This window comes from Nyctibius grandis, chromosome 28 (assembly GCF_013368605.1).
Source record: "Nyctibius grandis isolate bNycGra1 chromosome 28, bNycGra1.pri, whole genome shotgun sequence".
Lineage (NCBI taxonomy): Eukaryota > Metazoa > Chordata > Aves > Nyctibiiformes > Nyctibiidae > Nyctibius > Nyctibius grandis.
In genome coordinates, this window is record NC_090685.1 from 2,397,654 (window position 1) to 2,518,718 (window position 121,065).

Genomic DNA, 121,065 nt, shown 5'->3' on the forward strand with positions numbered 1-121,065 from the left:
TGAAGGAAAAACAAAACCATCTGCCTTCCCTCTACTACTCATGGGTCTGTTTTAAAAGGTCATGGAGCTAAAAGTGAAGACACTGAAGGTCTACCCCTGTAGAGTTTGCCACACTTGAACCCTGCAGGCTTGATGTCCCAGTCTTGGTGGCCCATTGTTCATGGCGTCCCACCAACACCATGCCAAAGAGTGTGCTGGCACAGCTTTGTCAGGGGCAAAAGCCGCCTGAGGAAGCTGCGAAGTGGGACCCTGGGAAAGGAAGGACTACAGCCTCAGACCCATGCTATGTAAAACACTGCAAAAGCTGCTATAAAGACCAATAATCTCCCTCTTTGCTGTTTCTGAACTCTGATACACCAGATGCTTTTAAGGAATTGCACTGTCCAAAAGCACACGTGTCTTATTTTCTGTAGCCATGACCTTGCTGAAGGACACAACTCATCAGCCATCCAGGATGGCATCCCTAACCCATGGTTTCTGGCAAGAAGTAGCCCAAGGCAGCCCTGATATATCAGAAGAAGTTAAGAAGTTGGAGATCAGGTATCAGAGCAGGAGAATGTGGCTTTTCACAGAATCACAGAATCACAGAATGTTAGGGATTGGAAGGGACCTTGAAAGATCACATCACTTGGGGACTCTCGCCACCCGTGGAACCACTCCAAGCATCACTGCTCAGGGGGCACTTGAACTACAGAGGGTAAAATTTGTGTTGATACAGCCTCCAATATCAGCCAGAACTTTGTCATTGGTTTCAGTAAAGCATATTTAACCCTTAACCCATCTGTAATATGTCTGTTTCTCATAGCCAGATGAATAATGAACAAATATAAATTAGAAAGAATTTATCTGATGATGGCACGGAGCGGAAAAGATGAATAATTTATTTGATGGATATTATTCATTCATCCAAAGAGCCAGCCAAGTAATGAAAACATTTATTCACAAATCATTCTGTTAATGGTTGAAAACTTTGTACAATAAGTTATTCATAAATATGATTTGACTCCCTAAAAACCCAAAATATATAGCTGACCTTGGAGAGGTGGAAGAAGTGCTAGTGCTGTATCTATCTTAGGCCTACCTTGTGCCTACCATCTCTGGGGTAGCTCTGGACTATGGAAAACAGGACCTTTACTCACAAGACAACCCCAGAACTGGACAGTCACATACCCTATGGCCACACTTGGAGGCCCAGCCTGAGCCCGTTGTCCCCAAATGTCCTTGCTGAGACCATGCACCATGGCAGCACAGCTGAGGTTCTCCAGACCTGCGCTCCAGCAGAAAGACCTCCCAGGTATCACAGTTACTTTACTGTCTGTGAAGACCATTGCTCCCTGACGCTTCAGAGGGGCTTCCAGCTCATCCCAGTAAAAATCAATAAAACATGGCAAACCACTTTCTGATGAAGGCAAACAGATACTCTTCCCATCAGCCCTGCTCTGTTCCAAAGAGTTCAGGAGCGCTAGAAAGGCCCAAAAATAACATATTTTTTGCTGTCAGAGGACATTCAGCTGCCTTTCCAAATCTTGTCCACAGTTTATTCCATTATCAAAACTACTGCCTCCACCCCGTCTTGCAACTTTCAGATTTATTAAATGTGGACCCAAATGGTCCATGTTCCCTCTAAATAACATGAACAATATTCAAGCAAGGTTACAGCTGCCACAGATGAAAATGTGATATTTATGTTCCCCTGAATTCCAGTCACTATTTTATGACCTCAGCTCCTCTAAAGAGTGTCACAAATCTACATGAAGTCCCCAAGTGCAGGGTTGTATATTGGGATCCTCTAAGATATTTAAAATTACATGAAGATGGACTGCTCCCTATTGACCATCCATATCCAGAAGGACAGAAACACACGTTATTCCAACGTGACTGCAAAATAAATTGCCATCTGCTTTCAAGTGGCAGAAGCGGAAGAATTTCTATGGCCAGATCTCTGGAGCTGGTGAACCAGAAAGCTTGTCACGGTTCAATTAATCTCACAAAAAGTATCAAAATCACGACTGCTTCTCTGAAATAGATGCAAACAATCCATTCCCCTTTGGTGAATGAAACTGGGCTGGTAATCGTGTTAAACCAGGTTGCTTATGAGATTTTAGTGTTTCTGGGGAAGTACAGTGAGAACAACTCTGGGCATATGGCATTTGCAAGGTATTCTCTCTTCACAGCTGAGACTGTTATTGCAGAGGACATGGAAAGAGAATTAAAATAAAAGTTCATGCAGGCTGAACAGATGGCTGCCATTTCTTTGCAACAAAGACCATGAAGTAGACCTACGTCTGGGGGAAGAAAGGTGGGAGGGAGTAGAGCAGCTCCCTGCTCCTGGGATGACTTAGGACACAGGGCTGGACTTGGCCTCACAGACCTTCACCCCACTTCCCTGCAAAAGGTCAATAGTCACTAAAAACAGAAGTGTCCACAGGTGAGAAACTGCTCTTCACCCTTCTCTCCACCTGCAGCAGGGCAGGATCTGAGCAGCAGGACCTCAGCCAAACTCCCAACTCAGACACAGGCAACCAGCTGTTTGCCCAAACTGAAAAACTCTGGTGGCTTCTACTGACCAGTGCCCAAAGGGAGATCACAAATGGGACTGTCCCCAGCCCAGCTCAGAGCTAGGCACCAGATAGGATCCAACCTCCACCCCAAGGAGCAGATCCCTTCTCCCCCACGCTTGGCCAGGGCATCTCCCTTATTAAAGGTTTCACCAGCTGACACATTCCCATGAAAATTTTCAGTGGCCCACAGCAACAGCCAAAGGTTATCAGTGTTTCATGCAAAAAATAACAAACTTGGCAGTTTATGACCTGAGCCTTAACTGGAAGCAGAGCCTCAGATAAGACACAAGCAAAGGCTGCCCAAGCACAGCTCCACAATTAAGCTTGGTTCATCAACACACAGGCTCAGCCACACAAGCACAAAGATCCAGCCAGTGCCTCACCAGCAGAGTCATTTTCCCCATTCAAGAAGCAGCAGTGTCTTTTTTGGAGTCTTTCCAGGGGTTCTAGTCCCATTTGTAAATTACTTTTTAGGTAAAACCCTTCCTGTGAACACATCTGCCTGGAAAGCAGGATCTCACTGAGTACCCAAGAACTTCAGGAATGTTGAAAAGCTCCACCATCACCACTCACCTGATATATTTTCATTCCTTCCCCCTCCATTACCAGGCTCAGTACTTCCTATTAGTTACCATTAAACCTTCACCAGTGTCTACCAAGCCAGAGATTTAAGGAGAATTTGAACTACCTGAACCTGCTAGCAAGTTTTATTCAAACAAACAGTGAAATCTCTACCCTCAAGTAAATTCCTCCAGATTCATTTTTTACTGCTTTTTCCCCTCTACTTCTAGGTATTTCCATATTTTTATACCTGAAGTGAGCTCCCCTTCATTCAATCTATGATCTGCAAAACCTCTTCAGCAGCCATGACTGCTCCCATGCCCGTTTTGCTCAGACAGACAGACATCCCCTTTGCAAAGACACAGCTGACTCCAGCAGCAGCTGAGCTGAAGGCGAGATCTACCAGCACTTCCCTGTCCTGAGACCGAGAAGGACAACATTCTCTGACGTGGGGATGACCAAAGAGATGGTTGGTTGTGGAAGAAAGAAAGGGGGGGGTTGGCATTTTGGAAAGCATTTCTGGCCCAGAAAATGGTCCTTAACTCATCCAGTAATGTTTCACCAAGATGGTGGGACAAGAGAAGAGCAGTTAATGGAGTAGGTGGGCAGCGAGTGCTCTTGCAGCAAAGGCACTGGTCCAACCTCACCCACTGTGAGCGCAAAGAGCTAACACTGACCTTGCTGAGTTCCAGCTGGCCAAGTAGGAACAGTCATACTTTCCCAAAAAAGAAGGCTCAGAGGCCAGATAAATCCAGATGAGTCAAACATCTTCACATCCTCCACCGATTCGTGAAAAACAGGTAGTTGCCTTACTGTACCTGCAAAATTATTTCCACATTTTTGAGATTTTTCTTTGCAGAGAGCAAAACCAGTGAGCAGGCAGCAAATGAGATCAGTCTAAGGCATCTGGGGGGCTTTGCCAGGACAAACAGGGTGGCCACCGATGTCCTCCCCATACAGGTCACCTACCTCAGCTCCCTGTGTCCAGCCACCATCCTCTGCTGGGTTGCAAGCAGGCAGGTGGGCAGCTGAGGGCAGCCAGCTATCCTGTAGCTCCATCTGGTGCGTTGCACCCGGGGCATGGCCAGCACACAGGTTTTACCCCCTTCTTTGTGTTTCAGGAAGCCCTGGCTCCTGGAGTCCTGGGATTCCCAGACACTCATGCTTTAGGGTTCTCAAGATCAGTACGTTTTCAGCTGTTGCCGCTGCAGAAGACACCATAAAAACACAGTTCAGGTGCATTCACAACCAGAGAGAAAGCAAAAGGACAGTGAGCCTCTATTTTTTTAAATCCTCTCGTTGGTTTTCCGCTTGAAAGTACCTGGGGCTGCAGTGTAGAGCAGAGCCAGGCATCAGGGCATGGCTGCCTGAAACACAGGTCTGATTTTTCAAAAGGATTCAGATTTTCAAGATCTCGGCACCTGCTCACCTGTCTTCAAAAGCATCCACCATGCCAGAGGTGCTGAGGACTCTAGAAAAAAAGGTTTCCCCCTAAACAAGCTCTTGCTGTGACCTGTCAGCAAACAGGGAGCCTGCACCATGAGCATGACAGAGCTGTGAGCTCTTGGTTTTGTTTTAACCGTCAGTATCAAAAGGGGAAAAAAAAAGAAAAGGAAAAAAAAGAAGAGAAAAAAAGGAAGCCTTTTTGGAAAAAGAGCAGCATTAATTTCCAAAGGAATGAAGGAAAAAGCAGGACGAGATTCTTCTCACTACTTTTTCCCAAAACGCACCCCACTTGGCACAGAGACCAAGTATCTCTCTCCCCAGTACTCCATTCAAACCCACTTTCAAAAGACCCTCCGCTGTCCAAGCCCACCACACCAGCCACGGACCCCAGCGTCTCCCCCTCCTCCTGCACAGCTGCTCCTCGGGGAAGGTAAGGTGAGACTTTGTGCCTGGTGTTACCTTTCTAACCATGCCCAACATTCAATGAGTTCCAACAGCAAATACGTCTCTGCCTACTCAGCCCTTCCCCCAGCCACGGAAGCGGGGGGAGCTTTTCCAACCACCTCGCTGGGCTGGCGAACAGCTTGGTTATTTGTCACCTGCCTCAGTCAGCAGCATGGGGGGGCTCGGGCTCTCCCCTGTGCTGAGAGGGAGTGGAACTTTAAATGGAGATGTATAAACACTAAATAAAGATATGAATAATTATCAGAAATAATTGCTTTTATTTTTTCCATCACAATTGCCGAGATGCATTATAGAAGGCTACAAATGATTTCCAGCTATTAACAGCTGAGGCGTCAGCCTTAAATGAAGGTCACGGGGTGATTTATACAACATGCTACAATGCATTTGATCAATCTTTTACCAAATATCTCTGCAGTACCTCTGACTGCTAACTCCTCAGCAAACGTGCTGCACCCGGCTTACAGCCGCTCGGCTTTTCCACGTCTCTCAGCCCGAATTGCTGTGTGGAGAAAGGGAAACGGCTGTAAAGAAACAGCTTAAAAACACCCAAGGCCAGTGCTTCAGAGCGCTCCCCAGCTGGATGCAGCCCAGCGGCTCCATGAGGTGGAGTGGAGGAGTCACCATCTCTGTAGGTGTTTAAGACAAGACTGGACATGGCACTTAGTGCCATGGTCTAGTTGCCATGGTGGTGTCAGGGCAATGGTTGGACTCGATGATCCCAGAGGGCTCTTCCAACCTGGTTGATTCTGTGATTCTGTGATGCTGCTCATCCCGACCTACAGCTTCTCCCACCCCGCGGGAGCTGGTGCCTGCTCTCCTGCCACACCAGGCCCACGCACCAGAGACACGGGCAAACAGTGCGGTTTAACCCATGAGACAAAAACTGTGGCCAAACTGTGTTTTTTTTGCCATGGCTTACAGCAGGCAGTGGGAACTCCCATGCTGCACAGCTCATGTGGAAGAAATACCGAGGAAACTCCTCGCTGCCAGGCTTGAGAGTTCAAAAACTCTCAAAAAGAAACCAAAGAGCAAACGTGCTTCTTCCTTGAAATAAAACAATTGTGATTTCCCATGCTGGCTCCAGGGCAGGGTGCTGCCCCGCAGGGATGTGCTCCAGCCGGCCACGGCACCCCATCCCAAGGGTGAAGGACACATGCCCCTTTGTGTGGGCCCATGAACTGCTGCTTTAATTTGCCCTCGAGTCCCATATGTCTTACAAAAACCTCTTAAAACAACTTCCATAAATGCTTTTATTCCGAGGATATTCTGACTCCAACACATCCGATTCATCTCCCTGCTCTAAATAACCCTTTTACAACACAGACTGAGCAGTCAAAGGAAAGCAGAGTTGTTTTCTCCCTGCTATCACAATCAAGTTGTTTGGTATAAAATGTGGCTTAAAAGTGAATCCATAATGTTCCCGGCAATGCAAGGAAACTGCTGTTACCAGGAGTAAAATGTAGGTAGTAACTCTGCGGGTTTTTCTCCACTGAAACTGTAATTAATGTGGATCCTGCGTACTAAGTGCGGGGAGAAATACAGCCTTCGCGGCAGTTAAAATGCATCTCATTAGCACTGAAACTACTGTGTCGTCAAAATGCATTATGTTCAGCGAGGAAAAATTGTGTAATTGAATTCCCACCAAAGTACAGTTCATCCGCATCAAACGGCATTGTGCTCATCGCGGAGCTCCTTTTGGCTGCTGCTGGAAATGAGGATTAATTAGGATACCTGCTCGCTATTTGGGGGAGCACGTAGATGCGTTGTGGTCAGGCCAGGGGCAGAGGTGAGAGGCTGCGTGTCCAAACCTCAGCCAGGCAGAGAGGGGTGCAGGGGTCTGGCCGCTCCCGCAGTCAGTCCGTCCTGTCAGCAGGACGCATTAGATACTCAAAAATTTTTTGTCGATGCAGCAAATGCTGGTAAAAAAGGCCAACGATTCACACGAAGGCACCCCTTTGCTGCATAAATACTTCAGTAATAATTAATAAATGATTTATGCGATTGCTTTTGAATTATTCTAAGCTGGATTGGTACAAGTGGCAGTGAGCTGTATAAATCATTTCATGTACAGCATCTAACGAGGATGCTGCAAGAGGTGCAAATACACAAGCTAATAAATTCTCTGAAGCCGTACACGCGGGCTCTTCACCTCATTCAAGAAAAACTCGTTGATCTGCAGCATTTTAATGGGTAAATTATTATTAATTTAAATAAATACATTAAAAGCTTCCGAAGACAGTACAATGCCTGGGAGGGACTGGGAGCAGATAGGCAGACAGAGCAGCAGGGATGCTTCAGAGCCCGAACATCTTTGCTTTCACTCAATAGTCTTTCAGTCAGACCAGAGCGGACCTAATCTGTCTTTACTACAGCACCTCCTATCCGTGAGTCCAGGCGTTGGGGTGTGTATGGGCAGCAAGAGCTGATTACACACATTTTATGTCATCATTATATATTTTCCCTTTTTTTTTTTCACAGTCACATGTACACCAGAGCCCTGATACATGGTCTCCTGCGTCTCACCAGCACAACGGCCAAGCTGAGGAAACCAGCCTGCAAACCAGCAAACCAGAGTGATTTGGGGGCAGAGGCATTGCAGGGCACAGCAGCACACAGGGAGGAAGCTCACCCCATCCACCGCTGGGCTGCAGAGGTTGAGTTCGGGGATGATCTCACTCCACATTCGCCCACGGCTCAGCACCCCAGACCCCGACTCCCGTGCTCCCCCTCAGTGCAAGAACGGATCAGCCCCCTTTGCAGCTTCAACCCCCAGCAGCCCCTCCGGACCTTGCTTTGGGCTGTAGGGGAGGCCGTGGGAGCAATCCCTCATCCTCAGCCTTTGCAAACCCAGGGGCTGCTGTGATATCACAGAATCGATCAGGTTGGAAGAGCCCTCTGGGATCATCGAGCCCAAACATTGCCCTGACACCACCATGACAACTAGACCATGGCACTAAGTGCCATGTCCAGTCTTTTCTTAAACACATCCAGAGGTGGTGATATCACTTTAAGCTGCCACTTTTGGGTGAATTTTACTTACTGGAGGTGCGAGGGGTGCTGAGCTCCGGCTCGCTCCAGCTCCCCGAACATGTGGGGCATGATCCCACCACTCCTGGGGTCTTGCTCTGCTTGCCAGTGCCTCAGTCCCCTCTGATGCAGCCAGGCACGTCCTGTTACTTCTATTCTTCAAATCCCATTATTCAGATCTAACAAGGAAATAATTTTAATTAAGGAAATTAAAAATTTATTTGCGTTTGAATTTTAAGTAGGTGTTAATTTGAAGGCACTGAAAGGAGCCCTCCGGCGGCATCAGGCTCCGTTTGTGTCAGGAGGAGCAGGGGATGGGGCTGGGGGATGGAGGAGGGAAGACCCCACTGCATCACCCAGGGACAGCAATGCTTGTGCAGCGAAGGGACCCGGTCCCTGGGGAGCAGGGGCAGTGCTGGCAGAGGTGGAACGGTGCCAGCCCAGCTCCAGGCCCTCGGCCAGGCAGCAGCGATCCTCTCCAGCCTAAACTCAGCCCCCGAGCTGTCTGTCCAACCTCCCTGCCTAAAGTTACAGGGCTTATTTGCCTTTCAGCCCCCAGCAGACCTCTGTCAGACAAACTACCACAATGCAACAATTGCATAGAAGTTGCCCGATGATGCCGAGCAGGACACACCGTTGATGTGACAGTGGCATGGCCTGGGCGAGACCCTTCCTGCTATGCAGGCGACTGCCTCAGCCCCACCTGGCCTTTGCTCTGATTTGAAATGGGATGCGCTGAACTAAGCCTGCCCACAGCTCCCAGGTCTACCTGACAACAGGAGGTGGCTTTCCCACGATGAGAAAAGGGTCTCCAAGATCCTGTTGGCCTGCACAGCATCAGTGTGTTGAGCACTTTCAACCCACCTGTCTCCTAGCTCCTGTTCAAACCCGGTTTGTCCACTAAGCAGGTACCACTCTCTTGGTGAAGCTCGATACGCAGCCAGTTACCAGGATTTCCCAGTGTGGAAGTGCCAACAAGCAATGGGCAAAGCAAAGCCCCAGCTAAGGAGATCTCCTGCTAATTGCATTTCTGCCAGTAGGTGGGAAAAGCAGCAAAAAAAAAAAAAAAAATATGTTGGAAAATCCTTCAGAGGACCCCTGAAGGCACGAGGCTGCAAGAAGAGATGAGCACCTTCCCAAGCTGGCCCAGGTCCCCACTGGCTGCGGTGGCCTCTCAGATGCCCTGCATGGGCAGCCCTGGAGGGCTGAGGACCACCTGGAGATGCCAGGTCCTGGTTCCACTTCCTCCTTTGATTGCTGCTGGTCTCCAACACCACAAGACTCTCCACCACCAGCTTTCTGGGGCTTCCACAGGTGCCACCAACCAGCAGGCAGCTTAGCTGAATGACAGTGGCACAGGAAGATGGCTTTTGGGCAAAAAGGAGGAGATGCTCCTCATTTCATGTCCTTGCAGCAAAGACCAGAAAACAACACAATGTAAGGCTCAGCTTAATGCATCTGAATAACAGTCCTATTGAAAACAACAGCTAATTAGTTAAGTAATACCCAGTGTTATTAATTCTGCAGCTCTGCCACCATCAATGTGTTTGTAATAATAGTGTTTCCTCTGTAATACCATTAATCATAATGGATTTACTAAGAAATTAAGGGGGAAGGGATATTATCTCCCTCGGGAACACCATTTGACAGCAGCTCTACTTACTGTGCAGATTTTTATTGGTTTAATTCTTAATGTCTTGCTCATTAATCTGCTTTCTAACATCCCCTCGCAAACACCCCTCTGTGAGTGGAAACCACAAGCCGGTGAACGCGGCCCTGCTCCTGCCAAGCGCAGCTGGGTGAGGGGCTCCAAGCAGAGCAGCCCCAGACAACCCCACCGAGTCCTTACGGAGGATCAGCACAGCCACCGGCTTTATCTCGTGGCGTGCGAGGGCAGGAATGCACCGCCCTGCCCCACCTCGATGGACAATGTCCACTTCTGTGTAATACCCAGTTCTCCGGCCGGTTTGCTCATTCTCAGCTCCATGAGAATCAAAGAATCACAGAATCGTTTTGGTTGGAAAGGACCTTAAAGATCATCAAGTCCAACAATTAACCCAGCACTGACAAGGCCACCACTAACCCATGTCCCTCAGCACCACATCTACTTGCCTTTTAAATCCCTCCAGGGATGGGGACTCCACCACTGCCCTGGGCAGCCTGGTCCAAGGCTTGACAACCCTTTTTGATGAAGAAATTTTTCCCTGATCTCCAATCTAAACCTCCCCTGGTGCAACTTGAGGCCATTTCCTCTCGTCCTATCACTCGTTACTTGGGAGAAGAGATCAGCACCTTCCTCACTACACCCTCCTTTCAGGTAGTTGTAGACAGCAATCAGGTCTCCCTTCAGCCTCCTTTTCTCCAGCCTAAACACCCCCAGGTCCCTCAGCCGCTCCTCATCACACTTGTGCTTTAAAAGGCTTGAAAGCCTCTTTTGTCATTTCCAGGGGAGCATGAAATATTCAGCATCTCTTCCCGACATTTATACCGAGCATGGAAAGGTTTCATTGACACTTGTTTTCCCACAACCCCTTCTCCTCCCAGCAGGCTTCTGGTTCAAGGCACTTGCACCAGACCAGGCTGTAGACCAACAGCAGCTTGTCCGAGCCAGGGAATCAAGTGAGACACCCACCAGGGACCCACGCTCAGCTTGCAGATGCCCAGGCCGGGCACCTCCAGGCAGGGCACCGAGCTCGGCCGTGCCGGTGGAGGAGCACCCACGCATCCCCATGCACCACGTTGGTCATGGTCACTTCACCACAGGAAACCTCAGTCCCACCATCCTCACTAGTGCCCACCCATGATCAGTGCATTAAGCTTTCACCAGCAGCTCCTTACTGATAAAAATTAAAGCTTGATTTATCTGCTAAAAATCAGATGATCTGATAAAAATTAAAGCCTGATAAAAATTAGAGCCTGAAGTCTAAAGTGACCCGTCTTAGGATTTTTTACTAAGAGCTCAGCTTTCCTTGATGAGTTTATGGCTGTGCATAAAGATGATGAGATTTTTAATGCAGCCTGCATTAAACTCCCTCGACTACTTGCCCAGGAGACCAGCGATGCCACGGAGGCCATCCACCCGCCGGCAAGAAAACGAGCAGGAGGCGAGAAGCTCAGCACGTACCGGGAAGCCCACGATGCTGCGGCAGCCGGCGCAGCCCTGCCCCGCTCTGTCCCTCCGAACCCGCCTCGGGAGCGCTGGGTGCGGGTGTCCCCAGCGCAGGCAGCTGGTTGTCCCCAGCGGTGGCCTCCGAGGAAACACAGGGGTTTCACAGCTAATAAGAACGTGGATTTGTCAGCCCTGTTCTTCACTCTTTGCAAAGGACCCAGGGACACACAGTTCATTTTTTCCACCCCAAGTTCTCAATACACAAATAAACACTTTTTTTTTGTCTTTTTCTTTGCCCCTTTAATATTTTTTCTTCTGATTTTTGCCCCTTTAATTTGCAGCAGTGACTTTATGACCGTGGAGGGAGATGAACAACTGTTCCATCCCCTGTGCCCTGGATGGACTCCAGGAGAGCCGCTGGCTTGAGGCGATGCCCACGCTCCCGCCTGGGCTCCGGGCTTTTCAAAGCCACGAGCCTGTTTTTCCTCTCTCTTCATGTTTGCCATGTTTTGGTTCTAATTTGTTAAGCATGAGCTGCAGCCTGGGTAATTACATTTGTCTTAATTAGTATGTATTACCACACACCGCCGCGCTGAAGAGACTTCTGTGGCCAGCTCCTCGCCACGGCTGCAACCCCGCGTTGCCATAACCGTGAGCCCAAGCTGCTGAGATAACGCAGCCCGTTGCTGTCGGGCTGCTGGCAGGGAGCTGATTAAATACAGAAATGCTTTTTGCACATGTGCCCCTAAATAAGTCATAAAGCTGGTGCGAAGCAGGGTGCCCTTATTACTGGTTTATCCTGTTTTTTTGGACCTCGCCAGGAGGGAGCCTCACCTGTGGGAGAAGCTGTGATGCTCTGCGGCGTGCAGGAGCAGAGGGGGGGCCACAGGGAAGGACACCCAGAAAGGTGGGGAGTGGGTCATGGGCAGGTTGAAGGGAGCCTATAAAGGTATTTAAGGTGAAAATTTCAAATGAGACCTTAAAGTCGGAGTTTACAGCTGGAGATGAAGCCCCAGCTGCAGGGACATCTTTTCTGCCCATGCTGAGAAGCCACCACGGATTGTGGATGGGGGGCTGGAGAGCCAGGGCAGGGAGAGGGCGGGGGGAAGTGTGGAATAAGATAATTAAATGAGCAGAGATGAGGAAGATTAGTGCTAATACCCAGCATTGCGCCAAGCAACGCCGTGGGACTTGAAAAAGATTAAATTACATTACGAGTGTTTCAAGACATGTGCCGTAGATAAGCGATGAGAGAAATGATCCATCTTAATCGGGGGGACAGGACAGGAGGCTGGAGAGGGAATAACCGAGGCTGAGATGGCGCCTGATCTGCCCCACGCTGCGGGTGAGCAGGGCGTAAAACACAGATCCAGAAAGAAAATAAATGCCATGTCCAGGTCAAACCACAGATGCCATTTGTCCCCAGCTCCTTTGGGTGTTGAACAGGTTAATCTAGGTCCTGGGTTACTGATACCACGTGGAAGAGCGCGATTCCTCCGTCAGGGCGGGGGGACGGCAAGGATGCAGCACGCAGAGCACGGACGGGGTGCGGGAAGAGCACGATTTGATTTAAACTGAGCTTATTTTCAGCCCCAGAGCTGCTTATTGAGTTTTGAATTTCCGAGGCAGCTGGCTTTGGGGCTGAGCACTGGAGTTCTGCCGTTAAAAATGAACTGCCAGGCGCTGCCAAGAAGTCACTGGCTTTATGGAGTCATTAACCACCCGACTGAAATCAGCTTTCTCTTCTGCTGCCATCCTCCTGCCGGGTGCCCGTCCATCCATCACTCCTGGCTCTGCACACCCATCTCGGTGCCCAAGTGCCGGTCCCTCAGGTCCGCGCTGCAGCAGGATTTGGGCAGGGTGAAGATGCTGTGGGTGATGTAGGTGAGAAGTTGAGTTGCCTGGCAGCACAAAAAGCATGTTTTTTGATAGAGATGAACTGTTTTAGCACTCGTGACACTGACAAATGAAACACACTGGCTGGGGTCTGGGGGGGTTCAGGCTGGGCCACTGTGAGGGTTGTCAAGGACTGGAACAGGCTGCCCAGGGCAGTGGTGGAGTCACCATCCCCGGAAGGATTTAAAAGACGAGTAGATGTGGTGCTGAGGGACATGGGTTAGTGGTGGGCTTGGCAGTGCTGGGTTAACGGTTGGACTCGATGATCTTAAAGGTCCTTTCCAACCAGAACGATTCTGTGATTCTATGACACGGCGCTCAGCCCAGGGTGTCCCTTCTGTCCTGGGGTCTGTGAGCCACGGCTCGTCCCCATGTGCCAGGTCTCCACCAGTCCCCTGCAGACAGCACCGTACCTGTGTCCCTGGAAATGTTACAGGGAGTTTCCCCTTTGGATGTGCCTGGAGGATTTTGCAGCAGGACCAGAGCCCCTGGGCGCAGGGGGATGCCCACGAGGGGATGTGCCCACAGCCACCAGACCCCGACTGCCCCAGGCTGGGCAGACACGTGGGAAGGAGCAGCCCTGGTCCCCAAAACACAGTCCCAGCAAACCGCACGCACTCACAGCATCTTTGCTCTCCCAATTTAACTTTGTGCTTGTGTCCCCTGGCTCCTGCCCAGGGGATATAGATGGTACCGAGCACGCTGCAAACAAAATAAAGTTCTCCAGTACTGTACGGGCAGGATTATATGAGATTTGTCAATGTTTGCTCAGGATTGAGGTGAAACTGAACTGAGTGAGGCTAACAAATAACGTCAGATATCGGACTGGGAAGTGCCGCTGACAGCCCACGGTGGCGGCTATTGAGGCATCACCAGCTGTTAAGCTGAAAGGCTCCTTTTTTTTCTTTTTATCCCCTTCCTTTGTATTTTAACTTTAGGTAAATTGATTGTGAATTACACATTGTACAGCCACAGAGCCAACCGGTGCAGAACACCAACAACCTATAATGTGCTCAGCAGGGTGAGCTGATCTGCACACACGCTTCACACTAATGAAGGGAAAAGCAACAGCCAGAACCGAGGGTGCTGCAGGCTGCAGCTCGTGCACCCCATCCTGCACCCTGACAGCGGGGTACGGGGCTCCACTCACCCCCTCAGCTCCCCGTCGCCTCCTGCCTCCCCATCAGCACCCACCTCTGCCCCTCACTCCCACCCACCTCCATCATCTGCCTCTAAAGCAGCGTGGAAAGAGCCAGATGAACCACAAATGCAGCAAGTGAGAACCACAGATTTAAAATTTAAATATTTCTCACCCAAAATTCGTTCTAGGTGGAAGAAAACTTACTTAAAACATCTGCCACAGCTTTTAACCGCTGGTTTTGAGATGCTCCCGCTCCCCTTGTGCAAGGGACGGGAGCTGGCAGCGGCCGAGGCTCACCGGGCAGCGTGGCTGGCCCTGCACGGACCCGGTACAGCCGCAACTCCTCACTCACCGAAGCCTTCCCGGGGAGAGCAGAGCCAGACCCTTCGTACCACACAAGGGCTGGTGGGGTTGGTGAAACGCGTGAGGACGGGAAGTGCTCGGAAGGCACTGATGCTTTGGCAGGGCTGGGAGACCATGGTGCCCCCCCCAGCCTTCCGTGCGATGCAGAGCTGCTCCCCGCTGAAGCCACCTGACAAATTTCAATGCAGATGCCCGTAAAAATAAAATAAGCAGTACATGTCCTTCCACAGAGCTGCCAGGCGGCTGACAGCAGCCTGCAGTGCTTCCCTCCATGGCGGAAGGCAGCTGAACCAGCTCAGGTCCTTCCTGGGGAAGGACATCCCCAACACAGTGCTCTCGGGCTGACGCGGTGGGATATTGTCCCCTGTGGTGCCAGCACCTGAGAGGACGGGGTTTAGGGACGCAGTGAGCAGGAATGGCAGAGCACAGCTGGAGGGGACCCACAAAATCCAGTTTCCATGAAAAAGGGAGAAATGGAGCCTCTGCACAGAGGCTGGCTGGCGTTTAGAATCGTTTGGGTTGAAAAGGACCTTTAAGGTTATCGAGTCCAACCGTTAACCCAGCACTGCCAAGCCCACCACTAACCCATGTCCCTCAGCACCACATCTCCACGGCTTTTAAATCCCTCCAGGGATGGTGACTCCACCACTGCCCTGGGCAGCCTGTTCCAATCCTTGACAACCCTTTCGGTGAAGAAATTGTTCCTGATCTCCAATCTAAACCTCCCCTGGCACAACTCGAGGCCGTTTCCTCTTGTCCTGTCACTTGTTCCTGGGAGAAGAGACCGACACCCGCAGAGCCCACTTACAGCCCCCAGAGACCCCAGCCCCCTTGGCTTCTGGCGGTGGCAGAAGGGAGCCCCGGGGCTGAACCTAAGCCAAGCAGCTTGGGTGTACTGCCAAGAAGTTTGCAGAGACCCCAACCGCACTGTCGGTCCTTGATGGTCCCTCTGGGCTGCACTGGAGCATCCATCCCCATCCCTCGGCCCCACTGAGTCGTGGTTTAACCCCAGCCGGCAGCTCAGCCCCTCACAGCCCCTCGCTCACTCCCCACCGGTGGGATGGGGGAGAGAACTGGAAGAGTGAAAATGAGAAAACTCGTGGGCTGAGACAGTTTGACAGATAAAGCAAAAGCCACACACACAAGCAAAGCAAACCAAGGAACCCACTCACCACGTCCCATGGGCAGGCGGGTGTTCAGCCATCCCCAGGACAGCAGGGCTCCATCACGCCTAACGGTGACTGGGGAAGACAAATGCCATCACCCCAAATGTCCCCCCCTTCCCTCTCCTTCCCCAGCTCTATATGCTGAGCATGACGCCATATGGTATGGGATAGCCCTGGGGTCAGCTGGGGTCAGCTGTCCCGGCTGTGTCCCCTCCCAGCTCCTTGTGCCCCCCCAGCCTGCTCGCTGGTGGGGTGGGGTGAGGAGCAGAGAAGGCCTTGACTCAGTGTAAGCCCTGCTCAGCAGTAACGAAACCATCCCTGTATCATCAGCGCTGTCCTCAGCACAAACCCAAAACATGACCCATAACAGCTGCTGTGAAGAAAATCCACTCTGTCCCAGCCACAAGCAGCACACGCCGGCTCCCCAGCCTCCCCAGCCCCCCCCGCTCACACCAGCTCCCCTTCAAACACCAGCGCTTTGAAATGCCAGGAAGCCCCTTTGCAGCTGACATTTTGGCAGCGTCTGGCACCTGCTCCAGGGCACCCTGAGGTTGGGGCAAACGCTTCCTCACCTCGCGGTGCCGGTGGGCTGCGAGGGCCGGGGTGCCCAGGGCACAGCTCCTCCAGGGCACCTGGCACTGCCCAGAACCCCGATTCCCAGCACTGCTCTCCTCCCGACCTGCCAGGCTGCTGCCACGGGGTTGATTTTCTCTCCAGGCCTGGGACCCGCTACGGGCAGAGCATCCCTGAGCCCCCACGGCATAACCCAGTGAGCGGGGACACCTGTGCAGCCACCCGAGCTGCCACAGCACCTCGTGGCGATGCCAAACACGGTCACAGGTTTGGCTTTACAAGGGGACGAGTCCCCGGAGCCCCACACAGCGTGGTCAGAGATGTGAAATGCCAGTGGGAGCAGCCCTTTGTGTTCATCAACAGATGCTCAAAACGGGGTCGTTCATTAGACCCCAGCAGAGCGGCAGCCACGCTGCTGACCCCCACCTCGCCCCCAGCCCCTGCACTGCCTGCAGCAGCCCTAGGATGCACCCCCAGACGCCTCCCACACCCTCACCAGAGGCCCCATGGAGCACCCATGGGTCCTCCTTCCCCCAGCCCTGCACATGGCACCAGGACACCTGGGGTGAAGGAGAGTCACTGCCAACCCCCAGAGCCGGCCCCGAGCCCCATCCCAGCACTGTGGGATGTGGAGCTTCCCAAAATGCCCCCGCTGGTGTGGTGGCCCTGGGGACCTGGGGCCACCTGCTCCCCAGCAGCTTCGGCCCCAGGGCCAAGCGCGCTGATGAGCCCACCATCACCCTCAGCCTCAGCGTCCACCAGCTGGCCGCTGGGTATCTCTTTCGCACAACGTGATGACAGTCATCCAAAACATTTTGGTAAATAATTAGCAAAAAATTAATGCAAAAGTCAGACTTAATTATCATATCAAGCCTAGCATTAATTAGAAAGCAGTGACAGATGGCTCTGCCCCCCCTCCCCGCACCACGCATCCTCTGAAAAGCACCTCTGAGGTCTGCGGGACACGTGTCGACATTTTCTGCTGGGAACATGTGTCCCATTGCAGAGCTTTAGCACTTGCTCCCCGGCTCGTGCCTGCGGGCAGCAGGCTGTTAATGCAGAGGCTGAAAAAACCACGTCCTAGATGCTCCTGCTCTCCTCGCACGCAGGGTTATGGGCATGAAACCCTGCCTCCATGCACGTCTGACATGGGGCTGGGGGGTTTCTGCTTCCTCCCCGTGCCCAAAAATGCCAGCAGGCCCCTGTGAGAGGCATTACAAGTGCTTCTGTTCTGCACCTCTGCAGTCATGGAGGAGCAGACCCGGGCAAGGACAATGGTGGACACGCGCTGTTACTGCTGGTGGGACTCGCAGACCCGTCAGAAGGGCTGCCTGGGACAACAGACAGAAAAGCAGAAAGCCCCAGCACAGCCACAACCATCAGCCCAGTGATCCCTCCGTCTCCCCTGGTGCACACAAGAGCCCCAGAGCTGGGACACCTTGAAGATGCCCCAAGGGAATGGCTCCATCGCTGCCATGGGTCCCCAGGGACATGCAGCAGACGCTCCCCTCCCAGGAGCTGGGCCCCCATTGCTGGGGATGCTCAGCACAGCATTTACTGCCTCCAGTGCTCCAGCCGAGCCAGCACAAGGTGGTTTATCCCTCCCCACGCAAAGCAAAGCCTTCCTGTTCCAGTGACACCTCCAGGCCCAGCATCCCAACACCGTCGAGCTCAGTCCTGACGTGCCAGACCCATCACCCGGGCACGCAGCTGCACAAGCCTCTGCCAAAGGAAAAGCGTCACCGAGGCAAAGAGCGTCCCCCTGCCATCGGGGGGCACGTTCGCTTAAAACTGTCCATTTGTGTCCGTAACAGCTCCACTTACAACAACACCCATCGGGAAACCACATGGCAAATCTCCCCTTTCTCATCTCCCAGCGGAGGTGGAGCAGAGAAAGGTCTGGGAGCATTAATCACAGAATCACACAATGGAGTAACGGCAATGCCACGGACACGGGAGGGATGCGCTGCCCGTCAGGATGCTGACACGGCACAGGACGGCCCTGTCCAAAGATGGTGGCCGTGGTGCTTCCCCAGAGCTGCCCACGACAGCACCACGCAGGCAGGGAGGCAGGTCCCAGCCGTCACCTCCAGCCCTCACTGGTGGGACAGGGAGGTGCTGGGCAGCCATGGCAAGAAGGTACCTCCTGCCTGCTGAGGGACATGTCACCAGGGCTGGGGCGGTTTGAAAGGGCCGGGGTGGGGGGGACTGCGTCCCAGCATCCATCTCCTTCCCCCTTCCACGCTGGACCAGCTCTGGTTCAACACCTGCTGAACCGCACAGAGATGGAAATCCATCACGGCATTGCCCTCTGCTGGCAATCGCTCCCGGACCAGCCTTCCCCCCGCCGTGTCTCCCCAAAACACCTCGGGGAGCGACTCTGCTGCCTCTGGCTGCTCGGCTGGGCACCCACAGCAGCCCCACAGTCAAATCCCAGTGACACCCCTGGCCTCGGCCGGAGGGGCTGGGCGAGGAAGGCTCTGGCTGGCTGCTGTGTGCCCAGAAAAGCAGCCGAGCAACTGGAAAAGAGAATTGGAGCCTCTCAGGGGCCGGGCATCACCCTCAGGGAGAGGGAGATGAATTTTAAAGCAGGAAAAAAATGGTTTTCATTAACAGTTGGCAGCCAGTGACCCTCTCACAGCACTAAAATATTGGTCTCTAATTTACAGAACTTTAACGCAGTTCAGGACAGACACAGGAATGGTTTTACAGTTGCAGACCTCGTCGGGAGATGCTTTCTGGAGCAGGGGGATATCCAGCTAATGGGCCACCGCTGCTTTTGGGCCCGGGGTGACTCTGGCAGGGTGCCCTCACCAGCACCACCAGCACTCCAACACCCACCCTCTGGCAGCAGGGAGCTGGGCGAAGGTTGGCCGCTGGCAGAGCACCGCACAGCCGGGCACTGCTGCTCAGGGCACGTGGCTTCATGCCCACGCCGTGACCCCGGCAGAGGGATGGAGCCCGTGGGCAGCACCCCGTGCCCTGCTCCCAGGCAGCACCCAGCAATGAGGGTTAGTGCCTCCCCCAAAATCCCAAGGGAAGAGCTGGGCAGGAGCCCCTGCCGTGCCTGCCCGCTGTGCCCGCAGCCGGCCCCACAGCCGGGATGCAGGAGCAGTGGCTGTGCAGCGTGTCATGGTGCTGGCACGTCTGTCCAGAAATGCAGCTTTGCCTCCAAGTGTTCACGCAAGATATTGCACGGACGGCGTGCGCTGGTCTCATCCTCTCGCTCACCACAGCACAGCTTGGAAATGGTGTTTGCGTGGTCCCTGCGGCAGGCTGAGTCCGACATGAAGGGGGATGCGTGTGCACACGTGTGGGTGCATTCGTGTGCGAGAGCAGCAGAGAGGACAGGACAGTCCAAGGCAGCAGGACAGCATTTTTGGTTGTGCCTCTGTGCCTGATAGCCCAGTCTAAACCCCCTGGTGCCTGGGACATCTGGGATCCTCAAGCTGGGGTGCTGCTTACCCAGGACCTCAAGGAGCCCTGAAGGTCTCAGTTCCACTTAACCCCAAAGCCATCTTCTCCCTCGTGCCAATAAGGAGTCCCTGGGACCGGCTGCCCCCGGCTGGGAACAGGAGCTGCGAAGGCGTCACCGTGGATGGGGAAAACCCACCTGAGCCGTTCGGCCCTGCGTGTCGTGTCCCTCCTCCCTGCTGACCACTCTCTGGATCCCTTGGTGAAACCTCCTCATATCGCATGCACGGAGCTGGTCACGGAGGAGGATGGGGAACTTCACCCCGTTAGCATAGCGGGTAGAGAGAACAGGAGCACGAGCACAGGCCAACAGCTACACAAATAGCAAAGAGCAGGAGAAACCCAAGAACAGCAGAAGGGCGGCATGAGCTGGCCCCAGACCCAGCTGGATCCAGCCAACCATCCCTCCCTCACACCCACGGGACAGCCAACAAGGGATGCTCTCGGCCATAGCTCTGAGATGACATGCAAGAAGACATCACCATGTTCCCACAGCACAGGCAAGACGAGGGGAAATCTCCAATAACACCCTAAAACATGGCCTCAAAGTCCTGCCAGCTGACCAGCTCAGGAGACGCCCAGCAGAGCTGAAACGCCTGGAGCCAGGGGAGGGAGGGATGGAGATGGGCTGCTGAGAGCCACAAGATCTGGAAAGCATCACTTTGATTTAATGGACCTTGATGTTTGAAAATTAAGTCAAGAGAGCTCTTTTATTTGCCACAGGGCTGAGCATAAGCTGAACGCGAGCAGGATTTAGACAGGGTAGAGCTTTCCAGATGAGCAGAGTGCAATCAATTTTGTCATAAGAACCAAAATAATGATAAAAATAACTAGCAGGGGAGAAAGGGAGCGTTGAGCGTGGCATACAAATGTCAAACTCCAGATCCTCTCAGCAGAGCCGCAATAAACGGGCTTAACCTATTGTATCGATTAGCGGTTTACACCTCTTCAGTGAGAAGAAACTCGTTCTTACAGGCAGGCTGATTTCATAAACACGCTGCATTCAGAGGCTTCAATAAGCTGTTTGGTTTTAATGAAAGGGTTGAAATTTAAATATACATCTGCAAAGGGATTAGAGAGAGATGCAACTGGTGATGGCATCTCCGGGGATGAAGCCACGTTGCCACAGTAACCCAACAGCCTGTCACGTGCTGGGGGTACCCACACTGGTGCAGAGAAGCCCACGGTGCTCCCTGGGCCGCCAGCATCCCCCGGGGAGCCCGGAGGGACGGGCTGCCTGGGGACAGACCCCACGGCCAGGCAGTGCCGCAGCCCTGGTGCGGCCGAGGGGCTCTCCAGCTCACGCCGCTTTTTGGATGCACTGTGCTGTTAAACACTCACCTGGCACCAGCGATGTGCAGGGTGACAGAGGTGGCCTCAGTACCCTGGGAGGTGATGGGCCACAGGGGTTGTGCCAGGGAAGGGAGGAGCTGCAGCATCACAGGAGCATCTGATGGGTTTCCATGGTGGCATTTAATAGAGGATGCAGGCAGGGTAGGTCCAAGCTAGAGAAGAGGAGGAAGAAAGGAGAAGCACAAGCAGCTTAGCCCAGGCTATGAGCTCGAGGGCCAGGCTGGCCAGAGGACAGAGGGTCTTCAGTGCCAAAACACACGGTCACAGCTCCAACCTCTGCCGACAGCGAGGGAGGCAGGGGCTCCAGGTCGAGCAGAGGCACAGCCCAGTGCACGTCCTGTGGCACCCGCATCGGCTGCTCCCGAGGGAACCAGCCTGGTGGCACCCAACCGTCCCACAAGGACGCCCAGCAACGAGACACACGCTGAGTCCAGAGCTTGAAGGTCAGTTTAGGGCTGGGAAAACCGAGGGCAGAAGCAACCGGACAGTAACTCCCATCAGACAACGGCGGGTAAAGATAGAGCCAAGGAGCCGTAACGTGTTGCTGTGAGAGTGGGAAGCAGGGTTTATTCGGCAGTGAAATAAGGTCAGCTGTCCCCCAGGTCAGGACTAGGGCCTGAGGGGGGATGCAGGAGCTCTACGGGCATAGGCAAGATGCAAGGGGAAGGGGGAGAGTGACAGAGGTGGGCCAGCAGCCAGCATTTCAGACAGGGAAAAGGAAGTCCCCAGGGCAAGCACGGCAGCTGATGTATGCCACTGACAGCCACAAGCTTTCACTCCTAAATGAAATGTCATGTGCAGAGTGCAGCAGCCCCTGAAGAGAGCTGGGAAAGCATTCGGGCTCCCACCCACCGCAGCACCCACAAACATGGCCAAGACGGCACCTCGGCCCCTTTGAAAAAGGCCTCCTGCCTCCCACCACTTCCATAGTCACCCTGCGGAGCTGAGGACACAGGTTCTCCGTGCCCGTAGGGAGCAGTCACATCTCCACCCATCCCTGAAGCAACCACGCTAACGAACTGCCACCTCAAGGGTGCTCAGAGCGGGCCCAGCCCTGCCCACGCTGGGGAAGTGAACTACAGCCACGTGCAAGCACTGGACCGCTGACCGCCAGGTGCTGCCTGTGGGCACAGCCCCAGGAACCAGCTCCCAGACCTTCTTTCCCCAGAGCCGTAAGCCCCTTTTTCTTAGGGGCTTTGAAGCCACGTCTGGCCCCACCGGTATAGACGGTGGCCGTGCACAGCATCTGGACCCATGTGCGAGGCCAGCCACTCTCCAGCGAGCTCTTATGGCTCGCGCCAGGGAAGACCCACGAAACGCCTCCCAAGAGCCCCGTACTGACATGCATGAACTAACAAGCAAACTTGCTTACAACTCATCAGTTAAGCAACTGGAGGGTGATTTGCCACCAGTGGCTAATGGAGCTCCTCTTATTTCCTGCCCATTTAACATGACAACTGAAGGTTCTTGCAGTTAAATGTATCTTAAAACAGTCCCAGAAAGAGCATCTGTTGGACAGAAGGCCAGGAAAGGCACACAGAAAAGCCACTTATACATCTGGAAAGGTAAAGATCCAACAGCACCGAGGATCGATTTCATACAAAGCAGTACTGGGCAGAGCTATGGATTTCCATTATTCCTGGGAGGGGACAGCCTGTGCCTGCTGTACAACGCAAGAGCTCTCCAGCCCCGAGGGAGGACGTATGCTGAGGTTCATCAGCAAAGCCACCTCAGCCACCCTCCGGCCCAGCTTTTGCAAGTGCTCTTTGCGTGTTTGCCCTGTTCTAGAGGTACAAAAGCAGATATTTGGTGCAAGTGAACTCCTGAGCCTTTGAGCAGCCACCATGCAGCGACATCCTTCCGACTCCCCCGACCCAAACGCGCAGCATCAATACAAAATGCTTCCCTACCACTCCTGGCAAAAGCAGGGTGCTTCCCTAAAGTCAAAGTACAAACGCAACGTCCTGGTTTCCCCACCTGCACCCCAGAGGTAACAGCCATCCCCTCTGCAAAAGGCTGAAAGCATTACAAGGGAAAGGCAGGAATGAGGTCCACCAGCCTGGACTATGTTTTTGCCCTGCTTTAAATATGTCTGTCTCATACACATGTGCAACATTGACAATGCTTTTCACCTTCCCTGCAGGAAAAAACAAGGATTAACACAAACTGAAAATACCTGGATCCCAGCTTTCTGTTTGCCTCCTTTAACACATAACAGCAGCTCTACAAGAAAACATTGATGCAGCTGCAAATTAAGTTGCCAATGAGGGCAAGTTAATTGAGAACAGTTTGCTAGCAGGAACTCGACTGCCTTTCCTAGGACGGGGAAATCCCGGGCAGCCAGCGCACAGCTACAAAAAACCTGCTGGCACTGATAGCTGCTTCCTTTTACCCTGCATCTTGGTGCTCCTTATGGGTAAGTTCGGCCCACAGAGTCTGAGCAAGGCAGAAAAATGTCCTACTCCAAGCGTTTTAGCTAGTCACTGATAATATGCAATATATCAAGGAGTTCAGTGATATTCAAAGCAGAAAGGTGACAGGTCCTCAGACATACTAATCAACTGTAGGATTAAGAAACCACCCCATCATTTATTAAAATAATCAAGAAAAAATAGGTTGTAAGAAATAACGTTGTCCTGGCTGCCTGGCTAAAAGTAAACAGGAATCACGACACATGCTCATTATTGCATTTTCTTCTTGCTGGGCAGACTGGGTTCTTCCTTCAGTTAAAGCAATTGGCTAAATGAACAGGAAAGAAAAGCTAAGCCAGGAAACAGCTGGGTTGCCAGGTGGTGCCTCTGTCACTTAGTTTCTGATCTTCTACATCAGTAACTTTAAGAGCATTAATGGTGCTTATGGGATTTTCTTTTTCTTCTCCCAGCTACACCTGAACACTTCTATTAAGACACTTCACTGCACTTGAGATGCTCACCCGTAGCTCCTACAATACTACTGCTCTAAAATACATTTGTTAGCACAGGGCACAACACGTATCATTTCTATGACAAAACATAAAGCCAAGGCTCCCAGCTCTGTCTCTAAACCTGTTGCTTCTACTATTAATTCAGCTTTGATTTCCCCTTAGCGCAGGGATTTCGACGTGGTGGACCAGAATATCATTACAATAAGAAAACAGCTATAGCAGCTCTCTGGCAATTTTGCTCAGCTAAGGCTGTAGTTTTATACAACTAAGCTACAGTCACACAACCAAAGTTCAGATAGTTTTAAAAAATGTATGCACTCGTGTAGGAAAGAGGCCAAACTGCATGTAAGTTATAGTCAGATTGCTTAAAACACCACAAAGCATTGACAACAGTAGCCACAGATGAAAATTAATCAAGATATTTAATACAGTGCAATCCATAGTAGTTTCTTAATTAAAATAACTGTGTGCATGTATCTGAATGGGTTATCAATTATCACAAGAAAGCCATAAACATTGTAGTGCTATGTAGAAAAATGTACAACTGAAATTTAAATCTTCCCTACTTCCAAGACAGCTTTTGCCAGTTGGAAATCATTATCACCAATTAAAATGGGAATAGTGACTATGTTGTTGCGGTGACAAACACAAGGCTGGTCACACATCAGTCAAGGGATATAAATATAACTTGCAAAGAACTAAAAACCTAAAGCATTCTTGCACCTAAACACAATAAGAAGCCGATGGTGGCTTACGACTTTTCCTGGTTTTAAATGCCTTACAAGACTTCTAGACACACTAAAATGGACTTAAAATTACAGAGTGTTTTTCAGCTTATTTCAATTCAATATGGCCCAAAGTTTCGAAGACAAAGATCCAGCAGTGGCAGTAGCACAGTCCAAAAGCTGAATGTTTGATTTTGCAAATACCTTTTTACAGAAATTCAACCATATAAACTGCAGGCAATTCCCCCTGCTCCCCTTTCTTTCCTTTGTGCAGACCATGCTATGCAGAAAACAGCAATGCAGTTCCCACTGCTTTGGGTTAAAATTAAAGATAAAGACATTTTGCTTATGCTTTCTCCTCAACACAACACATTTGCACCCAGAATTGGTAATCAAAGTCTTTTTTCCAGCTAGTAACTGTTATGGTTACATGGTTCCTGCCCAAGCTTCCAGCTCTTTCATGTCATCATCCTCCTCTTCCTCTTTCTTCTTGGCTGTAAAATATTAAAAGAAAACAAATGAGTGGGTATCTTGACAGAAGCCTATCTCGATTCTTTGCAGAAGAGAAGCCTCTGGGCCGCTGACCTAACCCATAAACGAAGCACCAAATGCCAGTAGAGGAAAACAAATACACAAGACCTTTTTGAATGGAAGTAAAAGGTGCTCAGTAAAAAGGCTTTAACCCAGAAATAGCTGCAATACTTTTGGAAAATACCAAAAAAATATGTCATTTCCTCAGACAGTGTTTTCGCTTCAAAAGGGGGAAAAAAAAGTGTCAAATAAGTCATATTCAAAACAGTTTGTGTCATTCCAAATGAAGCATTTACGTAAGAGAAAACTGAGTCAGTTTTAAGTCAAACTCAAGATCTATCATTTGTACAAGTTTGGTATTTCTTTTCCTAAATTAAGCTCTTCTAGTCTCTGTTAAATAAAACCAGCTTTTGCCTGAATTTCTAAATAAATCCTATAAACCACTGAATTTTATACTCATAGTTTTTACTACAAAAAATGTTCATAATTTTTATTATTTTAGGAAGTGCTACACCTTCATATGTCTGATGCTGTATAGTTACTTAAACATGTGCACAAGGACAGTCCCTCTCACTAGTGTGCAGTCACTACTACCTAGTAGAACACAAAAAGTACCTTTGGGTTCGAGTCAGTATGTTTTAATGTCCATGCCCAAAGGATATTTAGGGAACAAACGTTATCAAACACGCTAGGAAATACAAAGGTAATGCACACATTTATTTAAACTATTTCTCCTGCTGTTGGATCTGAATCTAGATAGTCTCAGATTTAAGACATTTTGATATAATTCACTCCCCTCTCATCAACACTTGTCAGCAATTCTGCCGAGTAAAACAGAACTAGAGAAACACAAAATCAATTATGTCAAAATAACAGAACTATCATGTACAAGCAAACTCCACTGCGTGCCACCTACAGCAGAACCTTGTTGTTTGGCTCTGTCTGCTGCTCCCCAGGTCCCTTTAAGCCTGGAAAGGCAGCAACATAATTATAGATATACTGACCAGTTGGGACTATTTTCATCCTCTTGCTTCTTGGACCATTTTTGCCTAAGTAAGCACATGAAATACAGCCACAAAGTCTACAACTTATTCATAATACTTTAAGGCAGATTCAGCAAAACAGGCTAGTGCAGCTTCATACCCCATTAATGCATGCCAGAGGTATTCCAACTCAACTATATTTCATGAGGTATCACTTCTAGTTCATAGAAGTGATTAGTTCAGATTTAACAGCAGCTCTGAACTGCCTATGTTAATACAAACATTTCTTGCCCGTTCTCCATGTGAGATCATCACACTAACTAAAATTTCCTAGATATATGTGCTCTAAGACTGGGGTGACCCTAAGTTTGGTACTGTCTGGCTTGAGTACGTGCAAACCTCAGAGGAGGCAACAGCTGTCCCCAAAAGGGGACTCTGAGGTTAGTTCCTCCCAAAAACCAGAAAAGCAGGGATCAAATTAAAAAACAAAGCAGCAGGAAGGAAGCACGGTTCAGTGTAGGTACCTGAACCAGCCTGGGACTAATTCCAAGAGCTAATTTACTCTCCACTCTCTTTCACAGCCTTGGTATGTTTGTCAAGATTACTTCCCTGTTGGGCCAGCAGCAACTGGTAAAAGGTTTCCTTTCTCCACTCTATGCCGAGCGTCATCCACGCTGTAGATAAACCGCCAGCGCTAGAACAGACAATAACTGTTCCTGTGATAGCTACTAATTTTTGTGGTTCTTATGAAAGGCAGGTTACCCCCACGGAGAAATGGCACTAGATGTAATTTGTGATTCATGAAGCAATTTCAAGAAAACGTCTGCGCTGCCCGCAGCTGGATCTCTCAATGTGAGGAGCTTGCAGTTAAACAAGCACACTTTTTAACAGTCCAAAGGTAAAGGTCCATACACACCTGGCTTTGATGGTATTGATATCGAGGGCACATTTGGTAGTGGTACTGTCTCAGGACCACTTATTTCCAGCAAGTTTTTGTCTAGTTCTTCTTGTTCTAGTTCCTCTAGTTCTGCCATGAGCTCATCCTGGTTTTTAAAAGGAGAAAAAAAAAAAAAGAAGAAACTTTAAGTCATATTTATTAGCAAGCTGGTCACATTATTAAAGAAAATAGCTTAAACTCATAGGGTGAGAGCAAACTGAGGATATGAGAAGTTTGAATCTTCATCTAAATTCCTGTATGTGATCTCCTGGAGGGTGGGGAAAGTGGGGAAAGCAGTGAAGAGAAGAAATCTAAGTTCAAACATTCTCAGACCAGGCCACCCAGACCATCCTCAGCACAAAGTCAGGGTCACAGCTGCTGTATGCACTGGTAGGAACAGCTAGTAACAAGCTCTAGGAGAGATTTTATACCCTAGTACTACACCAGACACATGCAATATGTAGATCTTAAAAGAAAGTTCTCATATGAGTCAGCATCCCTGGGCGTATTTAAAAGATGTGTGGCGCTTAGGGGCATGGTTTAGTTGTGGACTTGGCAGTGTGACGTTAACAGCTGGACTCAATGATCTTAAGGGTCTTTTCCAACTTAAATGATTCTATGATTTTATGATATAAAGAGAAGCAAATTTAAAGCATACCTCATCAAATTCTTCCCCAAATCCTACTGGCTTTGAGATGGCTGTTGAAATCTCATCTGCCAGCTCTTGTTGTTCTGCAATGTCCTGCATTAATTCATCTACTTTATCGATATCCCTGTAAAAGAAAGGAAAGAGTTCAATATCATCAGTCCCTTTCCCAATCAGCGCTTAAGACTGTATTCCTTGGTTTTCGCAGAAATGCCACATCATGGTGACATTTTACAAGGTCCTTTTCGAAAACACTTTGCATGCAAGTCTGAATTTTATCCCCCAGGTCTCAACAGAATTCTGCATGTATTTTTTACTTTTCCCTAAAAGCTTAGCTCACAGCAGTTATATACAGAGACTTCATATGAAGAGGTTTTGTTCTGCATTACTGGTATTAATAATAATTTGCTCTGTTCCCTGACCCAGCATTATTACATTACATCTACAATATTTGCTTTTGGAGCAAGCACAACATTCCCATACTGCAGTTTACCTTTAATTATTGCTACATACACAAACTCCACTGCACAGAAAGAAATTTAAGTCTCCCCTTGAAGCTTAAAATTCATGCTACTACTCAGTGGATCTGAAACTGGTGCACCCTCCCATTTGCTTTAGACTACACTGGTGCCAGCCTTCTTTTGGACAAAGGCAGCGGCTTTGTGCCGTATAAAATGGCAGCAAACTGAGAAAGCGTCGATACTTGCACATTTTGTTCACTATGAAAGTAGATCTAGCACTTAAATTAAGTTATAGCCTTTCAAAAGAAGATTTTGCTACTCTAGCTCAGCCTTTGGTTATGGAACACCTAGCATTTAGCAGATCAAGCAAATGACAAACTAAAAGTCCTACAGAAAGATGCAGAAGGGAATAACTTACATGTTGTCGTGAGCAGCTTTCATAGCTTTAGCAGCAAACCCCATATTCTTAAGCACTTCAGTGTTAGTGTTGGCATTCTCAAGGGCTTCCCTCTGAAACTCAATTGTTGATAACGTGCCATCTATCTGTGCGAGCTGCTTCTCGTACCTCTTCTTACGCTTTAGGGCCTGAAGAGCAGCTGAACAACAAAGAAAAGAGTAGGATTTGTGAGATTTGTGCCTGAAAAAGCCATTCACATTTTGTACCAAATGCCACTCAGTACAGAGGAATATTTAGCACGTTCTGTTGTTTGTCGTCCACTTTTCTTCCTAGATAAACTAAGTTGCCTAACCCTTGTGTTTGCCTCCTTCAACAAAATTGTTTAAAGGTGGCCAGATGCCTACTGTCCATCCCAAGCCACTCGAAGGATGCAAGCCAAGAAGTGACTCGAGGATCACTAGTACAGTCACTCGTAACACACCACAAACCAGAGACTACGCTACAACAAACAGCAGGCTTCAATACGCAGGGTGATCCACTTAACAACACCTTTGTTCGCCATCACTCCCAACACGTCAAGGCACAGTTGTGGGTGTAGCTCCTGTCAGATGAGGTTCTGATGCTGCTGCAGGGTCCCTACCAGCCAGCTGAACTCCTGGGCAGCTGCTGGGAGAAGCAGCTCATTCAAATACAAAGCAAGACAACTGTTTCTTCAGCTTTGCTACTTAATGCTGCGAAATACATATATACAAATACTTACACATAAACAAGCTTTGTACATGTTTCATATTACTCCTGCTATAAGGTCCTGTCCACACAACAGTCTCTACTGATAGACACAAGAGAGATGCCATCACCTAAATTGGTTCAGGCCATTTGCTTCTTGGAAGCACTTGTCCAATGCCTGCTCTTGCAAGAGGAGACCACCCAGGGCAGCACCAACACAGAGTTCCACATCCACGTGGAGCATTCAGTGCAGGAGGACTGGTCCAACTCGCTGCACAGCTAAGCTTCTCCAGCTCCTTCTGCAACACTCAGCTCCACCCCACCCACACAGGGATGCATCCAACCGGTGACAGCAGTCAACAGCCAGCCCTTCCCGAGGCACCCGGACAGACAACAGACTGGGGCACGTCTGATCCCAAAAGACCGACAGCAAACACAAACCAGATTTACATATAACCTCGCCTACACATGGATAAAGGTTTTGGTAGGAGTTGCAGTGTGGGCAAAACCTAGCGAGCACTGAGCACTGCCAGCTGACGGAAAAATGTGAGGTATCACCCAGAGTACGACATACGACGAGAGCATCCCTCCATGGCATTGCTACTTCCCCTCCCGATATGAACAGACGTGTCCACTGCGTGACAGACTTGGTCATATAACACACCCATCTACTTTAAAAACTCAGCTTAGACACAAGCTGCTGTCCTAACAGCCTTACTCTCGGTTTCCGAACTCAGCCACGTGCACACTTCACTTCTTCAATGCTCTAATCGCCGTGAAACTCAGAAGAAAACTGTTGACATGATACAGGATCAGCTCTCCCAGTACAGCTGATACAAGTGTACCACACACTGAACATGCGCTCTGCTAAAAATCAACGGCCTGGACCTCCCAACAGATCACTTATGTGCACCTGGAGTGGTGGCAACTAAAGGCTTTAAATCTTTAAGATGTTATTTCAAACCTTCGCATCCCTGTTTATGATTCCACAGCAGATCTTTAGGGGGGATGTGGAGACAAGGAGTAGGAAATCCCAAGAGCAGACAGCTTCCCTTATCTCCCCTACTAGAGCGACGATAACCTGTGACATGATGAGTATGTTCCTGCAACACAAGCAAAACAGCTCCTCTCCTAAAAGCGGATTAAGCCTGCAGGCACCCCGCCTATTTTGTCATATGCCATCTTGAGAAGCCTGACAGTCCTTCAAGATAACATCCTGGTATCCAGGAGCCCTACATCTACCTTTCAGGTCTACAACTGGTTATGAATATGCTGTTATCTGATTATTTTCAAATTACACTGATGTATTAGAGAATAAAAAAGTACTTCGTGAGCATACAGCTAAGGTTGCCAAGCGCGTAAAGCAGCACAGGTTGATTTAGTAGAAGTGATCAAAACCACAAAAGCACAGGTCACCTCAACTGTTCCAGCACAAGCCAAAGACCCAAAACAAGCCCCTTCACCAACTTTCAGTCCAACGACCAGTAAATCTCTTCGCTATTTTGGGGTCAGTCGAACATCCATTCTCGTTTGACAGGAGCGGGAACAGGACTGGGCTTTCGTGTCACACAAAGGACAATGTTTGCTCTGCAGAATCCAGCACAATACAAATATAATCTCAAACATTCCAGCTGTACGCCAGATCATAAAGCGATGAGTAACACGTTACTGCTGTATTTAGTCTGGTTAATTTTGCGCTAATGGTTTAATTAAGGATATATAAAGTCTTCTTACTCAAAGATAAAACTGTTAATAGGTTGTGTTTATATAGCGACAGATGCTGGGAAAGTGTCAGACAGTGACAGGACATTCTTTACTGAGGATTTTGTGCATCATGGAGAATTACTGGCCAAACCAGAGATTTTATAACCGTTATACAAACCCAAATAAAGTACTACGATTTACACACAGTTCCCCACTACAGCTTCTCTGAGAAGAGCTACAGTTTATCTACATTTTATGCTTGTGTACTTTGAAAACAAGCTGCTCAGACACCAAACATTGCAAGCATCGTTGTAAAAGATCTAGTGAGCAGGAGTGTTTATCGGGACTGTTGGGTAACCCCACCCCTCCTGTCCCCAGGCACGCCAGTTCAACTACCAGAACTGCACTCCTCAGCCTTCAGTTTTATAAATCCTTTCTCTGATGAATTTCTCACTTGTATATACAGATCAAGGCTCCCGCTTTTACAAAAGCACAGTACATAACCTTCTAGCTGGCGGAACTGAGCAGGGATCCCCCCACAAGACCTCGAAGATGGCACCCATCTCCCACCCAGGTTCAGGCTGCAGTGCTGTGACCTGCCGAGCTACTGCTGAAGCTCCTCGAGTTCCTGATGGTCTCTCAGCCAAGCATCGACCACACTCAGATCTGCTATGGTCAAAAGCCTGGCACGCAGATCCCTGCCTAGGAATGGGAATATAAACGTGTTCATTTTAGGACTTGTTTCAAGTGAAAACTTCAAATGGATTTGTGGTATTTTCTAGAAACATTTCCAACTCCTTTGGATCAAGAGTAGCCAAGGAAGATATTTACATTTTCCCCTCTCTCCAGTAAGGCCAATGCAAGGATAAAGCTTCCCATGGCCACAGCGCCCACCTGTACCTACCTGAGGACCGACTGGGAGAAATGCCTATTTCAGTAGCCTAAAGGGAATAAGGAGTGACACACAGCCCCAGCAATAAACACAGGGCCATGAAATACAGCTTCTGTGCCCGGACAGTTCAGCATAAATATTTAGCACAGGTCGATTAACATCAAAGTGATAAATGAGTTTCTGCAATGAAGAAAATGTTACGCAAGAGATTGCAATTTTTTGCAGCTAGAAGCACTAAGGAATGTAGAACAAGGTACTCAGTGCCTCAAATTACATGATCACAACTTCCTGCAATTTATTTTCACCTGTTTCCTTGTTTAACTATCTTTTAATGTAAAGTCCTGCTTTATAACTAGAAGACTTTATTAAGCTGAAGAGATAAGAAAATACCAAATTAATTCAGGTCACTCGCATTCTTTTCACCCTGCAAGTTCTGGCAATTCATTTCCCATATCCCTACCCCACAGAAGAGGATTTGCACTTCACATTCAGGATTCTCCTTGTTGCAATCAGCGGTGCAGCCCTTTGTGGCGATTAGCAATGCCCTTTCCACAGACGCTCCCAGGCGCCCACGTCCGCCTGCAAACGCAACGCGGAGAACGCTGGGCACCACGTCTGTCCTCTCCACAGCTTGGCAGGGACTGCTCAGATCTGGTGTGGACCTTTCTACGCTCCAACGGTCTCAGCTACAAACACAGATCACTAACTCATCATTTCTCTGCATCTAATTTAATTTCTTTCAAGAAAAATACTTCAAATGATGTTTGTTTAAGACCATTACAGCTAAGCTGATTTTCCACCTCTCAGGACCGATTTCTCAATCTTCAGATCTTTCTGGAGGAGCACACCACAATACCCACAGCTCAGAGGTCCCAAGGAATTTCTAAAGTAAAGGTCCCTTTGGAGGCAAAAATGAGAGTCATGCCGACCCCTGCAAAGGGGCCAAGGGGCTCACCTGACCGGGCACAGGCAAAGGGGTAGAGCCACAAACTCCTGCCTGAAAGGCAGGACCAGCAGCAGTCTTTGCTAGCGCAAATAATGGGTCTGCAAATTTTCCATATGGTGCTATCATACTTCACAGAGCGATGGTATCTGACGGAGGTATAGATCCAAGGGGGTGATTCTGTTCCGATCTACAGCTACTTTATCTCTACTCTCTTATTTAGGCATCGATTTCTGAAAACTGATGAGCAGTTCTGATACTTTTTCCCTGCAGAACAGTCTTGACCATCTGTATAAATACCTACTGAAATCTTACGTACCGCCACAGCAATACATTTTTATTAAGTTTTCACTGAAGTTGACGCTATGAATACTTAATCTCTAGGGAATGACACGGGCTCTTTTTCTCAAAAAAAAAAAACAAACCAGTTTCCAGAATTTGAAGTTAGTAAGAAAAAAGAGACAGTAGGCTAGAAGTATGTCCAGCGTTACGTTATTTCATACACATGCACGAAACAGATGTATAAGTCAAAGTGTATCACAGCCCATCTTTGCTCTTCACATTAGGCAGCCGTGGAGGAGGCAGTCCTCAGGACCCACATCCCTAATTATGCCTTTACTGCTTCCAAGATAGTAATTACATAGGCAGGCAATGTAATTTAATACCCAGCTTTAATTGCTGTGGAACTGCTTCAGCAGGACCTGTAACCATATATTAAGTTTAAAGCATTTATTCTCTAACGTAGCCAGACAGACTTCACTCACAACATAGAACCTGTTGCTAGCGGGATCACCAGCACATTTTTCTAGAAACGGCTGATCTAAGTTTTCCAACAGTGTGACAATTTCCTCACCTTACAGTAAAAACCTAGATGAGATTACGAGATCACTGGATCAGACTCTCACGGCAGCTTCTATGAAGTGCCTGATATTCAGAGGCTCAAAGCAAATAAGGACTGATGCTTGCCCTCACCATGTTGTGGCTGTGTATTTCTTATGGAAATATCTGCCTTTACACAGAACAAAGCACAGAAGATCCCGACTACTATCTCCACGTTACTAATTACTTAAGCACAGCTGGTAAGTCCGCTGCGTTGCAGGCGGTGAGTACGGAGCAAGGCGCAGCTCTCGCAGGATCACCCAGCGCGGCGTTACGCTGGCACAGAGCTGGAGGAAACCTCTCTGCATGAAAACCTCCCCAGCTCTTAGGCATGGGACTTGCAATGAAGGACGCCAGGAACAGGTACAGAACGACAGGCAGCGTCCCTGATCAGCACTCACTGTCCGAGAGCAGCCTTCCCTCGGTGAGAGGTGACTTTCCTCCGAAGTCGCTCAGTAACACCACGTTTCGCCTCTCAGAGCATCCTGCTCTGAGAGTGGATGAGAGTGATGAGGGTGGGGGTTAACTTACTCTTGAAATACCCCTATTATATAAAACCAGTAGTACCAGTTCAAATCACTGGCTGGCTTAGGAGGGGATGTTTTTCTTGCCCCTTTCTTTTTTTTTTTTTCCCCTTTTAAAATTTTTTTTCTTTTTTTTTCAGCTCAAGTCTCCCATAGGTTGCACATGAGGCAAAGACAGTAGTTGCTGAACCATTTTACAAGAGCAAAGTGACAGATTATCCTCCCGACCTGCTAAACTGATTAGATAAATTGATGCGAGAACAGAAAACTGTTCTTAGAATTTACTATTTTAAAAAAAAAAAGTTTAACATTTAAGATAATCTTCACTTAATGAATCAATGCAGACCCAACGATAGCAAAAATATTTGATCATTACATGGGAAGTTAGTTTGCACAAGATGACAGCAAGAACCTGCCAATAAACACTCAATATTTCAGACAACCTTTACACCACGTGCCTTATCCTTAACAGGCGCAGGGTTTTAGCTTGTAAGTCCGCTGTGCATGGTGAATAGCACGCACTTAAAATATCCTCTAAAAAAGTAACAGCAGATAACAAAACTTAGCTGTACTTTAGTTGAATTTTAGTAAAGTTTTCAGCAGCATACATGAAGAAGTGTGCACTGGGGAAAAAACAGTTTTATATATATTATTACAATTAAATTAAAGGTAATATATTTAAAACTGTCATCCATTAGGAGATGGTGAGCAGGCTCAAAATGACCATCTCCATGTGACATTTTGATATATTCATTGTCTTTATTCTAAGACTGGGATGTTGAAGCCAATTTTTATTCATAAAGATTTCACCACAGAGCTCTGACCAGTTAAAATTGATATGAATAGTTTATGATCTCTTTTCCATTGGCAAAGTAATATAAAATGTCTGTGTTAATAAGCACCAGTCTCTAATCTCCGCAGCTCCTTTTTACACAGAAATTCTCACAAAGCAAACATCAGCTTCCAGAGAGGAGGGCAAGTCCAGCAGAACAGCAGCTGAGTCAAAAGCAGTTAAGATCTGGACTGACTGTTTCAATTACTTGAATGTAAAAACATGTATAAAAGCACATTTGAAGAACATTTTACAGCCTTTTGAAGAACTCAGAGTTTTTAATACATAAAAAGCTATTTCTTTCCCTGGTCTGTTTTTTTTGTGGGGGGTTTTTTTTGGGAGGGGGTGGTGGTTTTTTATTATTTATTTACAGTCTTCAATTGATGAACTGCAAAATACTATTTTTAACTTCCTATTTATTTTAATTTCTGTGACAGCCTCCCCCCCCCCGCTAGAAATTTCAAGTTTCACACTTACCGTTCGACCATGGTGACTAACAAGAAGCCAAGGGCTTCGTTATTGTGCCACCCAGCCCCCCAACACAACTGATAAGCAGGAACTCCTGTTATGGCTTTCAGTCACTACTCCTTCCGACTAATGAACACTCAAAAGTGAAAAGAGCAGAGTTAATTAGCCAGGCTGTCCTCCTCTGTCAGCACTCACACTCTGAAAAGCATGACTGCTCACCCAAACAATTTCTTTGTTCTCATGAAATGCTATCTGTAAGAATTTAACTTCATCTATTTTTAAGGTATTTCAACTTGCATATAAACAAATGATTAACAGAGCTGCTGTAAGTCTTAAGATTTTCCTTGCAATATTTACAGCAGTTTGTTAATGAAATAAGAAAAACGTTCACTGTGATAAGAAGTTAGCAGGATAATAAAAATACAATTTTACTACGTAGTACCGCACTCAGAGAGGAAAAATTGACTATGAATGTGTCAGTGATTTTGTTAAAAATCAACAGCTCTCCTGCAAATAAGTCCTGCTTATACACTTGTAGGGCAAGTAGTGTTAATGGGGTATTTATGCATACGGCAATTGTATTGAATTAATGCTTTTAAATATCATTCGTAGAAAAGTATAGACTAGTAGATTAAAAACAAGGAAGAACTTAGGACTTCTTTTTCTACATACACGCAACTCCAAATTTTGCTAGCAAAAACACATCTCAACTTGAGAGGAGCAGGAGGACCCGTTACTTCAAAGAGCACTGGGAACAACTGGGAATATAATTCAAGAGTTTCTCTGAATGCAAACACACCCTTGTACCAAGGTCCATGTGTTTGTGAACCCAGGGAACCTGTCCCCACTGGTGGCTCACAACGCACACGTTTGCTGCCTATCCAACTCCTGCCTCCGCAAAAATCTGCTAAAAATCACACTGAAACCTAAAACAGAAAGGCTTCTCATCCAGGAGGAGACACATGGCTTAATAGCTCTGATTACTGCAATTCAGGGGAAAAAAATAATGTAACTCACGTCTAGTTCTTACACTGTGTCTGGCAAACAAGAAGAAATGGCAGCACCAGAGGTAGGTACCACTGCAAAAGGACACCAGTTTTATCAATATGGGATGAAAAAGTTCCAAAAATAATGTACACCAAATATCAGCCACACCAAAATAAATAGTGCAAGACAGCTGCAGAGGAGCTTCCCAAATGGGGGGGTCTCGGCTCCTCCAGCAGAAAGCCCAGACACTAGAGATGATCGAGACAACCAGCTTCATACTGGGTGACTGTCTTGCACATTATATTGTGTATCCATCTCTAATTTGCTCAACAGAAAGAAGTGACATCATTTTTGCTGCCTCTGAAAATACCATTCCATCTTCCTGGCACTTGCCTCAGCAGCAAATTTAATCACCAACAACATCCTCCCCATCCTTGAAAGGGGATAAACAAGAGGCACCAGTAGGTGTAAAGACTATTTGGCTGCCTTGCCTGCAGTGGAGTCTGCAGTAGAGTAGCTTTGCCTTAGGCAGCAACTGCTCATCTCTCATTCTGCTGAGAATTAGCAAACTGCCTACAACATCTCAAAAAAATTCCTGAGAAGCGAAAAGGTAATTTAAAGCAATTCACAAAATATTCCCCAATGCTACAAGCAGATAAAAAGGCAGATATAAATCCCACTACCGTCTTACCAAACTTCTTTCACACCTTTGAGTTTAGCCTTGAATAAATATCTTTCTGCAGGGATTTGCCAGCTCAGGGAACTGTTAACCAGCTGGAGAGCGTGTTGGTTCGAACCAAGCCCAGTGTAAACCCACCCAGGCAGTATCTCGCCGCCACAGATCTGCAGCACGTACCAAGGAATGCTCGTCCCTGACCAGCTGAGTCTTACACGATGCAGAAGCTGGTGACTCTTAATTCCGTATTCAGGGTCCCAGATGTCAGATCTTTTCAGGGTATTTCCAAACCCGTGTAACTACTCTAGCTAGAACAGCTAACAAGTAGCCTTGTCCTGCAAGCTTCTGCCTCAGCGCTTTCGGTTTGGTGCTGTTTCCAGTTCTGGAAATGCTTCCTGCCCTGCCTTTGCTCCAGGAGAGCCTTGCCCACATCCAGCACATTAGTGAGATTTCTCCACATGAAAAGAAACGTAAAGCCTTTCAGAGACAGTAACATACAGGCCTCGCACAAGGGACTGAAGAAGAAGAAAGCATGGCCACTAAGCTGATACATAAGCATATTCCTGATTGCCCATTAAATACCCGGCTACATTGAGCCAAGCTGATGGCACAGCACGAAATGTCGGACATCCAAGAAGTCAGGTTTGATTTTAAGCATCACGATGTGAAAGTGGTTGGGAGACAGAGGTACCGAAGCATGGTTAAAAATAAATTCACATCAACTCCAAGGTTAACACAGTGCGAAGCAGCGTGATTTCCTTCCCCATGAGGACCACCTGCTGAGATCTATGATGTCTAGAGGACACACACAGGCCTAAAAGTCACTTTATGCTGAATGTCTGAAGCCATTATCACACATATCCCCTCAATGCCAGGGCCTAATGTCTCCAGCATGGCTCAGCTGGCAGCAGACCCCTGTGCTTTTCTTTCAGGAGATGCTGCACTTCTGGCAGGGAATCATGAGCAAAGTTCAGTCTTCATCCTCCTCTTTCTGTGTCTGTCTACTAAACATCTCATAAAGTTACCAAACCCTCTCCTCAAAGGCAGGCAACTATTCCCAGCTCAGAGATGAAGAGACTGATTAAAACTGCCCCAACAGAGCATCCAAACCCAGGCAGAGAATACAAGAAGGTTTCTGTCCTATCTGTATTTAAAACAAGATTACAACTTCCTCTTGAGCAAAGTAGTGCCGGAATATTTAGTCTATTGTGCAAGAGATTAAACTAAACAATAACCATTCCTGGACTAAAAATTTATCAATGCACAAAGGAAAAAACAAAAAAGAAAAATATAAAGAAAAAAGCATCCTGGACAACAGCAATCAAAGCTTTGATACACGCATCACCCAAACAACACAGTAACCACCCCCTCCGTGCCGTTACCAGCCGCAGCGCTGCTCAGTGCTCTGACCAGCACCCACCCGACCTTTGCACCAGCGCTTGCTGCCGTTGCTCCACATCCCACAGCCGGGACCCGAGGCAGCTACACTCGAAGCGTAACGCCCTTCCTTGTCACGCTTCCTCATCACGAATTAGTCACAAGCAGGCATTTTCATAAGGAGCGCAGAAAGTGTTTCCCAAGGTTGGAATCCATGAGTACAACGCTATTTGTTCCTGAAACAGGGAGGAATTCACTCAGGCTTAAGGTTACAACAGAAACATACTGTGGTTGTGGATGCAGAGCCGGCCCGGTGAGCAACCTCCTCCTGGGCTGCCCTTCCTCAGGCAGCAGAGGGGGACAGTCCAGACAGCAAGCAAGCCTTCTGCCTTGGAAGGCGATTCCTCTGCCCCTTGAACATCAGGTCAACGATCCTCTGGTCAATAACCCTCTGTAAAATAATCTCGAGGGGAGACTGGGACAGTTTTGTCCAAAAAAAACAGGAAAAAATGTCAACTACAGTGAGAGTTGTGGCCCAAATGAGAAAACTGGGAAAGACAAATGCCAATTACAGAGAAGTAGCCAAGAGGTTTGTTCCACCCTGGAGCTGGAATGAGCCTAAGAAACACCAGACCAGCCAAGATCATCTAGGCCTAATGCTTCCAACTGTTACACTAAATCTGATCCACCCTCCGAAGGAAAGCATACACCATATTTCCCAATTTTCAGTGTTTCACTTCCTGCAGTCCTGCACTGGATGGTGACAGGGGACTGCAAGGCATCCCCAAAACTGATTTACCCAAAACACATTTCTTCTTTTGAAATAAAACTAAATATTTCTAAGGTTGTTGGGGTCAATTAACCTCCCTTACCCTTTTAAACTGCCCAATAACTTTGCTGTTAAATATCTGCACCTTATTTCACATCAGAATTTTATACGTATATAAAAGGAGGTAATTATTCAGAATCCAACAAGTGTTTAAACTTTTAGGATGAGAAAAGTATGTTCCTTAAGGAATCCTTGGGATTCTCACAGCCTACAAATACTATTTATGGGTTTCATTTTTTATTTTGTGGTTGCTGAAGATACCTTGGTAAAGAGAATTCTGGTGAAAAACTATAATCTTCCTCTGAATCCCCGACAGAAATGCACCAGGTAGAGGTTCAGCTTTACAGGAACAGAAGTGGCTCTTCTTAATTATCTCAAAATGTTATTTTCTCACAGGGAAAAAACCCAAACAACCAAATTCCCTACACTTAACAGTATTTTTGTGATTAAGGCACAAAACTCAGAAGATCCTACCCTTAAGTGGCCCATTTTGAGACCTTCTCTTCATGGGGAGAGAAAGAAGTGGCTGTCTGGGCAATCTACCATGCATTTTCCAGCTTTGGGCAATTATTATTAGAATGTTGCCAAGTCTAAGAATTTTGTTGAGGTTGTCATAATATTTAACATTTCTCTTAACATCTCATCTGGTGAAGTTATGCTATTTTGAGAGGTGAAAATTTAAACTCTTTTCATGAAAGCTCAGATTCCAACACTAATGACTAAGGGAAAGAAGTTGAAAACAGAAACCTTTAGAAACCCAGAAGTTATAAAGCCAATAAAACAAACCCTATTTATTTTCCCCAAAAAAAAAGGTTTGGACTTATTGAATCAACCCCTAAACACTTAACCAGCAACACTGCAGTACGGCTCTCGAGGCCAGAACTGAATTTCATTTTCTAACGGCAGTCCCACACTCTGAGGCAGGGATCAGCTCCAGGAGCCAGGGTCAGCACTACGCAGCGTGACTGCAGCCCTCACAGCCCAGGCTGCTGCTTCTTTCAGGGAAGAAATTTTCCCTGATCTCCAATCTAAACCTCCCCTGGGGCAACTTGAGGCCGTTTCCTCTCATCCTGTCACTTGTTACCTGGGAGAAGAGACCAACACCCACCTCACTACCACCTCCGTTCAGGTAGTTGCAGACAGCAATAAGGTCTCCCCTCAGCCTCCTTTTCTCCACACTAAACACCCCCAGGTCCCTCAGCCGCTCCTCATCACACTTGTGCTCCAGACCCTTCACCAGCTTCGTTGCCCTTCTCTGGACTCGCTCCAGCACCTCAAGGTCTTTCTTGTAGTGAGGGACCCAAAACTGCACCCAGGATTCGAGGTGCGGCCTCACCAGTGCCGAGCACAGGGAGACGATCCCTGCCCTAGTCCTGCTGGCCACACTAGTGCTGGTACAAGCCAGGACATTATGGGCAGAACTATCATTGCCTTTGCCCCAGCCAGGCACTGAGCTTCTCCAAGCAGAAACTTCTGCTCTCCCGTGTTCCCATCAGTGGGAGGTCACAGTCCATTTCATTGCCCTCAGTACTGGCCATGAGGAAGGTCCGCAGTGCCCTCAGGTGCCTCACCTGCAATGCCACCACATCCTTGGGAGCAGACTTGCCTGCATCTGCCAACATCTTCAGCGCTCCTGCTGAAAGACTCGACCAGGATGATCAGGAGCAGAACTAACCTCCTTATCATCAGCTATGTGCTGCGGCCTTGGGCTGTCTGAGGGAAAGGCAAAGGTCTATCAACATCTGATGTGCAGCCTGTTTAGGATTCTCCAGTTGCATCCTTTTTGTTTCAGGCGCTTCATGCCAGAATTCCAGTTTGCTGGACGCCCCGTTGCAAACTTCACTGAAAGCACGTTAAAGCATGCAAGCTGCTCCAACTTTTAGTTTTCCAAACTCATCCCTTTTTAAGCAGCATGAGTACACAGCAAGATTTTACTTTACCCCACTCCCCCCACCTCCCCCCCTCACACTCTTTCAGAGCCTTGCTGGCTGCAGAAGGTCAGGCCACATTCTCCCCACTCACACCACGTCCCATGCAAAGTCTCTGCAACAAGCAGCACGTACTACTCCAAAAACCAGAAAGGGCAATATTAAAAACTCTGGGATTTTTTTCCAAAACAGACGGGGATTTCACAGAGAGCAAAAACTGCCAAATCATCACAGTGGTCTTTTCCCAGCCAGACTCAGCGAGTGCCAGCAGTGCATCACCCAGCCTGCTGCTACTCCCAGCGAGTACCAGCACCCAGGAGCAATGCAGAGCACCACGTGCAGGCAGGAGAAGCTGGGCTACCAGAGGAGGACACACGGAGGCACGTGGGCACGCACAGCTGCGGCAGACCTCTTGCAAGGGTGCCCAGTAGTGCAGGCAACACAGTCTGCATGAGCCCTACAAGAGCTTAGAGGTGGTGGTACCCTCCTAATTTAGGTCATTCATGAATGCCAAGGAGCAACTGCAAAACAGTTTGGGCAACAAAAAAAATCCTTCTCCTGGACAGCACTGGCTGCAGACTCCTCTTGATGTGACACCATCCCTCTGTCTGCCATTTTAAATTAATCCCCTGCTTGGCAACGAAGCATGGCTGCGTCCTTCACCATCGCTTCAGGCCTGGAAGGACCAAGGTTTGCCAGGTAAGGAGTAGTGACCACTTTTACTTCCAAGTCCCAATACAGCACCTTTCCTCTGCTGACCTGTCTGCCAAGCTGCGTTGTAGACTGCACCACGGAGCGTACCTGAGCACCCAGCGCCTGCCCATCCCCAGCGACCCAGACGTCCAGCTGGAGTCTTGCTGCATGGCCCAGACGATGTTGAAGTACGAGCACATGGTTCCTACCAGAATCCAGTCAGAACAAGCAAGAAGGGATTGACAGGGAGGCCTGAAGGATACAAGTGTGAAGCCTAACAACATCCCGGTACAGATAAACATTGCACGACTCAGCACAAATTCTGCCAGCGAGAAACAACCTGGCAGTTTTCTGCACAGGTCTCAGTAAGTAAAAGAGGGTTAAAACAAATTAACCATTTGCATCACCTGCAAATTACAGTTTTGAACTAGCACTAGGAGCCCTTAAGCAGGATTCAGTAACTAGGGCTGGAGCTTAATGTGATACCAGAATCCAACACCCAATACATTTGGACAGAAAAAGTAACAAAACCAAAGTCACTGGCTGCAAACGTGCCAGGTTTCCCTTCTGACAGGGCTTGACAGAGAACAGGAACAGAGGAAGGATGTATTGCATCAAATACAGTTACCAAAACACATCTGGCAGAACCACAGGTTTTTTGTTTTTATTTATGCCACTTTCTAAAGCTGGTTTAAAAGGTGTTTGTGAATCCCCCCGTTCCTCCCAAACTGTTCTATACTACAGCAATCTGTCTCCAAAAGCGTCTGTTAAATATAGGTAGGACAGAATTACAAACTAGAAGCTTCTTTGTTTTTCAACACCTATTTAAAAAGGGTAATTATCACACTTTTCCCAAGCCAGGTGGTTAATGCTCAACTCATTAACCCCAAGGAAGATGACAGCCTCAGGCCAGCACTGCGATCAGTACTCTTGCACTGAAGCTGTGGGTTATGGTTAAGCACCTGGAACTCAAAGATGCATTTTACATTAGACTGTGACTTAAAACACGGCAAAGGCAGACTGAAGTACTGTGAGAAAAGCTGGATAGTGTTTGCTGCAGGACTCCTGCTTCCCCTACCTCAGCATCTTACGGTTCATGGAAACAAAACCATGTCCATGTTATTTGATCCTGGGAGCAGAGATCACTTCTCTTGCCAAATGTCAAGCAGGACCTTAAGAACACATTTGCAAGCAATGCATTAATGTCTAAGACCTTACATACATGGTCACAGGTCATTGAGTCCCTGCCCATAACCAGGCCTGAGGCTGCAGTTTTCTCTTCCTTGAATTCCAGATCATTGCAGCATTTTGAACCGCTCAAATGTCTAAATGAAAAATATCCCCGCCATCATGCAGGCTTGCTTCCATTTTTTATTTAACAATCAACTGGCTCCCTTGCTGGGAGACTGCGCGTCACTCAGATTTTATCAGAACTAATACATCTAAGCTGACCAAGCAGGGGACTGTTGCCAGGAGAGGCAGGATTGCCCTCCTCCTTCCAGGCACATTTCTGACTCCCTCTCCTGCCAGCTCTAGCATTTGTGTGGTTACATGTGGAAAAGAATTAATTTTTTTTTATTTTTAAGAGTTAGGTTTTGGCTGGATCAGCGAACTAATCCAACTCACGCTGCCCACACAAATGCTAACACCAGCACAAGAGGAACAGGCAGGACAAGGCACTACCGCTTCTGGCAGCCACATCACTGGAGACCAGCTGGTGCCAGTCCCAGTCCCACAGCCACACCAGCACGCACCAGCCGCACGGCTCAGCCAGGTTAACCGAGCTGCTGCCCAAAGGGGCAGTGCTGCCTCCTCTCCGGGGCCAGACACGCTGACAGGGAAATCAGATCAGCAGACTGACATGAGGGACTGAAAAGGCAGAGGGAAGGTAAACAGTTAATCTCCCATCAGATCAGCCAGCCGAACTGACTTACCTGTGGCAGCACTGTGATCTACTGCGAGCTGGAGGTGGGCATAAAATTACAGCTTTTGGCTCCAGCCTACAGCCCACTTTCTTATTTGTTGGGTTTTTTTTATGTGTAGGGTGGAGCATATGAGTGTTCTCTTTCCAGGAAAAGCCTGAATTATACAGCAGGAATCTAGCGGTGGGTTTGCATCCATTTTGTACTCAGCCACCAGTGCTGAAAAAAACAGCATTATGTTTATTTACAGTGAAAAAGAAACTGTGACATCAGAGAAGACAAAACACTAACTACCAGAAGTCAGAGTTGATAGAAAATCCATGAAATGTCAGTCTCCTGCTAAAGCCTGAATATTTTTACTGCATATTAGCAGGATGTCAGCTTTTCACCCATGCCAGTGTTTGTGGACCTAGTATCCATTAACAAAAATGTAAAATCCAGTGGCAGGCAGGAACGTAACTGCATTGATTCGCCCTGGATCTAAACTCTAGGGTGGACTACTTATAAAAGCAGCACCCTAGCAGGGCACCAGGTTTCTCTCCCTACTGTCATCTTCACATTGAGACATAACTTGTGCCTTGGGTTTCCATCAGAAAAGATAATGCAGAAACAGATTCTGGAATTGTTACACCCAAAGTAGTCAGAGATCAAGGAATTAACCCGTTGCTTTTTTGGTGTATATGCGATTTCTCTGGCAGCTTGGCTTTGTGAGCTCGCTCTTGTAGGATCAGGCAATAGCCACAAGGAGTAAAACTGGAGCAGCAGTGATTCAGATCAGCTTGAGCTATCCTGAAACTGAATACTGAGCACCAGAACTTCCCAGCCCTCAGCAAGACCTAGCAGTTTGGTTTGTTTCATGAAGTCTGAGTGCCTGATAAAATATCCCAGACTGGATGCAACAACGCCGTATTGACAAACTGGAGCGGAATAAAAGGGTGCAGCAGCCGCACGCTACTTCCAAACCATCACGCTCCCAGCTGCGCACTTCTTTTGTTAAAGCAAAAGGTATTTTCAGGACGGATTTAAAATCCAGTAAGATGCTGGCTGACTGGTGTGCAAACCATGCTGTACTACTGCTACTGCCATTAACTTCACCGAGAGGAGTAAGTCCATTACTCGTGAGCTAGAGTAAAAGTGTTGAAGAGCCTCTTAAGAAAAAGAACAAAAAGAAACAAAAAGATAAACACCAGAACACATGCTGTTTTCAGAAGAATATGCTGAATGTTTCCATGAGATAACACAAAACAACACAAGCATAGCCCAGCTTCTTCACAGAAGAGGCAATATTAACTTGCATCTTTTCAAGAAACCCTTCTAAAGATGCTCAGTCTTCTCCTTAGCAGTTTTTCAACCCATGGACAAAAAATGACATGCACATTAAAGCCGGAACTGCTGGTCTCCCCGACATGCTCTGGAAGTGGCAGAGGTACCTTCACACTAACCTAACACTTGGAGATTGTTGCCCTCTCCCTCCTCCAGGAGTTACTTTGATATTGTGGACTAATGAGGAGGAATTGGTAGAGTAAAGGCAAAAAAAACCACCCAAATTTACTACTCATTAAAATGACGAGTTCCTTCAGAAGGCACGGTGATCATAAAATTGCAGCCAGAAAAGAACCAAAAGACCCTGAAAAAAGGAGCTTTTTATTAAAAGTTGAAAGCCTCCCATGCCAAGAAACAACACAGACTAAGGAAATTTATACTAGTTAGTTACTCATTTTAACTTCAGAATTTCACAAAGAGTTAGACACTCTCGATATCCTAAATGCAGATTATGAAAAATATACACATAAAGGAGTTAATAAATTAATAAAAACCTGTGCATGTGCTTGGGGCAGGCACAAGAACCAGAAGGCCTACAAGTTTCTGTGGTTTTGCTGGACTCCAGAAGTGCTACAGGAATTAGTCAATGAGCCTTTAGAAACCCCGCTCCCTTGGCACCCAAACAATCCCCCAGTGTGCTGGCGAGCAGAGAACGTTTCCTTTTGTTACTCTGAGTGTGCCAGACGCTCATCTCGCCTCCGAGAAAACAAAAATATCATTCCAGGTTTTCCAAGTTTAAGCTTTCAGGTAAGCTCCCGTGCTGCAGACACATATGTTCTTACGCCAGCTTTACCACAGCACCTCCTGTTAATGTCAGTGCGACTGTCCGGCTGCGCGTTACACAGATGCACCACCCACAGTACCCTGCTCTCTAAACAGCAGGGACATGCAGAAATCCCCAGAGTAAAATGCTTAAGTCTTGGAGAATTAAGAAATCTTAAGGATTCTTAAAGTTGTATTTTTAAAAAGTTCATCCAATGCTTTAAAATAAAAAAAATCCCTAGTTAATTTGCTTTTGTTCAGTTTTAAGTAAAACTTTCAACTATATCAAAGTATTTCCATTAAGAAGACAGACTTTCACATATAAAACCAACATATTTTTATTTTCACTTAAATTATAGATTTAAGTGACTTTGCATGAAAATTACATAATTTCTGGGTTCTAAAACAGCCTGAAGTCAGAAGGGGGAAAATCCAAACAACTGCATATAAAAAAAATGCAATTTGTTGGAGCTCAGCTGATGACTGACATCTTGAACCCAGAACAAATGAGCAGTCCCTTAGTCTGTCCCGAGGGGAACTCACTCCCCAGCAAGCTAGCAGATAACCAGCTGTCCTCCCTAGCAGCCCAATAATAAAAGTTAGCCCAGTTTCAGAAGTCCTCTGGAAAAAAAGAGGTTTTGTTTTCCACCAGAAAACCATCCCTAGCCCTTCTCCTTTTCACAGCTCCTTAATTACTCATCAGGAGCCTGTCCTCCTGCGAGACTCAATTAGTCTGACCCAGAATCCCACTAGTGAATGGGCCGGTTTTTCTCCTTCCTCCACCTCCAAAGAAATTTAATCCTCCCCTACCCAAAGCGCTCCCGACCGCACTGACGGGCAGAATGCTCAGAAAGGCATGGAGACAGACGGCATCACCGTGGAGCAAGACAAAGACCTGAACTACCAACGGCAGAAAGAGAAGTTCGGAAGACAGAGGATGAAGACACTGTGGAAGAGGAAGGCTACAAAGGGATGTATTTTAGTTCTCCTTTTGATCCCATTGCCAAACTGGACCAAAGACTGCACAAGAAACTCAGACGTATTAAAACTTGCAATAAATTTGATTTAGAAAGAAGGCTTAAAATGCTAACTAAAGTAGTGATGTGAAGCAGAAACTGTAACCGGTAATTACTGTAAATTAACCCTTGCTACAGTTGCGCATTAGCAGCTCTCGCTGCCACAGACAGGGCTGCATCTCCTGCTTCAAACTCTGCTGTAACCCAGCACAAAAAGGGCAACGTCAACACAAAAATCTAAATATGCTTTCCTGAAAGCATCGCTGTTAATGACCGTTGTAAAACAAGCAAGAAGCTCATCAGAGCACCAAGATACTTAAGCTGACAACCCTCTTTTTATAGTCGAGCTGACAGACCATTAATGCACATCAAGCACTGCCTGCAAATACACAGCTAGACCTCCCCAGGCAGGCAGAGTTCCACCTGGTGAATATCAATTTCTAATATCCATTTATAAGCTACCTATAGCTTTAGTGTACCCTGACAACAATAAAAATATATTTAACCAAATCCTCAAATTAAGCAAGGTTCTGGTAAACAGTTTTGTTTGTTAGAAGAAAAACACACCACCACAGTAAAGCAAGACCTTGTTCCACGCTGATGCGCTGCTTTTCCAGCTGCTCCTGTAGGCAGCCAGCAACACCCCAGCTTCTGCTTTGCAATACTTCCCTAACCTCTCCCTAAACCGATTCGCACACGGAACAGAAAGCGAACCTCGCCGAGCAGCAGCATGAGATCGTTATCACGCGGGAGTGACGAGGCACCCACGTCAGATAGCTCCACGAGATAAAGGCTGCCCTGCCCGGGCAGGGGAAGGCCTGCTGCGGTATGACCCTCGCTGGGGAAGGGCTGCCGGCCCTGGGGAGGGGGCTGCCGCAGCTCCCAGCCAGCGCCCTATAAAATCAAGGCAGTGAGCTATAAAACACAGGCACACGTATATGTCTGTGCTACACACAGAGCACAGCCAGCAACCCAACAGGCCGCCCCGGCCCTACCCACTCCCGGGCAGCCGGGCCCTGCCGACCTGTTGCCCGGGGAAGGGGCGGCCCAGCCCGGCCCGGCCCAGCCCGGCCTCCCCCGGCCCGGCCGCTCACCGCGCTTGTTCTTGGTGCCGTGCTTGCGGGCGGCCGCCAGCTCCTGCTCGATCTTCTTCTCCAGGAACTCCTGCTTCTTGCTGAGCATCTCCTCCGTGTCGCGGAGCCGCTGGATCGCATCCTGCGGGGACGGGCCCTTCCCGGCGCCCTTCCCGCCGGCGCCCGTCCCGAACAGCTTCCCCAGGAGCCCCGACATGGCTGCGCCGGGCCGGGCCGGGCCGCCGAGGCCGCGGTGTGAGGCGGGAAGCGGCGAAGACGGCCGCGGAACACCGGTACGCGCTGCCCTCGCTCCGTGCCCCCCTTACAGACCGACCGTCGGGCCGCCGCTCGCAGGGCCGCCCGCACCCCGCCCGCCTCCCGCCGCCCCGCCCCGGCTCCGGCTCCCGGCGTGCCCCGCGGCGCCACGCCGCGCCGGCAGGCGGTGGCCGCCCGCGGGGGCTGCTGGGAGATGTAGCCGCGGCCGGAGGGAGGCGCGGGGCACGCCGGGAAGGGCGGGGAGGCGCGGCCTCCCGAGTGGAACCCGGAAGCGGCCTCACGTGGCGCGCTGACGTCATGGGCTCGGGAGAAGGAGGGGCCGCCGCCATGGAGGGCGCGGCCTGGCTCGGCCCTCGGCGGGGATCCCTGCGGCCCGAGCCGAGCCGAGCCGAGCCGGGCCGGGCCGGGCAGGGCAGCAGCAGCCGCCCCCGGGAGGGCTGCCCTCAGCAGCCTGCTCGGGGTGGGGGAAGACGCCGCGCTGGGCCGCGGCCCTCCGGGCCCTGGGAAGGGCCGGGAGGAGGCGGGCGGGGGGCAGGCCGCCACCTCCGCCTTCTCCGCGGGCCTTCCCAGCGCTCCGCCCGGATCCCGGCCCACGGGGGCTGCGGGCCGCGGGTGGTGTGTCTGGCGGGGAAGCGCGGGAGGAGCGGGCATGGATGAGGAGGGTGGAGCTGAGTCCGCGGCTGCGGGCTGGGGCAGGGTCTGGCGGGCGGCTGGAGGGGCCAGCGCACACCGGGCCGCGGAGGAGCTACCGCGGGAGCCGGCCCTCTCCTGCCATCGCGCCGCCACAGCTGGGAGCGGAGCCTCCTGTCCCCGCCGGGTGCGAATCCCTGAAGGCCACCGCCTGCTCTAGTGCTAGTCCGGAGGGCGACTCACAGCAGGCTGCTGGCGGCCACCACCCTTAGTGCATCGCTCAAACCCTGCCACGTGTGCGCAGCCCACTGGGGTGTCAAGCTGACACACGGTGACATGGGGGTTTTTAAACTTTACTTTCTCAACTTGCCAACTTAATCAAGTATTTCAGTCCAGAGTCATGGTTGCTTAACTGGTGGTGACTAATTGTGAGCTCCTTACTTTGTGAACGCTCGAGTCACACGCTCCGATTTGTGGAGGCAGCGTGGACATCATTCCATGCTATATGACCCCAGTGCCTACATACAGAGTCCAAAGTCCCACACAGAAATTGAGTCGTAAGTGCCTCAGCCTGGCACCAGCCTTTACTGCATCCTTGTTTCTCATTACTGTAAAAGTAATAAACACACCCCCCGCTCCACTCACAGTGGTGGTGTGAAAAAAAGTTAATTAATAACAGACTAGGACAATAATAGTGTTTACCACTGGAAATCACCCAAGAAAATTAATCATGGCTTTTGAGCAGGGTTGGACTAGTTAGTGCTCTGTAACACAGGCCAGGATGTACACGCCAAATGGCAAAGAGGAAAAATGAACCGAACAAGTGCTTGTTGGGCAAGAGCCTTCTCAGGCCCTCAGCAAGTGGGGAAAAGCGCTGCGCAGGGTAAGGTAATTAAAGACGGCCTCCTTCTGTACAAGGTGGGAGTTCAGCAACAACGCTGCGTAATGGATCCTGCCTCATTCTACCTTGTTAACGTTGTAATGGCAGATACGGAAGAAAGACAAAAAAATACACGAGAAAAGTCCACAGAGGCTTACAGAAACCACTGCCAGGGCAGGACAGCCCCCAGCTGCTGACATAGAGGCTGGAAGAGTACAAGGGCAGGCAGAGCTTTTACCTGCCCTTTTCTTACTCTCACATAAACACCTGCTGTCAGAAGTGGATGCTGAGCACCACAGACCTTTGTTCTGGTCCAGTGTCAGCTCCAGTTCTCCCAGGGGATGGCTCTGACCCTGGGGTACTCCAGGGAACTTCCAGAAAATGTCAAGATGCTTCTGACAGTTGTTTTGTAAAGAAAACAACTGTACCCAGGACGCAGGATGGAACTAGTCCTGTGGAAAGATGCTGGGACAAAATCAGTGACCTGAGCAGCTTAGATCCACCTCAGGTGATGCTGCAGCTGAACAGTGGGCATGGCCCCACTACAGAAACAGAAATGGGGTAAAATTCTGGGTAGAATTCTTCCCTTTTGACCAGCAGGAAATAGAAGAGCTTGTAGACATCTCAACTGACTCCAGGTTTACAGAGGAGTTTAAGCAGCTGGACAAGACTGGGACGTCAAGGAAGAAAGAGGGTTTCTGAAGTTGGTGGCCTGCTGTGATGAGGCACCTTCCCTGCACAACTGGTCCCTGCGTACTGAACAGTACCGGGGACTGCACGTAACTCACCATGTCTCAGGGACAGCATTTAGTCTTGTAATTAAATTCTCTTTCCCATGACGTTTCCTTCCATGGCAAAATGGAATCTGCAGGCAGTATGGCTACAGAGGAGGGGGGCTGGTTGTTGGTGTTTTAAATAACTGCGTTTTTTTTTTCCTTTCCACAGAAAGCGCAATGAAGCTCCAGGAGCAGCTCTGCAGGGGCTGCCAGGACCTGCTGTTGCTCCAGTGCAGCCAGCCCAGCGGGGACGCTGGGGACAGGGGCCACCACTCTTGCAGGCAGTCCCCCATCCCTTCCCCTGCCAGTCCCCTGGGGCTGCAGCATCCATCGGATGCGTAGGACTCGCATCCACAGAGCTTCCAAAGGCAAGAGCTGCACAGCCAGCCAGCCCAGCCTCTCTGCTGATCAGGGACCTCTGTTACGCTCTCTTACACATCGTCACTCTGAGGGTTACTCTAAGGGGACAATCATTGTCCTCTTAGTGGGCCCCGCAGTTCAGGAAAGATGTTGAGGTGTTGGAGCGAGTCCAGAGGAGGGTGACCAAGCTGGTGAAGGGTCTGGAGGGTCTGACCTACGAGGAACGGCTGAGGGAGCTGGGGGTGTTTAGCCTGGAGAAGAGGAGGCTCAGAGGTGACCTTAGTGCAGTCTACAACTACCTGAAGGGAGGTTGTAGTGAAGTGGGAGTCGGCCTCTTCTCCCGGGCAACTAGTGATAGGACAAGAGGACACAGCCTCAAGCTTCGCCAGGGGAGGTTCAGGTTGGACATTAGGAAGAATTTCTTCTCAGCAAGGGTCATTAGCCATTGGAAGGGGCTGCCCAGGGAGGTGGTGGAGTCACCATCTCTGGAGGGGTTTAAGACAAGACTGGACATGGCACTTAGTGCCCTGGTCTAGTTGACAGGGTGGTGTCAGGGCAATGGTTGGACTCGATGATCCCAGAGGGCTCTTCCAACCTGACTGATTCTGTGATTCTGTGATTATGCTCAAGATAAAACTTGGTAAAACTTGTTTCAGTTCAACACTACCACACACGCAAACGCGTAGCAAGCAAACAGCGCGGCAGCTTTCAGCCCCCACGTCCCACAGTCACAAACGAGGCTGTTTTGTGGCTCTGCTTCCACTCCTTGAATTACACTCAGCGTAGCCAGTGGAAACCAGCTTCAGCATCTCATTTAGACTGGCTGGCCTGGGCGCAGGGCTGGTGGAAAGCAGGGGCCAGAAAGGAAGGGCCAGGCCTCCAGACGGTGCCTCTGAGCTGAAAGAGTGCTGCACCCACACATCATCCTCTCAAAACAGACCCGATTGCAGCACCGCAGCGAGCGTCAGAGACCACATAATGACACCGTATGGTGTGGATACAGGGGGGAGGCAAACAGGAAAAGTATATTTAGCAAACTGTTCCCTGACACTGCCCCCCTCCTGTGAGAGCCAAGTATTTAAAACAAACACTGTGAGCAAATAAACTCCTTCAAAGCAGACAAGACATTTCACAGAAGCACAGAAACAGAAGGGCCATCTGCAGGTCTCCAGCCCAGCCACCTCCTCCCAAGCACATCCCCTCAGAGCAGGATGCTCCATCGAATCTGGAGTATCACCAGGTACTGAGATCTCACGGCCTCTCTGCAGCCGCCTTCCTTTGACCACCCTCTTGGAAGAAATTTCTTTTCTTTGTATCGAGTCAGAAGTTGCCGTGTTCCAACATGTCCCTGCTGACTCTCGTCCCATCCCCATGCACCTCTGAAGATTCTGGTTCTACCTTCTCCACCCTCGCCTGTTAGGCAGCTGCAGGCAGCAGCAAGACCTCCCGTAACCTCTTCTAAAGGCTGAACAACTCCCCTGCTCCCAGCCTCCCCTTGTAAGCCCTGTGCTCCGTTTCCTAAGACCCGCCAAGAGGAGGAGGTACAGAAGCATCACAAAAAAGTGAAATGGGCAAAAAGCAAGCTAGGAAAATGAGTGAGAAAGCAAACTGTTGGCGGGACCCATCCTGACAGGAACCGTGTGACAGTCTCCCAGGGGTGACAGCGTAACCCATCATTAGACTGGGTGCAGTCTGGGAGCACACGCTGCCAGGAGGAGCTGCCACAATGGCCACGGCACCAGCATGCTGTCTCTGCAGGCTGCTGTTTTTAAGATTTAAGTAAAATACACTGCAAGGAGACAGGTAGGGACATGGTCTAGTGGTGGACCTGGCAGTGCTGGGTTAATGATTGGACTTGATGATCTTAAAGGTCCTTTCCAACCAAAATGATTCCATGATTCTATGAAGAGCACCTTGAGATCAGGCGATGGGCTGGAGCTCAGGCAGGTTGCAGGCAGGCATCAAGGCCAGACCAGTCAGACCAGTAATGCTGGGCTGACTGCTCCAGTGGCCACAAACACCCACCCTTTCCCAGACAGCAAGGCAGGGGACTCAGTAGCCAGTTTCAGCCTGTGCTCTGCTCTGCACCACCCCTGGAGAGACAAACTGGAAACGCAGCATTTTGCATCTACACACAACTTCGCAGCTCACACAGATTTACCAGGCAAAGCTCAGCTCGGCTGGCCTACACATGGAGCAGGAAGAAAGCACACGAGAGCAGAGCAACCTCCTTTACCAACGTTGCACCACGGTGATTTCCAGTTCCTGGGTTTGATGCTCCCGTGCTGGCTTTGGGACTCCTACTTCAGAATGAGAGAGGAGAAGCCAAGCACACAAAAGAAATTGTCCCAGTCACACCGGACTTTCTTGCTACCTAACCACACCAACGCCCCACCTGCCAGTGACCCTCTGAAACCACTAACAACTGGCCCATAGAACTGAGCTAAGGGAACGTGCAGGCTGGGAAGCAGCTGGCAGAGAAGAGGTGCACAGAAGTACCCCGCAGCACCTAGTCCAGAGCCAATGCTAGAAAACTGGCTCATGGATGCATCACAGGTTCCCTGTGTGACCCTGGACAGGTCACTTCACCCAGGCCTTAGTCTCCCCCGCTGTACACAGAAGGTGTCACGTTTTAACTGTCACGAGGATTGACTCGTTAATGTCTAAGGCACTTGGAGATCCTCGGATATGGAGAAAAAACATGAAAAGAACAAACACTGTGAAGGGAATATCAACTGGAGAGAAGAGCCAACACACGCGTGTGCTCCCACCCACCGACTCCACACAGCACATGAGGTCCATGGTGTTTATAACACATGTAGTACAGACAAGGGGATCTTTCTACTGATAGAGACAGAGAGGAGAAAGATACCAGAGATAAGTCTATCGGGGTATTTCTGAACAGTGTTCCCAAAGGATCTCAAGATGAACTTGCTTCCACTAGGAAGGATCAATTGTTTGCTCTCGGACAGGCCACCCAAATACTGGGCAATACAGCTTTTAGGCCAGAAAAACCACAGATGGGACAGGCTGTGATTTGCAAAGCCACCTGATCTCAGCAGCTCTGTTTGTTGCAAGTTTGCATGCTCCTCCTTCTTACCCTGATTCAGGGATCTTAGTCTTTCTTGCCCTAGGCTGACCAGCGATGCAGAGGGACAAGAAATAATGGAGCCATTCTCTTCAGTGCCTTGTAGCCGTTGGTGGCTTCCAAGCAGTCCTCTGCCCAAGGATGGGAAGAACAAGTGGAGCTGGAAGCCATTCTCTCCTATACCCATCTACCTCCCCACAAGAGCTTTGGTCTATTTCACGGGGATAAACTTCAGCACCGAGTCCGACAGCCCCAGCAGCAGCCCTCAGCCACACAGTGGCTCTACACGTCATCACTCTGTTGTTTGGATGTAAACGGGGACAGCCAGCATGGTGCAGGGGCCGTCTGAGGCAGACTGCAGCTCTGCCAGGGCCAAATTGGACGTGATGCTGTTGGGCTGCCCAGGAACGACAAGGTCTGAGTCAGAAGCTCCTGACCCACCAACCACAATGGACAGGACTGCATCCGACTCCTGGAATGGTTCTTTGTTAGGGCCACCTTCAGGGGGGCTTTCCCCAGCAGCACCGTCCTTCAGCTCTGCCAGACCCAGCTGGCTGGGGAGGGCAAGGCCCGCCTTGCGCCCCCGCGCCACCCGCTTCTTCTGGGGCTTCCTGAGCTGCAGGTCTTTGTCCTTGGGTGAGCCCAGCCGGCACTTGTGGTCCTTCATGTACTTGTGGCGCGTGAAGCCTTTGCTGCAGGTGGGGCAGCGGTATTTGTAGTTGCCGGTGTGCGAGCGCTGGTGCTCTATCATGTGGGCTCGTCGGCTGAAGGACTTGTTACAGTACTGGCACTTGTGGATCTTCATCCCTGCACAGAGCATCGGAGGAGAGAGAGCTCAGTTAGAGACCCAGCACCCTAATGCAGACCTTCAGGAAAACCTGCACTGCAGCGAGGGAGTGCATGACAGCTTCATCTCCTCTTCCAAGGAGATGTTCCCTGATGAAAGGGAGGAGACATTGTGCCAGGCAAATTTGCAGTCAGAAAAGGCTGCGTGGCCTCACTTTGAATGTCTGTGTTTATGAAGGTAATATTTCTTGCCTCAAAGAAGAGGATTAAAATATCAGCAGAAAAAAATCAGGTAATTGTGATAAAAATACAAAACAATCTTAAACTCTGATTTTTTTCAAGTGTATTTGGTAAGTAAAAAAATTTTCACTTTTTTTTTCCTCCCAAGGATGGGAATGTACAGTCTGAAACAAACCATCCGTGGCACTGTCAGCACAGTCCCATCTGATCGCACTCTGCAGGGCTCTGGACACGACAGGCACAAGAAAAGACTTTCAGTTTTACCCCACGAGACAAAAGTCAGAACGTTCCCTAGGGCATGGGAATAAATTATTTGTCTTTATTAGGAGTGGGAGCATCATTTTTGGAACACAGAGAGAAGGGAATCAAATCCCAGGAGATCTCCTTTTTAATGTGAGATGGTATTGAGGAGGAGTGGGCAGAGCACTCTGGATATTCATTTCATAGCAAACATAATGAGTAATCAGCTCTGTTTCTGCGCCTTGCCAGCAGGCCCTGCCTGCAGATTTATATGGCGTTAGAAAACAGACCAAAGCTTAGACACAGCTGGAAATGCAAGCTCACTTAAACAGGCCTGCAGCAACAGAGAGAGAAAAAATCTAAAGCTAATAAATGATATTAAGAATTTAGGCCTGTATCTGGGAAACACTGTACCACACAGGGTGGGAAATTCTCCCACAGGAAACTACACAGTAGCTGTGTTAGCTGAGCGGTGGGTGGAGGGACACTGCAGGGAAAGCACCTGTGAGGAACATCCTGCACTTCTGGGGGTATAAAGCAGAAGCACTTGCACAGTTTGCTATCTCTGGTTTCTCAGGCTTACTCCTTCTGTACGTGCTTCCTGCAGCACCACAGCGAATCCCAGCCCCTTCCCTCCCAACCACTGGCAGCACGGGCAGGGCTGCACTTACCCGAATGGGACAGTATGTGAGCCTTCAGCTTGTCAGGCCTGTTGAACTCTTTATTGCAGCCCGTGTGGCTTCTGTAACAACAACAAATGCTGGTGAGCAGCATGAACCAACTGAGGATCGATGTATAAACACATCCTGGACCATAAAGAGACCCACAACCCTTCTCCTTAGCAGCACCCAGATGGGTCCCTCAGTGCAGTCTCAGTAGGAGCTCCACTGTTTCAGCCCTTCTGGAGAGGGGCAAGAAACAAACAGGCTGCTACAGGGATACGTGGCTTCTGCTGGACTATGCATGGTTTGTGTCTCGCTATGAATGCTCCTAAAAGCAGCAGGTTCAAGATCCCAGCTGCAGACAGAAATACTTTGGAAGGAGCTATAAGGTGGTTGGAGCAGGGAGAAGCCAGTCAGCCTTGGCTATCTCAGAAGGCCCACGGCTGTGCCATGGATTTGGGAATGCACCTTATAAACCTGGCTTTCTCTGGCTCGTGCATTAGCTCCTCTGTTGCCAAGCGCTTTTTGAGACATGACAGTTGGGGAGTGCCCATCATTCAGGCAGCCCTGTGCGTTGTGGTCAAATAATCCTCCTCTTTCCCAATGCTCCCCAGGTGCTATCCCCCCAAGCCTTCCATGAAGGCAGGCATTATTTTACAGGGCTTGATGAACAGAGATGAAATGATGTGGTCCCACAGGAAGTCAATGACAAAGAACTGGGACTTCTGGGCTCCTAGTTCAACAGCACACAGCATTCCTGCCTCCCTGAGAAGCAGTGGATTGGTAGATGCCACACATGTACCCTCGGGTACCTGCAGGAGACATTCCTTCCATCCCAAACCCCATCCCAACCCCATTAAGACATGCCACCATGATGGAGACACACTACGTACGAGAAGGGACATTTATATTTCTTAAAAGGCTCATGGATCAGCATATGTCGCTTGAGTTTGTCTTTCCGATTGAAAGCTGCATCACACACTGAGCACTTGAAGGGCTTTTCACCTGGATAAAAAAGAGACCAAGAGTCAGGGAGAGTCCAGTCACACAGGGCTGCTCTAGTCACATACAGGATTCACTCTGGCAGCAGTGCCACTCTCTGCTTCTCTAGAAACTTCTCCAAGCTTCCCTACCCTGCCTGATGGGTAAATGGGTGGATACAATCCACAGTGTGCACTGCTCCTGCTCTCCAGGGCCAGCTTCCTTAGTTTCCGTAACTGTGGGCAGTGGGGAAGCCACTTCTGTGTCCCACTTCTAACTGGTGCAGAACTGGGCATGAGGCTAAACCAAAACCATACATTTCCTAAACCCCATGTTACTACAAATGCCTCATACAGTCACCTCTGTTACTCTGGTTATCAGGAAAACAGCCAGGGCATTACAGAGCACAGCGAGGACTGTGATATGGAGATAGTGAGTGCTGTGGTGCCAGGGGAGCCCGTACCCGAGTGGATGTGGGCGTGCAGCTTGAGGTAGTGCTCCCGGCGAAAGAACTTCTTGCAGATCTGGCACTTGAACTTGCTGCCCCCGCCGTGCGTGGGGATGTGACGGCGCAGGTACCTCTCGCAGGGGAATACCTGTTGGCACACAAAAACAAGGCTAAGAGCCAGCAGCACACAAGGGACGTCACTGAGCCTGCATGGGCACGGGAGGTGTGGCCGGTATAGAAACCACAGGCAGCTCATGGTGACGGCTTTCTTGGAGAGGACGCACCGAGGAAACGTTTAGTTTGCATAAGGAAAATACAGATAGAGCTTAAAAAAAACAACAACAACAACAAAAAACCCAAAACCTTCTTATCCTTAAGAAACACATCAGCTGAAACCTTGCTGCTAAATTTTGTAACACCAGACTGCTGAGGACCAGCACCCCAGATGGATGCCCAGTCTCCCACTGGAACCAGCAGTAGGCTGGGCACGGACCCCCAGTAGTTACTGCTTTCCCCCAGTTATTAACTTCAGTTTGTGCTTCCCCATCATCTGTTACCAACAGCTCCCATTCATGGTCTTTATAAAGCCAGTATGAACAGTTCCTTTGGCTAATGGGGATACTGGAAATACCCAAGCTAAGTGAACTCCTAATGAAGATGCTGCAAGCGCACAGCTGAGGGGAGCACAGGAGAGCCAGGAGTTCTGGTACCCAGGACTGTGCTCTCCATCTCCAGAAAACAGCAATATTAGTAAGAACACAAACAGAAGTAAAAAATACTGCTGCAGACAATGGGCTTTCAAACCCCTGTGCTGTGTGCTGAAAGTCCCACCCAGGCTCAGAGGGGCATCTGTCACCTGGTGGGGGAAGCGGAGAGAAGACAGGTAAAGAAAGTGGGTTACTAACCATGGCAGGAGAGCGTTTCCCCTTCCTGAGCTACCTCAGTACAGAGTGGTCACTCCTTTGAGATTGTCCCTGCCCCCACTGCAGGATTTTCATTTCCTTTGCTATAAACAGAGGAGCAAGGGTCCAAATTTTAGTCTGGATTTCAAAAAATAATTTATTAGAATTCAAATCCCACAAAATCTTGCCCCTCAAAACCCCTCAGGGGCTGTGCTGAAGAGAGTATTTCCAGCCAAAACCTACCCGGGCACTGTTCCAGTCACATCACTCAGGTTTCTCTTTGCCAAGGACACAGAGCGTTCATCCAAAAGAGGGGAACGAGGGGGAACCCAGAGACTTCTGTTGCAACAGGAGATAAGGACAGCAACGGAGGTGTACGAGCTCCCCCAGGACCTAGGGCTTTTCATGGCCAACCTTCCAGCCATAGGTAGCCAGGCGTGGTGGCTCAAAGGCACTGCCACCACTCCAAGACTTCCCAAAACCAGCCTCGCTCCTCCTGATACACTTGCTTTTAAGAAATAAGGACAGCAGCCCAGAGGGTGCAGTCCTGTGCTGTCGTGGGAGTAAGGGAGCTCCCCTGACAAATTCTGTTCAGCAAACAGGACCCAGGAGAAAAGCCAGCACTGCAGGGAGGAACGTGCTCTGCGTGAGGCCAGAGAGCCGGAGGCCAGGGGTGCAGTCACCTCTGTCTCTCCGAAAAGCAGCTCGCGAGCCTGCCAGTCCGTACTGAGGTAGGAAGGGAGAGGAAAGGGAGCGAGGGTTCCTGTCCCCCTCAGAGCCCTAGCTGTGTGTCCAGGACCAGCTCAGGCAGCGGTCACCCACTCACCTTCTGGCAGTGAGGGCAGGGAAAGTTGTGCGTTGCTGTCTGCAGATGGTGCTCCAGGGCTTCCGGGGTGGAGTACTTATTTACACACTTCACACATCTGAATGTGGAGAGAAAGGACAGAGCCTGTGAACAAGGCGACCGCCAGCAAACCCCACCCCGCAGGCAGAGCCCAGGCAGGGCTGCCCAGCCCATTCACCCACCACCTTCCAGGTTAATTCTGACAGGGTCGGTTTGGTACAGACAATAACATCACCACCCAGGTGCTCTGAAACCTCAGCAACCCACATGGCCAGATCACACTCACACTTGGCATCCTTCACGAGGGGGAGACGCTGGGTGGAGGAGCCTTTAAATTGCTAGTGCTCTTCCACACAGACACACATGGAGCACTCAGGGACCCGAGCACATATTCCACATTGCTTCCTCATGGAAACAAGCCCCAAGTAACAACCTCACCCTACTTAAAACACCTTCTTTATCTTCATCACACACAGACAGCAGCTCCCAGTGAAGGAGCCGAGCGTGGGGTTACAGCACAGCAGCAGCGTTACCCATTTGGGCAGCCACAAGGTGACACACTCCTGTGTGGGGTCTCTGGCATCTAACAAAGCTTCGGCGCATGCCACCACCTCTCCCACACCACCCGGGCCCTCTCCACCTAACTTGCCTGTTCTCACACATCCTGGCAGTATTTCTGCCAGGGACCTCTGCCAAAGCTGGTAACGGGCGATGGGGACACGCACCATCGACAACGAACAGAGAGGCACTCACACCACGTATCTGCTGTGAAACCCCTTTTCCTTAGATCAGACTAAAACCTCCTCAAACATAAGCAGGGCTCTCAACTCAAAGCTGTAGGATGAAGCTCCACAACGCAAACATAACTAGAAATTATGGTCTATGCAAGAAGCAGCAGATTCTTTATTCCATGAAGCTCCCAGGTGACTTCAGTATCCTCTGGGCTTCCTACTCTTCCTACATGTCTCTACAGGCATTTCAAAAGCTCCCCAGAGCTCTTCGTGGAACTCCTCACCCTTTCCCTCTATACTAATAGAAAGGTTTTCCCAGGTAATAGACCCCTTCACAGCAAAGGGATAAGAGAAATAACTCAGCTGTGCCCATCTCATTCTTGACTGGTGACAAGAGGACTTGCAGTGATGGCATCTTCCCAAGTAACTGATCCCAGCCTTTCACTCTTTCTGAACAGTTCCTTGCATTCAAAGCGCTCTGCCTTAGCAGCCCGGTGGAGGGTCCCCCCATTTGCCACCTGGGTGCCCAAAAGAACTGCGGCCACTGAATACATGGCCTCCCTCTTCCCTCTAATGTCCCCACTGCTCTCAGCCAAACACACTCTGCACCCACTCACTCCTACAAGCCTTGTGAGCACCGATTGCTACTGTACTTGTACACGGCCACATCCTTCTTGGGGCTGTGCTGGGGCAGCAGGCTGTGGGAGTACTGGTGGACGCCCAGCTCGTACAGGGAAGGGAAGTCCTTGCTGCAGAGGTGGCAGCGATAGCTCAGCTCCTCCTGGTGGCTCTTGATATGCTCGAGGAAGGACTCCAGCTTCTGGAAGGTCTGAGCGCAGGTCTTCACCACACACTTGTACACCTGGGCGAAGAAGGGCGAGTGACTGGAGTGGCACACCATGGAAACAGACAGGGAGGATCCTCTGCCAGCAGACAGAGCGGCCTTCCTTTTTGGAGATCATTGCCACCGGGTCCTTTACAGAAGGGGACCGCTGCCCCTTGACCCACGGTGCCGGACAATAGCTGAGCTGATGTTATGAGCAAAGCAGCACTGCAGTTCTCAGAGCATCCCACCATGCCCATGGCCAGGGGACTGTTAGTACTCAGTCAGGGCACGGCAGTGAAACCCTGCGCTGCGACAGGACACAATGTGGTGGTACAACACCCCCTTCCTCTGCTGCCTTCCTCAGAGGAAGACTCTTTAAAGAACAGTGCAGAGCAGTTCAGCATCAAAACGTGGCTGAGAGCTCCAGGTGAACACAACAGCAGAACCTGCTGGGAGCTGAACGTTCTGCAAATGCAGATTGTCAGGGCACCCCCCTAAGAAAGCACGGTGGGAGAAAGGGCTGTTGGTGTGAGCACCTGAAACCGCTCGAGTGGGTGAGACCACAACACCCCAGCGGTGACTGTCCCACCACCTGAGAGCTGCCACCTACACTGAGAACTTTGAACTTTGCGTCTTTGCTTCTTCTCTAGCCACCCAAACTTGCTCGGCTGCCTTCTCACTCAGCAGGGTGGAGGCAGCAGAGCTTTTCAAAGCCACCCAGACCACACAGCTGCAACCCAGACACGCAGAGAGCTGAGCTGCGTGCGAAGCACTGGCAGCTTTACAGAGCAAGAGGCTCAGGAGAGACCCTCGGAGCCGGTCCCATCCCAGTCTCGCCACCAACACAGGGCACCCTCTGTCCCTACCTGCTCGTTCTTGTGCTGTGTCATGTGTGATTTGAGCTGGAAATAGGTGTTGAATTTGCTGGGGCAGAACTGGCACTGGTAAGAGCTATCGATCAAGACAACCTGCTTGGCTTCCAGTTTGCCTGCCTCGCTCTCGTCCAAGGGGCTCACGTCTTGGGGCGGTTCTGCAGGGTTCCCTGAGGGCTGAGTCAAACCTGGGGAAAGGGAGAGAGAAAGTCACAGCCTGCCACGAGACAGCTCTGAAAGCTGCTATGCAAGTGCCACGCTGGCAAGACACAGCAGGCCTGGCTCTGGGGCCAGGCTCTCCCTTCCCTTCAAAGACAGATTCTTTAGATTAGACAAATCTCACTCTCTAACAAGGTCGTTTTATCTACAGATTATCAAGGGCTCTGACTACTCGATCTTCCTCTCCTTGACCCATTCTCTTTTTCCTGGTACCTAATCATGCACTGTGGAGCCATCAGCAGGGCAGGCCCCCGCCAGGGAACCAGAGCCAGACTTGCTCCCATCTCTGTCAGAAGACAGGAGGTAAGATCCAGCCAGCAGCACACAGCCCATCATGTCTGCATGGAGCAGCTCCAGTGGGGCCTTGTCCTAGACGTGACATTGTCACAGGGTTCCCTCCCCTCCCACCAGGACTGAGGCCACCAGCTGAAAGAGTATCCAGACAGAGTCTGCCAGCAAGGAGCTCTTCTCTGCCTCAAGTATTTTCAGTGGCCATCACGACCAGACCAAGCCCCAGCATGACTTGCACATTGCAAACAAGCCAAAGCACTGGGCTGTGCTCAACCACCGGGTCGTCTGGCCACTAGACCAGAGCTGCCAAGTGTGGCTCATGCACTGCCAAAGCTGCACCTGCCAGGGAGGGAGAAGGGGGAAGACACCTCGCCCTGTCTGCACACACATACCGGCACAGCTTGGGGCCACTGTCTCCACTAGCACCTGGGAGTACCCAAGGATGCACCTGCCAGCTGAAGTCGAGCAAATGCAACTTGCTTCTCTAGTGGGTGCTGCTAAACCCCATGGGAGGAGTGCAAACAGCACACACAGCTCCTGTCTCCCCTCCCTCCCTGCGTGGAGGTGCAGGGACGTGCAGACTCCTCACATCACTGCTCTGCCCCTAGCACATGCCATCTCCAGGCAGCAAACCTGTGTTCTCCTCGTCCTCTGGCTGGTTGGGATTCAAGGCCATGACCTGCACTGTGATGGAGTTGCGGGAGATAGTGCACCCCAGCCCTGGAGGCCACACTTTATGGGTTTGCATGTGCTTCTTCACATTGGACTTCTGGGCAAAGGCTCGGCCACACACGATGCACTGGAAGGGCTTCTCGCCTGTGTGACTGAAGGCAGAAGGCACCGTATCAGCAGCCGGCAGAGAGGAGGCAGCCCCCAGGCACGGCCCATGGTGGGGTGGCTGCTGCAGGACTGCGCTAGCACTCTGCTTGGCAGGTGAGCACCTGGACCAGCCAAACAAGGGCTTTGAGACCTGATTAACTGGAGTACATGGATTGTGAGAAGCCTGAGTGCACAGGCAAAACACTTGCAGTCTGGGGATGACAACGGATCAAAGGAAGAAGTGGGAGAGGAAAAGAGCTCTGCAGCAACATCAGGGCATTCACTGTTGGGAGTTTCTGCAGGGACCTCGGGGACCCCATCACTTTCTCAGGGGTACAACCCTTTTCTTCCCTGTCAGCAATCCCTCCCCTGCACATGTCTCTTCTAGCTTGCAGCCCCCTGATCTCCCTCAGTTTGCTCTCCCCTGTCCACAGCAGAACGGTCTTTCTACCCTGCCCTTCTGCTGCAGGAGAAAAAGCAGACTCTAACACATGGAGTACATCATGTGAAGAGTCCAGGCCAGGAAGGGGAGCAAAACCACCTTCTCATCTGTCCTGAGTCCAGCAGACTCCGCTGGGGGAAACTCTGAAGAATTCAACTGCCTTCTGCCAGAGAAGAGCTCCCTATGTAGACACTGAGCTTGGCTTACGGTTTGCTAACACCAGCAAACACGAAGGCTGCAGCTTGCTAGAGAGGGAGAGTAAAGGGCAGAGGCAAGCAGTGAAGATGATGCTGCTGCAGTGATCAGGTGACAACAGGTTTGGCTTTCAGGGTCTCATCAGCGAGAAAAACAAGTCTCCAGTCCCAGCCCATAATTAGCAAAGATTACATGCATGATGCAGCCTTCACCCCAGCCACTGGGGAGGTGTCCTGGAGGAAGGGGGATGAAGGATCACCTCCCAGCGCAGCACAGATTCTGGGACATGACAAACGTCATGTCATGTCATGACTGACATGACAGTCTACTGGACTGCGCAGACTCCCTCAGAGGGGCTGTGCCCACCTCCACCCCAGCCACTCTGCTGTGTCTGGGCTAGTGGCACCGTTACCTTCTGATGTGCTGCTGCAGGTCAAAGTTCTTGGTAAAGGCTTTGTCGCAGTAAGTGCATTTCAGCTTGGGGGACTTGGGTTTGCCTGAAAGAACAAGAGCACACACAGGAATGAGATCGTGTGGCACAGCCCTGTCCCCCCTGCGCCACAGGGCCCTCACCCCAAGACACATCTCTTCAGGACCAAGAATAAAGGGCTTATGAAAGGATAAGATCTGCCTGGCCAGACTGGGGAGAGGTTATGGGCACAAACATATTTAATGTAGCCTGAGCTAACTCTAGAAGTACTGAGGATAGTAGTAGTGGAAGTGGCAGGGCATCCCCTTGAGGCATTGACCTCTCCAGGGACCCTTCCAGCTGTGCTACAAAGCACCTACTTTAAAGGCATGTTGGTCATTGGGAGAAGACATGGGGTTAGTGAGAGAAAGGGCCCCAGTTCTGTCTCTCTCCTATGAACTCACCCAGGTCAGCCATCAGCCAGAGCACATGCATATTTCTCCCATCTAGAAGATCAGTCATTCACATCTTCTGTCTACTATGATGGGGTACAGACCCATGGAAACCAGCAAAACGAGAACCAGCAGAACGAGGAAGTTCTGGACTGAGAGCTGCAGCCTGCATGACCATTCACACCTCTGAAAATAACATCAAAGCCAAGCACCTGTCTGGTTGTAACTCCCCAGGCCCAGCCTTCCCGGGGAGGAAGGCCATGGAGCTTTCCTCCACCTCACGCCTGCGACCTCCCTTGTCACTCAGCTAGGTGTGCTTGCATCACACCAGCAAAGGGCAGGCTGGGCCAGTGGAGGATCTGACACTCCTCCCTCTCGCAATGGGGCATGCCCCTGTCCTGCCTCACCTGGGGACAGGCGTGTTTTCTTCACAGGCATTGAAACACACGGCAGGGACGGGTCTGCTGAGCCCTTGGGAAGAGAGTCTTCAGGGCCAGGCCACATCTAGCCCACCAGCCTTGCGGCTAGGCAGTCCTCCTTGGGTTAAAATGGACCAAACTCTAACACTTTGCTTTGCAGGATCTCCCCATTTCAGGTGTGATCCAACAAGCATGCAGCTGCACAGATTTAGCACGAGCTTGCCCATGCAGCAGCACAGTGAAAGTCCTTCAGGTGAGCTCAGAGGTGACAGGCAAGAAGCATGGCAACACTTTCATCTGCTCTTGACAGCCTCAGGCAGGGTATCGTGTTCCTCCTCCGGAGCTGCATGCGCAGCCAGTGCCACCCCACTGCACCTGGAGAGCCTGTAGCTCGACAGCCCACTACAGGACAAGCACGGGGACCTTCAGGTTAGCGCAGGGCACATACACGTACCTTCCTGCAGCCCGCTCTCGTTTTTGCAGCGGCGACTCTTGGCAGCGGAGGTGGAATCAAAACCAACCACTCCGCCTCCTCCTGCACTGGTCAAAGGCGGGGGAGTGCTGGTGCTCTTGGACTTGAACCCTTGCTTCCCAGGGCTGTACACAGGAGGAGAAGGGTACACGGGACTTTCCACACACTGGCTCGGTACCTGCAAGAGCACAACGTATCAGAGGATATCAGAGGATACTGTGTCCTACCCTCTATCTCCAGCAACACTTGCCACACCAGGCTATTAGCCTGGCTGAGTTTTTTGCCTCCTGCCAAATAGGATCAAATTTCTGGTTCACCAGTCCAACAGTGTGTCTCTAACTACAACTGACAACCCTGCACAGTGTGAAAATCTCCTGCTGAACATCACAAAGTATCCAGGAATCATTACAGCAGGAACAGGACAGCAAAGAAACACTCTGAAGGAGCCGTTGAGTCCCTCATCTGTGTCTTATGCCTAGAAGAGTTTCTCATCCCTCTGGAGCAGGTTACCAGAATGATCACTGCTGACCCTGTGGGCTCACACCACCCCCGAAGGCAGGAATCTCCAGGCCCTGCTGCCTGCCCTGGCAGGACTGCAGCAGGGAAGGAAAGCAGAAGGAAACTCCAGGTGGCAAAGCACAGTTGTTTACGTCAGCACCAATATCAGAAAAGGATGCTTAGAGAAAAACACAGAGGCATCAGCCTGGAGCGATATGGTTTGAGGGCGTTTCTGTTGCCCACCCTGATAAATTAACACAGAGCACTAAGTATCCAACATTCCTGTCCGTTTCTGACCACTGGCACTTCCAGATCAGATGCCAGTGACAAAGATAAGGCTGACAAACATCTGTCACACTGTTTCTGGGCTAACATGGAGGCTGCAAACAGCTGACCCCCCAGTAAATCCAGCCCAGCCTGTGCCTCTCTTTAGGAAAAGCTGCCTTGTCAAGCTCAGTGATATTTAGACTGAATTTTTCTCTCCACGTAAGCCTGCAGTGCACAGGGTGGTGATCTGCACCCCTCTGGGAGGTGAGCCACTGACCTCAGCTCCCTCTCACTCCCAACACTTCATGTATCCCTTGACCACAGCAGACATTCAGGTCTCCTAAGCCCTCGCCAGCCAAGCCCTCCATCCCTCTTAACCGTTTCTCTTGTTCTCAGAACCCCCATCATCTTGCCAACATCCTTCTCTTCAGAACCTTCTCCCAGAGGAAATAACCATTGTCAAACACATCTCCCCAGACTCTAATTCCACATTTCCAGTCCAGGCAACTCCCGAGCAACTGTGCTTGTGAGCAGAGGCCCCGGAGGACAGAGCCCCTGCAGACAGCCCCTGGCCTTACCTCCATGGGCGGATAGGGCTGCATCCCCAGCGTCTGGATCTCCACCGTGCTGTTTGCTGCCAGAGGAGCAGGCGCACTGTACACTTCGACCACCCCGCTGCCGCCGGCGCTGGGCTGCCCTGGAGCCCCCATGCTCGGGGGGGGAGGCGGCGGAGGCTGAGGAGGAGGTGGCGGCGGGGGAGGCGGAGGCGGGGGGGGCTGGGAGAGGTAGCCAGCCCCAGCGTGCATATTCAAGCTGCTCTGAAACCAGAACAGGGAGAGAGAGACAGAGAAGACATTGAAAATGCAGCAGCGATGCGTTGGAGGGGCTGCTCCCTCACACACGTGCCCAATCCCAATTCAAAACAGCACCTGCAGGAACAGCAACGATGTCTGGACACAACGCAGCACTGTGCAAGTGCCAGGTTGCACCAGACTATGCAGGCTTGCAGAGGGCTGGCATGACCTGCCGGCAGACATTTAGACATTGTCTCCCCCAAAACCCAAGCGCTCAAGCCCCACTGCTTTTTTTGCTTTGTTTTTAAAGCTTTTAATCCTTCTGGTTACAAAGAACATTTTCAGAGCATGGAGAGTGTATACAGCCTGGCCAGCCCTGGGGAGAGCCCCAGACAACCGTCCCAGGAGGAAAGGGATCCATGGAGCAAACTGACAAGGGCTCTGGAAGCCAACCATTACATGAGGGCTCAACAAAAACCTGGGGAGACCATGTCACAAAGATTTGGGCATCCAGCAACAAGGACACCAGGAGACAGCAGGCCCTGGAGCTATCCTGTCATTTATCCATCACTCCTTCCCAAGCCTGGCTGTCACGTTGGGAAAGTGCCCAGGATTCAGCACTGAAGCAGCTCTCTAGAGTCTGATCGACTGCCAGGACTCTCCTGCTGTGCAAGCACAGCCCCACGCAGTGGGACTCCCTGGGCCCACACATGCCCCTTACCTGTGCCGGGGGCTGCACCGTCGGCATGGGCTGGTCCAAGGATGTAAAAGCAGACATGGCCGACATCAGCACCTCATCGCTGACTAAGATGTTCCCCTGCACCAGGGTCTGGATCAAAGGCGATGGGGGAACGGTGATGTACGTAGAAATTTGCTGAAAGAAAAAAAAAAGATGCATTTGTTGACCAGTAACAGGACAAAATAATGAACAAAAAATGATGACACTGCTTTTTACTGAACCTCGGAGTCTCTGCTTTCACAGCTTCTGGTGAGCCACAGTAATTATCTACAGCTTCCTGCAGGGTTCAAGGTAGTTTCTAGCTGTAACAATAATGGAGCTCCAGAAATGTTCTTCAGAAAAGGAGGTAAAAAATATCACACTGGCTCGGGAAAGTGGCCAGTGGCTACAATTCAAATCAGGGGTTATTAAACAAGATCTGCAGGACAAACTGGTCGCAGACAAGTTTAGGCCTTTCCTGGGTGCTTGCACCAGCTAGGGAAGGTGGAGAACTGCGGGAGGCTGCTCTGGCTGCAGATGGTGAACATCAGGCTCATCTCTTCAGACTGGAGTTGGATTACAGGAGGGGAGGGTGGCTGTCCCATTTTCTGGGTGGAAACAACTTGTGTTTGCAGCCCCGGGCAGCACCGTCCACTGGCACTAAGTTAACTTGAAAAAAGCAGTTGGTTTGAAAGCACTTTGGAAACGACCACAATTGCAGGCACAGCACATGTCATGCACAGGGGATTCGCTCCCGAGAAGTCTGTCGGGGGAGCGTTACTCCAGAGAGGATATTCCCTTAACGCTCGTCACACCACGTTATGTGGACTTATCTGCAGGAGACTGGGAAGAGGGATGCAGGGATGAGGCTGCCAGACATCGCCCTCCTCTTCTGCCCACAAGCCAGACCACGGCCCAGGGGACAGTGAGAGCTGTTCCACCCTGAGCACCGCACAGCGTGCACCCAGGCACGTGGGCAGCCCGCCAGGCTGTGGCACTGGGGCTCTCCAGCAGAACCAAAGTCTGTCTGTAGCACAGACACAATATGAAACCCCTCCCATCCTGAAAAAAGGGCTACCAGACACTTGGGCTGAAGGACACCTCACTGCAGAGGACCAGGCAGCTTTAACCATGAGGTCAAAAGCCAAGAGGACCACAACTGAGCTTCCCAGAAGAGAGGTCAGTCATGAGGTGTCGCTGGATCTAAAAGCATCACCTGGAGGTCCCCCCCACTCCCAAAACCACGGCGACAGAGCAGTAGAGCCTCTGCCCACAGCACGGTACCTGCCGGCTGGCGCTCGGAGCCTGCTGCACCGACGTGATGGAGGGGGTGTACACACTGTTGGTGGCCAGTGAGACCGTGGAGAGGGAAGGGGCGTTTCCCTGGCACTGCTCTCTCTTGTGGGTCATGAAGGCAGGCAGGGAGTTGAACTGCTTCTTACATTTCCCACAGAGGAACACATCTTCGTCATCTGCAATTAAGAGGACCAGATCACTGCTGCAGGCTTTCTTGTGGATTCCCCAGTGCTACACCTAACAACCACAGCCACAGGGAAACAGACACCTTTTGGATCTTAGCACCTCAAGGACATCATCATCAGGGGAGATCAGCTGCTAGGGCCAAACTGTCCCTCCTCCCCAGTCCCAAGCTCTCCCTTAAAGCCAATTGTTGCAATTGAGCCCACCTCAGCCCTGCTCCCATATATGAAACCCACCGTCTCCCTGAGACAAACTGAATCCTGTTCTCTGTCTTCTCATCCCCCAGACATGAACAACCAGCCCAGCCTTGCTCCTGTAGCACCCTCTGCTTTAGTCAAAACAGCTTCTTCCAAAGCACCTGCATCATGCTGGCTGAGGCAGATTTTATTACTCAGCTTGCACAAAGGAAGAGAAGTCAATGGCAGCTTGTGTTCAAAAGCCACCTCCCCACAAGACTGCTGGTCTTTGGCACCTCTGCTTGATGTTAGAAGCAGAAAGACGACAACCCAGTTACCATGTCCTGGATGAAATTTGCAGCGTTAGCAAACCACACAAGCACACACCATTCTGCACTTGATCCAGTCGGACTCACAAGGCTGTAACTCCTGTCTGATTCACAGCCTGAAGCAGAACGTTTTTGGGGACACAGACTGTAACTCCTCCAGAGGGTAACTTGGTATCCACCCAGCGAGTCCTGGTCGAGCACCAGTTTCCATATTCATTCACACAGATGAGATGCTCAATGACTGGAGCAGCCGTACATCCCCAGAGGATAAGGAATGGCTCATTAAATAAAAAAATGTGAACAGTAACAAGCCCCAGCGGCAGGGAGAGCGGCTGCTCCCTCCTTTCGTGCCTTTATTGTCAATGCGTGGTCCAATTGCCACGACCAACTCACTTGGGCACCTGCCCCCTTCCTCCTGCTCTGCCTGGTCCTGCCGAGGGCTCCCGACACTTGTAGCCGTGCCCTACACCTACAGCCACTGTTCTGACAGTCACGGGAGTACGCTGGAGGAAGAGACCTGTAGCCCCTGCCCCCCTCTCCCGGTGCTACCAGGACTCACCCATCGACTGGATGGCGGCGGAGGAGTTGACACTTTGAGCAGATGGATCCGTCACACCTCCCTGACCATCCAGCAAGGACTGCACAGCCAGCACCGTCTGATTATCCATTCCTGAAAGGAGACACAAGCACGGATGGTAAATCGAGCGTGGCCTGAACATGGAGCGCTCGGGCACCAGGAGCTCGCTCACGAGTCATGGAGGGAAGCTGCTCGCCGGCTGCTGCCTGCTCCTGCAGAGCCACTCTCACATCTCACCCCCCTCTACCCCACGGCATTAACTATCGTACTAAAGCAACACTCCCACCTGTCTCTGCACACTCCTTCGATACAAGAAGGGCAAGGAAAGCCGGATGAGGCCTTGATTTCAGGCACTTGCTGCAGGGAGGAAGGATGCTTACAAACAGCAGGCATGAAAAGAGGTAAGAAGTAGATATTTGGGATGTCACAGGCCAGACCGGGTAGCAGCCTGGACGGATCTCCTTGGGGACCCAGCGTGATGCAGCACAGAAAGCCACTGAGCTCGATGAAGACAAAATCTTTGGTGTGCAGCAGCTCTGCCTCAGCAGCGGCGTTAGAAATGCCTGAACAAGATCAGCGTTCCCGGAGCTGATCAGACCCAGGGCTATGAACTGCAAGAGCATTTAGACACAGCTTTAAGAAGGAAATATTAAACATGGGCTCCTGGGAGAGATGCTGTGGGGGGAAACTGCTCAGCCACCCGCTGCCACCCTGGTCCTAGGACACGCAGGAGAGCTGGACTGGGGCTCCTTCCACTCCCAGCACCGCGCTCCTCTGCAGGCACCTCTCACACAAGAGCTGCCAGTTGCTCCCTCTCATTTCCATTTCCCTCGGGACTCCACGAGGGCACACACCCCCAGCCAGATTTGTTGTCAGAATCGCCTCACTTGCTTTGGCACAAGTATTTTTCACTACAGCTAAAACGTTCTAAAATATTCCAGATAAATAGAGGGGCTGGGGAATACTCTCTAGGGAGACAACCTGGCCAGCAGCATGCGACCAGTGGATTAAGCCTGACACACTCTTTCTTTTTAGAAATCAGCTGTAAAGATACGTAGAACTATCTGATTATGGAAAAAAAATGAGTGAAAAGGGGTGATTTTGATGCACCACTCCTCCCTACCACTCCTTTATGACAAGGAACCTACAAACAAAACAAACATCATGCCAGGGTTGTGTGTTATACCTTGTGGATTAAAGGAGAGAAGAAAGGTGGGGGGTTCTTAGGTTGCTTTTCCCCTTTCTTCAAGATCTTTGCAAAACAAAACCGTAAAGCTCTGAACTCAGAATGATGTGCCACAGTAAAATCTATCGGTCTGATCATTCCCAAGCAGTGAGGTGAGGACAGCTCCTGATGGGAGCTCGCTCAGCAAACAGCACCAGGAAGGACAGCGAAACGCCGTAACAGATCACAGCATAAAGGAACAGCGCAGCAGAAACAACCCCTCATCGACCCATCACAAGTTCTTCTTGTCATTTTAAAATTTCTCCTGGACACCTGGGACGTTCCCTTCCCGAGGGGGAGCACCCACATAACACGTGGCATTTTAAAGACAATGTAAATACTCATTTCTCCCGCATCTCCAGCGTGAAGTGAGTAACACTAAGACTCCATGAACATCTTTTTCATCGATCACATTTCACCAAGAAGAGGTCGCAAACGCTGCACGTGCCCTTGGGAGAGAGGAGAGCACCGTCCTCCAGCTGCCGGGGAGAGGCGGGCACAAGCAGCTACCGGAAAGCAGCAGCTCACACTGCTTCACACGCTGCCATAAAATTCCCACCGTGCCTGTGGGAACCCTTTCACATAAATCAGAGGCACAGCAAAGCTGCAGGTCCAGTTCTGCAAGCCTTCGCTCCTGCAGAGAGCTGCAACCAGCCCTGTAGGACAGCCCCGCCAGCAGAACGCCGCTGGAGCACTCCTGGGGGGATCTTCTCCTACTGGCCGAAGCCCTGCTTTAAAATATGCCTCCTCGTCTACAAACAAACTCCTGGTCAAGTGCAAAGGCAGCGCTGCAGGCTCTTGTTGGCACATCCGAAGCAGAAAGTGAAACGGAGCAGCCATTCTTCAGCAGAAGCAAGGTAGCAGGACACAAAAGGAAAAAGGGGAACAAAAATTCAGGTTTAATATATTACGGGGACAATTCAGAACCGCTCGCATCAAGAACGCCGCTCTTGATGTGCCTGGCACCACACAACTGGGTTTCCTTCTGGCACGTAGCCAGATCTTTCAAGTAAAAAAGCCAGATGTTTGCCTTGATCCCCCTAGCAGGAAGAAGCTTGAGGAGAGGCCAGGACCTGAAGACAGGCGACAATGATGCAGCAGCACTGTTGATCTTGCATTCAGCCTTCTGCTGGAGAAAAGCGGCCCAGGACAACAGAAATATCTCGCTCTTCATTCCTCTGGCAATTCACGCACATGCCCACAGAGTCCCTGAGGTTTCAGAAGGTAAATGCACGACGCCACACTTAACGCAGAGGGAAATCACCAAGTTCAAGGTGTAGTGACCCATGAAGACGAGCAGGCAGAGTCACTTGGTTACACAGATGCCATTCACGGACATTCATGGACCACAGGAGAAAGCTTCAGAGCGATCCTGCACTGATTCCAGCCAGCACCGGTCTGTAGGATGTTCTTCAGAGTCATGAAACATAAAAAAAAAGCCATCTCCCCTCTCCTGGCAGCAGCAGGCTTTCCCCAGAGCCTGACAGAAACACAGTGATTTGGGGAAGCCAGGATCAACGTACAAGACTACTGATTTGTGCCTTTTTTTTTTCCCTTTCAAATTTCTCTCAGTTTAGAGAGGGGGAAAAAAAGACTGTCCATTTCACCCAGGTGCTACTTTTCCCTCACGCCCCGAATTTCATGCTTTGGGTCTTTTTTTCTGCCGACACGAGCTCCAGGTGCTTTAGTGACGGGGAAGATGCACCTCGGCCCCACAGCACCCGCTGCGGACACGGCTGCTCCCAGCGCCGCACACGAATGCCAAGTCACCATCGACTTGTAATCGAATCAATAAGACAAAACAAACAAGCTCAGCCTCTAAAAGCTGCCAGTTATTGTGGCCTTAAAAAGAAAACCACGCTTTTCTCTTAACTCGCTAAAATGTTTTGCTCTCCTGAATTCTGCGAGGAAACCCACACAACGAGGAGCTGATTGCAAAGAGGAAACAGGGAACCTGGTTATACACAGAGTGCTGTTAAAGGCACCAAGCAAACTGACAAAATAGAGACAAACATTTCTTTGCTCTTCTTTCTGCCGCTGTGATCGCAGGTGTTTGCAAAGCACAGGGTGACGATCCCATTGCAAGGCCTTTCACTTAGTGGTGTCCCCCCGTGCAAAGGAAAATACGTGTGTAACCCAATTTAGGAAATAAACGCCTCGGGAAATAGTTTTTTCTCCAAATGGCCCACCCGGAGCTCAGGGCCAGACTGCCACAGCTCAGCAGAGTCCCTCTTGGATGGCACCTGCCTGTCACACCCACTGTCCCAGTGCTACATTGAGATGAACGTGAGTGTGACCCGTTCGCCTGCACAGCGGCGAGAAGCCAGGCGCTGCCCTGGCTGTGCTGCCAGCACAGACCCCCCACACTAACCCACACATGCAGGGGCCAGCACCCACCCAGGGACCCTCCCCGGGGCAGGCGGGGAGCGTGGCACATCAGTGTGGCCGGCAGTGTGAGCCCTGGGGTGCGGGGAGGATGGGGGGACCCCAGCACACAGGACACGAGGGTGCCCCGCTGCACGGTGGTGTCCCAGCGTGCTGGGCACAGGGACGGGGAGCGATGAGAGGGCGAGGGGCACGTGAGTGACGGGGGTGCCCTGGGGATGGGTGATCCCCTTTACTGGGCATAGAGGTGGGGGAGATGGGAGTGCCCCAACGTGCAGGGCACAGGGGCGGGGAGGTGGCAGGGCACCCTGCAAAGGGGCAGTGAGGCAATGGGGTGCCCCGGGGTGGAGGGCACAGGGGCAGGGAGATGATGGGGTGCTCTGGGGTGGGGGGGCACAGGGGCAGGGAGGGGATGGGGTGCCCCGGGGTGGGGGGCACAGGGGCAGGGGGCCGATGCGGTGCCCCCAGGGCGCCAGGCACCGGGCTAACGGGGGCTGCCCGATGCACAGGGCACTGAGAGGGGCGGTGCGGGGAAGCGTCGCCGCACAGGGAGGGGGCGGCACGGGTGCCGCGGGGCACAGGGCCGGGAGGTGACAGGGGTGCCCCAGGGACGCGGGGACGGGGGATGCCCGCTGCGTCCCGCCCCGCCCCCGCCGCGCGGGGCCGCTCGCACCGCCGACCCGCCCCGGTGCGCGCCGCCGCCGCGGGGGGTGGGAAAGGGGAGCGGGGCGCGGCCTCGCGCTGCCGGGAGCCCCCCGCGCCGCGCCGGGCCAGGCCTCGCGGGGCGGCCCCGCCGCGGCCCCTCATCCCGCGCAGCGGCGGCAGCGCGGTGCGGTGACGCCGGGCGGGGGGAAGAGGGGGGGATGAGGAGAGGCGCATCCCCGCTGTCGGCCCGGCCGGGCCCGTCGCGGCGGCCCCGTTACCTTCCAGCGCCTCGAAGATCGCCTGCGCCATCTTGGAGCCGCGGCGGCCGCGACCCGCCAGCCGGAGCGGGCACCGGGAGCGCCGCCGCCACCAGGGGGCGCCCTCCGCCCGCGACGCGACGCGGCCCGGGTAGGGCGGGGGTTGGGGGGGGCGGCCCGGGGGCTGGCCCGCTGCTACGGGCAGCGACACACCGGCGTGCGCGGCAGGGCCTGGCGGGGGGGGTCGCGTTTAACTTTGGCCGTGGCGGAGCGGCGGCGCCTCCGGCAGAGCCCCGGGGGGCCGCGGAGGCCGGGCCCCGCCGAGAAGGGCGGGAACTCGCCCGGCCGCCGCGCCTGCCCCGCTTGGGCTCCCGGCGCGGTGCCTGCGAAGGTCCGCGGAGCCCCCGCGCCGCGCCTCTGCCGCGGGAGGGCCGCACTCCCAGCCCCATGACCCGCGTCGCGCCGGGCCGGGCCGGGCCGCCCCGTGGGGCCGACAGCCGCGAGCGCTGCCCCGCCGCCGCCCTCAGCGGGACGCGATGGGCGGGACGTTCCGCGCGCCCCCCATTGGCTGCAGGACAGATGCTCCCCACCAATGAGAGGTTAGGGTGGCACCGCCTATTGGCCAAGAGAAGCGATGGACAGCCGGGAGAGCCTATGCGCGCGGCGGGCAGGGCCCCGCCCCCGGATGTGTGCCCTCCGCCGGCAGCCGGGGCCGGTGGCGGCGGGGACGCGCCATGGCGGGCGGCGGGGACGCGCCCCGCGCCCTGCTCCGCGCCGCCAACGCGCTCCTGCAGCAGCGCCGCTACCGCGCCGCGCTCGCCGTCATCAAGGGCTTCCGCAACGGGGCCGTGTGAGTGCGGCGGGGGCGGCCGGGGGTGTGGGGAGGGGTGTCCCGGTTCCCGCAGGGCCCAGTCGCCCCCAGAACCGCGGGAAGGCCGCCTGCGCCCTCCTGTCCTGTAAGAAGGCCGGGGCTGTTGCGGTGGGGTTCAGGGGAGGGGCTTCCGTCTCCCTCACCCACAGGCGGGGTTTTAACCGGGTTTGGGGTCCCCTTTGGGCCTGGCTTATCGGGGTGCACGTTCCCTTAAGCCTGTGGCCTGGGCCCCTGGTTTGGTGTGCTGCTGCTGCCGGGCTGACTTAAAAGTAAGATGTCGTTGCTTAAGTATCATCTTTTGGCTGTCAATAGAATAGAAATACAGTCATTTAATAAGCACAACGCAAAAAGTGTGAAATATCTATTCATTTTTACAGTTATGGAGCAAAAATTCGTGCCCCACATGCCCTGGTGATGACTTTCCTGTTCAAGAGTGGAAGGTACGAGCCGTAGTTCTGTATTTCTGTGTTACTGCTTAGAATGTTTTTATTCAAGCGTTCAATCTTTCATGTTTCCAGAGGGCTTAAAAAGCAGAAAGATACACGAGCCACAGTCATAGCCTGTTGTTCTGGTAGCTAAGCAGGACAACTCGTATGCTCACACGTACACAAATACACATGCTCATGGGGATCAACCACTTGAGTAAAGGTTGAGGAGAACCAGGGGCAAGGGAGAAATTAGCAGGTGCAAACAGCAGCACTCTGCTCTCCGTTCAAATAAGGGAAGTCAAGCTATAAAAAAAAATAAAAAGTAACGAAAAGAAAGGCTCCTTGACTATTCATAGAATTAGACAAAAGCAGAATCCACAGTCTAAGTTGAGCTGTTGAAGGTATTCTGATGAGTGAGCCAGAGGTGAAGGGATTTGTTCTCCCTCACAAAGCAGATGTTCTGCGGGTGCCCGAGCTATCAGTCTAGACGGGGCGTAGTGTCCAGGCTGAGGGACTGCAGTGGTGCTGCCTTTTTGCTCTTCTAATTGTCTGTTTCTTTTCTTCAGTTTAAGAGAGAAATTGAAATCGATTGCTCAGGCTACGTACACTCACTCCCGGAACTTGGCCTATTTTGTGTTCACCTACAAGGGGCTGATGGCGTTGCAGTCCCGACTACAGGGGAAAAAAATTCCATTTCATTCTTTCTTTGCAGCCTGCATTGGAGGTTGGCTAGTGTTCGGTGAGAACAATCCCATCAACAGCCAGGTAAATGCATTTGTTGAACGTTTCCTTGACAAAAAAAAACCCCAACAGATGGATGATCGTGTGCCAGGAAGCAGTTGGTGTAGCCTGGCATGTTTCTGGTGGTTCTTACCGTGTAGCGTCATTCTTTTATCGTATTTCTCTTGGCACAAGTTCTGGTTTTGGCTGCGCTATGCTCAAATCCTAGAGGTGGTTGTGTGCCTCCGTGTGCAGCGGGAGAGCTAAAGGCCCGGGTTTGCCTCCAGAGCTGCCCTTGTACGCCTGGGAAGGCAGGCAGGCAGGCAGGCACACAATCCAGAGCCGCTGGGTTACCCCACCTATCATCTGAGCTGTGGTGACTGACTGTGTGTGCTCCTAGTCTGCCCACTTGGGTGTTAACACTCAGTCACAGATTAATCAGTCAGTAAAACACACAGATGGGGATTAACCAGAAGTGTTTTACGTATGCAGTCCCCTGCAAGAGCATACCTTCAGTCTGGTTTTAGGATGCGCCCAGTCTGTCGCGTTTGTATCTGCTTGGCAGGTTAGCAGGGCTGCTCTGTGACTGTGCTATCAGCAGCAGCATCTGAGGTAGCATTAACTGAGCAAAGAGAAGAGTTGTGCAACTGCAAATATATGTTGCATCAAGTGTAACTTGTTGATTACTAAATTAGAGCACTGGCAGAGTAGGACTTTGAGGACGTGGGGAAGACACAAAACATCTCCAGTTACGCAGACTGCTTGATATGTGAATCTACAGCCTGTTTGCTGTTGAGTAAATTGTTTCTACCCCTCTTCTCTGGCTTATCGCTTCTAAATCACTTAACCGGGCTAGTATATCTGGTCAGGGTATTCACCTAATGTCCTCTGGGTTTTCTCTTCGTGCAGATCGTTATGTACCTGCTGTCTCGTATCCTGTTCGGCTTGTCTCGGCTGGCAGTGGAAAAGGGCTACATCCCACAGCCCAAGCAGGATCCCTTTCCACTTGTTGCTGCTCTGATATGGGGGACAGTTCTCTGGCTCTTTGAATACCACCGGCAGACTCTGCAGCCTTCTCTGCAGTCCTCCATGACCTACCTGTATGATGACAGTAATGTATGGCATGACATTTCTGACTTCCTCATTTATAACAAAAGGACAGACAGCAAGTAGGTAGTTCATTGTAAAACACCTTTGAATGGGATGGCACCTTCCAGCAGCTAAGGGAAAAGGTTATTCTGTGGCTCTTGACTGGTGTTTTTTTTTAAATTAACGTCTATCAAGCACAGTTGCTTCTTGTGTCCTGGCCAAAATGTTCCGATTAGTCTTCTCTTGGCTCTGTTTAGAGCAAGTAAATACCCCACAGAAACATGTCGCAGTCCTCGGTGAGACCAAAATTCCTTGGGAGTCTTGAGTTAAAATAAGTCTGTTTTAAAAGAGGCCTTATTTTCCCTACAAGTACGTGTGTTTATTTTTTAAAGAAACTAAGTATACTTATAAAATGACAGCCTGACAGTAAGTGGGGAGTATGTCTAATCATGAAAAAAATGTTCTGGGGATTGTCTGAATGCTCACAAGACAGAGGCGTTTTTCTGTGCTGCTGTGCTCACCGTAGTGTGGTGGGAGTGGGGGACCTGCTCAGGGCTGACAGCAGGGATGTAATTTCTTGATTTCTGTGGATGACTGGAAATCTTGTTTAAACTATTACAAGGACAGTTGTGTGCTCCTTAAGAGAGTTTCTCTGCAGTTTTCCCTCAGGAAAAGATCTCAGTAAGATGTTTGAGAAAACAACGGTTAAGATTGTCTGGTACAAGCCTGGTAGATCAGGCTCAGAAGGACTGTTTTTGCTTGGTTTCTTTCATGCACTTGGGCTGAACCTGTCCCTCTGCAGACTGCACTCATTAAAACCCTGTCATTGTTTTAAACTCTACTTGTAAAGTTTTTAAAAGTTGCTTCAACTAAATACCAAAACCAGTTACACAACTTAGACTCATTTGAAAACAGGCTGAGGCACATTGCACGCCCTCAGATATCACACTGGATACTTCATACGTAGAAGCAAACAACACTTTTAATAAGCACTTTTATTTTGGTGGGAGGTAAGCACATGCATTTCTCTTAGGTCCAGAATCTGCCCTCCACAGCAGTGGCATGTGTTAGCTGTAATCAAACTTGAATGTACCTGTAGTTTGTGCAGGCTTGTTGCTGAGCCAGGTTGAGCCCACGGATGAATATACGAGTGAATCTTCCTCTTAAAAATGTACTGCTGGGCCCCTGGAATAGTGCAGCACCCATTGGGCTTTAACAGAAGATGGACTAGATAGCTGAGAAAGAAGAAAAGCTGCTTTAAAATTAATAAAATCAAACTATTCATAGTACAAAGCACTTACACTGCCGTATAACACTATACCATTCGCTTGATTATGAATATTAAAATAATTCCTGACACACTGGGTTTATGTGGTGATATTGCAAGAGAGTCATTAAGCACCCTGTGCTAACTGTTCCCTTTTGTCTCAATCAGGACTATTTTATTTGCTCCTTCTATACTTCTCGTTTTAAAAAGGTCGGTTCTCCCCGTACCTGTCTGCTTTTCCGTCCTGACCTGACCCAGTCATTTCACAATCCCACTGATGCTGTTCGTCGTTGTCTTTTGCAGTCTCTTTACACTCCAGGCTCTAGCAGTTTGTCGTATTTAATGGTACAACCAAAACAGTACATTTAAGTTCTGAGTAGAAAAATATTCTCCATTTCTTCTCAGGTCATTTTTCCTTGGCCTCCTAAGCTCTTTTATTGCTATTATGCATCTTCTGAGTGTTGCTTTGCTCTCTATTTTTCTGTGTTAGCATGAGGGAGAGCTAAATGTTCCTGTCCCCATAGTCTGTCCGGTGCTGTGATGTTTGGGACTCAATCGTGTCCTGAGTGTCTCAGGTCAAGTGGGAATAGAGTCTTCTGGCTCTTGAACTGAATCTAATGCTGAATCTAACTACATTCACCGTGAGATCTTCCAGTGTAGAGGCAGAAGCTTCTTTGTGCTCATCTCATGCAAATCCATGGTGTACTCATCATCGGTGCCCAAAAGACAATGTACTGCTTTGCCACAATAACTGTCCGTGGTACCTTCAGCTTTTAACGTCACCTGCTGTTACGGGCTGTACTGGATACTTGAATTTGAACACCAGTCAGTACTTAGTCAGATAGACCCCGGGAAAAGTACAGAAGTTAGGAATTGGTTTTGTTTCTTTGTAGTTAAATATTTTGTTTGGTGTAGACAAGCTTAGATATTCAAGTACAGAAAAAATACTGAAGCTACAGGTGAGGTCTGATTTCTTTATAAATATCGTGTCTATTTGTGCTGCTGCTGGATATCTGAAGCAGCACAAGTGCAGCACTCTGTCAGGAGCCTGAGTATTGCTCCAAATAAGAATGCTAATATTCTGCTAATATTGCTGAATTCGTACAAGCTTTGATGGGATGTCAGAAAACCCTTCCAGAATGTGACAGCCGTGGCTTGAGAATTTCTCCCTAGAACTATTAGACTTGCAAATCCTTGACCACGTATAATTATTGTAGCAAAAGATGGTGCAGGCTGGTTGTGTGAGCCCTGTCTCTGTAAGAAGTTTTTAACCTTTTTAATTTATAGCTGGCGTTCCTTTCTCTGAGAAAGGCTTGTGATTCCCTTAGAGGTGAAGTCATTTTCTTCTGCTAGTAGTTCTGCCACTGCAACCATGTGGCTGCTTGTGAAGCACTGCTCTGGCCCTGTGAAGGACGAGTGACCTGTCCTGTCCTTTTTTACGCTGCCGTAGTATCTCTGCCCTCTCTAAATGGCAAAACCAAGCCAGCAGCAAGTTTCTAGTACCATCCTGGCAGCAGTGGCTGCCAGCCATCCTTGGTTCAGAACGCCCTTTTTCTCTCAGGAATCTATCCCCAACCTCACTTTCAAAGCAAATCATGCCCGAGCCTCAAACCATCTGTACTTCTGATCCAGGAACCAGCTGCCCTCCCTGGAAGACAAACTGCAGCCCGTCCCGGGAGCGGGTTCCGTGCCGCAGCAGCCATTAGCCGGGCGTTTGCGGGCGGTTGGTTTTCCTGCTGCGCTGGGGCAGGACGTTAAGCTGCAAGTCACTTCTTTCCCCAGGGAAGTAATTGGAACAGTTCTTTAACGGCACTAGTCCGCATTGCTGTGACCAGATAGCTGGGGATGGACCCCTTATGCTGCCGAGGTGTTGGAACAATGCGGGCGTGTAGTAAGGAAGTGAACTAGAAGTAATTTGTCTGAGTCAGACTTTTCGATACAGAAGTTACACTCCCTGCCCTCCCCCAGCGCATTGTGTGGGGAATTGAGTCCCCTGTTTGTGTTCCTTTTTTATTAGCATTAAACCCAAAAAGAAATAAAGAGACAGTTGGGGAGCCACCTGCAAATCGGCCAAATGCTTAAGAATCACAAAGAAGTGCCATTTCTCCCCCCAGCTCTGATCGGTTTTGAATTTTAAGATGATCGTGGGTTTGTTTGTCCACATCAGCTTTCTTTTCCCTTGTTATTTCTTCCTCAACACCTGACTGTGAGATGCTGAGCGCCTCTAAAGAGGAGCAAAGTGTCTCAACACTTAGCTCAGTTTGTCAAAAAATTAGGACTTCTGGATAAAATTGAAGTGTTCATTTTAAAGTGATGCTCCTCCTTCAGATTTTAAGCCTCTTTTGGAGGCAGTTTTAAAGGTTAATGAATCAAACTGATCAAAAGTTTTCAGCGAGCTTTGAATAGCAGACTGACTATACCGAGCTATTAATCATTTATTTTATGAAGGAACAAAGCAAGCTGCATGCTGCCTTAGCATACCCACTGTGCTTCACTTCTCTTTGGAGGGCAGCTTGGGTGCTAGTGCTGGCTGTCAGGATTGCTGAACAACAGTTTCCGGGACAATTACATTATTTAACAAAGGTGAAATTCAAATGGGTGCATGACATTTGGTTGAGGTGAGGTTTTCTGTGCTGTATTCGATCCTTTCAGTTAAGGGGAGGATATTTCTGAAAGAAAAACTTGTGCTTGTCCAGTTAGTGCCACAGAGGAGCGCTTAGGGAGGTTGTGGCTGCTGTAAGGTGTGACCCTGTGTTTGCAGCGTGACGGCGTGCTTTGTCCCTGTCCCTGTGTCTGGGCCATAACCACCCCTGCCCCGGTCAGCTGGTCAGGAGCGAGAGGCTGCAGAAGGGCTTTGATATTGGTGCTGCAAGACTTTCTTGCCCTGGTACAGTAGTTCAAGCTCTGCTTTAAACCGAGCTGGGTGGGGAGTAGAAGTGCGGGGATGATCTCTGGCTGCTGAAGTAGACCAAGACCAGGTGTCCATGGGGACCCCCTGTGACTGCCGAGGATCCCCTGTGCACACTAAGCTCTGCGGCCAGACGGGAGCCGTCATGGATGGCTGGTGCTAGTGGAGTAACCAGAACCCCATGCAGATACCCTCACACAGGAGAAACTGCTGTGACTCCAGCTAATTTTCACTGCATCAGCACAAAGAGGACCTTTGGATAATACCCCGAGCCGCATGCCGTGTCCTATTTGTCAGGTTGTGTTTGTCATCCTGGATCATGCCAACCTGAGCAGAATGTGTTTGGTTTTCTGATGTTGGTTTTGAAATCCAGCAGATAAGGGAGGGGAGAAAATAAGGTGTAATGCTGTCCAGCGTAATGTCTGTCTGCCACTGTTAATATTTTAGGGGTGCTAATCTTGAATTTTCAACCTGTGTGTTCATACCAGATTGTTGGAGGAGGTAACTTTTTTTTCTTTACTTAGAAGAATTTTCATCTGTCTCATTTCCTTATGAGACTGGTGATGAGAAGGGGGAAAAACAAATTAAATGCTCTGTAATGCAAGTGTTATTACCTCTGCTTTTGGTATATATTTTGTGTTTATAGTTGCTGTGTAATCCAGGCCCTGACTTTCTGACAGCATAGAATAAAGTTAAGAACATAAACTCAGGTAACGTGTAATTATGCTGATCAGAATGCTTGTAGGAGATTCTACAAGCATTGGTTTTGGTTTTAAAGTGTGTGAAAGAGGGGGCAGGGGGGTTGAAGTACCTCTGTCCACTATGAATTGACTCCTTGTGCAGTCGGTGTACTACATCGATCCAAGACTTTCTGCCAAACTTGCAGATTATTTCTGTATATTCACTCTTTGAATGTTATAATCCTGTGCTTTCTATAACAATAATAATAAAACCCTAATTTTTTGTCTTTTTTTACTGTCATCATTATTAAGCTAAAATATATGAAGTAATGCTTAATTATTGCATGTTGCTAGTCCTGTATGTAGAGAAGTCATGCAGGGAGGGCATTTTTGGGATGGGTTGTACCCTCGTGTTACCAGCTCGGAGGTGACAGCCAGCACGCTTTGACCACGCCATCAGGTTTAATCCTTTTTTTTTTTTTTGAAGCATGAACTTCCCTATGCCATAGCTGCTCGGATCGCTTAGCGTGGCCGTATCTTCAGACCAAGTGAGTCAAACTGGGGCTAGGCAGGGAGGTTCGGAGCGTGTACAAACTGGATGCACCTCAAACGTGGTGTAAATGGGAAGAGTGTGACCGGATCTGGCATGGCAGCTAGCAAAGAGTCCGTCTGTCCCCTTGGGTGTTCCTGGGGGGACACGGTTACAGGGCAGACGGCTCTGTGCTGCCTTGCAGACTGCCAGGAAGGCAGGCGAGTGGTTGCAGAGAGCATGCAACTGCTCAAAGGGAAGTCAGCTGGAGGAAGCTCTGTTGGTGACTGCCCTGCTAGCATGTGGAGTCCTGGCTTCAGTCTGCGCGCTTGGTCCTTGCCCAAATGCTCCGCTTCAGGGCAGGCAGGACCATCTGCCAGAGCAGGGCACAGGTACAAGGCACTGGAGTCTGAACCTGCTTCACCCATTAGCTAAACAAAATAAGGACATACACGAATAGTTAGACAAAATCAGGATGCGTATAGATGATTTTGCTGCCTCTTCCAAGCTAAGAGCTACAGAGAGAATATGCCGTAGAGGCAACAGCTGTGGTGGTGGAGATAAAGCAGGCCCTGTGTGAGGAGCTCCCTGCGGCACAGGCAGGTAAGGGAGGCCCTGATCCCCGGCAGAAGGTCCCTCTGAGGGGAGCGCTGAGTAGCTGTAAGACAAAACCTCCTGCTTTGTAGCTGCTGTAACGCTGGAGTGTCCAGCCTGGGCCCATGAGAAGCCAAATTAACACCTCCAAACTGATGTCATCCTATCTTAATGTGTTTTTTTTCCCCTCTCAAAGCATCATACTGTACCTGAGCCCTTCTTGTGTTCCAAGTGAAGCTCTGAGTGAGCTACGGGTTTTGCTCTGACACTTGAGCTGCCTTGTGGGTTCACAGTGCCAATGACCATGCTCTGAACGTGCTGGGAAGTGAGCTTGGCCTGGCTAGAGTTACTAAGTCTAAAAGCTAAAGCACAGAAGGCAACATCAAGGGGCTTATTCCCAAATGTACTCCGTGATGACTCCCAGGCTGTTGGCACAATGTACCGCTGTGCCAGGAGAGAAACCCTTCAGCCTCTCCGTTCCTCTGCAGGCCTCGAGTGAAGGAAGTCGAGGAGCCTTGTCGGACTGAGTGGCTTTTAGCAACTGGTGTGGGAAGCAGGCGTTTGGCCTGCTCTGTCTTACAGAGGCTGGAACAAGATTGCCCTGTTTGGGAGGAGCAGATTGGGGGGCGCACAGACTCTGTGCCCCTATTGCTTCTACTGAAGGTTTAATGTCAGCTTTAAAAACAGATGCCGTCATACAAGAGAAATAACACTCCTGAATCTGTTGTGCCCGGCATCCAAGAGAGTAGCTGACCTGATGTCTTGAGAGAAGAACTGCTGGTGTAGTCTTCTGTAACAAGATGCAAAGGAACGGTCAGTTCCTGGCTTTTGGGACCAGGATCTGAGAGAAGACACCTAAACTAGTGATGCTCTCCTGCTGCCGCAAGCAAGCTTTAGTTACTCTAGTTGTGCTATCAGAAAATCACATTGGTTCTGGTAGAAAAAAAGGCGGTGGCTAAGGTGACAGAGGTGGCGGGCAGTAAGGTGAGGATAGCAGGGCTCTGGGGGCTCTGGGCTTTCCCCAACTGCCTGTCCCCTCCGCAGGTCCTCTCGCAGCGAGGGCGTGCCATGCTCTTGGCTCACCGTCATCGGAACCAAAGTGCTGGGAGCAGGAGCGTTGGCAGGAGACACCGGGGAAGTGACACTTCCCTCCCTTCGTGTGACACAGTCATTCCAGCGCGACAGCTCAGCGCAGTCCGCGTGGGAACTGCTGAAAGCAGGACCACCCTACGGATGGCAAGGACAGTAAACGTGCTTCTGGGACACCTACGTGCTGAGGTTAACTGAGGTTTGCATCCTGCCAGCTCTCCTCCTGCCTGCTCCTGCTGCCAGGAGATGGTTTTGCAGTGTAGATACCAGCTCTGGCCCCGTCTGCAGCCCACGTACCAGCAGACACCCCTTGGCCTGGGTCTGTCTGGATGTGCGAGGCAGCTGAAACCCACCCGAACTCGGTGACTGCTGCGGGGTAAATCCGGCCGGGAACGAAGTGTATGAACAGCCTTCCTGATCCTCTCCGTGACCGAGTGGGGCCTTGGAGACAGGACGTTATCTTTGTGCAGCACGCGCCAGACAGCTAATCTTGGGAGCACGTCTCCACTCCTCAGCGGGGCTGGCGAGGCCAGGAAGAGGCTGCAGCTGTGCAGGAGACGGGATTCATCTGCTTTCCCTCATATGCATGCAAGAAAAGCCCCTGCCCTTCCTTCTCCCACCAGCATTTGCCTTTCATTTGTCTTCGCAACCGCCCTTTTTCAGTGCTGCCAGCCCTAAAAGCCTTGGAGAAGTTGCAGCTTCAGGCAGCACTGTGGCTCAGGGGAGAGGGAGGCAGAGCACAGCCTGTTCCCCCCCGAATAAGCTCCCGCATGAATTAGAGGGGAGGAAAAAAAAAAAACCCAGCCTTTGTGAGCGGAGCAGGAGCAGCTGGTGCAGCAGCTGTGTCCCAAACCCTGCGTCACCCCAGGAAGCGCCTGGCCGAGGCTCCCCGGGGACAGGGAGAGCACCGCCAGCCATGTGCTCCCGCCCAGCCGTTGGGGTTGCCTTTTTCCCCCCTCCCCAGATGGAAGAAACATTAACTATGTGCAAACATCTGGTCTAACTGTTGCTTATGCTTCACAGTAATGACGATATTACGGTGCAAGGGCTCTGGAGAGCGGGCCCTTGAATATTAGAAGGGCCAAGCATTAATTAACTGTATTAATTTCCTTGAAGCAAGGCAGCATTTCTATTTGCTCTTTGCTGATGAAGAAATGAGGCACGGAGAGGCGATATGATTGATTACGGACGTGCAATGTGTTACTGGTGTATTTAAGGGTGTAGGGATACGGGGGAATCACGGCACTGCTCCGCGCTGGCTGTCCTGGAATCGCAGCCACTGCCAAAGTACCCAGCGTAAAATCCTTTAAAGCCTGAAACCTGTTGGGGCAGCCCAGGGGCACTGCCTGCCTGTCGGGATCTGCTCTGCAGCGGAGGAGTTAACTCATCGCTGCGAATGCCTCCTGCGTCCCACGCACTGGTGGAAAAAACACCCATCTCCTGCGTCCCAGGCAGGTCGGGGTTGGCAGCGGGGCCGGGGTGAGAGCCGGCGCTGGCCCACAGCCCTGCCCGGCGGCGGCAAGGGGCTGGGGGCCACCGTGCTGGGCCACGGGGCTCCCCGGGGGCGTGTGGGGCAGCTTGGGGGGGGCACAGAGGGGATAAACCCTGGGCTCGGCTCAGAGGGGGTTTGGGTGCCTGGCTGAGACCCTCGCTCCACACTTTGCCCATGAGCTTCAGCATCTCTGGGCCCTGGGAAAGGCCTAGGCTTGAAACGCGGGGTTTTTTCTTAGAAGGATGTTTATATTTTTTCCTTTTTCATTTTGCCTTCTCACGCGGCCAGAGGGTTATCAGCATCCTGCACGCGGGGGATGCCGATGGTGGGAGCCGCCTGTGCAGTGCCTCGTGGGTGGACTATCATCTCTTTCGGCGTGGCAGGGCCGCTCCCAGCTCCAGCTGCCATCCCCTCTGCCCCGGCCTCGGCCCCGGCCCACCGCTGGAGATAGCTGCCCGCACGGTCAAGTGCGCATTTTGCTTCTAGCAGAGCTTTTTTTCCGTGCCGCCCTGCAAGGGGTTATCGACTAGTGCTGAAGAAGCTGCCGAGATCCACAGCTGTTCGGTGTTGGGAAACACAAAATGCCGTGAATCATCCAGCAAAGAACAGAGCAGATTACAGCATCCCAATCTTTCTGGGCGAGCTGGACCCCTCAAGCTGTATCAAGAGCTCAGAGTCATAGAATCACAGAATCGTTTTGGTTGGAAAGGACCTTTAAGATCATCGAGTCCAACCATTAACCCAGCACTGCCAAGGCCACCACTAACCCATGTCCCTCAGCACCACATCTACACGGCTTTTAAATCCCTCCAGGGATGGTGACTCCACCACTGCCCTGGGCAGCCTGTTCCAGTGCTTGATAAACCTTTCGGTGAAGACATTTTCCCTGATCTCCAATCTAAACCTCCCCTGGTGCAACTTGAGGCTGTTTTCTCTCGTCCTGTCACTTGTTACCTGGGAGAAGAGACCGACCCCCCCTCACTACACCCTCCTTTCAGGCAGTTGTAGAGAGCAATCAGGTCTCCCCTCAGCCTCCTTTTCTCCACACTAAACACCCCCAGGTCCCTCAGCCGCTCCTCATCACACTTGTGCTCCAGACCCTTCACCAGCCCCGTTGCCCTTCTCTGGACTCACTCCAGCACCTCAAGGTCTTTCTTGTAGTGAGGGGCCCAAAACTGCACCCAGGATTCGAGGTGCGGCCTCGCCAGTGCCGAGCACAGGGGGACGATCCCTGCCCTAGTCCTGCTGGCCACACTAGTGCTGATACAAGCCCCACGAGCCTTGTCTGTGGTCTTGGGCCACCTTTGCAACGAGGAAGGGAGACGGGACGACGCTGATCCCCTCCCTTCATCCCTCTGACACGGCACAAGAGCCTCAACATCCCCCCGGGGAACGAGACCTGCCCGAAGCTGCCCCCCAGCACCACCAAGCACCCCCTGATGCCCGCTCGCTCCTGCAGACCGCGGGATTACTGCGGGGGGGTGGGCGAGGGGACGCCCGTGACGGGCTACCAGGCGCCAGACCCGCCCTGCTTCGGGGTGGGAACTCCGGGGGCGGCGGGGCGGGGGAGGGGGGGGGAACGGCGGCGGCCGCCGCCGTTCCCCCCCCTTCCACCGCCCCACCGCCCCGGCCCCGCCCCACTCTGGCGCCGCCGACCAATAGGCGAGTGGCACCGCCCGTCCCTTCGACGGCGGTGACCAATAGGAAAGCGCTTCCCCGCCCGCGCCGCGGTACCCAGCGGCGGACGTAGCCAATGAGAGGGCTTCGGCGAGGCTCGCGCCGCTTTCGCGGCAAAAAGGATTTGGCGCGCAAAGGCGCGCGCGGGGCCGGGCGCGCCGAACAATACGGCGGCGGCAGCGGGCGCGGAGCCGAGCGGGAGCGGCCCCCGCGCCCCCCGGCATGGGCCGCGCCCCTGCCCGCGCCCTGCCCGCCGCGCCGCCCGCCGCCCCGGCGGCCATGTGAGCCATGGCGGCGGCGGGCGGCGCGGCGGGGCTGGCGGCGCTGCTGGGCAGCGCTTCCCCGCACCTCCTCATCGTTTCCGCCGCTGAGGAGCCCGCGGGCGGAGGACACACCGACACCGACCTCTTGCTTTTCGCTACGCCGCAACCCGCCCGGCCCGGAGCCGCGCCGAGACGGCCCGCGCTGGGTCGCCCGCCGGTAACCCCCGAAACCGGGACGGGGAGGGGCGACGGGGGGGGGGGTGCGGAGCCCGCGACCCCGCGGGGCCAGTGCTGTGTACCGGGCCGTGCAATATTGGGCCGCGTCGAGCCGGGCTGTATACCGAGCCGGGCTATATACCGTGCCAGGCTGTGCCGTGCCGCGTTATGCTGTTCCCTGCACCGTGATAGGCTGTGCATATAGGTGGCTTATCTATACCATGCCGTGCCCAGCTGTGCCATGCTATACTAGCCGTGCTGTGCCGTGCCGTACCGTGCCGTGCCACGCCGCACACCTGCCGAGCGCGGCCCTTCCCCCGGCTGCCGCTCCGGAAGCCGCCCGCCCGCCCGGGCGCTGGGCCGGGCTTTGCCTCCCCTTCCTGCGGCCCACGCCTGCTTTGGGGGGGGGACCCCGCGGCCCCGCGCCGTGTCCCCGCTGCCCCTCCCATCACCTCGTCCCTGCCGGGAGCGGGGGCTTCCACCCCCCGCAGCGCCGTGCCCCCGGGGGGGTCCCTCGGGGGGTCTCTCGCAGCCACCCGCCAGCGCTGTGCGGGCAGCGGGGCCGCGGCCGTGGCCGCCCCTCTGAGGAGCCCCATCCCTTGCAGGTGAAGAGGAAGCTGAACTTGGAGACGGATCACCAGTACATAGCGGAGAGCCTGCCGGTGGGCCGGGGCAAGGCCAGGAACCCTGCTAAAGGTACCGGCCCTGCTCCCCCTGAGCCCCCCGAGCCAGCCCAGCCCCGAGCAGGGGGTCAGCAGCCCCGCTCTGCTGCCCCCGGCCTGGGCTGTGCCTCTGGGCTCGTCCCTGGCTGCGTCTCCCCATCCCCTCGCGTTGGTTTGGAGAGGCTGTCCCTGGGGCTGGGCTGTTTCTGGTCGCTCTCTCTCCAGCCTGTGCTGCTGTCACAGTTGTCCTGCCTCTCTGCTGGGCACCACGCCGGCTCTGTCCCTCTCTGCGGGGTGGAGCTGTAGTTGCCGGCACGGTGTCAGTACAGCGTCCCAGGTGGAGTCACCTGGACCCTCCATCATCTCCCCCCTGAGCCCTGCCTGTCACCCTGGTGTCACAGCCGAGCTTGTGGTCACAACTGAGCATGGGTGTCAGAGCCCACACGAAGTCGTGCAGCATCCTTCCCGTGGAGAACGTGGGGAGCTCACCCCATTGCCCTGAGAAAGCAGATGGGTTGGTTTCGGGGTCCCAGTCCTGGTCCCTGGTCCATGAGCCACCTGAGAGCATGGCAGGGTGTTTTGGGATGTCTCAGCTCCAGCGCTGGGTTTCCTTTGTGGCTAAATCACTGTTGTCCTCGGTGACTGGCAGGGGCAAAGTCTCCTGGGGAGAAGTCCCGCTACGAAACCTCTCTGAACCTCACCACCAAGCGCTTCCTGGAGCTGCTGAGCCAGTCGCCCGATGGCGTGGTGGACCTCAACTGGGCGGCTGAGGTCCTGAAGGTGCAGAAGAGGCGTATCTACGACATCACCAACGTCCTCGAGGGCATCCAGCTCATCACCAAGAAGTCCAAGAACAACATCCAGTGGCTGTACGTCCCTGGGCCGGGCTCGTGGGGCTGTGGCTGGCTGTCCCATGGGGTGGAGGAGCCACCTGGACTGGGCTTGGGGTGGACCAGGGTCTTGCTGGGATGGAGGAGCTCAGAGTGGTGTCACTGGAGCATCTGCTCAGGGGTTGAGTGGTGGTTCCCCCTTCACGGGGGCCACGGCCTCAGGCAAGGGTTGTGCTTGAGCGTGGGTGGCTGCCCAGCATTGGTATCCCTGTGTCGGCTGCAATTCCCCTTGGGGTCCCTGAGCCAGCCAGGGAGTGGGGGGCTGCATCCAGGCTCAGGGAGGGGACCCCAGGGAAATCCCTGCCAGGCTGACTCCCTGGGTACGGGGTGGGATTTAGCCTGGCCCAGGTGGGGACAGTGCGTGGGGCCAGTCATGGTGTGGGGCAGAGGGAGCCGTGGGGTTTGGCTCCTGATGGCTGCGGTGCTCCCCAGGGGCAGCCAGGCCACCGTGGGGGCCCCCGGCCGGCACCGGCTGCTGGAGAAGGAGCTGCGGGAGCTGCAGGCGGCCGAGCGGCAGCTGGACGACCTCATCCAGACGTGCACGGTGCAGCTGCGCCTGCTCACCGAGGACCCCGCCAACCAGCAATATCCTTCGGAGCGGGGCTGGGATGGGGCTGGCTGGGTGGGGGGAGCGCTGGGGCCCTGCGGTGAGCCCAGCCATGCTGCCGCGTGAATGTCCCCGTGTCTGCCCCTTGACCCGTCACACCGCAGCCTACGTGACCTGCCAGGATCTCCGCAGCATCGTGGACCCCTCGGAGCAAATGGTGATGGTTATCAAAGCCCCCCCAGAGACCCAGCTGCAGGTCTCGGACCCGGCAGAGGTGAGCTGGGGCCACCCCTCTGCTCCCCGTGTCCGCACAGCCCTCGGCGGGGCCCAGCCCAGGCTCCCCGGGGCATCCTCGCGCCTCCTCGTCTCACTCCTCTCCCCTCTCCCCAGGCTTTCCAGGTCTCTGTGCGAAGCACTCAGGGCCCCATCGACGTCTTCCTCTGCCCTGAGGACAGCTCGGGGGTCTGTAGCCCTGTCAAGAGCCCCTTCAAAGCCCCCGCAGAGGAATCATCCCCTGGCCATTTGCAGCCCAGAGCCTCCCCGCTCCTGCATCCCGCCCAGGACGTGAACATGCCGCTGCTGCCCGGAGAGCAAGGTGGGCTGGGGACAGGGGGGCACTGGGGGCACTGGGGACGGGGGCTGGAGCAGTGGCATGGTGGCTCTGGCCAGGGGCTCTTGCTGCGTTTGTGGCTGTGAGCCCCTCCGCTGTCGGCACAAGCGAGGAGCTGGGGTGATGCCGGGGCAGGGAGGGGGGAAGGCAGGTTCTCTCGCATCGCCCAAAACTGCTTTTTTGGGGATTTTTTGGCAAGTACTGTGGGATTTACGGCCGCTTCCCGTCCCTGCAGAGACGCTGCTGCCGGGGACGAGCGCGCTGCCCAGCAAGTGCCCGGCAGAGGAGGTGAGCCTCTCGCCGCTGGCCTCCATGGACGCCCTCCTGGAGCAGAGCAGGGAGGATTTTGCGGGTTTCTTGGCGGACGAGTTCATCGCGCTGTCGCCGCCGCAGGCGCAGGACTATCACTTCGGGCTGGAGGAGGGCGAGGGCGTCAGCGAGCTCTTCGACTGCGACTTCGGGGACTTCACGCCCTTGGACTTCTGAGGCTCTGCCCGGGTGCTCGGGAGGGCACTGCCAGGCCTCGGGGGGGGCAGCCCCTGCAGAATCCCCTCCTCCTCTCCCCACCCGTTTTTGCAATATTTCCTTCTTCCCCCCCCAGCAGAGGTGGGGGCCGGTGCCATCCTCAGTCCAGCCCCACAAGGGGGATGCTAGGGTGGGGGTGCCATCTTGGGGGACCCCCTGCAGGGCCCTGATCATGGGGGGAGATCAGGGCAGAGCCGTTGCCCCCCACCCCTGGGTGCCCGTGACAGAGCTTTAAGCAGCCCTGTGTATAGATTTAATTTATTTTTGTCCCCTGGGGACAGCGTTTAATTTCCGGGGGGGTTTGGAGAGGGGGGGGCCGTGCAGCAGAGTGGGGGTGCCAAGAGGTTTCGTCATGCTGGGAAGGGGGTGGTGGAGAGGTGGGGGGTGCTGGCTTGGGGCTGTCCCCCCCTTCGTGGGGGGCTGTCTGCAGCCCAGCTGAGTGTGGGGTATTTATTTATTATTTATGGCGTGTGGGAGCTCTCCTGGGACACGGAGGGGGCAGGAGGGAGCGGGGGGACAGTGCTGGTGGGGGGGACATGGAGGGTCCCGCTGGGGACTTGCTGGCACATCTCAGTTTTGCTTGTGGCTGAAATGGGGCTGCTGGCGAGGGCACTGTGGTGGCAGGTGGCTGTTGGAGGGGGACAGGGCTGGTGGCCCTGGGACTATGTGCGTGTCCCCTCTGGGGGACACAGGGGTGTCCGGGGCGGGGGCATCTCTACGGGCGAGGACCCAACGCTGTCTCCAGGTTTTTTTTCCCCTGCCCACGCAGCCATTCAGCCATTCAGCTTCGTCTCCCCCTCTCTGGCCCATTGGGGCTGGGAGGGGAGGAGAAGGGGGTCCTGGGGTCCCCTGGGGCCAGGCTGGAGACGCACTTTCACTTTTACTGCCTTTTAACAAGCTTGTGTTCCTCTGAGCTTCGTGTTTAATAAAGGTTTCTACTGACTGGCCTTCGGTGCAGGTCGGGCGGCTGGTGGCTTTAGAGGTGGTGGTGGGGACCCCAACGTGAGAAAGCACGGGGCTTTGGGCTTATTTTGTGGGTTTGTTTTTTTTTGTCCATTTTGAATTTGAAATGCACGAGCAGGTGTCACTGCCCTGTGCCAACGCACCCTCACCCCCACACTTGGCAAGATCTGTCCCTCCTCTCCCCCTTTTAGTTTCATTTTCATGGAGGGTGATGGTGATCTGCAGTGCTGCCCAAAGGGGTGAGACCCGGTGAGGGGAAGGTGGCCCTTAGCTGTCACGGGAGCCAGCGGGCACAGGGAGAGGGCTCATGGTGATGTCCTGAGCTCTGCAGGGCTGTTCCCACGAGCGAGTTAACCCCCAGCATCAGCACAACTTTGCCCTTTTTCCCTGAGCAAAGGCAAACCTCTCTGATCATAGAACCACAGACTGGTTTGGGTTGGAAAGGACCTTAAAGACCATCTAGTTCCAACCGCCCTGCCATGGGCAGGGACACCTTCCACCAGACCAGGTTGCTCCCAGCCCCATCCAACCTGGCCTTGAACACTGCCAGGGAGGGGGCAGCCACAGCTTCTCTGGGCAACCTGGGCCAGTGTCTCACCACCCTCACAGGGAAGAATTTCTTCCTCATATCTCATCTAAATCTCCACTCTTTTAGTTTAAAACCGTTCCCCCTCATCCTGTCACTCCATGCCCTTGTAAAAAGCCCCTCTCCAGCTTTCCTGTAGCCCTTTCAGGTGCTGGAAGGGGCTAGAAGGTCTCCCTGGAGCCTTCTCTTCTCCAGGCTGAACAGCCCCAGCTCTCTCAGCCTGTCTCCAGACCAGAGGGGCTCCAGCCCTCTGAGCATCTCCGTGGCCTCCTCTGGACTCGCTCCAACAGCTCCGTGTCCTTCTTCTGTTGGGGGCCCAGAGCTGGACGCAGCACTGCAGGGGGGGTCTCCCGAGAGCGGAGCAGAGGGGCAGAATCCCCTCCCTCATTCACCATCACATTCCCCTAATAGGGAACCTCGTGGGATGATGAGCCCTTGGGACTCCCGGTCCCCATGAAAGCAGGACCCTGGCAGGGACAGGACCGCACCCCCCGCTGCGGCAGCACAGCCCGTCTTGGGGGGAACGCGTTGGCGGCTCTACGTGAGCCAGAGCACCATAAAAATAACTGCTCTGCCTCCCGGGGATGATTCATGATGCAGCTGAAGGGCTTCCCTCCTGCTATTTTGAACTGCTGGAGAAAGAGCTGATGATAGCTCTCGTTTCTGAAGAGCACATGGTGGCTTTGGGAAGCGGCCCCGAGCGCTGCCTGGTTTATGAGCTGTCTGCACCGTGGATGCTTTTTTTCGGTGCGGGAGATGGGCACCCTGCACCCATCCTGTGTGCTCCAGGGGTCCTGTTTGCTCCCATCTCCCGCTCCCTGGCAGTGACCCTGTGCCTGTCCAGCTCTGGGGGTGCCCGGTGCCGTCGGGCTGCTGTGGCGGCTCCGTTGGCACCAGCAAAGGCTGCAGTGGGCGGGTGGGCATCACAGGCTGAGCTGTGCTGGATGTGGGCGCGGTGCTGAGCCCAGGCAGCCGTGGGTTCTCCTGTCCCCGTGCTGCGAGGTTTGGGCTCGGAGGAGTCCAACAGCGGGATGAGCTGTGGGACGGGCTGGCAGCAGCTGGGGGGGCAGCGTTAGATGCTGACACAGCATAAAGTTCGCCAGAATTGATACCTTTAATCTAATCACCCTTGGAGGGCCCGGGCAGGGTTTGGGGTGTCTACAGGCCCCTGAGGTACGTCTGTCTGGGATGCCACGTCCCCGCCAGCGCTGCCTGCCTTGCTTCTGCATCCCGCCCCACGCTTCAATATTTCCACTTCCGAAAACCACTTGTGTTTCTTCAGCAGGGAAATAACTCCGGGAGGTGAAGTGCAGCGTCGTTTATTCACGGGACTCTGGTGAGCTGGTGCTTCATTTAATTCCTGCTCACTTGTGGTCCTGTGCCCCTCCCTGGGGAGCAGAGCAGAGCCCTGGTGTCCTCCCCACCACTGGGGCTGAGGCCATGTCCCCTTCCCTGCCGGTGGCCTTCGGGGTGCGCTTTGGAAGCGCCCATGGAAGGAGCTGGGGGCACCCGCTGCCTCCTGCCGCCGGCACAAGTTGTGCCCTGGACTTTGCCCTCGGTTTCCAGCTGCTCCTTCCCACGCTGAAACCCGTGCTGACCCCGAGGCGTCCCGAGAGGGACCAAGCACGGATTTTAGCAACATGGGAGTGCAGAAAGGCCCTCCAGGGCTTTGCTTTGATCCACGACAGAGCCCCGCCATCGCCCAAGCTCCTTCCCACGCTCCCCGGCAAGGTGATCCTCTGTCCCTGCTGCTGCAGGGCTTCCCCTGCCTGGTTCTCTAGTACCTGTCTCCATTTTAGTTTGATTTGATGATGGCCACACTCGACAGCTCCAGCTCTCGGAGCTCTTTCTGCCTCCCCGGGGGCAGGGGACAGCTCTGTGCTGCATGGGCTGGGTGCATGTGCTCCCCGGAGCCCTCAGATACCCCCGCTAGGTCCCAGGTGCACTTTTTCCACCTCTTTTCCCTTGCACACACCCAGAGCAGCTGGGAGACAGTAAAAATAACTGTGATGCATCCTTGCAACTGCTCTGGGTGCAGCCTACAGCCGGTTGTCCCTGGGGAAGGAGGAGAGCGAGCGAACTCCACGTGCTGCGGCTCGGTCACGTTGGGCTAGGGAAGCATCTTGGTTTTGAGACCTACGTTCAGAGAAGCCAAGCTCAGCAAAACAGGTTGGCCTCGAGAGGTCCGTGGGAGGGGAGAGGTGGTGCAGGGGCAGGCAAGCCTGGCTGGGATGTTGCATCCAAGCGAAAGTGGTGCATGCCCCTTTCTCTAAGTAAAATCCCGGGACACTCTGAGAGGAACAAGAAGCAGCCCACCACCTCAAGAAGTCACCACACCACGTGTACGCCTGGAGTGGTGTGAAGCTCTACACAGGCATGGCTTTATTTTCTTTATTTATGTAATTATCTGCTTCTTGTTTGTGAAAACCTTTGAGGACAGGCTGCGGTACAGACATGGATGTCCATCCTATCCCTCTCCGCATGCACAGGCCTCCGGGTGCCTGTGCCAGGCAGGGATGGAGGCAGCTCCTGCCTCCTCCTCCTCCCCAGCCAGCCCGTTCCCCACTCCTGCAGCCCCTGATTGGGGTGGGAAGAGCTTTTTACATCTGCTCGACGTACTGGGGACCCAGCGCCATGGGTACAACCCCCTCACGCCTGGCAGGCTGCATCAGAGGGAAGCCGCGCTGAGCCTGGCACTGTGGGCACAGAGGAGCTGGCACCACCAGGATGTCATTTGGTACCACTCTGGGTGGCAGGGGGACCCGTCCAGGGCCTGCCACAACCACGGTGGGACCACCCATGGCCAAACTAGGGCCACCCCAGGGCCAACTGGGGCAACCAGGGCTACCCTGGGGCCAATCGCAACCACGCTGAGACCATCCATGGCCACACTGGGACCACTCCAGGGCCAACTGGGGCAACCAGGGCTACCCTGGGGCCAACCGCAACCACACTGAGACCATCCATGGCCACACTGGGACCACCCCAGGGCCAACCTGGGGCCAACAGTGGCCACACAGAGGCCACCTGTGGCCAAACTGGGACCAACTGAGTCAACCAGGGATGGTCACACCACAGTGTATGACCACCCAGGGCTGCACTGAGACCACCGTGGGCTGCATTGAAGCCAACTGGGAGCACAGTGGGGTACACTGGATCCAACTGGGACCAGCCCGGGGCAACCCCACAGCCGATAGGGCCCCGGGAACCAACGGCCCCCGCGCTGGGGACGGCGGCCATCGCCCCCCGCGCCCCTCACGGCGCTGCCCCGCCCCTCTCCTCTCCGCCAACCACAGGCATGGCCCTGAGGTGCCAATCAGCGGCCGCGGCCAACCGGATCGTCGCGGGGGCGGGCCCTCAGCGGAGGCAAAGTTGCCTGGCGGCTGCGGAGCCGCTTGGCTGAGTCCGGCTCCGCGCCGCGCTCGCTACGGCACCGCACCGCGCCCTACGGCGGCGTACCGCGGGGCACCGCACCCTACGGCACCGTACCGCACCCTACGGCACCGCAGCGCTCCCTACGGCAGCGTACCGCGGGGCACCGCTCCCTACGGCACCGCAGCGCCCGCTCCCGGCGGGGCCATGATGGCGTGCGCCGAGCTGCTGGCCGTGTGCCTGCTGTCCGCCGAGCGCGGCCGCCCGCCCCGCCGCCAGCCGCTCCCCATCTTCCACGACGTGAGTACCGCGCGGCGGGCCCCCAGGCAGCCCCTGTCCCAGCCCCGGGGGTAGCAGGGGCCGCGGTGCCGCCTCGCGGGGAGCCGGGGCAGGTAGGCGTGAGGGTGAGGCCCTTTCCCGGCTGCCCCGGCTGAGGCACCAAACCCCCGGGACAAGCGAGTGGGCCCTGCGGCTGCTCTAGGCCCGAGGTTTTGAATCCCGGCGTGGGTCGTGATGCCTTGAATAACAGTTGTGCCCTTTTTCTGAATTATGGGGCTCTGAGTGGCTAGAAATAGCCCGCTCCTTAGCGAGCGCTGGCTGTCGTGACTCCTGGAGCTGTGTGTGGCAGGAAAGCTGCAGAAGGCACCGTGTAGCTGTTAAAAGCCGTGGGATCCCACAGGCAGAGCATGGCAGTTGCCCACTGCAGCCCCCGTCCCTGCCCGCTCCTGACACGCCAGGAGTGGTGGAGGAAGGTGCTCTTTGGGCAGGTTGGAGGCTGGCCGGGCAGCCCGGCGGCTGTGGGTAGCTTAGGGGAGTTGAAGATGCGGATAGTGGCCGTCTTCGTTCTCACAAGACAGGTCCTGGCACAGTGCCTCCCATCGCACCGTGTCCTCTCAAGCCCTGTGGTGAGGGTGCTCCTGTCAGGAGGGAGCTGTGTGCTCTGGGGACGGGGCTCAGGGGGAGGCAGTGCCTCTCCCCGTGTGGCACCCAGCAGGGCAGGCAGGGAGCTGCGTGCCTGGCCATCTCCCAGGGCAAGTGGCACAGCCTGGGTCAAAGCCCACCTCCACTGTTGGAGCGCATCAGAGGTGCTCAGCCCCTCTGCCCCTCATTTTTTGTGAGCTGAAGGGTGCCAGGTTGGGTGGGCAGCACCCAAGTCTCTCTGGTGGTCGACCAGCCCTTTCATTCCCCTGTGTCCAGCACCACTGGAGTCTAAGTTACCCTGTGGAGACGTGTAAGGAGGTGCTGCCCCTGCCCTGCTGCAGGGACTGGGGAGGAGAAAGCAAGCGAGGGTTGGTGTGGTGCCCCAGCACCTGACAGCCCAGGACGGTGCCAACTGTCATCTCCATCCTGTCCTGGTCTGGGTGGCACAACCCCCCTGTGTCCCAGTTCATCCCAGAGGAGGGGAGCAGGAGATCTTGGGCAACACTTTGGGAAGGTGAATGTCATGCCTGGTCCGGTCCTTCATCTGAGAGACCTCCTGGCATCACCAGGGACCAGCTGAAAAACGCGGCTCCCTCAGCCGCGGTGGTGCGGTGGTGCTTGCAGCTTCCAGCTGGGGGTCTGGGTCTCTGTCCTGCTGTGGGGGATTTCAGACTACAGGGCTCTCCAGCCAGCATCATTAACTGCACTAATTACTTGGCTGATGGAAGATGGGCTGGAGGGGGGTGGTGGTGACAGCTGTGTTCCAGCTCAGCTCCTCCGGGCACTTGCTGAGTCCCACATCTATCCCTTAGGGTGTCATTAAAGGCAATTAAAATGGGAAGTGTTAACAGCGCTAGCGGCTGCTTTCCGGGTTTTGGTGGCTTCCCTTCCTCTTCCCCATGGCTCCCTTTGCTGCTGCCTCAGCTCCGGAGCTTGGCAGGGTGAGTTTAATATCTCTGCTTTTGGGTCTGGGCAGTTGGCTGGTCTCCAGCTGCCCCCCCAGGCTTGGCAGGGCGAGCTGCCCCCCACCGCAGTGGGGCAGGATGCCAGCCTGCCCATGAGAGATCCCAGGTGGCAGCTGGTGCTTCCCCTGGGACTGGAGCCACTGTCTCCCTGCCTTCAGCAGAGGTGAGGAGGGGGAGGAGGGCTTTACCTGAGATGCTTTGCTGCAGGCGCGGTACAAACTGCAGCGCTGCCATAGCAGTTGTTTCTCTGTGCAGACATCTCGAACCTCTGAGAAATTCATCCCCCAGGCTGGTGCTTGGGGCTTGCTTACTCCCCTCTTGGTGTTCAAGAGGTTCAGAAAAGCCGCTTGGACAGCCCGCTGTTTATCGCCGGCGCGTGGCCACAGCCCGCATCAGCCTGCGGTGGCTGGAGGAGCACGGTGTCCCCAGGGCGGCTGTCCCCTCCCCAGCAGCCGCGATTGCTTCCAGCCCTGCAGACAGGGAGAAGCCCTATAATGTCCTTCCTTCCCGAGGTGCGGGGGGTTCATCCCCACAGAAATGCCCGTTCAGTGCTTCCTCCATCGGTGTCAGTGTGTCTGTTGCCGCAGGCGCTGAGCGGGGCTGCGGCCACTTGGATGCGAGCCGAAGAGCCGGGAGCTGAGGGAAATGCCTCTATGGGGCTTGAGGCGGTGTCCCTGTGTTTCTGAGACTGCCAGCCCCGCCAAGCGCCAGAGAGGGATTGCCTGTAGGGCCCCTCCAGCAGCCAACGCTGACCTGATCCCATTCCCAGCCTGGCTGTGCATCACTTTTCCCTGGCTTTGTCCCAGGGCTGCCACCCGCACCCGGCTCTAGCACCAGGAGCAGCGCTCACCTGCTATTGCCGTGTGCGTGCCTGTGCCCTGGGGGGGCCGGGGGTCACCCCGTGGAGCGTGGGGTTGGATCCTGCCTCGTGCACAGGAGCCATCGGTGTTTTCTGGCGCGTGCAGTGCTCCCCGAGGCACCCCTCTGCAGCCAGGGTCGGCCGAGGACCGGCTCGCTGGAGGCGGCGAGGAGCTCTGCCATCCCTGGGGGGCATGGAGCAGCCGTGGCATCGCCTCGCCGGGCTCTCGCAGCTCCGCTGCTTGTGCCACGTTTATTTATTTTGAGCTTCAGGCAACTGTTGTGTGTGCACTGGCGGGGCTTTCCCAACGCACCGCTGGAGCAGGGGATCCTGTGTGTGAGGGATAAGCATCAGCTCTGTTTGAGGTTCATGCTGAATCCAGGATGGGCTCACCCTGGATTAGAGACCTTCTCAGCCCTGTGGGATGCCCCCCCACCCCGAAACTGAGCTCTCCCTCTTAGCCTGCTGAGCAAGGCTGGCTTGTGAGTGGGAAATGTTTGGCCTCACTTGAATCTGCATTTGTTAAGTGCCTGGATGACACTTGGCTGTCTTTGGGATGAGCTAGCTGGCCTCAGTGACCTTTGGAGTCCTAGAGATGTCATTGCATGAGCCCTGTGTCCCTCTGATGACAGAGAGCTCTGCAGGGTTCAGCTTTTGCCGTGACGGAAAGCGGGTGCCCGAGGCAGGGAGGTGGCAGGGTGGCGCAGGCAGGTGGGACCCGCTGGTGCTGCCCCTGCCTGCAGGCAGAGCTGCCCCTGCAGCCAGGGAGCCCTGGCGTGTGTGACCCTGCAGCCGTGAGACCCGTGACGCGCCAGTGAAACCTTTAGCCTGGAGAAAGTTTTGCTTTAAAACCCAGAGAAGTCCCCAGTGTGTGGGAGCTGCAGGTTCTTGTCTCAGCTGGTAGCGGTAAAGCTCCAAAGTGCATCAGTGAGTCCTGCGGGGCGTTCCGAGAGCGCTGCCCTGCTTTCCTGCGGGGGACGGCTGGGAGCCCGTATCCTGGAGGGATGGTTACCTAACGCTGGTCGGCGCAGGGCAGCCTCCCTTCTCTGCAGGGGCTCTGGTCCGGAGGAGCTTGCCTTGCCCAGAAGAATATCCTCCAAGGAGGGGTCCCTGATCCTGGTTTCGGTCGTGGGGAAGGGCAAAGGAGCTCCCTGCTGCGACCGGCATCAGAAAAGCCTTGTCCCAGTTGCAGGCCAGCGGCTTCCTCAGGAGAGAACAGCGGAGGTGTCTCAGGGCAGCTGTTTCTTTACCTCAAAGCGATTTTTCAGGGACACTTCAGTGGTGAGCTATGGGCTTGTGCCCTCAAAACGCCCAGCAAAGCTGTCAGTGAGCGGTGCAGGAGGGAGCTGGGGGCGAAGGGGGCAGCTGGCAGCGACACGTCTTCCTGCGGCAGGGAGCAGGGCTGGTCCGGGGCAGTTTTATCAGCAGTCTCTGCTTTGCAGGTGCATGGAAAAGAATATAACAAAGTCCGCTTTCCCCTTTCCCTGCCCTTTTGCATTCCTGATCTTTCTTCAACCTTCAGATTTGTTAATCAACCAGGATGATTAAAAAGAAGAAAGTTACCACACACACAGCTTTCTGCCCTTGGCTCTGTTAGGATGTGCTGGCAAAAGCACATGTTGCACGGTTCAGTCTGGCAAGATGTTCCCAGGCTTTGGCAATGATGCTGCTCCTCACCGGAGTCAGCCCCAGACCTTCCCATAGTGACTGGTGAAAGAGGAGCCAGGCAGGGATCAGAAGCCCCAGCTTTCTCCTGGGCCGCAGGCAGAAGCCTCGTGGTTGGGAACCTGTGTGGAGACCCTGAACTGGAGCAGCTCTCCAGCTGTGCTCTGTGGCAGAATCAGTTACAGATTAATTAATTCATTAATTTTTAATTACAGTGTGTGTGCACGTTGAGGTGTCGCAGGAAGGATTGTTGTGAAGGCTGATTACAAAGTGCAGGACAAGAGCTGCTCCTGGGTGCAGACAGTTGAAGTGTCGGCGGTGATGCATAAAGTGCTCCCGTTATGGAGTGCTTTTATGCTTAATGTTCTTTCGTTTAAGAGGTCTGAAAAATTAAACGCCTTCCATCACAAGGGTGTAGCAAAGCCCTTTCTACCTCGTCTCGCTCTGTGTTCTCTAAAAGACACTCGGTGTGAGCGCTGGGCTCGCTCAGGCAGTGGCTGTGCCGAGAGCTTTGCGCAGTGGAGGCAAGAAATGGTTTTAGTTGTTTGCAAAGGGGAATCTCCCCGGAGCAGCCTGTGCAGCGCTGGCCTGTGCAGCCCGGGCAGCGGGGGCTTCTCCGCAGCTCCCCTGGCACCAGGAGGCAGTTTTCCCACGTGCTGGGTGTCTCCTGGGTCGCATCCAGCCGCGCTGCTCTCCCGGCTGCCTCACTAAACCCTGTTGTGTTTTCTCTTGCAGATTTTCCGACGAGCCGACAAGAACGGTGAGTGCTTTGTTCCTGCTGCTGCCTCCCCCTTCCTGCCTGGCTCTGGGCGAAGCAGCACAGCCCGTCCCTGCTGGGCTGTTAGGCCGAAAGAGTGTGAAGGAGGAAAAGGGCAGGCAGCTCTCGGGCTGCAAGAAAAATGCTTTTCTGCTTCACCTGGAAGAAAAGGCCCTGGAACAAAGGGCCTGGCCAGAGGCTGGGGAAGTGGGCTCCCCCAATTCACTGTCCATGCAGGACAGAGCCCCTTCCAAGCCCTTCTCCTGCCTGCGTGCACACGATCTCTCCTCTGCCCTGCCAGCAGCGAGAAGGGAAGGCAAAGCAAGGTGTGCCGCAGGCAGCCCAGGGGCCGTCAGGCTTCTGCTCCATCCCTTGCAGGATTGATTCAGTCTCTGCGCTCAGTCCAGGGTTTTAGAGGTGCCCCTGGTTGGGTGGCCCTGTTCCTGGCTGCCCGCTGGAGCCCCTGGCTTTTGAGAGTCAGGCTTTGCTACCTGGTTTTTAATCTGGCACCCATAAACCAAGATGTCCAAAATCACAAGTCATTTCTCTGAGCCTTCCCACCCCCTCTTGGGCTCTTCTCCTTCGTGGTAGTTTGCAGGCTTCAGGAGCTACTTTTGTTGCAGATCAAAATGCAGCCCAGGAGCTGAAGTCCTCTACAGAGAGGAAGGAAAAGCTCTTGAGGCAATGGAGAGATTTTCTTTCCATAAAAACCTGATGCTGTCCTCTGTGTGCTGTTTGTAATGGACTCTCTACTTGGACAGTCAGCTTGGACAGTCATCGAAGTACAGAGTGTCCGCATGCGTTTCTGAAAACGTTGCAGTGGGGCCTTTTGGAAGGGGCTGAAATTCCCACCTGAAATTCCAGCAGCAGTGGCCCGGCTTGCCAGCGCTCCTGGGTTTTTGATGGGGACTGGTGGGACACGGTTTCAGTGAGAAATCTGCTCTAATTATTATGCACAACACGCCCAAGTGTCCCACGCTCCTGGTAGAGAAGCTGCTGGGAGGATCGCTGGGGCCTGTGTGCTGCTTTCTGCAGATATATAATTATTCTCCCCTTTTATTTAAATGCAGATGATGGGAAGCTGTCATTTGAGGAGTTCAAGAACTATTTCGCTGATGGAATCCTGAGCTCGGAGGAGCTGTGGGAGTTGTTCAGTGGCATTGACAGGCATCATTCAGAGTAAGTACGGTGGTGGCACAGAGGAGAGGAGACGAAGGAGGATGTAAAACTGCTTGAATGTAGATGGAGGACATTTGGAGGCGGGTGCAATAAATAGTCAGGGTGAGATAAACCTACCTCTTGTAACACGCAGATGTTAAAACCCATTGAACACCAGCTACAGGCGCTGGTGATGAGAGAAGCCAGGCATTTTGAGAACAGTGGTTACCAGATTTACTGTAGTTCCATAAAAGCAAGCGATCATTTAAAATTACATCATGTTAGTTTGAAAAATGTGTTCCAGAAATATACAGCTCTATAGAGCAGGTTGTGTGTCTGCAGGAGGAGCATGTGGTGGTGTGAGGACGATGCACAGACTGTGCAAAGCCGCAGACTTTGCCACTGCTGACACAGGGAACCGCATTGCACTTACGTAAGAGCTGCCTTCCACCAGAAGTGGGCCTTGAGTGTAACTGTGAATTTAGGCCAGCTACTTTTAAAAAAAGAAACCCCCAAAGAACAGGAGAAGTAATTGCACTTAGCCCATGTCTCCTCTTGACTGGTGCTGTCTAGAGGAGTCTGTTGGGCTTGGCTGGGTTTCTCATCCCAGGCTTTCGGATATCAGCGTGGCCTTGCTGAGGTCCCTCTGCCCTGCCGGCCGCTGTGAACGAGCGTGTTTTGGCACTGGGAGAAACTGGCTGTTGATAAGTTGCGTGTCTGGGGGCTGCCTGTTCAAATGGAGGGATGCTGCTGGGGGAGAAGGTGGCTGCAGCATCCTCCTGGTCTCAGGCAGCAGGCTCGGCTCTGGCTCGTGCCACTTCCCTGGCACCCCAGGAAGCATCTCCTGCACCTCTGTTGACACCCTTGGCCAGGGCAGTGTCTGAGCAGGTCCCTGCCAGGGCACGTAACTCGGAGCAGCCTTAGCTGCACATGCTGGTCCCAGGGCTTTGCAGGGAGCCAGGGCGGTGGCACGGAGGGCTCGTGCCACACTGAGATGCCAACAGCCGCCGAGTGCCACCGAGCCGCTGACAGCGGATACCCAGCGGTCCCTGGCTGCGAGTCCCCACATCATCCACCCAGGACTGGGGCAGTGGGGATGGCTGACTCCTGCTGAGTGTCGCGGTGGTGGGTTTAGCTGATGCTCCCACTTTAGTGTGAGTGTCCCGTGGACCTCACGTGTCTTTCTGTCCTGCATCTGTCGGGGAAATTTAGAAAAATAAGCTCTGACAAATCCTCCTTTGCATGAGAGCGGTCAGATGGTGGTGGCAGGAATTGGGTACAGACTGCCCGGAGCCTGTGCTTCTGACCTTGAGCCACAAGTGAAAGAGGAGGGAGTGCTGACCTGGTGTTTTTTAAAAACTCTCTGTGGAAATAACCTCAAGCCTTTGGTTCTGTGGAAGAAGGGACTTGTGTGAACTCTCCTCCCCTCTCTGTAGTCAGAGATGCGGAGCTGCAGCGTCTGCCAGTCTCTGAATGATGGAGAGTGACTGAAGCACTCTGGGTCACACTGGAAAGGTTTGGAAACCAGATCTGTGATGGCAGCAGAGGTTCCCAACATGATAAATGGTAAAAATAAAAAAATTCCCATCTGCTTTGCTGAAGCTGATTGCTGTTTTCTTGCATAAATTCCAGGCGCATTCTGACAAAATCCCAACAGCATAATGATGACAAGATCCTTCATCATCAGTTCAAGCTTAATTACAGTTAATCAGTGGTTTGAGCACAGTCAAAATACAGCTATGGGGAAATGTGGAGACTGTCAGGATGAGTGCTTTGGAGGCAGAGGATGGCTGTTCTCTTAGAGTGGGAGAGGGGATGGCAGAGAGAGGAGCAGAGCAAAGCCTGCTGTCCCCTTGCAGCCCTGCAAAATGGGTCGGGATTTGACGTGCAGGTTCTTTACACGAGCTCCTCCTGATTTCTGGTAGGGAGTAGCTTCTGGTACCATGAAAATGGCACCATCAGTCCTGTGATTTGATTGCTGTGCTCTGTCCTACCCCGAACTGTGCCCTGGGGGCTGCTGCAGGATGCAGAACATGGGAAGAGGCGGGGATTGCTGACAGAGCAGGCTGCATTGGGGAGGGAGCAGATCTTCCACTGGACAACTCCCAGAGGGCCGATTTTTGCCACAAGATCTTGGCGATTGGTTCAATGTTTAACTGTTCAGCGATTGATAGTTAACATTTGTTTTTAAGCAGCAAACAGACAAGGTAGAAAGAGTTATTAATAATAATCTCTGGCCTCTCCTTAGAAGCCATAGGGTTGGTGTTGATTGTAGCTCTTTGTCACACGGATGCCTGCTTGCCAGAGCTGAGGTGAGGAACGGGGCAGTGGGTTGAGCTGGTGGCCCCATCTTCCTGGTGAAACCCTCCCAGCCCCAGGTTCTCACTTGGGACAGATGCAAATGCCTGAGTAATGTATGCATTAGGTGTTGCCCTGTGTATTTTGTTATCTCATGTCCATATCCCATCCTTTGTGATTTTTACCCATCTTTTGGATGGCAACCAGTGGCTGCAGTTATTACTCTGGGGCACAGGTCTGACAAGCGGTGCCGCGGATGCTGCGGTGCCAAGTCTCTCGTGGCGGTGCAGCAGCAGTGGCTCTGCAGGCTCCAGGCAGCTTTCAGAAATAATTGGAAAAATTAAGAAGGAGCAAGACATTTTTCCAGTTTAAATTTGTGCCTCAAACCCCGGTCGCTGTGTCTAACAGAGCTGTGGTCAGATACATGGAGCTGCTCGGAGATGGGATCAGCAAAGTTTGATGGAGTGGAGTCAGCAGAAGGGGCTGTGGTTTTGCTGATTATCTGTATTGCATCTCAAGGGAAACACTATTTTTTTATCCACTTTAAAAACTATATCTGCAGTGCCAGGACATTGCGCCAGAGCCCTGCCTTAATCAGCTCCTGCGGTAGGTGTTTAAAATAGATGAGCCAGATCACATCCTCAAACTGCCCGTCGCCGTTGCCTGAGAAGGCACCTGATGCAGTTAGCTCAGCAAAGGGGTCTGCAGTCCCACCGCCGCGGGTCTGCGGTGGCCTCTCGCACCAAGATATTTGTGTGATTTGAAGCACTGCCTGTTATCAAAGCACACGAAGTGGGAGCCCAGCAGAGAGACACAGAAACCAGCCATTGATGTTTGGGGGAAAAGGTGTAGAAAGAATTTTGCTTAAATTATTACACCTGTTCCTGGTGCAGCATTTTGGACACTTCACACACTCTCCTCTAATTTCACCTCGGGGGGTTTTCACCCCTTTGCCCTGTGAGCAGTGTGAGAGGGGGCACAGGATGATGCCGCTGTGGTTTGGCTTCTGGGCAGTGTCACTGCAGCCATCCTGACGCTTGGAGCCCAGCAAACTCCAGGTATCACCGGTTCCTCCATGTGTGACAGCACTTAAACACTTCAAAAACTCTCTTTCGTGCTCTCTTCCACTTTCCCAATCAGGATTAAAAATGGTTGTAATCATTTAGGGGATTTTGAGACAACAGAAGTTCTTGAGCAGAGGCTGATTTGAATAAACGATATCCTGGGGCATTTCCCTGCAGGCTCTTGGGTGATGCCAGGCATCACAAGCAGCTCTGCATCCGTGGCTTTGGCCACCTAAGCAGATCCAACAGCTTCATATGAACCCTCAGTTCTGCTTGACATCCTGTCCCAAAACCGTGTGGCTGTTTCTGGACATTTCCTCCTTCCTCTCCACCCCAGCAGTGCCTTTTTTAGCACCAGGAGGGACCCGTCCAAGCCCTGCAGGGGTGCCAGCATTGGTTCTCCAGTGCAGTGCTCTCTGTTACCAAAAAGGGATGGGGGGCTGGCCCCCGCCTCTAGGTTTTTGGACCCACTTCCCTGCTTTAGTGGCCTTCACAGCAGCAACAACCCCTCTCGTGGGCCGTGAAGCCATGCAGCCCCCTGCCCTGGGAGCCTGAAGGCAGCCCCGCATCACCCGGGTGCTGAAGACGGGGAAGAGGAGGAGCAACTGGGGGCACCCGTGGGGCAGATGGGAGAGGAGCGGGCCTGGTGCCATGGGGCAGCCACGAGGGAGGACCTGGGCTGAGGTCAAGGGAGACAGGAGGAGGGAGCCCTGGCTGAATGCTTCGCACCTTTGGGGGAAGAGGTTGGGTTGAAGAAGCAGTTTCTGGGGCTCATCAGCTCCAGGCTCAGAAAAAAGGGCTGTCAGCCCAGCCGGCCAGCCCAGGGGCACAGGGCGCTGCCTGCCTTCCCTGACCTCCGTCCCGGCCCCATCCTGCTCTCACAGACACTTTCCCAGCACACTCCAGCTCCAGGAGATGTTGGTGGAGCAGCTTTACTTGCTCCTTCAGCCCCTGAAGCAGAGGTGGTCTGCAGCCCTGCTTGGGTGCTGCAGATGCTGGACATGGCTCCTGGGCTGCTGGCTCTAAACTTGTGCAGCTTTTGATTTTGCTAATACAACTTTAGAAAATAGGTGGGAGGAGCAGTAAATCCACTGGGGGCTTAAGACAAGCCCTCAAGACCCTGCTCACCACAGCTGTTTCTCCCGAATCAGCCCCACGATCTAACAAGAGCTTGTTTCTCTGTTTCTTGCAGTAACGTGGACACGGAGAAATTGTGCGGTAAGTAGGGTGATATTCCTGCCTTGAGGGCTCTTGAGGGTGTGTAGTGGGGCTTTGTGCACATCTGGCCTGGGCAGGACTGGGCAGTCAAGTGGCATTGACAGTCCTGTGCCCGAATCCCAGCACAGAGGGCATCTGTGCTTTTCCCAAGGGGACGGGACATTTTGTACCTGGGGATAGGAGGGGACTCTTCATTTCAGTGCAGGTGGGAGTATGACTCTGGAGAGGGACGTGAATGCCCCCTCTGCAGCGCTGGGCTGTGTGTGGGAAGCAGTAGGTGCAGGGCAGGCAGAGATGGAGGCGCTCGGGAAGCTCACCATGGACTTCTCTCCTGCTTCAGATTATTTCTCGGCGTATCTCGGAGAATACAGGAATGTGCTTTCTGCTCTGGAAGCCCTCAACGCTGCGGTCCTGGCAGCCATGGACAAAACCAAGCTGGTAAGGATGAGACCGTGGGAGGGTGGCGGGGCAGGCGTGTAACAGAACCCGTGGTGATCTGAGCTGCTTGCTTAGCGCTAAACTGAGGTGTCAGAGGCAGCAAATGTGGTACCTCCCCAATCACTGGGGTTGCCTGTGCGTGCTTCGGCTGCCTCCGTGTGCGGTGAGTGCCGCAGCAGCACAGCCTGCAGCCTGTCTGGAGGAGGGGGAGCCGTGCCGGAGGAGGAGAAGGGTAGAGCTAGTGCTTTTGTGCTCTGGAGACATATTCTTCCTTGTAGAGCTCTGGCAGTGGTTGTTTCAACAGCTCCTTGCAGACCACTTGCAGGGCCCTGCCTGGGGACACTGTTTCTGGGAGCATCGCTGATAGTCGATGTGTTGCGTCTCTGAGCCAAAGCAAGATCTTTTCCACAAAGCAGCGTGGCACAAAATGGGGACTCCAGGGTTGAGCCTGCTCTGGACTGACCCCAGCAGCTTGTGCTCAGCACAGCCTGTGCTCACAGCGACAACAATTGGCTGCCGGAGAGGGGGCAGGAGCCACTGTGGCAGGGGGCTGCTCTGGGAAACGGCGAGATGCTTGGGAGAAGGTAGGAAATGGTGAAATTAATTGTCTCCCAGCTTTGTGCCGAGTCCATCCCTGCGGTGAATGCTTTCCCTCTCCCTGCAGCTTGTACTGATGGGATGGAGGCTGCTAATTAGGGCAAGCAGCCTCCTGCTTTGTGAGTCCCCCTGCCTCTGTTGGAGAGCAGAGCGTCACGGGCACAGCGTCATGGGCTAAATACAGCTGCAAAAAAGCAGTGGCCAGTACTGGAAGGGACCTTCCTCAGGGGCCAGCAGCCCCCTTTGCATCTGAAATGTATTTTAAATGGTTTAGCTGCGTGCTTGGGGCTGATGCTGTTTTACAGCCATGGGAAGGGACAGCCCTTTCTTTCCCTTCGATGTGGTGGTTTGATGCTTGGTAGGAAGCAGATGAAGGGCATCATCCGCGTGCATGCTGTCTGCTGACGTATTGATCAGACACAGAGGCAAAGGGGGACCGGTCCTGCTGTCAGCTCTGCGGAGTCATCGAAGTGGTGTTTGTGCCTCTGTAGTGTCAGTCACGATCTTGGCCTCCCTTTGAGTTTTCCTCTGGCCAGATCCAGCCTCAAGCTCTCCCTGTACGTTGGGAAATTTCATGCCGGGAGAGGGAATCACTTGAAAATGCATTTTCTCTTTGGTTCAGCTGCACGTCCCCCTTCACAGTTACTAAGTGCGAGTCCAGAGAGACAGAATGAATCCCTTCAGAGCACTGTGCTTCATTTCAATTATTTTCTGTTTTGTTTTTTTTTTTGGTAACGAATTGGCACAGTATTGGCATGATGTGTTCGTTCACTTGATAGTTTCTGGTGCCACAAGTGTTCCCTGGAAAAGAGAAGCAGGTTTTCCCTGTTGAAACAGATTTTTGTGGACTTGCTTTTCCACCCTTGTTTGGATCTGCCCAGAGCCAGGGCAGCCCGATGCTCACAGCGCTGCTCTCACCCGGGCGAGGTCTGCGCTTGGTCGGGTGCTCTGACCCCTGAGCTCCTAGGTGCCCCGATGCAGGTACTGACCCTCCTGGGAAGCATCTCCCTGCACTTCCCTGGTCCGCTGGGCTCTGAGCCAGGGAGAAGGCAGGAGAGGGCAGTGCTCCAGCCCTGTGGTCAGGGCTTTTGCAGAGCTGTGGGAAATCTGCAGCTGCTAGAGGCTGGCAAAGATGATAAATGCTGCATTCTTACCTGCCGTGACCTGAATGTGTTCCCATGTTTATATTTCCAGAATGGGACTCAGTCTTGGGTTATTATGGGATTAGTGGGTTGGATTTTAGCCAAAGCTCACACCTCTCTGAGCCAGGGGAGGGGGCAGAGAACAGAGATTTCCCATATTACACATCTGTCCCTCATTTCTGTTGATTCAAACCCCTCTAATGCCACCACGGCTGAGGACTCAGAGCCCCAATTTGGCAGAGAGACCACCCTCTTGGAAGTGCCGAATCAAACTTCATCCCAGGGTGCTGCTTTTGCTGGAGATGCAGCTGTGCTGTGCTCTGAGACCTCCCTGCTTCAACGGCCCTCACCACAGAGCTCTGCTTCCAGAGCAGGGCTGTGGAGTCAAGGGATGCTGAAGGAGCTGCAGTCCCTGCCTGTTGTTCCCAGGCTGTATTTAAGAGAGCTTCACGTGTCTCCTGAGGAGGCAGTGATACCCGGGCTAGCTAGAAGAAGGAGGAGGGAATTTCTGACTTGGTCTCACCAGTTGAACCACAGCATCTCTTGGCTGGGGCATGGTTCATCTCTGGTAATTCCTTCTGCTGCCACAGGAGTGCTCACCCCTGCATCCTCCAGGTACTTACCCCGCAGCTGGAAATAGGCTCATGTAAATATGAGCCTGCTTTACAAGCAGGAGAACAGAGAGCATGGGCTGCTGCTTTAGCACAACAAAAGCACAGCCTAGGAGATGCCCTTGGCTTGCTCAGACCATGCCAGGGCGATGAGCTACAGGGAGGAGAGGAAGGGAAATAAGGAAACCGAAGCTCGGAGGGAACATGCCGCGGCTCAGTGTTTGGGAGCTGTGGCTTGAAGCAATGCCACTGAAAGCCTTTTTTGTATCGAGGATTCCCACCTCTGCGTGTGCCATTGTGGTCGCTGCGGGCCAGGGTACTCGGCGTGGATCAATGGCGTGTCTCATGACTGTCTCCTCGCTGGCAGGCTCCTCAGTCTGCTCCCTGTCGTGCACGTTGTCGGCTGCAGGGTAAACACTGCAATGAAGCACGGGAAATGCAGGCTGGGTTCGTCCTTCTCGCTGTGTGACTGCAGTTACGGTAGGAAATAGTGTCTGTGTGGGCAGCAAACCTGCTCGTGGTCTTTTTTGTGGATCCACAGGTTGGCAGGAGGAAACCAAATCATTAGGGGTTCCTGTGCTCCCATCCTTCCTCACTGGGTCGGTAGAAACATGGTAAGGAAAAGATGGCTTTTCAAGAAAAGAGGGTTTTTCGCCACATCGTGTCATTCCCACTTACCTTTGTACAATATAACGTGGTAGCTGTGCTGCAGTGTATTAATTAAAGCTTATCTTGTGGCTAAACTTTGCATTTGCAATGTAACAGCATCAGAGTAAGAAGTGAACTGTGGAAACACCTTGGCAAACAGTCTGGTATTTCTGACAGGGGACCTGTATGCCAGAATCTTTCCATTCCCCAGTTTGCAGACACTGCAAACCAGCCCGTAAATACCTCTCCAAGTCAGGCACTCTTATTTCTCCTTTGGCAGGAATTATGCAATCACCTATTCCAGTCTGTCCTGAGCTTAACCATCATCATAAGAAACTAATAAAACCTCTCAAAAGCAGAATTACAGCAGCTCTTGGCAACTTTGGGATTTTCATCTGGGTCAATAGAGCTGAAATACCAGTCCATGACCAAAAAGCCTTGTCTCATGCTTGCTGAGGTATTTCCTCCGTGACTCCTTTCCCTGAGTCTTTGCTATGAGCAGAAAAGGCTGTGCTCAGGGAGACAGAGCATGTTTTTATCGAGCCTCTATTTACAGAGGGGTTTGAACTGCAGGGGTGTGAACATGCAACACGTGACAAGAGGGTTTGAACATGCAACACCTGACAAGAGGGTTTGAACATGCAACACTTGATGAGAGGGTTTTGCTTGTTTGCCCCCAAACGAGGAGTGCGAAGGGGGCTGGGCAGCTGAGCTGAAGGGAAGGTGCATTTTTCAATTGATTCTCCCCCCAAGGCGATGCAGAAGGGTGAAACAGCATTTGGGTCTCTCTCGAGAGATGGTTATTTCCGTCCCTCTCCCCGGCGCGCTCCCCTGGGCGTGCTGTGTTTGACGAGGCGAGAGACAGGAGGCAGCTGGCTCGTCGTGCGCAGCGCTCGCCCGAAAGACTGACGTGTCCGCGTGGGATCCTGCTCTGCCCTTGCAAGGTGGGCTGCGGCGTGCTGGGACCAGGAGGATGGGAAGCCCTCAGCACAGCGAGCTTCAGAGCCGAGTCCCCTCCGAGCACGCGTGCCCTGGGCTGGTAGTTGGGTTTTGGGGGGTGGCACCCCCGGCTGGTGCCTGTGCCTGCGTGTGTGGGGTGTGAGGCCTGTGCTGGGGTGAGCTGCAGGGCTCAGGGCAGGCTGAACGTGCCCCCCCGCAGCCGTGACATGATGTCGGTGGGAGCAGCTGCCTGCTCCTGCGGTAAAGCTCCATCCACCGACATCATCCACAGAGGACATCGGGATTAGGCCATCCTCAGGATGAAAGCTGAGAGGATGGGGAGTGCTGGGAGGCTGGCTGGACGCCGGGGCTTCTCCCAGCACCTGGCCCTTTGAAGGGGAGCGCTGCAGTTGGGGAGAAGCATCCGGCCCCCGTGCAAGGGGAAGCGTCCATATGCCAAGGCTGTGGGGCCACAGCCGGCCCCGGCAGGGGGCCACGGAGGATGCGTCGGAGATGGGAGCGCTCCTCATTAAGGGGGTTCACGTGGCTGCGGAGCTGCTGGCTGTGGGCAGTGCCCTCTGTGCAGAAAGAGGGGTGACAGCGTTTGGAGTTGGACCAGCTCCCGAAATGGAATGCCCTGTGCCCGGCCACCCAGTGGGTGAATGATGTGCCCTTTCCGCTGCGCCCCGGGGGCACTCAGGCAGGTAGCATGCTTCACCTTTCTTGGGCTTGTCCTGGGGAGGTCTGAGTGTCAGTTGTTCCCCTGTGAGCAGGGGATGCGTGTCTGGGCTGGTGGGAGCTGAGCAAGCACAGAGGGGTGGCACTGGTGGGGATTTCAGTGCCGGCACCCCTTGGGAGTGAGGAGGTGCAGGAGTGGGCAGGGGGAGCGGCAGGGTGCCTGCCTGGGGTCCCCAGCCCCGTGCTCTCCATCTTCTGGGGCTGTGGGGAGGGAAGGCTTGTGGGAGCAGGGGGGATGCTTGGCTGGGGAAAGCCCAGAGATGGAGAGCTTGAGCTCAGCTTCCCAGGACCGCATCGGATCAGCTTTGCTGCCATCCTCTTCCTCTGGCAGAAAAATGAGATTCATTTTCAAGCTGGGATGAAAACCCCTGGCAGCATGGCTGCTGGGCAGAGGGCTCTGCTCCTGCAGCTGTGTCAGGAGCCCAGGTGGACGCAGCTCTGGGACGGGGCTGGTGGTTTGGCTGTGGCTCAGAGGAACCAGGAAGCCACATAGGGCTCAAGACCGTCCCCACTGCCCCGCCTCCTCAACAGATTTTTTGACACCAGCACTGAAAGGGTTATGTCCACGTGTGTTTGTGCAGAGCTTCTGGAATTCAAGATCCTCAGTTCTCCGGTGTGTTGAAGAGAAACGCAGTAGGAATTGGAAATATTTGACCTGAGTAATGTGGTAGCATTGCTGGACTCTATTTTGGACATGGAAGAGGGAGTTCATGGTGCTCAGGGGGGTGAAGGCAGCCTGGCTCCTGGTCTGTGCTGCAGCCTTGGGGTGCGTGAGGACACCACAGGGAAGGCAGAGGTGACTGGTCCAGTCTGCCTGCTTGTCTTGTCAAGGAAAGGGGTTGACCTCTCCTGGTGGATACTCCTGTGGAGTAACCAGCCCTCCTGTGTCATGTGGAGACTCCTTCCTTGACCTCCCACTGCCCATCCTGTCTCTCTTCATGCTCACAGTGATGTCCTGTGGTTTCTGTGTCCCTTGAGGAGCTGGGCTGTGGAAAGGAGCCGTGGCTGGTCATCCAACCCAGGTTTTGGCCCAAGAGGATCTGTGGTCACAGCTGGCAAAGGAAGGAAGGAGTTAGGGGTGCCTGTGTGTGCGTGTCCAGGCACTTCCCTGGCTCTTTGTGCTTCTCAGACATGCTCCTGGGGCATGGCGTGCATCAGACTGGGGAGGAGGGTGGTGAGGAAAGGGCACGCAGCGCTGTGTTCCTGCTGGACACCCCTCCAGCACTGCAGGGCAGATGGGCCGGGGCTCACAGGGGCTGTCACGCTTGGCAGGTGACATGGGGACGGGCTGTGGGGTGGCCCCGAGCGCAAGCAGGGATCTCTTCCCGTCGGAGCAGAGAGGCTTGGGGCTGTGCTCCTAGGGGGAGAGGGCACGAGAGCAGCCTGCCGCCCTGCCCTGCCAGGGGTGGGTGCTCCCTGGCAGGGGCTGCCTGCGCCCGGGGGGCCACTGCGGGCCCTCAGCGCCGCCAGCCTTGTCCCAAGAGCCACAGTGCAAGCTGGTGAACCATTGGGTGCAGCAAGGGATGCTCTACCTGCCCCGGAGCCCTCCACAGAGCTGGGGGCTCTCTCTGCCGGTGACCTTTACCTTGCAGCTTGGGGGTGGCCATCTGCGGTCCTGCGTGGCTCCCGGGGGCTGGAGGTGCTGGGGCTGGGGTGGTGGGGGGTTGCGCTGTGCGTTCCTTGTTGTGGCCTCACAGGCATGCACCCAGAGGATGCTTCTGTGCTACAGTGTCATCATTCCCTAAATAACTAAAAATTTGATTGGAATCCACCCCGTTGGGTTTATTTGAGGGCCAGCCCCTTCCAGATGCGGCTCTGCTCCCCCCGTGCAGAGCCAGAGGCATCTGACAGATCCTCTCCCCTTCCCGCAGAGGTACGAGACCTCCTCGAAGATGGAGCAGTTCCTGACCCGTTTCCTGCTGCGGGAAACCATGCACCAGCTGCAGTCCCTGCAGGCCTCGCTCGAGTGTGCTGTGGACACCATGGAGGAGCAGGCGGGACGGGAGAGGTAACGGGGTGGGACGTGCCGGTCCTCCCGCTGTCCCCACCACCGCTCCTGGGGGTTGCAGCATGGGGCAGGAGTTGCGGGTCCCCCTGGGAGGGACCTGTGGGAGCAGGATCTGCCCTTCCCACGCCAGCTGTGAAGCTGACCCCTATAGTGAGTGACTTCAAGACCTCCTTCTGCGTTTTGTTCTTTCAGAAAGGACGTAAAGAAACCCGAGACCTCAGTTGGCCTGAAGTCAGGGAGGCGATGCGGGCGCAGAGGACAGAAGAACGTCTGTCTGTCCCCGACAGACCCGTATTCGGGGATGCTAACGACAGGTACTGCAGCTTGGCCGCCCCGCGGGCTGGTGTCTGCCCCACTGGAGCCCGGAGTGGGTGCGGGAGCAGCACAGGACAGTGGGGGTTGTCTGGGATGGAGCCTGGACCGCTGGCACCCAGGTGCCAGCTGGAGCTTCTGTGGGGTGTTGTGTCTCTTGAGCAGTGGGAAAAGTTTCAGGAGAAAAATCAGTTATTTGGTTTAAATCAGAGGTTTAGACACTTTTGTGGTTTTCTGGGTCCTGAGCAAGCTTTTGCGATGACAAACGCCAGCGTTGTCGGTGACATCTCTCTGCCCTTCCTCGTGCAGGCGTTTGTGTCGAAGACAACAGCCAGTGGATGGCACAGATCAACAGGCTCCAGCAGCTCATCGAGAAGCTGGAGTGCAAGGTGCGTGGCAGAGGGGAGGCGGGCTGGGGGCTGTCCTACACCTCAGCACTGGCCACGTCGGTGCTGGGACCTCTCCCCTGGTATTCAGGCCTGGCATCGTTGCAGAGCTGCACCCATTCCCCAGACCCAGACTGGCAAAGCTGCTCATCCCTTGCTGTTTCCAAAGCTCCCCTTCTCCCCTCAGCTCTGCTGACCCTCCCCTGGCTTCTCCATGGTCCCTGCTGAGCTGACAAGTCAGTCTGGACCCACCAAGCCCCACAGATGTGCAGGTCACATCCCTGTTCTCCCCCAGGTACCCAAAGGAATGTCCCCAGGGTGGTCCTCGCCTGTCACGCTGAGCTGGGCTGGGCTGTGAGTTACTCCCACGTTTTATCTTGTTGCAAAGTTCTCCCAGTAATGATTTTTCCCGTGGTGTTCAATGCAGAGCCCACGCCTGGAGCCGCTGAAGGAGGAAGCGATGTGCAAAGGAAGAGATGCAGTAAGTCCCTGTCCTGCTGCTTGTTGCTTGCAGGTAACCTGTGCACAGGGCCCCTCTCTGGCGCACACGTGTGTGCTCACGCAGCCCCTGTGCCCCGAGACTGCGGCCAGCGGGGCGAGAGCTGGCTGCCCTGGCGGGGGGTCTGCTGCCCGGCGCTGCGGCAGGGTGGGGGTCAGAGCTGTGAGCCGGGTGTGGGACCAGCCACAGGCCAAATGCAGCTCCGTCAGGTCCATGACAGCCCCGGGCAGTGCCCATGGCCAGCCCAGAGGAGGGCAACACTGTGCTTGTGAGTGCCCAAAGCCCCCAGGTTTGCTCTGAGTGCCCGCAGACCATGCCGAGCCCCAGTGGGGGGGTCCCGAGGCCCCTTTCTGCTGGGGGAAGGACACAGGGAACTGCAGCAGCCCCAAAGCAGGACCCTGCCACTGGGGGATGGAGCATCTCCTCTTGGTGCGGTCCCTGTTGTAAAGGCAACGAGCCCAGGTAGGAAGAAGCCACTTTATGTTGGCTTTGTCCCCAGCACTGTGGTGCCAGCCCCTCTTGCAGCTTCCCCTGCGGTGCTGGGCTTGCTCGGCACTGCCTTGTCCTGCGGCAGGGTGGGAGCAGGGAGGGCAGGAGGGGACAGACGAGTCCCTGATGCCGCTCGTGCCCTGTCCCTTCGCAGCACATTCTGGTGGCAAAGAGGCAGATCTCGGTGGCGACGAGCAGCATCGAGGAGTTCCGCCGGGCGTTCAGGTCCTACACGGAGGTCACCGCCGGGCAGAGCAGCTGCCTGCAGTAAGTGTGACAGGCGGCGGGGCCGTTTGTGGCGTGGCTCGCCCAGAATCAGGGGCTTTTAACACGGCACCCTGGGGAGACAAAAGGGGGTTTGTGGGGAGTATTTTGCGGGCTGGTCAGCGTGAGGGTGGGCTCGGCGCACAGGGGTTTGACCTTGCAGAGAGGATGGGACAGTGTCACAGCAGCAGAGGTGTCTCTGCAGTATCGTCCCATGTCCTGCTGCAGGTACTGCCAGCAAGAACCACTTGTCAGCCTCTGGCGAGGAGCGGGGGGGTTTTGTGGCAGCAGGAATGGCTGTGGTGTACGCGTGTAAGCGATGCATGCGTTCCTCCAGCGCTGAGGGACTTGGAAGCAATGGAGGAAGAGTTGAGGGGAGAGCTCGTGTCAGAGCGTTGCTTTATATATGTGTGTGCGGTGCTGGTGGGAAGCAGCCGGGAACACCTGAAGCTGCCCCCGTGTGAGACCAAGGCTGTGCCCCCGGCACCGCTCCGGAGCTCCAGCAGAGCCGAGGATGGGGCCCAGCTCTGGCTGCAGTGACACGCCGCTGCCAGCGTGTCCCTGCAGGCTGCACAGCGGCTCTTCCAGAGGCGCTTCCCTTCTCCCTCGGGAGTTTTCAAGCCACTTGCAGTGGGAAATGTTCGTGCTGTTCCCGTTTAAAGTGTCATTTTTCAGCTCTTCAGCTCCAACAGCACAAAGTGGTGTTTTCAGTCCAAACAAAAGGAAGGTGCTTGCTTTGACACGAGTGGCAGAGAGAATGCTTTTTTTCTTTGGAATCAATGGGCTTTTCTGTCATGAGAACTGTTAGTGCAGACACCTGGGTCGCGGTGCCTGGGCAGGCTCTGCACGTGAGTGGAACTGGAGCGAGGCCTGGGGAGACTTCACTGTCCTGGTTCACGCCAGGGAATTGCGAAGCGCGGTGCGGCCCCAGCGCAGAGGGATGCAGCCTCCGAGCTGCTGGGTGACTGCTTTGCTCTCTCCCCCCAGGGCTTGGTCCCTCCCTGCAGCCCTCAGCAGCAGCTGGAGGAAAAGTTCACCCTCAGCTGGGATTAACGATGCTGCAGCCGAGTGCAGATGGTTCCCCAGGCCCTGCACCCTGAGCCTTGCTCTCTCGTGTCCCTGCTGCTTCCCCCTCCACCTTCCCATGGGCTGGAGAAGGCCCCAGCCCGTTCCTCCGGCAGGAGGGAGCGTGGGAAGCGTCGCCTGGCGAAACAGCATCGCTCTGGGGGGCAGCGGGCTGTGGTTTTGTGCTGTGAGCTCAGCTCCTGGCGTTTGTGCCTCAGTTTCTGTCTGTGTGAAGGGCGAGGGATGACACACACCTACTGCACAGGGCTGGGAGATGAGCTCCTTTGTCAGGCTGTGCTAGGGAACGCACTAAGAAATACTTAATAAACCACTTAACACGCTGGTTTCTGGGCAGCACCAAGGAGCAGTTTAATAGCTGGGCAGCTCCTCTGCTGCCTGGCTGCAGGCACTGCGCAGCGTGAAGGGTTTGGGGTCGGAATCCTCTGGAGCCACAAACTGTGGATGCATCCAGACTGCTCTTGGAAAGGCTCGTGGTGAGGCTCCTGTGCAGTCCTGTGCCCCTCGCTGTGGCCGCACCGTGCCAGCTGGCCGGGCCCTGTCTCAGGGTCTCTCTGTCCCCGCAGCGTGTCCGCCTGCAAGCTGCCGGACGAGGCCTGCTTCATCCTGTACGAGTTCTGGCGGGACGTGACTTCGTGGAGAAGGTTGGAGCTTTCCTTGTGTGGGGCTGGGTCCGGGTGCTGGGGTGGGGGGAGCTGAAGGCGGTTTCCTCTCGGGGCTCCACCAGGGCCTCACTGCTCCCCCTCCTTGCACAACCTGTCCTGCTGCCCACTGCTCAGCCCACTGTGCCCTGGGCCGTTGGCAGCGGAAGGGGGTGAACACCCTGTTAAAGGGTTTGGGCAGCAGGGCAGGGGTGGGTGTTCTGTTCTGGGTGGTGCAAAAGCAGCCCCGTCCCCCCTGTGCGTGGGCAGGGGTCCCTGCAGCCGCGTGGCATGCACGAGCCCTGCACCTCCTGACCCCGCACGCTGTTTCACAGCCACTTGCAGTCCAGCTGCAGCAAGACTTTCCAGCGGGCCATCGTCAACTGGCTGGAGTCCCCGGAGCTGCTGACCACCATGCTCTTCCCAGGTGAGGAGGGCCGTGGGGCTGGCCTGAGGGGGCTGCAGGACCCCCCCAGTCCCACGCTCCTGCTCTGGGTGTTGTGCAGAGGGCGGGAGCAGTGTGGGGAGCAGGCACCGCGGCTCCCTCGGGACCAGAAGATTGGCTTGGGGGTGACCTAAATTGTGATTTTCAATCCAGAGTGAGACCCGTTTCCCCTGGCAGGGGTGGCTGCGTGTGCTGGCAGCGCTGCGGGCTCTGCCCTGCCTAGGGCAGCTGTGCAGCAGGGGGTGCTTCCCAGGTAGCAGATAAGCTGAGCCCTGTCTTGAATACACCTGGTGCCTCATGGTTTGTTTTTTTCCTTCACCTGAGCCCTGAGCCTGCTCTGCAAAGCACCGCCCTCCTGGGTCGGTCCCAGGGGCTGCGTCCAGGTTTACAGCTCAGCGGTGCTGCGGCAGGGGAGAGCCCGGCTCGAGGACAATGCACGTTCCCCATGGTACCAGCAGGAATCTGCCCAGAGAGCTTGGTGACAGATCAGGCCAAGTTAAGCCCCACTGTCGGGTGTTACGTAAAATAACATGAAACACGGATTAATTTGGACTGAACCGCACGCTGGCAGCTCCTCCTGCCCCCCGTCCCACTGTCCACAGTCCCAGGGCTCCCCTGCAGCAGCCACCACAGCTCACCCACCTCCAGGCCGTGCCACGGCCGCACTCCCCACCCCGGGGAGGTGGGTGCCTGGGACCCCCAGAAAAGCCTCAACTCCCCGAGCAGGGCCGGACCCCTGGGCTCTGGTGCCCCTATCCCCCCTCCCCACCTGACGCTGGCTGCACAGCCCTGACCCCTTCCCCTCTGTCTCTCTCTCTCTCTCCAGCGTCCTGGTGGATCATGAACAACAACTGACCCTGGGCAGCCACTTCCAGGACGCCGCTGGCATGCAGAGGGATGCGGGGCCCTCGGCACAGCCGTCACCTTCCCTCGCAGTCGTCACCTCCCCATCCCTCACCCCTCCTGCGGTCGGGCTGGGGCTGCCTGCCCGGCGTCCCTGGCAGTGTTTTACCCTTTCGCTCTTTTCATGTGTATTTATTTCCCCCCCCAAGACAGTCTCTGTGCTGCCCAGGGGAGAAGCGGGGTACTCCCAGCAGTGCCCATGGGAGCTGCGTTCAGGGGTGGCTCCCTGGGGGAGCACTGGTCAGGCTGCAGCTCTCAGCCCTCCTCGCACCCAGCTCCTCTTCCTCCCCATGCTCCTCTTCCTCCTGGCTCTGAGGACAGGCTGAGGCCCAGCCAGGACCGGCTGGAGGACATGGCTCTGGCCAGCTGTGGCACCCCCGTGCCTGGGATGCCAGAGCCACCCTGGGCCAGCAGTGACTGCCCAGGGAGCTGGGCTGCCTGGTGTGGACTGGGAAGAGTGTTTTATAGAAAAAAAAGGAGGCTAATGAAGTATTGCTGGCAGGGTGTGCCTGATCTGGCCCTGGCCATGCCAGCAGCAGCTGTGAGACGGGATTTGTGCTCACCCAGCTGTGCCCATGGCTGTGCACGTCCCCCAATAAACACTGCCCACCTCCTGGGGAAGGCGAGTGCGGTAACAGCTCTGTTGCTTCATCCTGCAGCTCCATGAACATAAACCAGAGGTGGCACCGACAGCGCGGAGCAAGCGCTGCCCAGGGCAAGGGGGGCTGGGCAGGGCAGCGAGTGCCTGCGGGGAAATGCCTCCTGGCAGGGAAAAACCCCGCCGGCCTCGCACCCGTCTGTCCCTGACACCCACCGTGGGTCCCCTGCCTCACCACAGGTGCCTGCACCCCCAGCCCTCGCTCACCTGGGTACCTGCACCCCCACCGAGCCCTCCAACCTCTTTTCCCGCTCCCCAGCAACGTTAATTCAACTGTTTATTCTTCCCCAGTTCCTGGGTGCAGTAATTAAAATGCAATTAATCAGTGGCTGAAGGGCAATGGGTGCAGCTGTTTCCTGGGGACACTGGACACAAGCTGTGCTGGGCACGTCCCGCACAGCACCATGCAGGGTGGGCTGGGGTGCTCCCTCTGCCCTGGCAGGAGCTCCCCGGGGGCTCCCTGGGTTTGGGGTGCAGGG

At 53.1% G+C, this 121,065-nt stretch overlaps 5 protein-coding genes across 6 annotated transcripts; 3 read left to right on the top strand and 2 right to left on the bottom strand.

The window, feature by feature from the left end:
* Positions 1–24,461: 24,461 nt before the first annotated feature.
* Positions 24,462–48,686, bottom strand: CHMP4B (charged multivesicular body protein 4B). The gene is made up of 5 exons (XM_068419682.1): positions 48,314–48,686; positions 28,760–28,937; positions 27,893–28,007; positions 27,214–27,340; positions 24,462–25,277 (listed from the first exon to the last, which is right to left on the bottom strand). Exons 1-5 carry the CDS (start codon positions 48,507–48,509, stop codon positions 25,210–25,212), a joined length of 684 nt encoding a protein of 227 aa, XP_068275783.1. The 5' UTR covers positions 48,510–48,686; the 3' UTR covers positions 24,462–25,209.
* A 5,320-nt stretch (positions 48,687–54,006) lies between these two features.
* Positions 54,007–74,981, bottom strand: ZNF341 (zinc finger protein 341). 2 transcript variants are annotated; one of them, XM_068419634.1, is made up of 16 exons: positions 74,898–74,954; positions 74,760–74,802; positions 70,373–70,483; positions 69,114–69,301; positions 67,833–67,985; positions 66,896–67,135; positions 65,535–65,730; positions 64,213–64,297; positions 62,978–63,168; positions 61,829–62,022; positions 60,790–60,998; positions 59,388–59,484; positions 57,675–57,807; positions 57,124–57,235; positions 56,240–56,310; positions 54,007–55,109 (listed from the first exon to the last, which is right to left on the bottom strand). In XM_068419634.1, exons 1-16 carry the CDS (start codon positions 74,952–74,954, stop codon positions 54,595–54,597), a joined length of 2,595 nt encoding a protein of 864 aa, XP_068275735.1. In that variant the 3' UTR covers positions 54,007–54,594. The 2 variants fall into 2 exon arrangements, with proteins under 2 accessions (XP_068275735.1, XP_068275734.1); XM_068419633.1 differs by lacking the exon at positions 74,760–74,802 and having other exon boundaries at positions 74,924–74,981.
* A 575-nt stretch (positions 74,982–75,556) lies between these two features.
* PXMP4 (peroxisomal membrane protein 4) lies at positions 75,557–83,155 on the top strand. Its single transcript, XM_068419635.1, is given in 5 exon segments — positions 75,557–75,631; positions 75,634–75,752; positions 76,151–76,213; positions 76,768–76,966; positions 77,831–83,155. Coding segments are annotated over 5 exon segments (720 nt in total). The 3' UTR covers positions 78,095–83,155.
* A 5,379-nt stretch (positions 83,156–88,534) lies between these two features.
* E2F1 (E2F transcription factor 1) lies at positions 88,535–91,920 on the top strand. The gene is made up of 7 exons (XM_068419741.1): positions 88,535–88,726; positions 89,331–89,421; positions 90,037–90,256; positions 90,710–90,862; positions 90,984–91,098; positions 91,215–91,419; positions 91,670–91,920. The coding sequence occupies exons 1-7, from the start codon at positions 88,535–88,537 to the stop codon at positions 91,918–91,920; spliced, it is 1,227 nt and encodes a 408-aa protein (XP_068275842.1).
* A 4,945-nt stretch (positions 91,921–96,865) lies between these two features.
* On the top strand, positions 96,866–119,969 carry NECAB3 (N-terminal EF-hand calcium binding protein 3). The gene is made up of 13 exons (XM_068419681.1): positions 96,866–97,180; positions 102,026–102,050; positions 103,118–103,226; positions 107,760–107,785; positions 108,126–108,223; positions 114,770–114,906; positions 115,099–115,220; positions 115,528–115,607; positions 116,032–116,085; positions 116,747–116,859; positions 118,506–118,583; positions 118,916–119,007; positions 119,852–119,969. Exons 1-13 carry the CDS (start codon positions 97,088–97,090, stop codon positions 119,878–119,880), a joined length of 1,056 nt encoding a protein of 351 aa, XP_068275782.1. The 5' UTR covers positions 96,866–97,087; the 3' UTR covers positions 119,881–119,969.
* Positions 119,970–121,065: the final 1,096 nt, after the last annotated feature.

Bases quoted from the DNA above. Each gene is read 5' to 3' on its own strand.
- CHMP4B (XM_068419682.1), bottom strand. From the start codon at position 48,509: ATGTCGGGGCTCCTGGGGAAGCTGTTCGGGACGGGCGCCGGCGGGAAG. The intron at 28,938-48,313 runs GTGAGCGGCCGG...TTTGTTGTTCAG, and splicing joins CGGCACCAAGAACAAGCGCG to CTGCTCTTCAGGCCCTAAAG. The intron at 25,278-27,213 runs GTGTGTATGGAC...AATATTTTACAG, and splicing joins ATCAATACCATCAAAGCCAG to CCAAGAAGAAAGAGGAAGAG.
- ZNF341 (XM_068419634.1), bottom strand. From the start codon at position 74,954: ATGGCGCAGGCGATCTTCGAGGCGCTGGAAGGTAACGGGGCCGCCGCG. The intron at 67,986-69,113 runs GTACCGTGCTGT...TTTTTCTTTCAG, and splicing joins CTCCGAGCGCCAGCCGGCAG to CAAATTTCTACGTACATCAC. The intron at 57,236-57,674 runs GTACGGGCTCCC...TTTTTTATCCAG, and splicing joins GCACGCCCACATCCACTCGG to GTGAAAAGCCCTTCAAGTGC.
- E2F1 (XM_068419741.1), top strand. From the start codon at position 88,535: ATGGCGGCGGCGGGCGGCGCGGCGGGGCTGGCGGCGCTGCTGGGCAGC. The intron at 88,727-89,330 runs GTAACCCCCGAA...CATCCCTTGCAG, and splicing joins CCGCGCTGGGTCGCCCGCCG to GTGAAGAGGAAGCTGAACTT. The intron at 90,257-90,709 runs GTACGTCCCTGG...GGTGCTCCCCAG, and splicing joins AAGAACAACATCCAGTGGCT to GGGCAGCCAGGCCACCGTGG.
- NECAB3 (XM_068419681.1), top strand. From the start codon at position 97,088: ATGATGGCGTGCGCCGAGCTGCTGGCCGTGTGCCTGCTGTCCGCCGAG. The intron at 97,181-102,025 runs GTGAGTACCGCG...TTTCTCTTGCAG, and splicing joins CGCTCCCCATCTTCCACGAC to ATTTTCCGACGAGCCGACAA. The intron at 103,227-107,759 runs GTAAGTACGGTG...TGTTTCTTGCAG, and splicing joins ATTGACAGGCATCATTCAGA to TAACGTGGACACGGAGAAAT.